The sequence below is a fragment of the Musa acuminata genome, chromosome BXJ3-1, assembly GCF_036884655.1.
Source record: "Musa acuminata AAA Group cultivar baxijiao chromosome BXJ3-1, Cavendish_Baxijiao_AAA, whole genome shotgun sequence".
Lineage (NCBI taxonomy): Eukaryota > Viridiplantae > Streptophyta > Magnoliopsida > Zingiberales > Musaceae > Musa > Musa acuminata.
The window spans coordinates 16,524,042-16,641,334 of NC_088349.1; the positions used below are offsets into that span (position 1 = coordinate 16,524,042).

At 40.8% G+C, this 117,293-nt stretch overlaps 5 protein-coding genes and 1 non-coding gene across 9 annotated transcripts; 1 reads left to right on the top strand and 5 right to left on the bottom strand.

Moving 5' to 3' along the window:
• Window positions 1-40,547: 40,547 nt before the first annotated feature.
• LOC135629371 (formin-like protein 18) lies at window positions 40,548-64,185 on the bottom strand. 3 transcript variants are annotated; one of them, XR_010493214.1, is made up of 17 exons: window positions 63,972-64,153; window positions 51,005-51,226; window positions 49,182-50,932; window positions 48,964-49,093; window positions 48,118-48,189; window positions 47,650-47,748; window positions 47,452-47,493; window positions 47,064-47,144; window positions 46,932-46,982; window positions 46,744-46,825; window positions 43,792-43,886; window positions 43,111-43,182; window positions 42,921-43,037; window positions 41,686-41,754; window positions 41,523-41,589; window positions 40,853-41,209; window positions 40,548-40,761 (listed from the first exon to the last, which is right to left on the bottom strand). XR_010493214.1 is itself a non-coding variant. In XM_065136625.1 (17 exons), exons 1-17 carry the CDS (start codon window positions 64,042-64,044, stop codon window positions 41,049-41,051), a joined length of 3,885 nt encoding a protein of 1,294 aa, XP_064992697.1. In that variant the 5' UTR covers window positions 64,045-64,185; the 3' UTR covers window positions 40,913-41,048. The 3 variants fall into 3 exon arrangements, 2 of the variants coding, with proteins under 2 accessions (XP_064992697.1, XP_064992699.1); XM_065136625.1 differs by lacking the exon at window positions 40,548-40,761 and adding an exon at window positions 62,577-63,277 and having other exon boundaries at window positions 40,913-41,209; window positions 63,972-64,185; XM_065136627.1 differs by lacking the exons at window positions 40,548-40,761; window positions 40,853-41,209; window positions 41,523-41,589; window positions 41,686-41,754; window positions 43,792-43,886 and adding an exon at window positions 62,577-63,277 and having other exon boundaries at window positions 63,972-64,185.
• A 1,831-nt stretch (window positions 64,186-66,016) lies between these two features.
• TRNAS-AGA (transfer RNA serine (anticodon AGA)) lies at window positions 66,017-66,098 on the bottom strand. The gene has a single exon. It is a non-coding gene; the product is annotated as a tRNA-Ser (tRNA).
• A 746-nt stretch (window positions 66,099-66,844) lies between these two features.
• Window positions 66,845-68,152, bottom strand: LOC135629742 (ribosomal RNA small subunit methyltransferase-like). Its single transcript, XM_065137621.1, has 2 exons — window positions 67,815-68,152; window positions 66,845-67,728 (listed from the first exon to the last, which is right to left on the bottom strand). Exons 1-2 carry the CDS (start codon window positions 68,106-68,108, stop codon window positions 66,970-66,972), a joined length of 1,053 nt encoding a protein of 350 aa, XP_064993693.1. The 5' UTR covers window positions 68,109-68,152; the 3' UTR covers window positions 66,845-66,969.
• A 4,030-nt stretch (window positions 68,153-72,182) lies between these two features.
• On the top strand, window positions 72,183-76,952 carry LOC135580835 (homeobox protein knotted-1-like 13). The gene is made up of 6 exons (XM_065136633.1): window positions 72,183-73,057; window positions 74,668-74,788; window positions 75,185-75,387; window positions 75,990-76,121; window positions 76,305-76,447; window positions 76,536-76,952. Exons 1-6 carry the CDS (start codon window positions 72,257-72,259, stop codon window positions 76,537-76,539), a joined length of 1,404 nt encoding a protein of 467 aa, XP_064992705.1. The 5' UTR covers window positions 72,183-72,256; the 3' UTR covers window positions 76,540-76,952.
• A 564-nt stretch (window positions 76,953-77,516) lies between these two features.
• On the bottom strand, window positions 77,517-83,992 carry LOC135629374 (cysteine--tRNA ligase CPS1 homolog, chloroplastic/mitochondrial-like). Of its 2 annotated transcripts, none has more exons than XM_065136631.1 (9): window positions 83,534-83,992; window positions 81,588-81,651; window positions 80,016-80,177; window positions 78,992-79,162; window positions 78,625-78,906; window positions 78,421-78,546; window positions 78,147-78,350; window positions 77,903-78,004; window positions 77,517-77,831 (listed from the first exon to the last, which is right to left on the bottom strand). In XM_065136631.1, the coding sequence occupies exons 1-9, from the start codon at window positions 83,938-83,940 to the stop codon at window positions 77,598-77,600; spliced, it is 1,752 nt and encodes a 583-aa protein (XP_064992703.1). In that variant the 5' UTR covers window positions 83,941-83,992; the 3' UTR covers window positions 77,517-77,597. The 2 variants fall into 2 exon arrangements, with proteins under 2 accessions (XP_064992703.1, XP_064992704.1); XM_065136632.1 differs by having other exon boundaries at window positions 80,016-80,211; window positions 83,534-83,608.
• Window positions 83,993-103,832: 19,840 nt separating this feature from the next.
• LOC135629666 (pyrophosphate-energized vacuolar membrane proton pump-like) lies at window positions 103,833-108,366 on the bottom strand. The gene is made up of 8 exons (XM_065137390.1): window positions 107,962-108,366; window positions 106,340-106,914; window positions 105,710-106,089; window positions 105,538-105,624; window positions 105,129-105,459; window positions 104,471-104,881; window positions 104,328-104,387; window positions 103,833-104,204 (listed from the first exon to the last, which is right to left on the bottom strand). The coding sequence occupies exons 1-8, from the start codon at window positions 108,209-108,211 to the stop codon at window positions 103,998-104,000; spliced, it is 2,301 nt and encodes a 766-aa protein (XP_064993462.1). The 5' UTR covers window positions 108,212-108,366; the 3' UTR covers window positions 103,833-103,997.
• Between the last annotated feature and the right edge of the window lie 8,927 nt (window positions 108,367-117,293).

The following is a 117,293-nucleotide window of genomic DNA, read 5'->3' on the forward strand; positions in this document are numbered from 1 at the left end:
ACCGAAATGCCGAGCTGCGCAGGCAGCTCGAGGAGGTTCGCGCGGGGGCGGCTCCGGAGGCGGTTGCGGCGGCCGAGCAGCGCTCTTCAGAGCTGGAGGCAGAGGTGATGCACCTCCGGACTGAGGCAGGGGCGACCGACCAACGCATGTCGGCGCTGGAGGCTGAGGTCCTTCGCTTGGAGTCCGAGGCGAAGGCGGCTGAGGAGGAGAAAGACGGTCTCCAAGGGCTCCTGAGGGGGGCGTAGACCGAGGCTTGCCTGGTCTGAGGCGAGGTGGCCACCCTGACCCAGAGATTGGAGGGGGCCCTGGCCGAGGCGAAGGGGGCCTCGGAAGCTCTGGTGGTCGAGCGAGAGCGACGGCCAGAAAAAGACAAAGAAATAATTGAGGCCTATAAGCAATCTTCGGGCTTCCAGCTCGGGCTGGTTCGGTCAGGGCAGGTCACCTACGAGTACGGGTACCGGATTGCCCTGGGCCGGTTCCAGACGCGCCATCCCGGGTTGGAAGTCGAAGTGGATCCGTTTGCCTCGCATCCCGAGGATTTAGATGTAGATATGCCGGATGAAGTTCCTTTCGACAATAGCGTCGGGGGTTCCGACGGTTAGGATAGAGTTTTTTGGGGCCGGCTCGGCTGAGCTAGGTTGAGTCCTGTAATCTCTTTTGTAATCCTCGAGTCCTGTCGCAGCTGAGTCTTGTAATTCCATGTTTCTGAAATAAAGAAGGCTTTTTTCTCCAGTATGTCGTTCAGCTTCAAAGAGTGCAAAGCTCCCTACTCGGAAGAGACTCTTTTTTAGCCGAACAATTCCCCTTAGGCAAAGTCTTCTTCAGACAAAAAACCTTTTAAGGTTCTGGACGTTCCATGTTCTCGGCAGGGAGGAATCGTCCATTGTCGCGAGCCTGTAAGTACCCGGTCGGACTACCTCGACAACCCGATAAGGTCCTTCCCATTTGGGAGCCAACTTTCCCTTTGCTCGGGTCGGGTCACTCACCTCGGTCTTGCGTAAGACCAGGTCGCTCAACTTGATCGGCTGGGGTCGTATCTTCCTGTTGTAGACCCTTGCGACGGCCTTCTTGTAAGAGAGGGCTTTCAAGTGGGCCTCGGCGCATCGCTCTTCGAGCATATCGAGGTTGGCTCGAAGTCCCTCGTCCGAGGCTCTCTCGTCGTAGCCTTCTGTCTGAAGGGTGGCGATGGCTACCTCGGGTGGCAGGACAGCTTCGGTTCCGAACGTCAGGCTGTACGGGGACTCACCAGTCGCGGTCTTGGGAGTAGTGCGTAGTGCCCATAGGACGCTAGGGAGCTCATCTGTCCAAGACGATCGGGCCACGGACACTCTTCTTTTGAGTCCGTCCAAGATGGACCGATTGGTCACCTCCGCCAGCCTGTTTTTCTGAGGGTGGGCCACCGAGCTGAACCTTAGCTGGATGCCATGACCGGCACAGAACTCCCGGAACCTTCTGCCAGCGAACTGAGGTCCGTTATCCGTGATAATGGCTTTGGGCAACCCGAACCGAGTTACTAGGTTTCTCCACACGAACTTCTCCATTTGTTGTTCCGTGATTGCCGCCAACGGCTCGGCCTCGACCTACTTTGTGAAATAGTCCACTCCTGCGATGATGTACCTCCGCTGCCCCGAAGCCGGTGGGAAAGGTCCAAGCAGGTCTAAACCCCACTGCGCGAACGGCCATGCGCAATCGATGGGGCTGAGCGGTACCGCCGGCTGCCGGGGTGCGCGGGCGTGTTCCTGGCACGAGCCGCACCACTGCACGTAAGCTTTCGCGTCCCGGTGCATGGTCCGCCAGTAGTAACCTTGGCGGAGTATTTTGTGTGCCAAGGTTCGCCCGCCGATGTGTTCACCGCAGACTCCTTCGCGGATCTCGGCCAAGACCGTCTGGGCTTCGTTAGGCTCCAAGCATCGTAGAAGGGGGTAGGTGAAGGACCGCTTATAAAGCCGCCCACTCTCCTCGGTGTACCATGCGTGTGTACTGTTGGGAAATCATGGGGGGGCGACATCATATGCGCAGCGGAAGAACAAGAAAACAAAAATCCCCGATTCCCAAAAAGATGTTCGTCGTCGTGCGAAGATTGGTGCACAAAATCCGCAAAACACAAAACTGCGTATAGAGATTGTGTTACCTAGGGAGATCGTATATCCCTGTTTCCTTGCAGATCCTCAGGAGAGGGTGAAGGAGGTCAAGCGTCCTCCTCTCTAGCGGTGATCCACACAGCAGGGTTGCGACGACGCTCCTCAAAACTCCAGGCCTACTCTAAGGTGGAGAGGGAGAGGAGAATAGGAAAGGCAAGCAAAGACTCTAGCCTATGAGGCTGTGAATCCCTCCTATTTATAGAGATCCCGTGTCAAAACCCTAATGGGTCCTTTTCCCTAGTGGGTATTGGATCTGCATCCAATAAGACAAGGGCTCCGTCGGATATCTCATATCCGAACCTCTACTCATCGCAATGCCTACCATATGTGTGTGACCCTCTAGGCCCAATATCGAGCTGGCCGTGAGTCATACCTGTCAGAACTCCTTCTAACTAAGTGAATTATTATCTCTGTAATAATTCACTCGACTCATCGACTACGGAAGTACTAGGCCACTACGCCGTAGTCCCCAGACGATACAGGGGAATCCAATCCATTGGACCTGTCTGTCCTCAGTTACCATGTACCTATAGTCCCTCATCCATCTAATATCCCAGAGACCGTATATCGAGCATGGTGCTGTCAGACCCATACGGTTTCTACTTGAGTCTCGCTCTAATCGGATTCTCCCAGAGAACTCTTTCTCTCTCAACCCGAATGACCCTGGCCAGGGATTTGTCTGAGCAAGAACACATGGGATATTCCTCTCATGATACCGAGAGTGGATGATCCTCTATCGACACTCAATAGCCCTCGTAAGGTCGACTACCACTCCCAATGACCAGCTGTACTAGATCTGGGAACAGCCAAACCTATAAGTCTGGTATCAAAGAGTGGAGCACTCATACAGGACATCCTTGGTATCTCAAGTCTAAGAACCAGATACACCACTAGGACTACGGAATCGTTGTCTGACAATAAGGCATCATCAACCATCCAGCATTCCGTAAGCGGATCAATCAGTGAACTCATTCTCCAATGAGCACCTGTACTGTATCCCTAGTGTCCCTACACGAGCAGCTATGAGACCAGCTGCATCCATCATATGGACGGGTATACAGCACACTAGTCTATCCGGTTATCACGATGTCCCTCTCGAGTAACCTATGACCGGGATTATTTAGGATATGTGTTTAAAGGTGAATCGATCTCATTATCGTGATCTCATCACGATCCGATTCCCATTGCACAAATCCAAGGACATCACTATACATATGCATTTATGCAATAGTTATAAAGTGATATACGCCAAAAATATAATAAGCAAAAAGATTCTGTATCAAGTCACACGTGCCATCACTCTCATGATTGGCTTGCTGGGCACTTATGACTAGCAATCTCCCACTTGACCTAAAGCCAATCACCTATGTGTCTGATCCCCATCAGACCCCTGTGACGCTCAAAGACAATCTGAGACAATGGCTTTGTTAGTGGATCTGCAATGTTATCTTCGGATGGAACTCTTTCCACTGCTACATCTCCTCGGGTCACGATCTCTCTGATAAGGTGGAACCTCCTCAGAACATGCTTAGATTTCTGATGAGACCTAGGTTCCTTCGCTTGAGCAATTGCCCCGTTGTTGTCGCAATATAGGGAAATCGGCTCCTCACTATCCGGCACGACTCCCAAATCTGTGATGAACTTCTTCAACCAGACTCCCTCCTTTGCTGCATCTGATGCAGCAATGTACTCCGCCTCTGTGGTCGAGTCAGCAGTGGTATCTTGCTTGGAACTCTTCCAGCACACTGCTCCTCCATTCAAGGTGTACACATACCCTGAATTCGACTTGCTATCATCGACATCAGACTGAAAACTTGAGTCAGTGTAGCCTTCAACCTTAAGGCTATTACCTCCATATACTAGTAAAAGATCCTTAGTCCTTCTCAAGTACTTAAGGATACACTTTACTGCTTTCCAGTGCTCCAAGCCTGGATCCGCCTGATACCTGCTCGTGACACTCAGAGCATGCGCTATATCAGGCCTAGTACATAGCATGGCATACATGATAGACCCTATTGCTGAGGCATAAGGTATCATATCCATGTTCGCCCTTTCTTCTGGAGTCTTTGGGGACATACTCGTAGAAAGCGATATCCCATGTCTCATCGGTATGAGACCTCTTTTGGAATTTTCCATGCCAAACCTTTTGACAATAGTTTCTATGTACCTGGACTGGGACAAGCCAAGCATCCTTTTGGATCTATCTCTATAGATTCTAATCCCCAAGATATAAGATGCTTCTCCTAAGTCCTTCATGGAGAAGTGTCTAGATAACCAAGCCTTTATTGTGGATAGCATTCCTATGTCATTCCCAATGATGAGGATGTCATCCACATATAACACCAAAAAGCTAATAGCGCTCCCACTTACCTTTCTGTATACACAAGGCTCATCTTCGTTCTTAACGAAGTCATAAGATCTGATTGCCTCATCAAATCTTATGTTCCAACTTCGGGAAGCTTGCTTTAGTCCATAAATGGATTTAAGCAACCTACACACCTTATCTGGGCAGTTCTTGGACACGAATCCCTCAGGTTGCATCATATACACCTCCTCCTCCAGGTTCCCATTGAGGAATGCGGTTTTCACATCCATCTGCCAGATCTCATAATCATAGTGTGCTGCAATAGCCAATAGAATTCTGATGGATTTTAGCATTGCTACGGGTGAGAAAGTTTCGTCGTAGTCAACACCTTGCCTTTGACGATACCCCTTAGCCACTAGCCTTGCTTTATAGGTCTCTACCTTTCCATCTACTCCGATCTTTTTCTTAAAGATCCACTTGCAACCGATGGGTACAATACCTTCGGGTGCATCAACTAGGTTCCAAACCTTATTGGAGTACATAGAATCCATCTCAGAATTCATGGCTTCTTTCCACTTCCCGGAGTCTATACTCATAATAGCCTCCTCGTAGGTCTGAGGATCAATATCCTCTACATCCTCTGCTCTAATATGTCCCACATATCTCTCAGGAGGATGGGATACTCTATCAGACCTGCGTAAAGTTGAAACTTGTGTATTAGATACCTGAACAGACTCGGGCTGTAGAGTGGTGCTTGAGCTTGGTTCTCCAACCTCGCTCAATTCTATCATTCTCCCACTGTCTCCGTCAAGAATGTGTTCCTTCTCAAGGAACACTGCTCTCTTAGCTACAAAGACCTTTTGGTCCTCGAGATGATAGAAGTAATACCCACAAGTTTCCTTGGGGTATCCCACAAATTTACATCGCCCTGTCCTTGATTCTAACTTATCGGGGTTGTGTCTTTTAACGTGGGCTGGGCAGCCCCAAATCTTAACAACCTTAAGATCAGGCTTCTTCCCTTTCCATATCTCATATGGTGTAGACACCACCGACTTAGTTGGAACTCTGTTTAGAAGGTAAGCTGCGGTTTCTAGGGCATATCCCCAGAATGAGATGGGTAGGTCAGCGAAACTCATCATGGACCGTACCATATCTAATAATGTACGATTTCTCCTTTCAGAGACACCATTGAGCTGAGGTGTATAAGGAGGTGTCCATTGGGATAATATCTCATGGTCCTTGAGGAAGTGAGTAAACTCTGTACTTAAGTACTCACCTCCTCGATCTGATCGAAGAGTTTTGATACTCTTTCCAGTCTGGTTCTCCACCTCATTCTTATACTCTCTGAATTTCTCAAAGGCCTCGGACTTGTACTTCATTAAGTACACATATCCATACCTTGAGAAATCATCAGTAAATGTAATGAAGTAGGAGTAACCTCCAATGGCATGAGTTGACATGGGTCCACATACATCACTATGTATGAGTTCCAACAACTCAGTGGCTCTCTCTCCAGTTCCACTAAATGGAGAGTTGGTCAGTTTTCCACGAATGCAAGGCTCACAAGTTGCATATGACACATAGTCGAATGGATCTAGATATCCATCATTTAGCAACTTTTGAATCCTTCTTTCATGGATGTGACCTAGCCTACAATGCCACAGGTATGCACTGTTCAACTCATCTCGTTTCCTTTTGGACATATTTATATTCATGATATGTGGAGTGGTGTCTAACATAAATAAACCATTATGCAATGTTCCTTTCGTGATGATCTTATCATCTAATAATATCGAACAACCATTGTTCTCAAAAACAAATTTATATCCACTAACTGTTAAACATGAAATGGAGATAATGTTTTTGATAATAGAAGGAACAAAATAACATGCATCTAATGCAATAAAAGCTCCACTAGGCAGATGTAGGGCGACCTCGCCAACAGCTAAAACAGTAACTTTTGCTCCATTACCCATCTTGAGGTCCATCTCGCCTCTCTCTAGTCTCCTAGGCCTTGCCAGAACCTGCAACGAATTACATATATGATAAGCACTACCGGTATCTAATACCCATGTGTTATCATAAGAGTCTGACAAATGGAGACCGATCATGAATGTACCTGAAGCTTCATCAAGCTTTTGTTTCGCCCTTTCTGCAAGGTACTCTTTGCAGTTTCTCTTCCAGTGCCCATCTTTACCACAGTGGAAGCACTGGCCTTTGTCCTTTGTTGGGTCTTTCTTAGCAACCTTTGCTTTACCTTGTTTGCCCTTGCCCTTTCCCTTCTTAAGGGACCTTTCTGCTTTCCTTTTCTTTCTGGTCTCACCAGTGTAGAGAACTGGCTTCTCTTTCTTAATAGTACTCTCTGCCTCCCTCAACATATTGAGGAGCTCTGGGAGAGTCACCTCAAGCTTGTTCATATTAAAGTTCATTATGAACTGTGAAAAGGAATCTGGTAGGGACTGAAGCACAATGTCCACACACAAGTTATCCTCTAGGACCATTCCTAGACCTGTGAGTTTCTCTATCCACTCAATCATCTTTAGGACATGGTTCTGAACCGGTGTCCCCTCAGTCATCCTAGCGCGGAAAAGGCTCTTGGATATCTCATATCGTTGAGTCCTTCCCTGTTCCTCAAACAATTTACGGACATGTAGGAGAATGGATCTGGCATCCATCTTTTCATGTTGTCTCTGTAACTCTGGAGTCATAGAGCCCAACATATAGCACTGAGCAAGAGTGGAGTCATCAATGTACTTCACGTAGCGAGCGATCTCATCCTCGCTTGCCCCTTCTTCGGGCGTAGGCATCACTGTATCAAGGACGTACACGATTTTCTCCGCTGTGAGAACAATTCTCAAGTTACGGAGCCAGTCCGTATAATTTGGACTAGTGAGGCGGTTGACATCAAGTATGCCACGTAAGGGATTTGAAAGTGACATTTTCTGAAAATAAAGATGTAGCAAAAATAAATAACATGCAGATTTTGCAAGAAATAAACTATCAAGATATGGACTTCTATCTTAATATGCTCCCACTATTTTCCTAACGAGTCACGCGACACCCTCAGCACGTGAAACGGAAGTCTCCGGCAGACTTCTAGTGGGGATCAGGATCCAATCAGCGTCTTAGTGTAACCTCGAGGGACTCGACCAATCACACTAAGCCTAAAAGGTAGGCAACTCTTGCCGATCACAACTCCTTGTGATTCCCGTCCTGTTCGGCCTCTGAATCACCATGGCCTCGAGGGACTCGACCAACCATGATGCTCGGTTAAGTCAACACCTTCGTTACAAGATGAGTCTGATTTGATGATATACCCTCGAGGGACTCGACCAAGCATACCATGTCCTCAGGTCATCGGTGACATCTCTATGTCGTAAGCAAGATAGCGAATCGCGATATAGGTGAGTCTCGAGAGACTCGACCAACTCAACCTACACCGGGAATCGGTTCCTACTCATAACGATGGAAGGCCACGTGGGTCAATCTAATTGCCTCACGTTTACCGACTTAATATTATCGAGAGATGTTTCTATAATTTGGTCTCCTAATATGACATGTCACACATATACATATTTAATATATATCTACATCGCATGCAAATATATATATATATCTAGTATGTGTATAAGCAATCACACCAGATGATCATGGACTACAACCTAATATGATTAGGCCCGAGCCAGTAGGCCTAATCACTCACATCAAGATCTATGTGTGCAACGGTGCATCTCCATGCCCTGTGATCGTCCATCTCGTCCTCGTCGGTTTCGTCGACATCTTGATGCATCACGATCGTCCGTCTTGTGGGTCCCGCTATCGCATCCACGCTCCCGCTGCGCCTCCTCATGTGATTACAACTTAATCATAGGCACGTAGGCCCGACAATAAACGAGAAATATAATGGAGGTTCGTAGACCTCAATAACAATAATCACAAGTACACACATCACACGGTCCATGATCATCCGTCCACACATCATACATCACATGTATAAATAATCATCATCATGTAGGACTACTAGATAATAATAAAAATAATAATCAACTAAACCTTTTAATTAATTAATATTTTCTGAAATCAGGGACATGTAGGGAATTTCTCAATTCCTAAGGGTATTTTCGTAATTTGGATAAAAGATAGAAACTGGAATTTCTTAAATTCCGAGGGGCAAAACTGTCTTTTTCCCATAAAACCCTAATTCCCTCTTACTGCTGCCGCTGCCACCGCCGCCACCCTGCTGGCGGCGGCCTGTGCGGCGGGGCGAGGGCGCTGCCCTCGCCTGCAGGCGGCACGCCCGCTGGCGGCGATGCCGCTGCGGGTGGGCGCCCCCTTCGGGCGCCGCTGCCTCCGCAGGCGGTGCTGTACCGCCGGGCGGCCGCCCCTGTGGGGGGGTTTCGCCCGCGGGAGCAGCGGCGGCAGGCGTCGCGCGTCGCTGCCCTGCGGCGGCAGGCGTCGCGCGTCGCTGCCCTGCGGCGGCAGGCGTCGCGCGTCGCTGCCCTGCGGCGGCAGGCGCCGCTTCCTTTCGGCGGCAGGCGCCGCTGCCCTGCGGCGCCTCTGCCCGTGGGTTGCCAGCCCCGCCGGCAGCAAGCCTGCTGCAAACAGGCCGCCGGCCGGCTGCTGCAGACGCAGCCCCTGCGCTGCCCGCCTTCGGCTGCGCTTCACGCACGCAGATCGAGGGCAGCAACTGTTGCTGCCCTTTCTCGCTTTTACGTCAACGATTTTGACGTCAATATTCTTCCTAAACACAACACACGCAGTTCAAAACCAATCATTCGCACGAACAACCTGGCTCTGATACCACTGTTGGGAAATCATGGGGGGGCGACATCATATGCGCAGCGGAAGAACAAGAAAACAAAAATCCCCGATTCCCAAAAAGATGTTCGTCGTCGTGCGAAGATTGGTGCGCAAAATCCGCAAAACACAAAACTGCGTATAGAGATTGTGTTACCTAGGGAGATCGTATATCCCTGTTTCCTTGCAGATCCTCAGGAGAGGGTGAAGGAGGTCAAGCGTCCTCCTCTCTAGCGGTGATCCACACAGCAGGGTTGCGACGACGCTCCTCAAAACTCCAGGCCTACTCTAAGGTGGAGAGGGAGAGGAGAATAGGAAAGGCAAGCAAAGACTCTAGCCTATGAGGCTGTGAATCCCTCCTATTTATAGAGATCCCGTGTCAAAACCCTAATGGGTCCTTTTCCCTAGTGGGTATTGGATCTGCATCCAATAAGACAAGGGCTCCGTCGGATATCTCATATCCGAACCTCTACTCATCGCAATGCCTACCATATGTGTGTGACCCTCTAGGCCCAATATCGAGCTGGCCGTGAGTCATACCTGTCAGAACTCCTTCTAACTAAGTGAATTATTATCTCTGTAATAATTCACTCGACTCATCGACTACGGAAGTACTAGGCCACTACGCCGTAGTCCCCAGACGATACAGGGGAATCCAATCCATTGGACCTGTCTGTCCTCAGTTACCATGTACCTATAGTCCCTCATCCATCTAATATCCCAGAGACCGTATATCGAGCATGGTGCTGTCAGACCCATACGGTTTCTACTTGAGTCTCGCTCTAATCGGATTCTCCCGGAGAACTCTTTCTCTCTCAACCCGAATGACCCTGGCCAGGGATTTGTCTGAGCAAGAACACATGGGATATTCCTCTCATGATACCGAGAGTGGATGATCCTCTATCGACACTCAATAGCCCTCGTAAGGTCGACTACCACTCCCAATGACCAGTTGTACTAGATCTGGGAACAGCCAAACCTATAAGTCTGGTATCAAAGAGTGGAGCACTCATACAGGACATCCTTGGTGTCTCAAGTCTAAGAACCAGATACACCACTAGGACTACGGAATCGTTGTCTGACAATAAGGCATCATCAACCATCCAGCATTCCGTAAGCGGATCAATCAGTGAACTCATTCTCCAATGAGCACCTGTACTGTATCCCTAGTGTCCCTACACGAGCAGCTATGAGACTAGCTGCATCCATCATATGGACGGGTATACAGCACACCAGTCTATCCGGTTATCACGATGTCCCTCTCGAGTAACCTATGACCGGGATTATTTAGGATATGTGTTTAAAGGTGAATCGATCTCATTATCGTGATCTCATCACGATCCGATTCCCATTGCACAAATCCAAGGACATCACTATACATATGCATTTATGCAATAGTTATAAAGTGATATACGCCAAAAATATAATAAGCAAAAAGATTCTGTATCAAGTCACACGTGCCATCACTCTCGTGATTGGCTTGCTGGGCACTTATGACTAGCATGTACTACGTAGGCGTCGGGCCGCAACTTCGTCGTGGGGAAGGGGTCCCATCTCGCTTGAAGCATAGCAGCTCTTGTACCCATGTGATCGGCGCGCTGCCTGGAGCCGTAGTCGCTATTTCGACGGTGCGGGCGGGGAGCTCCTCGATCTCCGGCCATGCTTCGGGGGTTGGTTTTGACGCCAGCTTAGCTAGCGCGTCGGCTCGCTCGTTTTCCCCCCTCGGAACATTAGATAATGTAAAATAAGGGAACTTGGTACTTAGGTCCTTTACCCGTGCCAGGTATTTCACCATGGTTGGGTCCCTAGCTTCGTATCCCCCGCGGAGCTGCTCGGCCACGAGCTGCGAGTCGATGAGGACGTGTATAGCGGCCACCTGCATCTCGAGGGCCAGCCTTAGTCCTGCTAGGAGTGCCTCGTACTCCGCTTCGTTGTTAGTGGCCTTAAACCCGAAATGGAGAGAGCGCTCGAACGAGCGCCCGTCGGGGGCGAGAAGAACCAAACCCGCGCCGGCGCCTCTTGAGCTGGCCGAGCCGTCCACGTATAGGGTCCAAGCCTTGGGGGTTTGCTCGAGATCTCTGTCCTCTATCTGAGTTAGCTCCGTGATGAAGTCGGCTACTGCTTGGGCCTTGATGGCGGTCCTGGGCACGTATCTTATATCATGTTCGCCGAGCTCCACCACCCATTTGAGGAGCCGCCCTGCAACATCAAATTTTGTTAAGACCTGCCGAAGAGGTTGGTCGGTGATGACCTCCACCGGGTGTGCCTGGAAGTAGGGGCGCAACTTCCGAGCCGAGAGCACCAGGGCGAGTGCGAGTTTTTCTATCGGCGGGTAACGCTCCTCGGGTCCGCTCAGGACGTGGCTGACGTAGTAGATCAGGAGTTGCTGGCCGGAGCTTTCCCTGGTCAGGACGGAACTGACTGCATGCGGGAAGGCCGCTAAATAGAGGCCCAGCTTTTCCCCGGGAGAGATAGAGGCAAGGCGGGGGAGGCCGACCAGGTGCTGCTTCATTTGTTTGAAAGCTTCCTCGGATTCCGACGTCCACTGGAAGTTCTTCGGGTTCTTTAGCGCCTTGAAGAATGGGAGGCAGCGATCGCCCGATCGGGCGAGGAAGCGAGACAGGGCGACAAGCCTTCCGTTAAGTTGTTGTAGGTCTTTAATCGTCCGGGGGGACTGCATATTGATTATCGCCTGAACCTTCTCCGGGTTGGCGTCAATTCCTCTTTCGTGCACGATGAACCCAAGGAATTTCCCGGAGGTGATGCCAAAAGCACATTTTGTGGGGTTGAGTCGCATGCCAAACTTGCGCAGTGTGGCGAATGCCTCGGTTAGGTCGGCAAGGTGCGTTCCGGCCTCTTGGCTTTTCACGATCATATCGTCCACGTAAACTTCCATGTTCCTCCCGATCTGATGGGCGAACATCTTGTTCACCGTCCTCTGGTATGTGGCCCCAGCATTTTTTAGCCCGAATGACATGACCTTATAGAAGTATACCCCTTGATCAGTGAGGAAAGTCGTATGCTCTCTGTCTTCGGGCGCCATCCTGATATGGTTGTACCCCGAATAGGCGTCCATAAAAAGTGAGGTGTGCGTGTCCGGCCGTTGCGTCGACCAGCTGGTCGATCTTCGGGAGGGGGTAGCAGTCTTTAGGGCATGCATTGTTGAGACTAGTGTAGTCAACGCACATCCTCTAGCTTCCATTGTGTTTTTTCACGAGGACTACATTGGATAGCCATTGTGGGTATTTGGCTTCTTCTATGAAGCCTGCTGCTAAGAGTTGGCCCACCTCTTCTTGTATAGCGCGTTGTCGATCAGGGGCCTACCGCCTAGGTTTTTGCTTCACCGGGCGAGCGTCCGGCGGGATGTTGAGATGATGCTGTGCGATCCCTGGGTCGACACCCATCACGTCCGATGGGGACCAGGCGAAGACGTCGGCATTTTCTCGCAGGAGTCCAACGAGCTGCTCTCGTTCCTGCTTGGACAGTTCTGAACCGATCTTCACCGTCTGGTCCGACCGAGCTTCTCGCAGAGGTATGTCAATGGTGGATCCCCTTGGCTCGGGATGAGGGGCCAGCTTCTTTGTTTCCCGCGGATCTTCCAGTGGTGGCTCAGTCCTAGCCCTCTTGCGTAAAGAAACGGCGGTCAGGTAGCACTGCCTGGACTCTCAGGGGCTTCCCGTAACTTCTCCGACTCCAGCGTGAGTCGGGAACTTGATGGTTTGGTAGTAGGTCGAGACGACAGCTCTGACCTTGTTGAGGGTCGGCCGACCGAGTATGGCGTTATAGGCAGTGGGAAGGTCGACCACCAGAAAGGTGGTCATCACCGTCTTCGACCTCGATGGGGCCCCCAGGGTCAGGGGCAGAGTAATAGCTCCCAGGGGCGATATCGAATCTCCTGTGAAACCGGTGAGCGTCGAGCACAAAGGGCTCAGATTCTCCCTAGCCAAGCCAAGCTTCTGGAAGGCATCGAAGTAAAGTATATCGGCCGAGCTCCCCGTGTCGAGCATGATCCTTCTCACCTGCGCGTTGGCTACCCTGGCCGATATCACAAGGGCGTCGTCGTGGTCGGGTCGCTCGGACGCTCCGGTCGGGAAGGTTATCTCGGGCTCGGGCTCGTGTCCTGAGGCTTCGTCTGGAGCGGCTCAGGCATACGCCTTTCTGCCCGACATGGAGCCTCCCCCTGATGCGGGACCACCGGCTATCACATCGATGTGTCATTCGATGGGGCCCTCCGGGCGAGGTGATAGCTCTTTGTTCGGCCGGAGATATTGGCCGAGGTGACCTCTGAGGATGAGCTCCTCAATTTGCCTCTTCAACTCGCGACACTACTTAGTGTCGTGCCCGTGCTGCCGATGGAATCGGCAATACTTTGAACAGTCTGCGAGCTCTCGCGGGTTCCTCATCGGGTGAGGGTCCTTGAGTAGCCCCTTCCCCTTCTCGTGAAGGAATATTTCGGTTCGGGACGAATTCAAGGCGGGGAGAGGAGGCCTTGGGTCGGATCTGTCCAACTTTCGCCGGGAGGAGGCGGGTTGTTGCTGTCGGGGTGGCTCCGGCTTGACCTTTTTGTGCTCCTCCCGCTTCCCAGCCATCCAAGTCTCCGCGGCGATGAACTAACCAGCATGCTGAAGCATCTCGGGGGTGAACGGGGATCCTTGCTGTCCGTCCGCCCCGAGCTCTCCTCTTGACTTACGAACTTCCTGTTGTACTTCGTCGAGTCTTTGACTGACGAGGTGCAACTGAGCTCGTAGGGCATTTGTTGAGTCGGCGGTCGGAGCCTCTAGCTCGGGGTGGCTCGCCGTGTCTTCTGCTTCCCAGCTCTCGGGCCGAGTTATTGGGTTCCGAGGTGAGCCAGGAAGCTCGGGAAGTGGTACGTGAGTCCAGACGGGGGTCTCCCGTCGCTGCGAAGGTCGGGTTGCATGCAGAGGGGTCCGCTGGGAGATGATCGGAATGATAGTCTGCACCATGCTTGTTAGGGCTCGGACCTGATGAGCGAGGTCGTGAAAGGCCTCGGGTGACACTGGCAACGGGCCGGCGGGTACGCTGTCGGGAGGCGACAAGCCTGGGTCGTTGAACAATTGCCAGTAGCATTTTGACACTGCTGCGGGGCGTTCGTCACGGAATTCATCATGCGGGGGGTGTTCCCTCGGGGTGGGGAGCCCAGCGGTTGTGGGTCCGTCGATGTGGGTTCGCTGATCGCTTGACATTCGGATCGGCCCTCCTTCTAGCGCCAATCTGTTATGGTAAGTAACTTTTTTAGCCGTGACCTCGGGGTCGACGCGGCTGGTTCAGGGCTCCGAATGGCTGGGATCAGACGTGGCTCCCCTTGGGATCTCGTGGCGGCCGCTGCAGGCGGTCTGGCTGGAAAGTTCCGCGACGCCTAGTAGGGTCAGCTTTAGTCGAGTACCTGCGCACAGGTCGGGTCGGTAGTTCGGCCCGACCCCTCCGACGATCAAGTCAGTGATTCGGAGTGGAGTTTTTAGGGTGAGATTGTCCCCCCCTGCCCGTTGGGAGCCCGGTGGTATTTATAAGTGAGTTTGATGTTACCTGATGTGCCATCCTACCGGAGCAGGGCTGTACCTCTGGTGGCGTCTGTCGTCGTCGTGGGCGTTGCGTGGAAGGCTGAGCTGCTGCAGGGTATGGGGGGCGTTAGTCGACGTCTTCCCCTGCCTCGGCCGGTCATGAGGGATCAGACGATGATGTCGTTCGGGTATGGTGGGTGTGGGTGCACACACTGTTGGTGTTAATGCTCGCTCCCTGGGGCAGTGTGCCGCCCAAGGGTGTCTGACGTGGGGGTGTATTACGTCAAATCTGGTGTGTTACGTCAAATCCATTTTTACCCCTATCACTGAGCATTGTTGTTAACAAGCTCACTCCGACCACCATCCCCACATCTTCCTCACCAGCGAATCACTAGAGGCAAGCATTGTCGAGAAGAAATAGGAGGTAAGCGCCCCCTTCCTCCTCACTATGATCGCCCATCACAAGGAAGTCTCAAATTGTTGCCTCTTCTTCCTTTTTTTTCTCTCTTGATCTCCCTTGATGTAGCATCCTTCTACTCCCTACGCCAATGATTTTCTCTAAGATTGCCTGCTCCATCAGCTTCCTTCCACTCCCTACACCCACCACCAACCCCCCTTCTTGCTGCTACTCCATCGGTGGCCTCCTCTCGTAAGCTTGTCTTAGTAATAAAAGATATAGATTATCTATTAGAACATCTTTCATATCCCATTTCAATCCATTTGAAATTATCTACGCTGATGTCTAGAGCCCTGTCTAAACCACTTCTTTTGATAATTTTATATTTTATATTATCTTCATATATTCCTTTACTAAATAGAGCCCTACCTCAACCACTTCTTTTAATAATTTTAAATTTTATATCATCTTCATAGATTACTTTACTAAATATACATAGTTATACCCTCTCAAACATAAATATGAAGTCTCCATAATTTTTACTCATTTTAAAAAGTTAAGTCGAGAACGTCTTCTAGTCTATCATTAAAACAGTCTATTTTGATAGAGGAGATGAATACCAAGCCCTAAAAACCTATCTTTCATCTCAAGTCACCATCACATACTCCTCAACTAGTTACAAAACATCGATATATAGTTGAAACTGGTCTCACCCTTTTACATCAAGCCTTTATGCCACCAATTTTTTTATCAATAGCCTTTCAAATTGTAGTCCACCTCATTAATCGCATGCTTACTCTAGTCTTACAACTATAGTCACCATTTGAAAAACTATTTCATAAAATTTTAAACCTTTAAAAACTTAAAGTATTTGGTTGTTTATGTTATCCCTAGCTATGCCCCTATGCTTCATATAAGTTAACACCAAGATCCATGCATTGCATCTTCATAGGGTACTTACTCTCTTGAATATAATGCTTTTCGATGCTATGATCCTCAAACTCAAAAAATCCTTATATCATATCATATTGTTTTTATCAAGTCTATCTTTTCCTTCCAAAATCATGAGTCTTCAGTAATAGGAGCCACTCTAACAATCCTACATCACTGGATTCATATGAATACACCTCATACCCCCTTAAACAAATCTATCACCATGCCAACTAGTACTTCTTATCAAAACATACACTCCCTTACTCTAATTCAACAACTCTTCACTCCTTCTACAACTTCTCCATAATTCAACCTATAATGCCCAATGAAGCATCACCCTTAGCACCATAAATGATGTCTTTATCCTCTCCTTAACTAAGTAAAACCGAAGTGCATCAACCTAATCAGGTACATGTCAATGACCCTCCACCAATTTCTATACCTATGACACAACCCAATAATATAATCACACTAAGACATCATATGACAACACGCTCCAAAAGTGATATTTTCAAACTATATCAAATCTTTGACTCTCATGCTACCATAAACTCTCCACCTGAACCTATTTAACCTACAACAATCACTTAAGCCCAAAAATCTCCACACTAGTGTAAAGTCATGTGTGAAGAATATGATACTCTACTCTATAATGTCACATGAACCCTTGTACTATTTCATTACACAATATATCATCGGGTGTAAGTGGATCTTTCAAATTAAGTAGAATCCAAATAGATCCATTGTCAAATACAAAGCATGTCTAGTGGCCAAAGGATTTCACCAATGACTAGGTGTTGACTTCACAAAAATATTTAGTTTAGTTGTTAAATCATCAATAATCTGACTTATCTTAAGTTTGGCTATCATAAAAGTTTGGCACATACAATAACTAGATGTTAATAATACATTTTTACAAGGGCCTTTAACTAAATATGTCTTTATGCAATAATCTCCTGGCTTCATCCATCCTCAATATCCAAGTTATGTTTGTAAATTATAAAAAGCTATTTATAGATTTCGTCAAGCTCCAAGAGCTTGGGATATCGAACTTGGCTCATTTTTATCGTCAATTGGCTTCATCAACTCCAAATCTAACACATCATTATTTCTATGACAACAAAAAGGAAGTACTATATATTTACTGATATATGTGAATGACACTATCATTATCAGTAATACTCATATAGAGATCAAGGAATTCCTTAAGCAGTTGATAGATCGATTCGCCATCAAGAATCTAGGAACCTTAAGCTACTTTCTAGGAATAGAAGAAGCATTCACATCTTCTAAACTCTTCATATTTTAAAAGAAGTATATTTAAGATCTATTATTAAAGACAAACATACATAATACCAAAGAAGTTACAACTCCACTTATATGATGGCAGTAAGGAGTACTTATCCCTCACATGTTCAGATATCTCATTTACAGTCAATAAATTATCATAATTCATACATCGACTCTCCACTACGCATTGGCCTATAGTATAATGAGTCATACGGTATCTAAAAGTGACTCTCAATCATGGACTTCTTCTTCATAAATATTCATCATTTCATCTTCATGCCTTCGTCTATGTTGATTTGGTATGTAACATTGATAATAAGCCTATATCGTCTTCCTTGGAACAAATTCAATATATTGGAGTTCTAAGAAATAAAAAACAATTGTGAGGTCCACCACTAAAATTAAATACCAAGCCATTGCCACCACTATTGTAGAACTCAACTAGGTCACCAACTTACTACATGAACTTGACATCAACTCCAAATTCACTTATACAATATGTTGTGATAATGTCAGTGTCACCTACCTATGCGCCAATCCAATATTCCATCACACATGAAATATATTATTATCGATTTTTACTTTGTTAAAGATTAAGTTGTCAATCATCTACGTGTTTCTCATGTACATATTGCTGATTCAACTAATAGACTCTCTCGCAAAGTCTCTCCTTTGTAAAATATTTCAATTACAAAGTTACTCCCTCACAAACTCAATCTTGCGGGGCATGATAGAAGATCCTTATTGATTAAACATAATAGAGTTCATCTCATATTTGAATAATTTATTTGATTATAATTTGAGTGATTGATCCAAAAAAAAAAAAAAAAACTTTTTTCCTCGAAACCTTAATATCTCTTCGGTGAATAAAAATTATATCTTTCCTTAATAAGTTAGTCACAGGGAGGTGAAATGTGCGAGGCAGTTGTGGTTCAAGAAGCACGCGATGTCACGTCAGAGAGAAAAGAGGGTAGAATTCGGACACCGGCAGTTCCGATGTTGTCCACGTCAGATGTGGATGCCATCGAACCATTCTGCGTGGGTACGGAAGCTGATGTAAGCCCCTTTGGTTCCTTGTGATTAGCTGAAACAGAGCATATTGGCAGATGCACAAACCACTGTTATGTTGAGAGAAAAAAGCGTCAGAAGTCGAAAGTTCTAATTTTTTACCTATTTGTTTACACAAAATGCAAGCGATATGAATTAGTCCGAGCCGTTTGATCCTAACTGATCAGACTGATCCTAGCTAGAGTATTTGTTAATTAAGTTAGGGTTATACTAATAATGATGGCATAGATGCGACAAAACTCTAACTCTGTTACCGATTTCATTACTCTCAGAATTTGCCTGTAAAATCATTTTAGAGATGTCTTCTTTCACTAATATTCATGAAATCGATTAATTAATGGATAAAAAGCATACGGTATTAGAGCAACATTTTTGGTATTCATGACTGACCAATCTATACTCGAACGTCTCTGCCTCAACACTACTCGAATCAACATCTACGATCACACCATTCTCTAGCTTCAGCACCTGACACCCAACATTGGCACACTTCTTCCCTTTACACTCTCGTGCCCTTGATGACGGAGTAGATGACATCCCACGGAACCTAGCGAAATCTCCGGTAGCAATGGAAACAGAACAATACAAGCCCAAGAACAACACATACTCGATATCCTCCACTTCCACAGTTATCATTGACCTATCTTTGTCATTAGGGTCGAACCTGAATACATGGATGTGAGGAGTGGGATAGATGTTTGTTTTACATCTACCAGTCAATGAAGTAACCATCAGTGGCGTTTGAGTTAATGACGAATTTGAAAAGACGTTATCCATGTCAATATGTCGATGTTATTCTATGGGTGTGATTTGATTGATTGCTTATATGAGATTGGCATTTCCCTTTGCCCCACGGCCTCTTGTGATGGAGAGGGAAGGATAATAATTAAAATGTGATAGTACTTTTGATTAATATTTTATTAAAAAATAAAGTAAATAATTTATTTTTAGTAGAACTAATCATTAGTAAAGATTTGATAACTTTTATCTATCACTATATCTTTTTGGATTGTATTTGAACGACCATAAAACTCCTCTACTAAATAACTAAGAGAATTAGGTAATTTGGCTTTATTCATTCTCTTATGAGTTGAGAATACAAAATTTACTTGACTTCACTCGCCTCCTTAAGAATTATACTTCATGAACCAACTACATCATGCCTCAAGTTGGTTCCTAACTTTCACTTACTTTTTTTAAGCACCCGAAGCAAGTCTCAAGTAATTAAGGCTCACACTTCTAAGGCATAAAGTGTTCGCTTGAAAAGTGTTTGCACACTCTTTTGAATTGTATCATCTTCTCTATCATATTTTTTGCTTGAAAAAAGTAAAATTTTACCCTAACTAGAGCATGTCTATATTAGTTTTGGTCATCTTTGGAATTGTATCATCTTCTCTATAATTTTTATTGTTAACTCCTTTGAGCAACAAAGGTATAGCTCTATGTACTACCTACTCTATTCCTTAGTTAAGCATTCTTGTGTCGACCTGAAGTCCCCCATTTTCAGGTTGAGAAGCCCATCGACATAGATCTTAAGAAGTTTTCTAATCTTTGCCCTTTTATCTTATCTTGGTACTTAGAGTTTACATTTGTATTTTTTATCTCCTCAGCTCCTTCCATGACTATGTACTCTTCCTCCATGAGAGTAAGGAATTAATGCCAATGACCCTAATATTGATTATCTCATATCTACGTCCTTTTCTTCATGATCAATAGATCTGATCCTATTATTATTTACATAAATGGATTTACTTAAGTCATGTGGTACCCTTATATGTTTCTCTACAAAAAGTAAACCTCCTTGTAACCCCTTAGCATCCCCCAAAGACTTGCAAAAAAGAAAATAAGTTAGAAGAAGCACTATACTTGAGATCCCATAAGCATATATTTTAACAAACACTTGATAAATAATATACATTATAAACATAGACTTTATAGGATCTAATCGATCACACGACAAAGGGTCCGATGAGATCTACTGTGATAAAAAATCCCCATATTATACTATTACGAAATAAGGTAGCGAACTAACCCTAAACATATTATCCCAAAGGCCCATCGAGTCATGTGCTACCCAAGTACCTCTAAAGTGTTATATCAGCTAGTATTTTGTACCACTCTATGGAGTCAGAAATCATTCAAAATGGTTGCTTAGATGGTATATTTTTAGGTAGTTTTACCTCTGTATAATGATCGCACACAACCTACATGTCCAAGACTGAAATAATCATAAAAGTTAATTAAAATGGGGTTATCAAGCTTACTACAAACCCTCTAGATACTATACAAATCATCAACAAAATTGAAAGATACAAAAACAGAAACATCGTATCGAACATTAAGTGTACAAACTTATCTGTGACATTTTCTCCTATTTGTTCCTTCGAGGTCCTCGCCAAAGCTTCTATGGATGCTACATCTCCTTATCTTCATAAAATCTTCAATATTCTGCTTAAGCTACAGTACACCTATCTCAGTTTCTAATTGCTCTCCATCGTTGTTGCTGATGTTACAATCAAACCGGCACTAAGAGAGTGGGTGGGGAGTTGAATTAGTGCTTACGATAAAAATCACGTCGAGTCGAAAAACTTAGTACATTCGATGAAAACCGATATCGAAAATGTTTAACTTTGAAAATGTTCATAAGAGTGTGCAACTAAAGTAATATAGAAGCAAAGCAGTTGCAAAGTAAGTAAATGGCATAATAGAAATGCAAACCGAGTTTATAGTGGTTCGGTCATTGTGACCTACGTCCACTCCCGATTCCTCTTCCATCGAGGCCACCAGTATCTACTAACGGTCTTCCTTCAGTGGGCAAAGACGAACTACCCTTACAACTTTATTCTCCTTTTAATAGGCTCAAGAGAGAACCTTTACACCCCCACTCACTCCTCTCTAAATAGAAATCACACTTACACTAGAGGATGAGAACTCTCACAAGATTACAATAGATTTTTTTCTTTTTTTTATTTTTAGTTCTTGTGTCTCTGAGCAGGGATGAGAGAGGTATTTATAGGCCCTAAATGGATTCAAACTTGGAGCCTAAAGGTGTTTCATCCCCGATTTTTGAGTACTAGTGGTACCACCACTTATGCCAGGTGGTACTACTGCCTACAGCACTAATATTGGGTAGTACCACCGCTCAATCTAGCAGTACCACCACCTGACATAATCTGAGAGACTGTGTTTGGGTGGTATCACCACCCAGACTGGCGGTACCACCACCCAATCTGGCGGTACCATTGCCCAATCTAGCAGTACTACCGCTTGACACAGTCTTGGAGATTCTGTCTTGGAGACTGAGCCACTGGCGATGCCATCGCTTGACATAACTTTTGGGTCATTGAATTGGCCTTTCTCTTGACCCAAAATAGTCCGAATTCGGGCCAGTTGGCCCCCAATTGAGTTAGCTTAATTACATTCTAAACTAACCCAATTACAACTAAAACTACTTCGATCTAGATAATTATTACAAGAATACTAAGTTGTCTAGCATATCATTAGTTCATTCGGCGTTTCGTTTGACCCTTCGGCATATCGTCCTCTTCTTCAACGTATTACCCAATTGGCATATTGCCTTCTCGCAACATCTGATCTCCTTAGCGCAATGTCCGATCTTCTTGGCCCAATGCCCGAACTTATGGTATGAAACCTTCTGCTGACACATTGACTATTCCTCCGATCTAATGTCCAATCTTTTGACATGTTCAATTCTGGCCTAACTTCTTATTCTTTCTACTTTAATCAATTTGTCTTTCCTAATCGAAGCTAGTACTGTGTCACTTAAAATGCATATTAGATCATAATATTATCAATTAGTTTCATCATTAAAATCTGAGATTCAACAACTGAGAAGTCAAACTTTGATCCACCAATGCTGCTTTAACTCGTTAGTGACTCTAACTTTGATGTGGAGTCAGTCAAGTTATGTTGATCTTTACTGATTCTTGTAGATTCCTCAAATAAAAGAAAAGACTTTTTCTCTTGTGTGCAAGACTTTTAAACATCTCGTGCCGCTTGAACTGGATGGATGTCTGTTGAAGCTTTAACGAGCACCGTCTCATAGATTTAAAAGGTTTTTTAATATCTTTTCTCTACAAAATTTATCCATTAATTCCTCTTTTGCTCAGTTGTGCCTCTAAGTAGGTTCACATCATCCTCGCTTTTGAATGATATTCTATTAGGTAATGAGTTAGACAATCTACCTTTAGTAGAGTTGATCACCATTGGTGATGATTTGATAACTGTTATCTTCCATTAAGTCTCTTTAAAAGGTTTTTAAACATATGCATAGCTCATCAGCTGGATAAATAAGAGAAAAGGGGTATTCAGTTTTGTCTATTCTCTTAAAAGTTAAGAAAGCAAAGGTTACTTGACTTCGCTTACCTTCTTGAGAGTTGTACTTCACGTATAAAGCTATATACTATCCTTTTATTAATCACATTTTCAATATAGATTTTATCGTTCAAATTTTTAAATTGATTAAAATTGCTATAGCATTAATTCACCCTCCCCTCTAAGTGTCATTACAATCATAATAATTGGTATCAAAGTATGATTCTCTTAGTTAGATTAACACCTAAGAGAGATCTAATGACTTTTTCAAATAATCAAAAAATCACTCCATTACTCATCCTCCTATGTTTAGTGGGACGAGTTATACCTATAGGAAAATCTGAATGATAATTTTTCTACTTTATATGGATTTCGATTTAGGGAATGTCATCGAGATTGGTTTCCAAAAATCTTCTAAACCAATGAATAAATGAAATAATTTTGAAAAGAGAATGTTTTCTTTAAATGCTAAAGCTATGAATGCTTTGTTTTATACTTTAAACAAAAATGAGTTCAATCGAGTTTCTACTTATGATACCCCAAATAATATTTGGTATATACTCAAGATTACTCACGAAGGCACAAATAGAGTAAAAGAATCTAAAATTAATCTTTTGATTCACAGTTATAAATTATTTAAAATGAAGTCAAGCGAATCTATTAATGACATATACTTCCATTTTAAGAATATTATCAATGATTTAAAAGCTCTTAGGAAAAAGTTTACTAATCTTGAATTGGTGAGTAAGATTTTAAGATCTCTTTCTAAAAGTTAGGATCTAAAGGTAATAATAATTCAAGAAGCTAAAAACTTGAACAACTTTCCTCTTGAAAAACTAATAAGATTTTTAATGACCTATAAAATGACGTATAAATTACATGATGAAGAAGAGAAAAACCTTCCAAAGAAAGAGAAGGATATTGTCCTCAAATCCAAAGAAGAATACTTAAGTAAAAACTCAAGTAATAATGATGATGAAATAACACTCTTTACAAGAAGATTCAAAAAATTCATGAGGAGAAACAAAACAAATCCTACAAGATAAGAAGGTAAGAATAAAAATAAGCCTAAGAAAGATGTAGTCATGTACTATGAGTGCTAAAAGCTAGGACACTTCAAAGAGCAATTGAAAAAGAAGCTATCAACCCAAAAGAAGAAAAAGGTACTCAAAACAACATGGGATGAATCAATGAGTCAGAAGTCAAAAAGCAAATTAATAAAGAAGTGGTAAACTGTGCCTTAATGACCTTAGGTATTTGATTCTCCCAAAATATTTTTATCATGTAATAAACTACTTGAAGCATTTCATGATTTATATGATGAATTTAAAAATACTGATAAAAAATATAATTTACTAAAAAATGATCTTGTCTCTCTCACTAATGAATTTGATGTATTAAAAATTAAGTATGACAACTATATGTCAACATCTTATACTAAATGTGAAGAATCACTTAAAAAGGAAAATATATTATTATGATAAACATTAGAAAAACTTAAAATTAGAAATAAGTCACTAATATGATTCTTGCTAACCAAAGTTATATATCAAGAAAAAAAGGAATTAACTTTATGAATAGTAACACTCATCAAAAGCTTACAAAATTTATAAAAAAACCCACACTATATATTCCTCCTAAAGTTAAATATATATTTTTTATGAAAAATTTGACCACTATACTTATTCATGCTCTCTTAAAAGAATATAGTTATCATAATATAGTTTGGGTTCTTAAAGGAACTATAGGTAATTTGATGTCAAAAGTCAAGAAAGGTAGATCTAACCAGGAAGGACCCAAAGTTAAATGCGCACTTAAAGTAAATCCCTCTTTCTTGTAGGTATGTCTCTAAACAAGAGCTAGAAGCAAAAGATGGTATCTTGATAGAGGATACTAAAGACTTTTGATTGGAGATTCAATATACTTCTCAAAACTCACTAGTCGAGATAGAGGATATGTTATATTCGAAGACAACAATAAAAAAAAAAATCATTGACATTAAAAATATTGGTAACAGATCAAATCTCTTGATTAAAGATGTACTTTTGGTAGATAGTTTGAAACATAACTGGAAAAACATTAGTTAACTTTGTGATAAGAGATATAATATTAAATTTGAATCTTATGCTTACAAGATAGAAATACCAAATAAGAATTAATCTATGATTGCTTTAAGAAGTGATAATATTTATACTATTGATCTTGATGATTTTTGTAATGAAACTTGCTTATTGGTTTTGAATGATGATACATGACTTTGACATAAGAGACTAGAGCATGTTGGTATGAAATTAATCTTATAAATTAAAACTAAAAAACTTGTAAGATAAATACTTAAAATTAAATTTTTTTTTTAAAAAAATTTATGATATATGCCAACTAGGAAAACATATAATGAGTAGCTTCAAACCTAAAAACCAATTGAATATCTCTAAACTATTACAACTAATTCACATAGATTTATTTAGACCTATTAATATCACAAGTCTAAGATGTAGCAAATATGATTTTATGATTATTGATGATTATAGTAGATATACTTGGACATACTTCTTGGTACATAAAAATAATTATTTTAATTATTTTACTAAATTTTGTAAACAACTTCAAAATAAAAAAGGTTTTATGATTTCTTCTATTTGTAGCAATCATGGTAGTGAATTTAAAAATTATTATTTTTAAAAAATTTATTATTTGAATGAATATGACTATAATTTCTCCATCTACAACAAAATGGAGTTGTTGAGAAAAAGAATAAGAGCTTACGAGAGAGATGACAAGGACCATACTTAACAAACATAACATACTCAAATACTTTTAGGTTAAAGCTATTAATATTGCATGCTATGTCATAAACAAGGTTTTTATAAGACCGTATCTATCTAAAACTCCTTATAAATTATGGAATAAAAAAAGACCCAACATTTCATATTTTAGAGTTTTTGAATATAAATATTTTATTTTAAATGAAAATGATACCTTAGAAAAATTTAATATAAATCCTATGAAGATATTTTTCTTGGATATTCCTCTATTTCCAAAACTTATCGAGTTTTTAATAAGAGATCCTTAGTTATTGAAGAATTTATTCATATTATTTCTAATAAAACTCTAAAAGTTAAAAAAATAATTTTGATAATGATTTTAAATTTAATAAATTAAATTTGGCTGAGAATTCTACTCCCCGAAGCAACTTAGATATATCTATTTTTAAATAATCCTTACCCAAATACTTTTGGGTTGAAGCTATTAATATTGCATGCTATGTCATAAACATGGTTTTTATAATATCGTATCTATCTAAAACTCCTTATAAATTATGGAATAAAAAAAGACCCAACATGTTATATTTTAGAGTTTTTGAATGTAAATATTTTATTTTAAATGAAAATGATGCCTTAGGAAAATTTAATACAAATCCTATGAAGATATTTTTCTTGGATATTCCTCTATTTCCAAAACTTATCGAGATTTTAATAAGAGATCCTTAGTTATTGAAGAATTTATTCATGTTATTTTTAATAAAACTCTAAAAGTTAAAAAAATAATTTTGATGATGATTTTAAATTTAATAAATTAAATTTGGCTGAGAATTCTACTCCCCAAAGCAACTTAGATATATCTATTTTTAAAGAATCCTTACCCAAGAAATGGAAGTATGTAGATATATATCCCAAGGAGCTAATTATTATAGAGATATTAAAAGGTATTCAAACTCGTTCTTCGTTAAAAAAAATGTAAATACTATTTTTTATTTCAAATTGAACCTAAATGTATTGATAATGCTCTCAAAGATGACTCATTAGTCTCAACATTGAATAAAAAATTAAATCAATTTGAAAGAAATAAAGTTTAGATGCTTGTTCCTAAACCTAGTGATTATCTTATGATTGTCACTAAATAGGTTTTTAGGAATAAGCAATATGAATAGGATGTCATGGTTTGAAACAAAGCTAGATTAATAGCCAAAAATTTCAACTAAGAAGAATATATAGATTATGTAAAAACTTTCGCTCTTATGGCTAAACTTAAAGCCAAAAGATACTTCTTGCTATGTTTTAAAAATTCTAAATTATTTCAAATAAATTTCAAAAGTATTTTTCTTAATAATTTTTTTCAAAGAAGTTTTCATTGAGTAATCACCCGAATTTGAAACTAATTTTTTTTCAAACCATGTTTATAAATTATCTAAAGCTCTCTATGGGTTAAAGTAAGGCCCTAGGACTTGGTATGAGAGACTTAGCTCCTTTGTTATTTAAAATAATTTTTTAGAAGATAAGGTTGACACCACATTGTTTATTAAATATTTTAAAAATAATTTTTTTATTATTTAAATGAGTTTATGTGAATCGTTTGTAAAGAATATAAGCCAAGAATTTGAAATGAGTTTGATGGGTAAATTGATATTTTCTTATGATTATAAATTAAGTATTTGAATGATGATATTTTTATTAGTCAAGTCAAGTATATTTTGGATCTATTAAAATAGTTTCACATAGATAGTGTTAAGGCTATTAACATACCAATGAGTATTTTACTAAATTAGATATAGACAATAATGGAGAATGCTTTGATCAAAAGACTTATGGAGGTATGATAGGTAGTTTATTATATCTTACTATAACTAGACTCAATATAATATTTAGTGTTGGGCTTTATGTAAGATTCTAGTCCAATCTTAAACAATCTCATTATAAAGTAGTTAAAATAATTTTTAGATATCTGAAAGGAACTTATAATCTGGGATTATTGTATCCTAAATTTAAAAATTTTGATTTGATTGCTTATGTCAATACTATCTTCTAATGATGTAAAATAGATAGAAAAAGTACCATTGGAACTTATTAGTTTATAGGTCATGCACTTATTTTTTGATCTTCCCAAAAGCAAAACTCTATCACATTATCTACAGTAGAATCTAAATATATTGTAGTAGAAGCATATTGTGTGTAGATAATTTAGATGAAAAACATTACACTTTACATAAAAAATATTACTATAAAATATGACAACACTAGTGCAATTTGCTTATCAAAGAATCCTATTCAACATTCATGAACCAAGCATATTAATATTAGATATCATTTTATTAGAGATCATATAAGCATTTATGACATATTTTTGTGTTTTGTTGATACAAAACATCAACTAACAAATATCTTTAATAAACCACTTAGTAAGAAACAATTTGATTTTATTATAATGGACTTAGACATGTTAAACCAAAATGACTGAATCTTGATAAGCCTAAAAAAAATTTAAAAAAAATAAGGTGGCCGAAAATATGGGCCCAGCGATGACATTGCTAGATTGGCAGTACTTCCACTAGTACCCACTAGCCAATGACGATAGCATCATCCATGCTATTAGTACTATCGCCAAAAAGCTTACCTTAGCCCTATTTAGTTAGGGCCGATGGTAGAACTATCCTAACTCATTTCTCTCCTTAGTCGACCTCTCTCTCCTTTAATTCCTTTCTTTCTCTCTCTAAACTTTCTCCACAACCCTCTTTCATCCTCTTACTACTCAAAATCACTCCTCCTCTAAGCCACCCTCTAAACCTTCCCCAATCTCTCATTAAGAACTTTTCTTCTTCTAAAGCCCTAGGACACTCATCCCTCCTCCCTCTATAAGGCTAAGGATCAAGTTTAGAACTCAATCAATCCTCTTAGTGATCAAGGAAGAGGTTTGACTTGGTAAAAAGCTAAACTACAAGAGTAACCTCTACATCCTCCTCTTATTCTTAATTTATTATTTGATCTTGTCCTTATTTTTGTAATTCATGTTATAGTCTTCATGGCATATAGAAGATCCTTAAAGGACAAAGGAAAGAGAAGAATATATAAAATCTATGACACCACCCTTTTTTATTCCTATAAACATGCTCTTAGATTTTCAAACATTGAATCTATGATTATCTAGAAAAGAAATTATATAGATATAGAAGATTTAGGTAATTTAGAAATAATTCAATGGTTTGCTAACTTAAATGTCCTACCTATTCTTCAAATTAGTAAACATATCTATCTTAGAATAGCTAAAATATTCTATAATAATTTGCATGTATATGAAAATGATAGGATATTCACTTATCTTCTAGGGCATCATATATCTATCACAGATGGCATAATTTATGATCTTATAAAAATTATTAAAAAAGATGTTATTTTATAGGACAATGGGACACCGAGTCAGTTGGGGTCATATGTTCTGAGGCAATTGGCATTATTTTTTAAAACTCTAACTTATATATTGTTCCAAAGAGTCGTGAGCATCTTTTACCATTTAACACAAAATTACTTCACCATATCATGATTAGTATTTTACTTCCTAAATAATACCATATTGATGAAGTTAATACTTTAGAAATAGGCACCTTGTATTAGATTATGACCAGACGTGATTGTTATTTTGGATATCTGTAACGTTAAAACATAATTGATATATCTAATAAAGACATGATACTTCCATATAATGGCCTGATTACTAAACTACTGCATGCAAATGACATAGTCATCCTACCAAACGAAGAAATCATGAAACTAAATAGATTCAATATCATTAATAGAAACCTATTAAGATTGAGGTGCATTGTAATTAATGGAATATGGACTAGATAACCTTGAAGAACTTATTCTCCTCCACTTGAGCCTGAACCAGAAACACCTATAGATAGAGGTAGTCCTTCTCCTCCTACTAGTCCCTTTGAGGCGAGACCTCTAGCGAATTCGGCACTCTCTTAATCTTTTGCCCATAGCAGTCCAATTGGATCATCTTGGGCTTTATCAAGACCAGATTTTGACTGAGATGCAGCATATTCATCAGCATCTTAAAACTTTTGATGTACATTTTCGTACTCTATTTAAGAATTTTAGATTGTCACCACCTAAGTAGCTTGTATATTTCTTCTTTTTGTTGATGATAAAGGGGGAGAAATAGTCTTTACTTTTTGATGACATGGTAACTATGTAGGTTAAACAAGAAAGATTATGTTGTTTTAACTTATGATGATGATGATATTCTTTGATATTTTGATTGAAATTTTACATATGACTTTTGCATTGATTGTTATTGAAAATCAATAGGATTTATGATCAAATTATTTCTAACTTGAATTCAGTATAAGCATTTAAAATGATATATGATGATTTGAATTCAAGTTATCATAACCTTTCAAAATGACATATAGACAAAGGGAGCCTAGTTAAAACTCTATCATCAATTAGTTGTTATCATAAAAAAGGGAGAGATTGTTGAATCTCATATTTTGATGATAAAATCAATTGATGAGTTTATGGACTAATATGCTAAGTAATGCAAGAAATACTTTGATCATGAACTCGAACTATCAAAAGGCAAATTGTCGAAATAGGAAAATCAAATATTGTGTCAAAAAAGGTATTATATCGAAAATTGGATATTGAGTCGAGAGATTAGTCGATGTACCAAATATTAGACTTTATGCTATAAGTTCAAGCATCGTACCGAAAGGATTGGGTATTGTGCCAAAAAATCAAATATCATGAGAAAGTTGATATGCCGATAGATCGGGCGATATGCCAAAAGAAAGGACAATGTATCGGAGGTTCGAATGAAGTATCAAAAGATCGGATGACATTCCGGAATGGCATATAATATGCTAAAAGCTTCATAATTGTACCAGATATGTGGTTTGATTATTAAAGTCTTGATTGAAGTCTTTCTGGGTCAAATTATGTCAGTATTAGGTTGAAACCATACCAATTTATCGAGAAAGCCAATAGACTTGAATTTGGGCTGAATTTGGCATGTTAAAAGGCCAAACTAGTAGCCTAATATAGGCCTAGGTGGTGGTACCACTTGAGTTAGTCGATAAGCACAAACAGTGCTTGTCAATGCTGTCGACCATGGTATTGCCTACTTAAGTAGTAATATCGCCTAGGGCAATGGTAGTTCTGCACAAAATTCAAAAATTATGATGATAGTACTGACCAAAAGTTTGAAATTGTGATGTTAAAAGTTGCGACGGTAGTACTGTCGTGTATTAGTGATAGTACAGGTCATACCCATAAATTTCAGAGATTTAAAATTTTTAGCTCTATTTTTGAAGTCTCTTGAGGCCTATAAATACCCTATTCAAGCTTAATTGATAAAGTATTAAATTTCAAGTTTATGAAAGTTTGTAGCTCTTACTTTGAGCATTGTTTGAGTCTCTTCCTCCTTCTTAAGTTTAGAGGTGGTTCTAAGTTGTAGGAGATGATATATCTTATAAAAGAGTGAATGTGGCAGTTCTCTTCTAAGCGTGTTAAAAGGAAAAAGTTATAATAAGGGTAGTTGATCTTTGCCTATTGGAAAAAATATCAGTAGTGAAAGCTGATAGCCTGGAGGGAAGAGGAATCGGGAGTGGACGTAGGTCGACAACATCAAACTACTATAAATTGGTTTGCATTCCTCCTCTTGCTTTCGATTTGTTATTATTTACTCATTTACTTTACTCACAACCCTTACTCACACTTTTTGTTAATCACATTTTGGATATGAATTTATCGATTGAACTTTAAAATTAGTTAAAATTTCTATAGCACTAACTCATATATCCATGTGCTACTTGAGGAGCTCTAGGGTGCTATACTAACTAACACTCCTCACTACTCTATAAAGCCAAAAATACTTTAAAATATATTTAAATAATATTTTTTTAGGTAATTTTATCTTTACATGACAACCACACTCAACCTATGTGTACAAGATTAAAACGACTATAAAGTCAACCAAAATATGGTTGCTAAGTCTATTGAAGACCCTCTACTTGCTATGCAAAGTATGAATAAAATTGAAATACTGACATAGAAACATCATATTGAACACCTTGTGTATAGACTTGTCCATAACATTGTGGCATTATCATACTCCTTTTAAGTCCACATATATTTTAATCGATTTTTGGTTCTGAGTAGTCGAATCACTCTAGACTCATTGTTACTTTCTTGTCTCTTTTAAACATTTGCTTTAACACTTATATGTACTTCAATAGTTCCCTTGATCGTTGAAAAATTAGACTATAACTCTCATATATGACCTGTATTATCATGTAGTAAAGTTTATGCCAATTTTATTCTCCTTTGTATCCTTAGTAGTAATGTTCACTCGCTCAGCCTTGTCCTCCAACTTGTTGGACTCCCTCAAGCAAATATGAGCTCTTGAATAGTCCAACTTTCTACCATTATGATCATATTACTATATGATTCCTATGGGACTTGCTAGTACTTACACTCAGAATTCTCTCTTGGTGGTACACAGCTCCTATATATTTATGACCAAAGGTTTCATCCAATGTAAAATTTGATGCACACATAGAAAACTCATCTTTATGGTACAATGGCATTCACTCCATGAATCCTTAGCTCTTCTTGTCATTATGTTACCTACCAAAGTAGATTTCTCTCATAACTTGATATGATTAAGTCTCTTCGCATTATCTCAAACTATTTGACAATAATCTACTAAACCATGTTACCTCCTGGAAGAAGAATAGCTCTATGATAGTATGTTACTCAACAACTCTTGAAATCTATTGATTTCACTAATATTAATGTATCATTGTCTAGATATTAGGCCTCTACTCCCAACACCACCTCCATTACATATAGCTTCTTTTATAACAACCTGAATAGTAGCACTATGGTATATTCTTTAAAAGTGTCTACCTCTATGTCCTCTTGCAATGTGCCAAAGCCTTGTGACTCTAACTTTATCTTTGTAAGTTAGGTCACCTTAGTCCCTCTATCAATTACTACATCGAGATAAAGTGCATGTGCCTTAAAGATCCCTTCGACTTTGGCCGCATGCAAGATAGGCTTACTCCATTAGAACAAGGAACCCATTGAATCGCATGATCTCCTCTTACCTTTGTAAGAATTCATGTTCTTGACCTCTATTTAAGGAAGTCTTTTTGTCTCCACTCTATATTTTATCTTCTATGTCGACTCTCTTTATATAACTTGGGCACTTCACCAAGTTCTATTCAAGTTGCTTAGCTCCTTAATTTATATTTAGTTGATGGTGAGTCTCACATCTACAATTCCATGAGTCAACCCTCTATTGAGTTTGATATTCATATCAACTCTAAGCGTGCATTTATTTAATATTATTTTGGATTGCTCCCCACTTGATCTTGCAATATGTTTTCTAACACATTACCTCATATAAGATCATACAATAACTTCTTGTTGCTCACTTTATCTATCGAGATTTATGGATCTATCGTCTTAAGGTACCCTCCTCAACATGTGTTGTCTGTTACATATGATTATCTCTAGAGAGAACCAAAATTTATCCCTCCTGAAAATTTATCTCATTAAATCTATTTTCCTCTTTGCATTCTTCCTTCTAGAAGTTTCAAAGTTTACTATTCCTTGGACTATTCTACCTCGCTGAACAAACTATACATTGTTCCACTATCATGAATACATTTTCTATATTGCGACTTCATAAATATAACTTCTATTATGCCTCTCAAGATCTAGTAACACACTGAACCTATTACACACTTCATTCTTCTACGGACATGTCTTTCCTAAGCTAAAGAGAAAATTTTCATGCTCTATGGTGTTCAGTTTCGATTATCTTAGGATGGCCATAGATAATCCGTCGTGTGCATACAAACTCTTGCATGAGTATCAAAATTTTCAAGTTAGCAATTTCCCTTGCAATTATGCGATGGGATATAATGCAGAATAACCTTTGTATATGAATAAGTACTAGAAGACCATAATACGTAGTGGAATTAAATGGAATCATAATTAAATAAAACACCAAGATATACGTGGAAAGCCCCTTCAATGTGAAGGGTGAAAACTATAGGGCAAACTAGAGATAATCCACTATAATAATAATGAATATTCAAATCTCAATCTTTTGCCCAAAACCCTAGCAACAATCATAAGAGAATAATTGGGATATAAGGATCATGTCACTGTGCTCAATATTCTAAATCCTCCCTAATTCTCCCCAAGTAATCGCAATAAGAATCTACTATAGATTTGATCTAATTTGAGATGAGAACATTACTGGCTGATTGAGAATAGTCGCTCTGCGTTGTCCTTGTTTTCTTCCCTTTCTTTCTCCTTAGATTTATGTCTTTTTCTCCTCCTTTTTGCTATTGCAAGGATCACCACGTTGTTGCAATTTTTCTCCCAAAAAGGTCGCCACTTTCTCACAAAATGCAGACACCACACCCCCCTTATATTGATCTAGGGTTAGGTCAAAGGGGTGTGGGCTATAGGCTGATAAAGCCTACCATGGGCTGAACCCACTATAGGTTATCAACCCAATAACCTTCCTTTTCAGCCTATAAGGGAGGCTGTCCCATGACTCTTCAATGTAAAGCCATGCTGTCCAGTTGTCGGCATATCTCCTGTCTTTCTTTTGGTAAGGTCTTTGTCAACATGTCTACTCCGTTGTCATCTGTGTGAATTTTCTGAAGCTGCAACTGCTTCTCTTTCTGCTTGGGTAGCTTGGCCTGTGAAATCATACATCTGATATTTTCCATGATGGTGTAGTTCATCCTCTCTACAATTGCATTATGCTAAAGTGTACCAGGAATTGTCATTTTATGTTGGATCACATATGACCTGCAATAATCAGTAAATAATCTTGTATACTCACCATCATTATCTGATCTCATGCATTTCAATTGCTTTTCTGTCTCCCTTTCAACCCTGGCATGAAACTCTTTGAAGACATTAATAACCTGATCTTTGGTCTTCAAAGCATAGGCCCAAACTTTCCTGGAAAAATCATCTATAAAAGTGATAAAATAAAGTGCACCACTTATACCAAGAACATCAATAGATCCACTAGAAGTTTTTATCCTCAAAGGATCATATACATCTATATAAACATGGTCTAAGTCATACATTTTTCTAGACAAAGCATGACTAGCAAATGAAACTCTATGTTATTTACTAGCCAAATAATCAATACAAGGGTTCAGATGTATACCTCTGAGGTTTGGCAATACTTCTCTCTTGGAAAGAGCTTGTAGCCCCTTTTCGCTCATGTGTCTCAGTCGCCTATGCCACAACTCCATGCTGAAGTCTTTTTCTATAGTATTTAACTGCTTACCATAAGCTTGAGCCTACAACCTGTATAAAGTATGACATTTCTTTCTACTAGCTATAACAAGAGAACCCTTACTGAGCTTCCATTGCCCTCTATGAAATATGCTATCATAGTCTTCATCATCTAGCCTTCTAACTGAAATTAAATTCAGTCTCAAGTTAACCACATGCCTCACATCCTTAAGCACCAACTTGCAGCAAAGGTTGATCTTTAAATGGATATCACCCATGCCAATGATATCTGCTGTGCCATAGTTGCTCATCTTGACAACACCAAAATTTCCAGACCTGTATGTAGCAAAACACTCCTTCCGTGGTGTAGCATAATAAGAAACACCTGTATCAATCACCCACTCAAGATCCTAACATATATAAGAAAAAATATTATTAGAAGGAGACAAAATCAAATAATCACCACCCTACACTATAGTTGTGATATTATCTTTTGACTTTGTATACTATACTTCTTTTCCCCTTTTGTTATTCTTCTTAGGTTACTTATATTGATTCTTGTAATGTCCTTTCTCACCATAGTTATAGCAAATAATATCTTTTCTTGATCTTGACATGCTTCCACCAATGCGTGAACTGCCTCTAAACTTTGACCTTCCTCTATTCTCTAAGATAAGTGCTCGTGAATCATTCTGAGATGTTGCTGAACTCTTTCTTCTCAACTCCTCATTCAACAAACTGCTTGTTACTTGACTCATAGTGACAACACCATCTGGCGCAGAATTACTAAGGGAAACCACCAATGTCTCCCAACTTTCTAGTAATAAACTGAGAAGGGCTGATAAAGCCCACCATGGGCTGAACCCACTATGGGCTGTCAGCCCAACACTCTGAGCCTTCATATATCTTTTGGTTACTGAGCAATTCATTTCTCCTTGCATGATCTCATCTGTTGCCAAGTGCCCCGACTTGCATAGAGTACTATCAAGTTTAGTTGCAATGTCAATCTGTAGCTCGAACTCAATCATTACAATCTTTATGCGCTACGCATCCTTCTTAGCTTGTTTATCCTTGCAATGCCTCACACAAGAAAAGTTGGTCATTCCTTTGAATATTAATTTCGAATACCCACTCTTTTAAGTGACTCCTTTCCCCACATCTTTGGCCCATTTCTCTCAAACACTCTTGTGTGATGGCTGCCCGCAATGTAACCCCGCTAAGTCCCCTTATATTTGCATGTCAAATATTTTTAGGTGTGCTTATCTTGTTCTGATACCTTATGTTATAAATTTATATTGATTTGTCTAAGTCATACGATACCTTTACATATTTATCCATAAAGAAACGATCTTTCTATAACTTCATAAGGTCCCCTAAGGACCTATAAAAGAGAAGAGTCAAAAGAAACATTATATTGGAATCTATATTTCAGTAAACACTTAAAATATAATATAAATTATAAACATTGATTTCACAAGTTCTAAATGTTCATACAAGAAAATATCTAAAATAGTCTATCGTAATCAAAAGTCGTTGTAAACGCTCACGAACAAGACGGTGAATCAACCCTAGATAATACCCCAAGGACTTATCCAATCATGGGCCACCCAAGTAACTCCAGAACAATATACTGGTTGACATTTCATACCGCTTTATGGAGTCAAAAATATCAAAAATAATACTATTTGGATGGTTTATTTTTATATAGTTTTATTTGTGATGATCGTATGTAATCTATATATACAAAACTGAAACAATTACAAATTTCAATCAAAAGAGACGATCAAACCTACTATAAATAATATATATTATGTAAAGTAGGAATAAAATGAAAAAAATATGAATACACACATATTACATCTAAACAGTAATACTCAATATTTCGTAGTGTAAACGATCTCTCACCATTGGATGGGATCAAAATTTGATCCCGAAAAATAGTATAAATATTTGGTATTTGAGTTATTTGTTTATTATAATTTCTTGTCTATTTGGACATTCGAAACCAGATCTGGTTATGGGGTTAATCATCACATGACACCTGAGTGGGTCAGATTATGAGAGACAAGTACATCGCAGAAGAAGAAATTTCAATGGCTTCATTGCTTGTATCGTTGCTCAGATTTGACTGTACAAGGGAAACGAGACGAACACTTTACCGGTGAAAAAAGAACAAGAAAGGAGGCATTGGGCTACCATCACTTACTGTAGCTGCGCAGATTAGGCCGCGGCATCCACGTCCCGTGCGGGCCACTTTAGCCCGTTTTTATCGGGCATGTTAGATTTTTTTTTTTTTATCACATCTTCCCACACGTTTAAAGTCAAATAGATAAATATTAATTTATTCATCATTTATAAATATTTATTATAAATTATTTATTCATTAAATCATAAGTAAAAAAAGTAAAAATAGTGATGTTAACTCCAAGAATCATCCAACTAACTCTATCTCTAAAGGAATGTCCGTTCTTCGTTGGAATCCAATTTAGTCCTAGTAAGAGACTGTTTTAAAAATAAAAAACAAGAAAAATTCAGCAACGCTGAGTATGAACTTCAAAAGTTAACTAAAAATAAATATATAATCAAAAATCAATCATCTCATTAGCGTATATCAAATACCCAAATAAGCACTTCCCCATCTCCCAATAATCGATGGAGGAAAACTTATATCGCACTCCTAACAACGGATGGAGTGGTGTCTCTTACCCACTAAAGTGGGGACATGTTTCTCCTAACAGCGGATGGAGGAACCGTCTAGCCGCCACGTCGATGGCCCGCTAATCCCCAAAGGGAATCACCCTACCTGTCCTCGATATGAAAATAATATAATCTCACACTAGTCATATCTATATCGGGATGAAATAACGCATTTAAAATATCTCTTTCAAATATCATCAATATCAAATAATATATATTAACCCTCAATTGATTTGAACCCTAGTTCAATCGATCCAATTGAACTTGATTTACTAGAACCTAACTGAACCGATCACTAATCATCATTTAATTATTCTAGAACCACCATAGACTAATATAATTTGGACTAGATTAGATTCAATTTAGGTTAAATTGACTTGAATAAGTCAAACCAATTCATAATCACCCTGAATTGATCTAGACTAATCAAGTCTAATTTAGTTCAATTAACGTTTGAGCTCAATTCCAATAATTACATAATATTGGATTAGACTAGGACGACTCATATACTGGTCATATGCATTGCACATAACTGTACATACACCACAGTAGGTTGGGCCAACCTTGGCCCATGAATTGGTCATATGCATCGTATATGACTACCCATGTTGGGCTAGGCTGGGTTAGCCTACGGGCTAGGGCCTGACCTGTGGGTTAGGCCTGGTCTATGGGTTGGGCCTAGTCTGCTAAGGCTAGCCAATAAGTTATGGCTTAACCTATGGGTTGGGTCTAATTTGCGGGTTGTTCTAACTCTATGTCTATCCAATTTATCAATATTGAATTATGATAATATATACTCATTAACAATAATATATTAAAACATAATAATAGATTAAATAATAAGATTGAAAAATAAACTTCAAGAAAATGATATTCTAAATTTAATAAGAATTAGAAATCATATTTTCAATACATGACATGAATAATTTCACCATGATTTAATCAAACAATAAAATTTTAAATCTTAACAAGGATAAAAAATTTAAAATAATATATTATAATTTAACAATAAAAGTTTTAACAATTAAAAGATTAAGATTTTATTTTGAACTAATCATAATATATTTTAATCCAGATAAGATTAAAAGTTAAACTATAATACGAAGAAATAACACTCCTAATCCAAATATAAAGAATCAAATATCATGTATTTAATACATAAAATATAAAATATATATAATTTCAGTATATTTAAATCCAAAGAAATCTTTATGGAGAATTGAAGAATCCCTTTAAAACTTCATATAATATATCTTAATCTAATAATAAATATTTTGACATTAAAAAGAATGATAAATATTTTCAATCTATAAAAATTTTAACATTTAAACAATCAAAATAAAAACATTTAATTTTAAAAAAATAAAGAAAAATCTACCTCTCGTCAAATAGGAGGAGGTGAGCCTCTAGAAAATTTATTTTAATTTTTATATTTATTTAATATGAATTATTTGTATTTAATGTACTAACCAGATATCACTTGGAATGCTTAATAGTCATTAATTGATAATAGCAAATAAAAAAAATAAGATTTATATTTTTTAAATTATAATAATAATTAAGAAAATAAAAATTGATTCCTAACTTAATTATTTAGTTACCCGGGAACAAGTAGGAGCCCTCAGCGCTGACGTACACATACGAGCTTGGGCTCAAGAACAAGACACGGTCGTGGATATCCTCACCTCGACGGCCACCGCTGGCCTGCTTATTCCGCCCCGTTTCCAGCCTGAAGACGTGGACTCCGCGGGTCATCTTCCCATCTGCAGTTCTGTTGTAATGGCACGCAACCAGCAGCAGTTCTCCGACCGATACAACCAAGTAGCTGGGATACCGAGTGCGCGGCACGCAGGACGGCATGGCGTACCATGCGGCAATCGTCCCCCTCCCCGTCGGGCCTGGGTCAACCTGGGGAATCTCCCAGTACTCGTTATCGCCGTATATCGCGTATAGCATCCGGTTGCCGTAGGGAACGATGTCGCGCATCCGGTTGCTCCTCCGGGAGACAAACTGAGGTCCAAGAAAGGGGAGTTCACGCTTTCCGTCCATGATTCGTCACCTTGGGCGCCAAGTTAAGTAATGTCCACGCCGCGTTTGAAGAGGATAGCCACGAAGTCGCGGTCGAGCGTGGGATCCGAGGATACTACAGCCTCCTCTATGTCATCGCCGACCTCATCGGCCCCCGGCATCAGAATATGAAACAGGAAACCCAGGAGGTAGGGGAGCCGAATATCCTCTCTGGTAAGGGGGTTTAAGAGCTTGATCAGACCGCAGTCCCCGCAGAGAATAAGCCAACCGAAGGAGGAGCCGACGCAGGACAAATTGGATGCGTTAAGTAGCGGGCGAATATTTCCGGCGGAGGCGGCGGTGAGGCGAAAGACGGATCGGATTTTTGGTTCGGAGGTGTAGAGGAGGAGGAAAGGGAGCTGAGTGGGGAGGTGATCGGGCCAGAGGGGGACGGCAGACCGCCACGACTTGCAGACGGCGCGCCTAAACGGAGATAGTCGTCGACGCTCGTCAAGAGTTGGGAGGTGAGCTTGACGAGCTGCGAGCGAAGCCCGTCCGATGTCGCTCTTCTTGGGACTTCGTCGGCCATCTCCCGATCTCGATCTCGATCTCGATCTACAACGTCACTTCCGCCCTTAATTCCTTTCTGTTGGAATCTTCTTGGTTAGTTACACGGCGGTTGTCGTTCAAACAGCACGCGATGCCACGCAACAGTTAACGAGGCGTCAGAGAGAGTGCGGGGAGGGGGGTAGAATTCGAACACGAGCGGTCAAGATGATATCCACGTCAGTATCTGGACGGCATTGAACGGTTCGATTATACTTTTGCATCTCTGTCAAAGCCAGAGTGAGCGCCGTTAGTTTTTGTGCTTCCCTGAAACAGAGCATGACGGCTGATGCACAAACAGCCGTTAATTGAGAGAGTCGAAGAGTCAAAGTTGGAAGTTCTAATTTACTACCTATCTATTTATATAAAATGCAAGCAACATGAATTAATCAAACTACATCAACCAAAATTTCTCCTTTTATATCATCATCATCTATGAAAAAAAACAAGAAAGAATATACATCTTGATAAGTGAACATCACGTAATCAGACTGTAACAAACAAAAACAAAAACCTCTACAGAGTATTCATACAGGTAGATGGGTTTGGGTTAGTCATCTGTACAAAGCCCCCCCCCAGTTGTGTTTCCAAGCTCCTCTCTCCTTATGGCAAGCTGCACAAGAAGATAAGAGAAGAGCTTAATGTATCGTAGTTCGGACGAGATCAACACAGATAATGATGCTAAAAGGTGGTAAAACGCTTACCGTATCAATAACAAGGACCTTCTTGAAAGCTTCTTGTTCTGGAGTTATCAATATCGACTAAGGTGTTTCCCTTTGCTATACTCTATAATAGGATATGTCCCGTTAGGATCTTCTCTATCTGCTACCATTGGTTCCATGCATATGATAGAGAAGAATTCTTGCATAATCTAATGGTCAGAGGCGTTGGTGACATCAGTTATGGTGGTATACTCTGTGGCTCTTTCTTTGTATGACTGTTCTTCACTTTTTCTTGTTCCGCTTCTTTACGTGCCTTTTTCTTCTCCAACTCTAGCTGTTTGCAGTTCTCTTCATGGGCACGTGCAAACATCTTAACAAAGTTGAGAAGTGTTGAGACGACTGCAAAATGAAGAATAAAAATCACAGGTATTTTATAAGGATATGTACCCCAAAGCTCTCTAGCTGAGTTCGATATATAAAAGTAGTCAACCAATAATAATACAGCTAATATGCTGCACGCGAGCAAGCAAACATTTTGATGTGGCAAGGAATGCAAAATTATGCCATCTCACAAGCATGGGCATCTATAAACGCTTGTATGAAATAACATGAAAGAACTCAGGGATCATCATTGCAGGAAAGAGTCTGAAGCAAGCAGTTGATCATTTGTTGAATTTTCAAGCAGTAATTTCTTGGTTGGAATGACATGTACCTTGTTCAAATGGACACCTGGCAGGATCTTCTCCAAAATAAAGGGTTAATGCATCAGCATTTCTACCCTGTAGGTCGAGTTCAAAATTTTGTCAGAATCAGGATAGGTATAACAAGTGCTTTAAGACTGAAAAGTTATCAGCAGCAGTAACATCAAAGCATACCACATTGGAATAAAGTGAAGTTAGGGCCCTAACTTCAGCTTCAGAAACAACAAGAAACTCCTTCAAGGTCTGACAAAAACAGTGTAAGATATGGATCAAGAAAGAAAATACAAACAATATTTGTGTAAGTTATATATTGCATCAAAATTCCTACTGATAAATTCAGTAGCATCCAGAAAAACTGAGCATAACTACTTCAGGCTACTGGCTGACAAAGATACTCATCAACAAGACAACATTCCATGAATTATGAGTTTGATAAAGATATTTTTGTTTTTTGAGTAATTGACATTGGATCTTGTAAGGAATCCAGTTAGGCCTCAATTTTTTTACATGATGGTACTTCCTTGGTCAGAAACCTGAATTTGCCACTGTGAACAATTAGCATTTGTCAAAGGGAACTCAATTTACAGATATTTCAGCATCATTGTTCTACATCTTATGTGGTGAACTAACTAGATTTTCAATTGCCGATAGAAATAGTGTTGTACTTGAAAATTGCCAGTGTGATTTACTGACAATTATATGCAGTTTTCTGGCCACTGACAAATGAATGTCAGCCATAAACAAAAAAGTCATGCATCATCAAGTAATTTGCTTGAATTCATTTGTCATAAGGTAGATCCAATTCTTTCCATCTTTTGCTTGCAAAAGATGACTAAGAGGTAGTCATGTAAAATACACAATATAAATCTGTTTAGATGTAAGATCCTCAATAAAATTTAGTCTTTGTGCAGACAAAATGAATGCTAAGATAAAAAATACTAACTAAATTTCTAAGTAAAATATCTCAAGACATCCATATGCAAGCAAACAATATAACATAAGTTATCAGAGAAACCACAAAAAAGGGAAACAAGCACATGTATGAAACAATTGCCAACTGACCTTTTTGTTGTTAAAAGGAAAAAGGAAACTCTAATTGTTGACATACTCATTTTAATAGTTGACAACTGACTTTTTTTGTTGTTACATTCATGAGATGATACTAACCCAGGTCTTCAGCTTATATTCAGGTTTAACCTAGTAAAACATTTACATATTTTTGTAGAAAAGTTATTGCTCATAAATCCAATATGTTTGAGCCAATATATCTTGCATGATCAGGTATCAGAAATTGTAACAGATGGTATCTAAACAGAGACAAGAACTTAAGGAGCAATTGAAGCTAACGAAAGGTAATTAGAGGGAGATTAGCAAATGAACTGAAGGAGCTATATAATCATAAGCAATACCTTACAGAAAGTTTGTGAGACAGGGCCATCATTTTCAGATGCTGTTAATTCCTGTTCAACCTTCTCAAGGCCTTTGCTTATTGCTTGCATTTCTTCTGCCAAAGTTTTCAATTGTATCTGTAACAAATAATTGTTTCACTAAGATTTTGAAGTCAAGGAACATAAAATATCAACGACCAACCAAATGTACCTTAGCTGCAACGTCCAAGCTAACAAGATCTTTAGGAAAATCAAGAAGCTCAGGAAGTTTGTCTGCAATAACCTGCAGGTTGACAAGGAAGAAAAATAAAAGATTGGAAGGTAACTATGATAACAGAATCCATTTGGAATAAGTTTAAGTTTTAGCAACACCAACAAGATAAACAAAAAACAAAGCAGGTAGAAACTCGTTCATCTGTATGAAAATGATATGTCAATTCTATTATGCAAGATCCCATAAAGAAGCTAAATATTCTGTTTCATTGTGGTAAGGGGAATTAGAGCAAAAGACAACCAGAAAACAGTACAGGAAGGTAAATTTTCAAGATACTTTTCAGTATATTTTATTAAACTAGAATCTGAATGTTATGCTTTCCAAAAAAAAAAATTAATAATGTCTCACCAATAGTAAGCATCCAACTCAACTCACCCAATATTTTTAAAATACAAGTTTAGATTCTGATTTTACTGCAATATTTTAGGACCAAAGCACATATCTTTAAACTGGTTTGATATACAAAGACAAACTTTTATTAAATAACTGAATTTCTCAAATAAAATATTTGAATTTTTTATAATAATCTTAAATCATCAGACATATAATCAGTGAACCTAGAGTCAAGGCTATATATGCAATTTGCCCAAAAAAACCTCAGTTACGATAATAATCTACCTTGCATAAGTAATGCATGAGAGTCATCTTATTGTTACGTGCACGTGTATCAGAAAGTTTCAGAAGGCTATCCAACCTGAATCCAACAGCAGAACCTGAAAATATAGGGGTAGCATATACAGAAAACATGGCATTTATACCACGAATGCAAGAAATTAAATAATTTAAGAGGAAACATGAAATTTTTTTTTTGGTAGAGATGGATTAGCTCACAATTAAAAAGCATCAGATGGTATCTAATTAAGTATTTTGTCAAGCATTACAAAAAAAATAAGTAACAAGAAATCTAAAGACACCCTCAGAATTGAGATTAATGAAAGGGAATTTTTTTTAATTTCTTGCAGTGAAACCATGATCTAAGTACTGTGTATCATCTAAATTCAAAATTGGAAGAACAGGCATGAGTGCCTCCACCGCAACCACCAGATCATGCATAGCTCTATCTGGTTTAAGGCCTTAGCCTTGACCAATGAGAGTCATATGTCGTCCAAACACTTAAGGGATTTTAACCACCCTAATCAGCCCCCTCTTTTTAACTCTCCTGATACATTGTTCATTCCATATGGTGATGGATCTTTCTCTTATAGCAATGTCAAAGAAGGTGCTGGCTTCCATATTAACAGAGACTAGTTGACAAATCATTTGCAAAGACTGCTCAACTTATAAATCCAAGTGACCCTCTGCAAGCTGAATGTTTGGCTCTAAGACACGCATTGCTGAAGCTTCAACACGGCAATCTGATAAATATTCGGATCAAATCTGACTCACTCACAATGTTTAACATACTTTCAGAAGGCTGCATTTCACCATGGTGCTTGAGGAATGTTTGCCTAGACATTTTGTATTGAGCCAACATTGTTAAGGTCACTAAATGGTTACACATGCCTAGGAACCTCAACAATAAAGCTCATCTCCTGGCTAATTTTGCTAGAGTTTATAACTATGATGTTTTCTGGAGAGCTAATTCACCTCCTAAGAGTCTGTATGCTTAATTCCAGAATCAATATAATATTTCCTTTTTCGAAAAAGAATAATTTAAAAATCATACAAAACTATGGAAGATAATTGGCAAAACCAGTTGCACAGATGACCGATAGAAAAATTTTAGCTAAAGTAAGGTTGTGAATGAACATTGATGATTGATTAACAGATTCCAGAAAAGTGTTGCTTTCCCCAGTCCCATGATCTCGTGGTGTGACTATTTCTGAGATTGTTTTACAAAATTTAATAGTATATGAAGACGACATTAAGTGTCAACACCAACCATGAAAAATGATGTCTACAATCTACATCTTATCTGCAATCTGGGTTTGGCCTTAGAGAAGATTAAATTCTAGTGCTATCAGTAATTTAGATGAACCCAAGTGGTCAGCATTTTGTGCCTCATTAGTCACAATATTGGCATACAATTGTCAGATGAAATTGTAGCTTAACCACAAAGAACAACATACCAAAGCAACTCAAATAGATTCCATGGACATAATTCTAATTTGTCTCATCTTGTTATATAATTATAAATATTTCTCCTTCAAAAATTTACTTATAGTCGAAACTCCAAACAGGTAATGAATGCTTCCTTGCAGTGATTGAAAGAGGCGCTCGGGCGCTCGCCTAGGCGCTCGGGCGAGGCGAGGTGAGGCCCGAGCGCCTCGCTAATGTCCCAGGCAGCGCGCTTCAAACAGGCGCCGCCTGGGCGCTCGCCCGAGCCCAGGCGCTGGGCGCTTCGGGCGAGCGCCTAGGTAAACCAAGTGACTGAACCAGGATTTTAGGTATGGTTCGGTACTGGTTCGGTTGTTAGTTGGTTCAATCGAACCAACTAAACCGATATAACCCTTACCCAACCCTAACCCGCTGCCGCTGCCACTCCCGATCTCGCTGCTCGTCGCTCCTGCTCCCGCTGCCGCTGCTCGCGCCTCCCGCGAGCCCTCCAGCTGCTCGCGCCTCCCGCGAGAACTCCCAACTGCTCGCGCCTCCCGCAACCGCGAGCCCTCCCGCTGCTCGCGCCTCCCGCAAGCCCTCCCGCGAGCCTTCCCTCTGCTCGCGACTAGAATTTTTATTTAAAATAGCATATTTTTATTTAAAATTTTAAATAATTATATTTATTAATTATATTATATATTTTTATATTTTAGCGCCTCACTTCGCTCGGGCGAGCGCCTAGCGCCTCGGGCATTTTTGGACCTTGGCGCCTAGCGCTTTTTAAATCACTGCTTCCTTGTATCATGGCCCTTCATCCAAGTGAGAAAACTGACCAATTGATTTTATATGAAGTTCATGTTCCTTAATGAGGCTCAGACTATGTAGTTTCAATGTGATTGGAAAATCACCACTCAAGAGATGACAAAAATGAATATACAATTTTTTAGCTAACAAAGTTTCCTGGTACCTAATCTTGGGAGAAAAATGAGAAAGAAATATGTGATAATTTATGTACTTACCAAACAAGATAAACACTTATGCATGAGCAGGCTTCATCACCTTTTAATGATTTAAGTCCATCCCACATATTAAGTGGTGTAGGGATCCAGGTGAATCAGAGAGAAATCTGTAGTTCTTGATATTTTGAAAGTTTAAATTAGAATTTTCATAGGTACAGTATCCTACAAGAGACAAAAGGTCAACATCAGCACCATGCAACGTCAAGGTTGCTCCATGTGATGGGCATAAATTGATGCATCATCTGTGTCACACGATCCAACCTGATGGGATAACCTATTGACTTTGTTGAGCCTAAACCTCTGGCCCAAAATGCTGAAGTCCAATTTAACAATAGTACAACTTCAGACCGGCTAATCTAAGTCTTAACACATTTCTGATGTGAGACTAAATCGAGGGTGTTACGATGTGTCTCCAAACATTTGCTATTAATGTGTGTTCCATATTTGAGATGATTACTTGTATAATAAAATTAAAGATGATTCTAAATAACCGTTGTTTGTAATTTTGACTCACCCCTGGCAGTTCCTTGGTTTAATGCATTTCCCAAAGAAAGAATCGTCTGCATGATTCTTTTCAATTTAACCGAACTTCTGATCTGAGAATAGAAGTGATAAATGGTAAGCAATAAAATCTCAGGACCAACTAGTGTAGTTCCTAGACAGTTAATCTGTCAATTGAAAATTAGCGAAAAAGGGACTTGCCTCTTGTGCAGTCGAATTGACAATGTTCAGGTTACCCTTGAGGTCAGCAACCTATAAGAGGAAATACAAAGAAAATAATTCCAATTAACATCCTCAGTTTCAAACAAAGAAAAAAACAAGAGATGATCAAACCTGGGATCGGAACTGGATTTTGAAAGAGAAAACTCTTAGCTTGGATTCCACTCGCGGAACTTTCATTAGCTCCAAGAAATACTGGTTAATTCAGGGGAAAGAGAAACAAGCAAAAAAATTGTACATCAGAAACTGTTTCAGATGTACATGACAATGCAACTCCTACCTTCAACAATTACATGCAAGTCAAGAATCAATAAGGCTTCAAATTCAAACTTCTGAATGTTTACATAACAGAAAACTTGACTTAGGAGAAATTTGTCGAAGACAAACAAAACTTTTGATGTTTGTCGCAATTAAACTACTAATTTATATGGAAAATCTGTGTCAACATGATTTCAATGTCCACTGAAATAAACTGCAGCAGCAACAAATTGAACTTATTAACCTGCTCACATTTCCCTAAGTTTTCTTTATCTCCATTGTATCCCTGAAAATTATAAAAACAAAAACAGGTAACATCTGAAACATAAGAAGCAAAGAAATAGCAAAATGTATCATCACTTAAGAAAAAAATCAAGCAAAACCAGTAAATGCCAAAATGATCCATATTGAAGAACTGAGGTGCTTCACAACAGATAATTACCTTGAGTAGTTCCATTTCCTCCTTTGTTGGGCAAAACTTTATGAGGTTATCAATCTGATCAACATCTAGCATGGAATCATCTAGGGCAAGTACTGAACTCTGTGAAACAAAACCAGAGAACAACCAGAAGGATGATCACTTAGTGTCACAATCCAGGATCAAACTAATGAATAATAGTAATGGAATATTCATGCCTTCAGATATTACTGTCTCAATACTCAAGCCATCGAAATTCAATAATACAAAATACCAAGTCACAATCTGGTCTCATTTTTAAAAAAAGCAGCTTTACGAGCATCAACTTGTCTCACATGGTTAAGTGACTAACTAGTTGACAGAAGTAAATAAGATGGAAATCTGCACTTCACATAGGACAAAGATATCTCAAAAGTAAGACTTGATGAAAAAGGTAAGCTTCAAACTTTAAAGTAACAGCTGCGATGAATTCAATTGCTGACACCTACTTACCATTAGATCATTTAGTGGCATCTTAACCTTTGTAAGCATGATTTCGCAATTATTAGCTCGTCTAAGATCAATCTGCAAGCACAAGTAATCTGAATAAATCATAGACCACGTTTAAGTCTGTAATATATTGCATTAAAAGCGCTCATATGCCCTCATATTTAATCTTTGCAAGAATGCCACAGTTAGTTACTTAAAAAACATAAAATAATGCACTTTAAATGATGTATTTTCAATATCTAGTGTTATTCTCTTGTTATAATCACATTTTCCACACATAATTTACTGAAAAGTAACTAGGATTGAAGATTGCATGTGCTGACAGCACCAACCTCTGCTAAAATCATACAGGTTTAGCAGCATGATATCTGCACAAAGGTATTTTAGCACAGTGCAGGTATGCAAATTGCCAGCGCAATGCTGTCAAGGAATGTCATTAAAACTGTGAGCAATAACCAACGGCTGTTCCAAACAATTTAGCTTTTGTTTTGGACAAAACATTAACTTAAAAAAGATGTATCAAGTTCCTTGCCTAAATTACAAGTAGAATTTCAATAAGAACTTGATGAATTGAATTTATTATCACATAACCATATATACAGGATGCCACTTGTCTTCATGGTAGCATCAAAGAATGCAATACCAAGCAGCAGCCTTCTACTGGAGCCAAGGTAGATTAGAGAACAATTGGAAATATGGCAAAACAATTCTTTATAGGAGCTCTCGTGAACAATGCATTGGATTAGCAAGAAAATTGAAGCTACTAGATAAACTGTGATACAAATGGGGTTCCATATCAGTAAAATCCACACATTTGTATGCCTAAACTTACAAGTAGCAGGTGTTTACCAGGTGAACTTTCTCAGATTTTGGACCCATGGAACGCCCACTTGACTTGGAACCTGAACCTCGATGGTCAGAGTTTGGAACTACTGCTGAAAAGAGACTCTCTAGTTCAGACATGTCAAACTCAGGAGCCCTAGAACAAAAAGAATTGCAACGAGTTAAAGAAAAGCCAAAAAAATTAGTAAAACTTTCACACTCGATGAGAATAGATTGCTAATTACTTCGAGAATTCATCAAGATTTTGCGACTCAGCCCATAGGCTTCCTTGCACTGCTCTTGTTACTTTAATCCAATGCAATGGCTTTAAATTAGCCTTTTTGGATGATAATTGATTAAGCTGCATATTCCTAGAATTTGTCATCCGTGCCAAACCGCGTCCTCTCCCACCTGATAGAGAGCTCATGCCATTCGGGGGCGGTGGAGGTATAACCTCAGAGGCAGTTCCCCTGCCTCCAGAAGAGTTAAGAGCAGTAACGTTCTTCATGGAACTTGGAGGTAGTGGAGGAGGTGGTACAGGCGGCGCAGATGATGATTTGGTAGTAATATCACCAGAATGTTTTGATGAAATCTGAGGTGGTGGAGGTGGAGGTGGCGCTCGAGTTGCAGATACAGGACCAGTACCAGGAGAAGGGAATGGAGGAGGTGGAGGGGGAGGAATAACAGCTGTATCATCTGTTTTTCTCAAGGGCAGAAGGTTAGTATGAGGACTGAGGGAGGGCATCGAGGGTGGTGGAGGGGGACTAGGTACTGACTTGCTTGTTATGCTACTTGAGAGTGCCTGACATGCATCTGTAGCAGAAGCAGGTTTTTCCAAGTTAGCAGAGGTAGGGGCCAGTGATGTTCCTTTAAAGGGAGGAGGAGGTGGAGGAGGAATTGAAATTGATTTATCATTAGACTGTGAAGGAATTCCACAATGAGAAGGTAGGGAAGGGATGAAAGTATGTGATGCTGAAGTTGAAAACTTCCAAGCAGGTGATGAAGGGACTTCTGGAATTGAGCTTCCAATTGTCCTAGATTGAGGTTCCAGTGGTGCTGGTGGTTTGAGAGTTGTTTCTGCATCAGTTGTAGCAGCAGGACGAGGAGGAGGTGGCGGTGGCAGTGATGGTGTTGGCGGCAACCGTGGTGGTGGTGGTGGTGGCGGCGGCAATGATGGTGGTGGTGATGGTGGCAATGGTGGTGGTGGTGGTGGTGGAGGAGGAGGAGGAGGAGGACATATACCAGCAGGAACTGGCGAAGTTTTTTTTCCGTAGCTAGCTGAAGATGTCAATTGCGATCCTGATGATGACAGGCCATGTGCTGTTTCCAAAGAAATATTGGATCCAAAAGCTGAACTGGTTGAAAGGGATGAAGCTAACTTTGTTGAGTGAGTAACTTCAGAGCTATCAGGTTCAGCATGGTCATGCAGCAGAGCCATAATTCCAAGAGCTGAAGGTGCACTATGATATCTTGAAACAGTTACATGGGAACCTGACAGAGAATTAGAAGAAAACACAGGAGTCGATCGAGATGCTGGGATTCGTTGGGATATTATTTTAATCTGGGAAGGTTGATGTGATGAGATCTGCAGACCATGAAGTTCAGTATTTTGGTTCTTTGTAACTGAATCAGAACTTCTATTAAGTGGAAAAGGCAGATTCTTAGGAGAAGAGGGTAATGGTTTCTTGTTTCTATCATTGGTTTCACCAGATTGGACTTTCTCATGAAGGACATCAGTACTTGACTTTGTTAGCATAACATCAGCTTCTAATTTCTGTGGAGAAACTGCATCCAACTTCTCTTGCAAATTCTTTGATGAAGTTATCTGCTGAAGAACCTTCGTCGCAGCATCCGCTTTTGTTTCTAGCCAATCCAAATTGTTGAACATTTCTTGTACTTTGGCAAATGCTTCAACTGGAAGTCCCTCTTTTTCCTCACCACTTGTAAATTCTAACAATGTTAGTGAATTAGCTGCATCCATCTCTGAAAGAATTACCTTCCCACAGAAAAAAGAGTATCAGTACAAATTTGGAGGACTAATTCATTGAAGAATAGAAAGAGAACAGACCTCAACTCTGAAATCCTTTAGAAACCTATCTTTGGAATCCCACAAGATATCAATTGCATCACGATCTAACATCAAAATGTTAGACCTAATGAAGGCTGTATTGAACATCACCCTGAACATCATCACTTCACGTTCTAGATCCTCATCCAAGCTGATGCACTCAAGTACAACATCTCCTTGAATATGGCAATGAATATCGATTTTAACAAGTTCACAATCTTCCTGTATTTGTCAACAGAAATGATCAAAATATTGAAACAGGATCTTGTAGAAGCTGGGAAATGGCATTTGAAGACAAGTTTTACACACATTAAACTCCTTTAAATTATACCGTTCAATAAAAAAGCAAGGTCTGCATTCATTAGAATCTCAACTTCTTGTTTTAATGGTAATAATTGGTTACAAGTCACAGCATGCCCATCATCTTCACTGTCATTGAAATTAATTTAAGCATGTCATATTGTCACGAACGATCGTCGCGCACCCGCAACAACTCCGTTCAACGAACCGTTCGTCGCTCTCATCTACATGTACAGCTACTTGGCAGCCTGTTTTGCCTTGGTTTTGAGTCATTTTGCTTGTAAAAATATAAGTTCGAATAAGTTGCAACACTATAAAGCGACCGCTCACCGAACCGAGCAAAACAGCCCCAAAACAGCTCCGTTTTCGTGTGCCGCGGGCTGTTTTCTGCAGCCCGCCTCCGCTCACCAAAACGTCAGCCATCTCAGCCCCTTTGAACCCCCCGGGTGGCACCCGGCTGGATGGGGCTTCAGTATAGTGTCGGGCGTTGAACAACCTTTCGCAAGTTCGCACGTTACCTTGACGGGAACTTGTTGTCGCGCCCGGCACCCGGTGAGCAGCTGTTTGTGGACTTGCAGCTGTTCGTTCAACCCTCTAAAGTCCTTGTTTTCCCCCCTCTTCCTCTTTTCTCTTGTGCACACAAGGTGCTCGCTGAATTGCTTGTAAAGCTTCCCCTTTTCGCGAGACGTCAGGACTTGTCCGTCGCTCGTTCTTTCGAACTAATCAACTTTCTCTTTTACAGGTCCTTTGGGACCTGCAAGAGGTTGCAAGTGGGCTGATCTTTGCGAAGCAATATCGCAAGGGCGAAGCGCGACTTAGGCGACGCAAGCTAAGTTCGCGACTTTGCCGTAAGGGTGCCTCGCGACTTAGGCAACGCAAGCTAAGTTCGCGTCTTGGCCGCAAGGGTGCCTCACGCCTTAGGCAATTCCAGCTAAGGCCGTGACATTGTGGTATCAAAGCGGGCAAGCACTTCGAGCGAGCAGCGAAGGAATTTCGCAACTTCGCCATGGCAAAGCATCATGGCGAATCAAGCAAGATGGGGCAAGTCGGACCCTTGCCCCAAGCAGCCGTAGGTGGGCTGCATGTGCACACTCGCTCTCAGGCTATTGAAGCCGCTCAAGAGGAGCGCGGCAACGAACATGATGAGCGAGAAGTTGGCTACTCTCCGCAAGCGAAGGAGGCGCAATCTAGAGCGCCAACTTGTCACGACCTTAGCTGGTTTTGCCTAAGGCGTGCGGCACCCTCGCGCGTCCGTCCGCAAAGGTCAGCCTCCCCGAAGCCTCCCATTGTCCCTTAGGACCAACAAAAGAGAGAACGGGTTAAAGAGAACGCCTCAATCGGGATCCACAAGCAAACATGTCCGAAAAACACTTCATAGACAATGCAAATTACAAACAGACTTTACAAGCTCTGAATAGTTGCACAACAAAGGGTAAAATGGTCCATTACAGACCGAAAAGCTCTCGAACGTGTCCACATGACACAACCTTTATTTACAAGCCTAAAGAGGCCACCAACCCAACTAAAATGGGACTATTAAGCCTTCGGCCGCCCCTTTACATTCTGTACAAGGCATGAACATGCCAAAAGACAACGGACAGACATAAGCATTACATCCAACATCTTGTTTAGAAGTTTGTCCGTTACATTCTCCCCCACTTATCCCTTCGACGTCCTCGTCGAAGCCTTTGTGAACACTGCAACTCTTCGCCTTTGTTGAGTCTTCAATCTTCCGCTCCAGCTGCAATGCGCCTCCTGGCTCCCAGCTGCTCTCCGCTGCTGTTTCTGAGTAGTCGAACCTTTGATCCGCCATGCTGCTTCAACTCGCCAATGACTCTGACTCTGGTGTGGGGTTGGCTGAGTTGTGTTGATCCTTGTCGATTCTTGCGGATCCACCAAATGAAGGAAAAGACCATCTTTTCTGCGCCAGTCTCTCAAAATTTCCACATGCTGCTTGAACTAGGTGGATGCTTGTTGGAGCTTTAACGAGCATCGCCTCGCAAACTTCAGAAGTTTTGGGTCCTTCCTCCACAAAATCTGCTCATTGACTCTTCTTTCAGTTAGTTGTCACATCCAAGTAGGTTCGCATCACTTCCGCTTTCGATTGGCATTTCGTTGGGAAATGAAGCGGACAATCTACTCTCAGTAGCACTGATCACCGTTGGTGAGGATTTGACAACTATTGTCTTCCATTATCTTCGAAGGGTCTTTGAACTTGTGCAGAGCTCCTCTGCTGGATAGATAAGAGAACTGGGGTACTCGGTTTCGCCCATTCACTTAAGAGTTGAGAAGGCAAAGGTTACTTGACTTCGCCCGCCTCCTCGAGGTTGTACTTCATGCATCGAGCTGGTTACTGGCCTTCGCCTGCTCTTTGCTCACACTTCTGAAGCACTTGAAGTGTTTGCACTCCTTGCGTTGAGTTAGCTACTGTGATTCACCTTCTCAATGCCATTGAACTTCTGGAATGCAGGAAGTTTTCACCCCAACTTGGAGTAATTCTCTGATAGATGAGGTCGCCTTTGGGATTGTACCGTCTTCTCCATCAACCCTGCCGCCTACTCCACTGAGTAGCAAAGGTACAGCACCGCGTACTGCTTGCTTCGTTTCTTGGTCGTGCACTCTTGCATGACCCGAAGTCCTTCACTTACGGCTATCTTGATGAGAAACTTGTTGACACCGGTCTTACGAAGTTTCTTGGCCTCTGCCCTTCAGCCTTGTCTCGGTACTTGGAGATTGCCTCTGCATGCTCCACCTCCTCGGCCCCTTTCACGACCAAGCGCTCTCCCTCCGTGAGAGCAAGGGATCAATGACTTGCACGGAAGTCCCGCCTCTGCGGTACCATGGCGCTGGCATGCCCATGGCCCTACTATCCGTCGCCTCGCCTCTGTATCCCTTTTCTGCATGATCAGTAGAAATGTCTCTGTGGCACTCCTCTGAGTCCACCTCCATTCTGACTGATGCTTGATTTTGGGTAGCTAAGTCCCTCTGGACTCGTCGTCGCTTCCTCGCCCCTTTCGACCCCCTGCTTCAACACCACTGTGTTCTCCAAGCAGTCCGTTTGGTCGATGGAAAGACAGACTGCAACTCCCAAGCATGGCCTCTGCCATCACATTATAGAGTTAGCACCGATTCTGTTCTCCTTAGCTTCCTTGGTAGCAACGTTCGCTTACTCGACCTTGTCCTCTGACTTGTCGGGCTCCCTTAAGCGAATATGAGCTCTGGAGCAGTCCAACTCTCCAGCTGCTTCGATCATACCTCTGCATGATCAAGTCCCTCTCATGGGACTCACTGGTACTTACATTCGAACTTTTCCCTTGGTGGAACCCAGCCCCCATATGCTGATGACCAAGGTTTTCATCCGATGCAAAATTCGGTGCACGCCCGGAAGACCCGCCTCTGCGGTACCATGGCCTTCACTCCTTGAATCCATAGCCCTTCTTGCCGTCATGTTGTTCACCAAAGCGGAGCTCCCAGTAGCTCCCGATCATACCTCCATATGATCTCATCCCTCACGGGACATGTCGTGTGTGTCGCATTGCCACGAACTGTTCCACCACGATCCGCTGCACCATGTCGCCTCCTGGTGACATCTCCATTGCATTCTGATACTTGTGGAATAAACTCGAATTGTGAACCCTCCATGTGTGGCCTCTGCCAATACATCGCAGGGTCTCCTCCACCTTCGATTTTGTTCGCTCCTTTGGCAATCGACCTTCATCCACCCACTCTTGGGTCACACCTAGATGAAGCACCGCTCTAGGACAGTCCGTCGCTTAGTAGCTCCCGAAGTCCACCGACTTCACTGTAATTTGTGCACCATTGTCTGGATCCTGGGCCTCTGCCCCTACCAGCACAATCTCCACTGCGCACCGCTTCCTTCATAGCAACTCGAATGGCAACACTGTGGCATATTCTTCAAGAGTACCCGCCTCTGCGTCCTCTTGCCCCGTGCTAAGGCCTTCTGTACCCAACTTCGCCTTCGCAAATTGAGTCGCCTTAGTTCCTCCATCGAATGCTCCTCCGAGATAAGGTGCATGTGCCCCGAAGCTCCCTTCGTCTTTGGCACCATGCAAGATGAGTCCGCTCTGTTAGAATGAAGGACCCAGGGAACAGCATGATTCTACTCCTGCCTCTGCAAGAGTTCATGTCCTTGACCTCTGTCTAGGGAAAGCGCTGTGCCTCTGCTCCATGTTCCAACTTCTATACTGGCTCCCTTCATGCGGCTTGGGTACTTCGCCAAGTTACACCCAAGGTGCTCCGCTCCTCGTTTTTGCATTGAGTCGATGGTGGCCCTCGCGCCCACCATTCCACGGGTCAGCCCTCCCTTGAGTCCGATCTCCATATCGACTCCAAGTGTGCCTCCATTTGAGTTGCTTTGGGTCGCTCCCCCACTTGATCTCGCAATGCATCCACCAATGCATTCTCTCAAGCGAGATCATGCGACGACTCCTCGCCGCTTGCTCAGTCCATTGAGCTTCGTGGAGTTGTTGTTTGTGAGGTACTCCTCCTCAACATGTGAAGTCCGTCTCACATGATTCTCCCTCTGGAGAGCTGAGACTTATCCCTCCTGGATAACTGTCCCGTTGGAGCAACATCTCTCTTCGTTTCGGAGACCACCATCCCCTTGGACTACTCCGATCTGCTGAACAAACTGTGCATTGTTCTGCCTCTTGCAAACGCACTTACTAGATTGCGCCTCCACGTCAATACAGCCACCGCTGCACCCCTCAAGGCCTAGCAACATGCTGAACTCGTTGCACACTTCAGCCTCCTCCGGACGTATCCTTCGCATATCGAAGAGAAAGTTTCAATGCTCCATGGCGCCGAGTCTCGACCGCCTTGGGATGGCCACGAACAATCCATCGTCCGCATACAAGCCCATGCATGAGTACCGAATTCTTCGAGTTAGCAATTCCCCTCACCTCTGTGAGCTTTGCACAACTCTTTCGGTCGCTGAGCAACTCATTCCACTTTGCATGGTCTCGTCCTTTGCCAAGCGCCTCGCTTGCCTTGAGCACCATCAAGTAAAGTTGTCAACGTTGAGCCGTAGCTCAAACTCAGCCATCCCAACCTTTGTGCGCTCCAAATTCTTCCAAGCTTGCCTGTTCTCGTGGTGCCTCTTGCGCGAAGGGTTGGCCATTCCTCTGAATGCCAATCTTAGATGCCCGCTCCTCTGAGCGACTCTTTTCCCTACATCTCCATGCCCGTTTTCCCTCAAACGGTCGCGCGTGTGCTGACTGCCCTCAACGCAGCCCCGCTAGGTCCCCCACGTTTGCATGTCAAGTGTTTCTATGAGTGCTTGTCCCGCTCTGATACCACACTGTCACGACCTTAGCTGGTTTTGCCTAAGGCGTGCGGCACCCTCGCGCGTCCGTCCGCAAAGGTCAGCCTCCCCGAAGCCTCCCATTGTCCCTTAGGACCAACAAAAGAGAGAACGGGTTAAAGAGAACGCCTCAATCGGGATCCACAAGCAAACATGTCCGAAAAACACTTCATAGACAATGCAAATTACAAACAGACTTTACAAGCTCTGAATAGTTGCACAACAAAGGGTAAAATGGTCCATTACAGACCGAAAAGCTCTCGAACGTGTCCACATGACACAACCTTTATTTACAAGCCTAAAGAGGCCACCAACCCAACTAAAATGGGACTATTAAGCCTTCGGCCGCCCCTTTACATTCTGTACAAGGCATGAACATGCCAAAAGACAACGGACAGACATAAGCATTACATCCAACATCTTGTTTAGAAGTTTGTCCGTTACAAACTGGGAAAAAGAGTCACAAGGAGAGACTCACAACAGCGGAAACCCACCTAGATGTTCTTAAAGCGAGCGTAGAGGAACTTTACCATGGCCAACAAAGACTTGTTGGGGTAGAGAGCTCGCAAGAGGAAGCGGAGTCCAGGATCGACAAGGTCGAGGCCCTAGTCGACCGACTGTCAGATGACACCAAAGACTCCGTGCAACACCTGTAGGAAGTTGTGGCGGAACTCACTTCAAGGGTGGCCATGCTCACAAGAGCACTAAATGCGGGAGGAAGCAACACCCGCGTTGCACCACCACAAAATTTGAGGGCACTCGAGCCTCATGGATATGGAGGGGCCAGAGATGCCAAAGAACTCGAGAACTTTCTGTTCGACATGGAACAATACTTTTGAGCTACGAGGGATTCTGAAGATACCAAAGTTTCTATAGCAACAATGTATCTGAACGAAGATGTGAAACTTTGGTGGCGAACCCGTTGGGAGGAGATCCAACAAGGTCGATGTCGGGTTGACACATGGGAGAACTTGAAGCGAGAGTTGAGAACTCAGTTCCTACCCGAGAACACAGAGTTCGTCGCAAGAAGGAAGTTGAGACAACTCCGCCAGAGTACCACCATTCGAGACTATGTAAAACAATTTTCTGCACTAATGCTGAACATACAGGACATGTCCGAGAAGGACAAGTTGTTCAGCTTCCTCGATGGTTTGAAGTCATGGGCTCAACAGGAACTAAATCGAAGGAATGTCACCGATGTGGTCGGGGCAATTGCTGCTGCAGAAAGGCTCACCGACTTTGTTTCCTCCGAAGACCCAGGGAGAAGGAAACAATCTTCAGGCAATCGCCCTCCAAAACATTCTCGAGGGAAGGAGCTCGGGGACGAACAAAAGAAGAAGAGTTCCCACACAGGGCCAAACCCGAAAGGTTAGGCCTCAAAACCTGAAGGATGCTTCTTGTGCGGAGGATCGCACATGGTGAGGGAATGCCCACAAAAACAGGCACTCAATGCTTTGACGACTTTCATCCACCCCCCCCCCCCGATCAGACAAGGGCAAAGCTGTTGTTCTTAGTTCGAGCAGTTCTGAATCCAGCAGCGACGACGAGGAGTCGTAAGGACCCCGGATGGGAGCAATGTGTTTGTTGAACACCATGCGGGGTCAAGTGGGGGAGAACATGAAGACAAAGCTACAAAAAGCAGGAAGTAGTGAGCTGATATATGTGGACATCAAACTAAATGGCCAAACGACCCGTGCAATGGTGGACACGGGTGCTACCCACAACTTCATAGCCGATCGAGAAGCAAAGCGACTTGGGTTGATCTTGGAGAAGAGCCCAAGCCGAATGAAGGCGGTGAACTCGGAGGCCAGGCAAATCTTCGGGTTGGCGAAGGGAGTTCCTATCAAAATCGGGACATGGAGCGAGAACACCAACATGATAGCAGTGCCAGTGGACGACTTCCAAGTGATTCTTGGAATGGAGTTCATGCACGCGGCGAAGTTGGTGCGAATGTCGTTCTTGAACTCCCTGTGTATAATAGGAGGTGACGACCCCTGCGTGGTTCCTGTCTCTCGGAGAGGAACCAAGGAGCCCCAACACATATCGGCATTACAACTCAAGAAAGGGGTGCGAAAAGGTGAATTAACATTCATGGCTGCTATGAAGCTAGAGCCACTCGACGAGAAGGCCATTCAAGAACTTGCTGTGGTGGCGAACATCCTGAAAGAGTTCAATGACGTTATGCCACCCGAGTTGCCGAAGACTCTTCCACCACGCAGAGGCGTGGATCACAGCATCGAGCTGGATTCAGGAGTGAAACCTCTAGCGAGACCACCCTACCGCATGTCCCCGCCAGAGTTGGCAGAACTCAGAAAGCAATTAGGTGAACTGCTAAGCGGTGGTCTCATCCGCAGCTCTAAAGCACCTTTCGGAGCTCCAGTTCTCTTCCAGAAGAAACAAGATGGGAGCCTCCGACTATGCGTCGATTACTGAGCCCTTAACAAAGTGACAGTGAAGAACAAGTATCCCATCCCGCTCATCGCGGACTTGTTCGACTAGTTGGGCAAAGCCAAGTATTTCTCGAAACTCGACCTTCGGTCGGGGTATTGGCAGGTGCGCATTGCTGAAGGCGATGAAGCGAAGACTACCTGTGTGACCAGGTATGGAGCGTTTGAGTTCTTGGTGATGCCTTTCGGCTTAACCAACGCTCCGGCCACGTTCTGCACTCTCATGAACCAACTATTCAAGGAGTATTTGGACAAGTTCGTGGTTGTCTACTTAGACGATATCGTCGTATACAGCCAAACGCTCGAGGAGCATGTTCGGCACCTTCGGACAATTTTCAAGGTTCTCAGGGAGAACACTTTGTTCGTAAAAAGGGAGAAATGCTACTTCGCCCAAACGGAGATCTTATTCTTGGGGCATCGAATCGGTAATGGTTCCATTCGCATGGACAAATCAAAAGTGCAAGCGGTTGCGGAATGGCGAACTCCAAAGAATGTGCCAGAGTTGAGATCCTTCCTTGGTTTCATCAACTACTATCGACGCTTCATAGCGGAGTACTCGAAGCGTACAACTCCACTGACGGAGTTACTGAAGGAGCAGCCTTGGAAGTGGTCGGACAAATATGAAATAGCATTCCAAGATCTGAAGGCTGCTGTTATGAAAGAACCAGTGCTCAAATTGCCAGACTATGGGGAGCCTTTTGAAGTCCAAACAGATGCTTCGGACTTCGCTATTGGGGGAGTACTCATGCAGGAAGGTCATCCGGTGGCCTACGAGAGCAGCAAGCTCAACGAGACCGAGCGGCGGTATCCAGTGCACGAGACGAAGATGACAGCGGTGATCCACTGTCTACGAGTTTGGCGACACTACCTTCTCGGATCGTGATTTGTGCTGAGGACAGACAACATCGCTCTGAGCTATTTCCAAACACAGAAGAAACTTTCCCCAAATCAAGCACGGTGGCAGAACTTCTTGGCTGAATTTGATATGGCAATGGAGTATAAGCCTGGGAAGGCAAATGTCGTGGCCGATGCATTGAGTCGGAAAGTGGAGCACGTGAATGCCGTACAATTGGAGGGCGGAGGCCAAGCAAGTCAATTACACTCCAACTTCCTTTCCAGGATCAGGGATGGACTGTATGGTGACCCCCAAGCAGTTCTCCTGATGCAGCTCATCAAAAAAGGCAAGGCACGACGATTTTGGGTCCAGGAGGGACTCATATACACAAAAGGGAATCGGGTTTATGTTCCTCGAGTGGACAATTTGAGGTGTGAACTCTTAAGAGAGTGTCACGATTCCCTTTGGGCTGGACACCTAGGTATTCATCGAACGTTGGCTCTCGTGGAGAGGGCCTTCTACTAGCCGAAGATGGGGACTGATGTGGAGGAATATGTTCGAACATGCCTCACTTGCCAACAAGACAAGGCGGAGCAACGAAAGCCGGTGGGACTTTTGGAGTCGTTGCCCGTACCAGAAAGGTCGTGGGAGAGCATTTCCTTAGACTTCATATCGAGCTTGCCACTAGTAGGGAGACTCGGATCGATACTCGTGGTAGTCGATCGATTTTCAAAGTATGTAACTTTCATTGCTGCTCCCCTACACTGTTCAGCAGAGGAGGCGGCTAAGCTGATGATGAAGGATGTGGTAAAGTATTGGGGAGTCCCGCACAATATCATCAGTGATCGGGATGCTCGGTTCCTGGGACGATTCTGGACCGAGTTATTCAAACTGTTGGGATCCAAGTTATACTTCTCCACAAGTCTCCACCCCCAAACGGATGGCCAAACTGAGAGGATAAACTCGCTCCTGGAGCAATATCGTCGGCACTACGTGAGTACCAACCAACGAGATTGGGTGAAGCTGTTGGACATTGCCCAATTCTCCTACAACTTGCAGCGGAGCTCTGCATCCAACAAGAGCCCCTTCAAGATCATTACCGGACAACAACTGTCAACTCCTCACACCATGGCAATTGGGTATACTAGGAGTAGTCCGTCAGCCTACCACTTCGCAAAGGAGTGGCACCGAAATGCAGATATTGCACGGGCTTACTTGGAGAAGACGACAAAATGGATAAAGAAGTGGGCAAACTTGGGAAGGCGACCGCAAGAGTTCAAGGTTGGCGATTTGGTGTTGGTAAAGCTCCAACCAGCATCACTCCGATTCTTTAGGAACAAAGTCCATAAAGGATTGGTGCGCAAGTATGAAGGGCCCTTCCCAATTATCAGCAGGGTAGGTAACGTCCCTTACAAGTTGCAGCTGTCGGCGTGGTTCAAAATTCACAACGTTCTTCACGCCAGCAACCTAAAAGCCTACCACTCGGATCCGCAAGATGCTTCCCGAAGTGTTCCAACTCAGCTACCTCCCATCACAGCCTCCTACGAGAAGCGAGTTGAAACTATTCTGACGGACCGCAAGATAAAACTACCCAATGGAGCTGAGCAAACATAGTACTTCGTGAAGTGGCGAAAACTTCCCCGAACTGAAGCCAGTTGGGAGCCTGAAGACGCCCAACGACATGAAGAAGCAATCATCAACAACTACAAACAAGCGTCGACGAGGGCGTCGACAGTTTAAGTGGGGGAGAATGTCACGAACGATCGTCGCGCACCCGCAACAACTCCGTTCAACGAACCGTTCGTCACTCTCATCTACATGTACAGCTACTTGGCAGTCTGTTTTGCCTTGGTTTTGAGTCATTTTGCTTGTAAAAATATAAGTTCGAACAAGTTGCAGCACTACAAAGTGACCGCTCACCGAATCGAGCAAAATAGCCCCAAAACAGCCCAAAACAACTCCGTTTTCGTGTGCCGCGGGCTGTTTTCTGCAGCCCGCCTCCGCTCACCAAAACATCAGCCATCTCAGCCCCTTTGAACCCCCCAGGTGACACAGGGGTGGATGGGGCTTCGGTATAGTGTCGGGCGTTGAACAACCTTTCGCAAGTTCGCACGTTACCTTGACGAGAACTTGTTGTCGCGCCCGGCACCAGATGAGCAACTGTTTGCGGACTTGCAATTGTTCGTTCAACCCTCTAAAGTCCTTGTTTTCCTCCCTCTCCCTCTTTTCTCTTGTGCACACAAGGTGCTCGCTGAATTGCTTGTGAAGCTTCCCATTTTCGCGAGACGTCGGGACTTGTTCGTCGCTCGTTCTTTCGAACTAATCAACTTTCTCTTTTACAGGTCCTTCGGAACCTGCGAGAGGTTGCAAGTGGGCTGATCTTTGCGGAGCAATATCGCAAGGGTGAAACGCGACTTAGGCGACGCAAGCTAAGTTCGTGTCTTTGCTATAAGGGTGCCTCGCGACTTAGGCAACGCAAGCTAAGTTCGCATCTTGGCCGCAAGGGTGCCTCACGCCTTAGGCAATTCCAGCTAAGGCCATGACAATATAGTAACAGTTAGTGTAAACCATAAAAGAAAAGATACAAACAGAAAAGGACAAAAGTTTATAAAACATCTTTGGACATTTTAAGAAACACCTAATTTCAGAGAGGACATAGAATATTACCTGCTTGTAAAACCGAACAAGTTTGCCCTTCTTTGGTGTTGAGAATAGAACTTTTGGAGTCCGATCAGAAGCAATAAAAGGATCCTGTCCATAAATTCGAAATATTGGCCTGCACCCACCTGTTCCATCAAAGTCAGGGATAAACCTAAGGATTATACAGTCCAGAGTAAGGGCCCGATCAAGTGGAGGCCATTGAGCACCAACATTTCTCCTTGATATATAATGCAAGTATCTCAGTTGGGAAGGCAGTGGATTCAGTGGTGACAAAAAGTGCAGGAGCTCATGAGGGGCTTGCTTGTAGATCATGTCCAATGTCCGCTGTTCGCCTGCATACTGCTTGCGGTAAACTAGAAGCGCTGCCAGCATAAAAGCTAGAACCGGCCAGCCACCTCGCTCACAGTGCATCAACAAGAGATTCTGCTGACCCAGTGAGAGCCAACTCTCGCTTGACCTCAAGAAATGGTGAATCATTTCCATCGTGAGAAGCGGACATCCTTCATACTGCCTTGGATAATCCATCACAGTCATGTCATGCTCTGACAATATACTGGAAATCTGGCTTTGAGTCTCTCCCTCCCGGAAGTTAAACACCATGAAGGAGGCATCAGGGAAATTGTCCCGAAGCTGTGCCACAATGCCTCCAATGTAGACCTTATATTCATCTTGTTCCGATACATCAGTCGTGAAGCAGCAGTCAAACACTGCAAAACCATTTAATAGAAGCTGATTTCTCCCAAGCAAAATTTATCAGACATAACTACTCCATTTAAGCCCGTATCATATGCACCAAGGTTTTGTTTAGAAAGGGGATGGTTCTTATATAGAATTAGATGCTGAAACTGGCAACTGAAACTGACTTAAACAAGGGAAACTTGGGTACATCATCAAAATAGATGCTGCATGGCGATTTCACCAAGACATTGATGTTTATAGGCTCTACAATACAACTAAAAATTATTTCATCAAACACAGTTATTTGATCTCCTTTCACAGGTTAGGGATACTTTCTGATCAAAATTTAGAGAAAACGTAGCACCAAATGAAGAATTTGCTATAAGTGGACAGATTCAAGTCCTTCGAGGTAATGCGTTAAGTGCAAATGGATGCACTTCTCGATTAGTGAACTGAAAACTGCAGAGTTCGTATCACATGATACAACGACGAGCGTCAAGTTGGCAACCGCGAGCTCCATTGCAACACCACGACATCAAACACGAAATGACAAATTACAAAGTATGATAAAGATTCAACCTTTAGTCATGAATCGCAAGTCACAAGTCACGGACAAATCACACAAACTATTGTCAGAAGGTCCAGAAAGATCTACTCGATTGTGCAGCATTGTCAAAAAAGAAGCGTTTGAAGAGATCAAGAGGTCAGGACTCAGGAGCATACCATAGACTCTCTCGGAAATCTCCAGCAGCCCATCGGGTGGCTTGCGGTAAAAGAACTTCCGAAACAGCGCCATCGTCAAGATCCAGCCGAATCAAACGGAAACACCGATGGCACCAAACAATCGGGCAAGATCAAGAAACCCTAGGCGAAAGGGTAGAGCTCATGGCAGCTCTCTCTCTCTCTCTCTCTCTCTCTCTCTCTCTCTCGCCCCTACCTGACGATCTCGGAAACATTTGGAGAGATGGGAGGGGCAAAGGGGGAAAGCACCATCAAAATCTTATCTTTGGAGCAGAGGGAGTGTGGATTCGGAAATAGAGCATGGATTTTGCTGCAACTTTAAGGAATCGCTTGCGCCTTTTTTTTGTGTTTGTTTTTTTCTCCCGCTCCTATTACTTTAATCCCTCTCCTTTTGTGGATATGGAGAAAACAAAAAAATAATAATAATAATAATAATCTTTTGCGAGTAATCAACACCTAATAATCACATTTTTAGGAGGAAGGAATCGTTGGTGGATTAAAATCGTCGGGAGGAAGAAGGAGATCTGGGATTCAGCGACCCGCCCGTATCCCTTCCTTTTGCCTATGCTGCAGAGATGACGTGTGGAATTCTTCTTCTTCTTCTTCTTCTTCTTTGTTCTCATGTGATGCTGTTGATATTTGTACGCACCATTTTTCCTACTCTCCTCCACTTCTTTTTCTTTTTTTTTTTTTTTTTGAGAGAGAGAGAGAGGTGCTGTTAAATATGACTACAACCAAAAATTAAATTGTTTCCTAAAGAAATTAAACCTATTCTAGCACTGATACGAGTAAGTTAATGGTTAAAACTTAAGATAAAAGAAAATTGTGAAAGTGATCATTATTCATCCGTCTAATTCTAAGTTTAGCATATATCCCTGCAAAATATATTAGAAAAACATATATTTCAATGTGGCTTATTTTCCATGATTCAACTAACATTAGATGATTAATTAAACCCTAAATTAAAATCAATTAATTATCATTGGAATGTTATTTATATATTTCTTTATTTAAATTAAAACAAATAAATATGAAATTTTCATAGGGATATTAATCTTAAAGTTTTCATTGGTTTAGCTAATAAATGTGATTGAGAGTTTAGGATTTATGATTAGCTATTGATAGCAAATCAATCAATTAGCTATTCACTTCTTACCGAAAAAAAATATATAATTATGTTATTTCCCAAATGTCTGAGTTTTCAAAAACCCTTTAAAAAATTTCTTAGTTGTTTGCAACTAAGAAAAAGGTTCTTATTATTACCGAAAAATTCTTTAAAAGAATTTAATTTTATATTTTTACCGACGGTATAAAGTTTAAAAAAATTTCACATGTTATTTTTTTAAGATGATCATTTTATTAATTGTGACCATCGTCAATTACTACCCTTCTTTCCCCCTTTACTAGGCACTTGTATAGACTGACAAATAATATCAATCATTCTTTTTTTCTTCTTTTTTTTTGTCTTAATCGTCTACACCTTCGTTTTAAATTTGTGATGACCAAAGCTAAAAACTATGAGAGAAATTTTGATAATAATAATAATATCAAATAATACTATGAGAGAATGTTTTAAATTTGTGATTGACCAAAGCTAAAAACTGTTTTTCATACTTCATAATAATAATAATAATAATATTATTATTATTATTATTATTATTATTATTATTATTACTTGATGGTAGCTTTTCATGATGAAGTGACTGACATGGGTAGTTGCGGCACGTGTGCCCCTCGATGGGGGACACAAGTGGGTCCCTTATTTGTTAAAAGAAGTCGATATAGGTAGAAAACCTGGTACGATACTTTTGTAGATTGTCTCCATCTCTTTTATTAAATGTCCTTTTTACCCTTTCTTTGATACTTGGCTTTGATAAAATATATATATATATATATATTATTATTATTTCATATAATATATACAAATAGAAAAATCATGTGATTCCATCAATGTTCTCTCTCCATCACCAAAAAAAAAGGAAGGATTTCGGGGGAATATGTCAAATATTACAATTTTTAACAAACTACGTGGTCGGCAGGATTCGAACCTGCGCGGGCAAAGCCCACATGATTTCTAGTCATGCCCGATAACCACTCCGGCACGACAACTCAATGATTAGATCAGTAGAAAGTATTATATATTAATAAATTAACAATGGCAACACCAACATTACACCCTTGCGTGTATTTCATATAATTTTATTTTGCTGACTACTGTAATGATTTCTTCAGTTTATTTACTTGAAATTTTTTTATTTTAAATCATTTGTCTCAATTGTTTGTCGTTACTATTACTTCGACTCTATCTAGCGACCTGCAATTTGCATTATGTTTAGCAATGTTAACACTGGAAATTAAGCTAATGTTTTGTTGTGCATTACTACTACTATCTGGTTCATAAGATTGCTCCTCTGTTAGGCCGTAGGTTATTTATTTATTTAATTTTTTTTCATAAAGAAAGACAATATGATATGTGAGCCATTTGAATCATTCACCCTAACATAAAAACACATACCTTCTTGATGCAACACTTCATCATTCTTTGCATCCGACTCTTGTCTGAGCATTTTTCCAGGTATAGTTATGATCTTGCAAGCTAAGACAACAGCACAATGTTTGGTTTGTCATATGCTGCATGGTCTAATTATGATGAAAATTTTAATCTTTGAACCTTAAGTAGAACTCTTTCTTCTTTATTATACAAACAGCTTCTTTTTCTTTTTCTTTTTTTTTTTTTTTGAAGAGAGAAAAGATAATTTGAATATACTCTAAATACAATTATGAAAATTCCAGACTTGTTTACCAGCAAGGGTGGATATATAAGTCGTATCACTGATATATACATAAACCACTGGTGGCAGGTTAATAATCTTAGTTTTTCTCTTAGTATATTCATAAAGCAAAAGACAGATTAAGAACCTGAAATAGAATGAAATATATATCCAAAACAATTGAAGGAAAGAATGCAAACCATAATGGTTCAGGACAAGTGTATTCCTGCTTTGTTGAAGAGCGAAAGCAGGTACAAGAAATCAACCTGTGTAAGCTTGGCTGCCCTCTTCTCTGCAAAATCACCCTGCTGCAGAACTGTCAACACTTTGTCCTTGAAACTGCAACTCTCACCTCCTTCCCCCACCAGATCAATGTCTTCTTCCATCTCCTCCTCCTCCTCCTCCACCTCTTTCTCGTCGTCGTCGCCCATGCTAAGCTCCTCAATCATCTCTGCCAAAACTGTGACATCTTCCGAAGACACCTTATCCTCCTCCATCTGTACTTTCTGGGTGGCTTGCAATGTCTTGTAATTCCTTTCTAGCAACGAGAGAACGCTCTTTTGTCGGAAGATGGATCCCAGAGTCTTGTTCTTCCGGTTGAAACAAAGGCGCACCAGCCCATCCCACTCCTTGAAGCTAACCGGAGGGAGCGGTCTCCTAGGCTCTATTCGCACAACAGAGGAGTCGACTTTTGGCGGCGGCCTAAAGTTGTTCCGGCCAACTTTAAGGAGATGAGAGACGCGGGCAAGGAGTTGAGTGTTGACCGAGAGACGGCAGTAGAGAGCATCGCCGGGATTTGCAACCAATCTCATAGCGAACTCGCGCTGGAACATGATGACAGCACACCTGAAGGCCGGACGGTGGGCCAACAGCTTAAAAGTTAGAGGGGAGGAGATCTGGTAGGGGATGTTGGCTACGCACATGTCGAAGTAGGGAAGTTCGCACTTGAGAACATCTCCTTCGATTAGCTACACAATTCAAGATATCAGAAAAACAAATTATGCCTCGAGAAGCAACTCCGCAAAAGAAGGCGGAATTAATGGAAAGGAGATACCTTGAGACGGCTGGAGTGAGGAGTACCCTGGAACCGGCGATTGAGCTCGAGAACCATGCGCGGGTCGAGCTCGACGGCGACGACGGACTTGGCGACCTCGAGGAGCTTCTTGGTGAGGTTCCCAGTGCCGGGTCCGATCTCGAGGACGACGTCGGTCGGCTTGATCCCGGACTTGTGGACGATGGTCTCCACCAGCATGGGGTTCTTCAGGATGTGCTGCCCCTTCGACTTCTCGAAGGGAACGCCGCCGCCCCACCGATGCTGGTCGCGCTTCTTCTGGATCTTGCCGCCCATCGCCTCTCCTCTCTGTCTATCTTACCTCTCGCCCATCGCCTAGGATTAGGGTTTAAGGCCGGGCCTTATAGGTGCAGTTCGTTTGACCCACCTAACAAATACCACAGCCCACTTTAAGAAAGCCCATTTACGTGGAGACTTCCATCATCAACTGTGTTGACGGCCTCTGATCCATCAACTCAATTTAAGAGGTAAAAGAAGCTATTTTTATGATATATATATATATATATATATAATATGAAAAGAAATTATATTTTCTAATGGTATCACTGTCGTGACTCACAAAGTAGCAATCCTGTGAATGAAGGAAACTTGGCAAACCACAGGTCATCATATTGGCTCAACTGGTTGGAAGCTTCGACTGTGTTTGGGTATTTATGTATGTATGGTGGGGGAGGAGGAAAGGTTAGTTGGGTTGGAAGATAGGGAGAGTTGGACTGAGATGCCACTGTAGTACTGTAGCTATTATCCCAACTATGGAAACAATTCTCTCCGGCCACACCCTTTGCTTTCCTTTGCTTTGTTTTCACATGTCAAAGAAAGCATTCAGACTGAACCAATGATAAAGAGGAAGGAAGGTTCTTATCATCGAAAGTCATGGTTGGTGACCAAACTTGACCAACAAGGATGATCACAAGTCAATACACAGGTAACAGATAAATAGATGAAGATTGAGACTGCATTAAGTCAATTGAGACATCACATCTTAAGTTCTGCAGACTTCAGCAAAAGCTTGATTGATTGCATAAGTAGAAGAGACCAAGCGATCATCTTTGCGGATTTCATGTAGTGGAATGGTGTTTCTTTATAGAAATGGCAACGTCATACGTACTCTTGTGGACTGTTGAAATAATTGAATGAACTCTGAGGATAATAGTTAGTGAATGGTGGTGGCACACACAACCTTGTTGGTAGAAGTAGGCATGAGCTTTGGTGCTTAAAAAGGGGATGAAAAGGACAACACGAATTGTTGATGTCACCATTAGGCTTCTTCCCACTGTGTATCTGCATGCATGACTCGAGCTCCAAAGCTGCAGCAACTGATCCTCCTCCGTCTTCTTGCCCATGGTAAGCAGATCATTCATTCAGCAGATCATTAATTCAAGAACATATTTGATCATAAAGTAAAATAGATTGAGGTTTGAATATTTTTAAAAATTTATAATTAAAAATAGATTATTGGGAGGATAAATTACTAGAATGAAAAGTCGAAAAATAATTTTACTTGATAAATAAAATATTCTTATAAAATAAAATCTTATCTCACTCTACTCTCAGGTGTTTTATATAAGGAAGGGTCTCAAGTACATTTATAAATATTTTTTTTTTCGTATAACTTTCTTTAGTAAATCTAAGAGAAATTTAAAAAAATTACATTTTTTTTAGATTTATTTGAAGAAAAATACAAGGATATCGGATTTGGGTTCAGATTGAACTCAAGATAATATGTTTTATCTTATATTTATATTACTCTCATATAATAAAAATAATTAATATTTTTTTCAATAAATATAAGACTTGGGTTGAGAGGATGCCTTACCTGATAAGAATAATTATTGATAACATAATTCCCTAATCGAATCTCGTTCTCGCCGCTGACCATTATAGAAAAGATGATTTCATGAATTCAGACACTCATGAAATGCAGCAGCAGTAGCAGAAGGTTCTCCTGGAGTTCTTCACAGACAACATGCCCTGCAGAGCCTCGTCCACTAGAGACAATTTATGGAATTTGCTGAGAAGGTCAGATTCTTCTCATCCCCACACTCATGAAGGTTTTTAGCCTGCCTTCCTCATAGCTGCTGATGCCTTAAGAATGGAAGAAGAGGCTTTGGCCATGGAACCTGATTTTATTATTGCTTGGCATGGCATGGCATGGCAGGACGCAGAGAGGCAGAGCCTCTGGGTTGGAGCTTTACGGTTCCTTCTCCGCTGTTCTAAATGATAAGAAGACAGGACCGTAGTAGTAGTAATACACACACCAACCAACACACATTGTCTCCTTTTCTCCTTTAAATTTCTTCCCTTCCCTTCCCTTCCCTTCCCTTCCATGGGGCCTGTGAAGAGTACACAGCCTTTTGAACTGTGTCGAGGAATAGGAGTCCCTCCTCCCCCCTTTCTCTCTGTACTTGAATAGTTTGACACTGGTTATTATCAGGTGTAGGAGCCCACTCACTGGAAAAGAAGATAAAAGAAATGAGACGAATGATAGAGTGTTGATCCAATTCCCTTCGACTTGTCATATATGATGATACAAGGAGAGAGACAGTGAGAGAGAGAGAGAGAGAGAGAGAGAGAGAGAGAGGTGAAGGGAAAAGGACAAGTCCTTGGAAGCAGATGCAACAAGACATGTTCGGTTGATTCAGCATCACTTCTGGTCTCCCATAAGATAAAATTACGTCCCATTTCCATATCAATTCAACATACAAGTCGTATAACCTACTGTGATTGTGTCAACGTGTGGACATTTATGTGGTTATGGGTCTAAAGTTATGCAGTGAATGAACAATGTAGCTTAGTCAAGAAAATGACACAATTAGGCAACGGAATGAACAATCTATCCCAAACCAGATGCTTAAATCCATACATTTGAAAATTGGAGAATTGATCGATTACTGAATTATGCTCAATGATTTTGTGTAATTATTCTACTGATTAGCTCTCAATTTAATTCAAATGATTATCTGAGTTCACTATAATATATATATATATATATATATATATGCTCTCTCTCCTTATATCTATCTCTCACGAGTAATTTAAGTTAGTAGTGTATTTTTGGTTTTCAAATATTTTAATTTTACTAACATCTTTACAAATATATCTTAATATAAAATTATAGGATCCTCTACTAAACCCTTGGATCTTTTGACAAACTTCAATGTTGAATTTAGATTTGTTCTACGAGGGACAACTAGAAATCTCAATCTCCCTCAATCCAACTAAGGCTTGAGTTGGCAGAAACCTCAAAAACAAAATAATAAATAAACATTTATATACCAAGAGTTTCTTTTGTTTTCCTGTAAATATTTTCACAAATCCGACCGGTAAATTCTATGTACAACAAAATTATAGAATTTATCTTCATAATATTTTAATTTCATTAAAATTAAGATATGGCATTGGCTTTTAATGCAGCGTATTTTGGGACACTACATCAGAGAGACACCTGCGTCGAGGGACGACGCAATCATGATGAGTGCACGGGACCGGGCGGAGGGTCACGGGATGCCACACGCCATCCCCTCAACGTGTAATTCAATCGCCATTAAAATTCCCACGACGATGACGATGACGATGATGATGATGATGGGGTTTCCCTCTCTCTCTCTCTCTCTCTCTCTCTTCTCGCTTCCTGCTCCTCTTGGAGCGGAGCAGAGCAGAGCAGCCCATCGGAAGTAGTAAATGCTTGCAGGGGGACCGCTCTACCACTTAACTTCCGGCCACGTGGCGTTATCTGCACCACGTCCTGTGCGGGGGACCACGTTGGGACCGACGCCTTCCGACCGGTAGTGGCGGCAGCGGGGACCGCCCCCGCCTTCACGGAGACGGAGTTGGAGGAGCCTCTCCTCGACCGTGGTCCCCACTAACGCCACGCCGTCACCTAAGACTCTTCCAAAACTCACCCCCTTTTATTTCCTAATATATATTTATTTACATGTAATAATAAAATTCTTTCTCTGACATATTTGTATTATTTTATAAAGATTTAGATAGAAATTTTCACCATCAACAGTCGTTAACGGTATGAGGCAAAGCGTCAGCAGAGTGGAGTTAAAGGGGGACCAACTAACCCAAACGAAATAAATAGAACAACAAAAGAAGAGGACACCAAAAGCCGACACCACAGCTCCGGAGGTCAAATTCCCGCAGGCCCCACCTCCCTCTCCTGACGTGCTTCACAACCATTGGTCGCCCGTCCCCACGACTTTTAGGGTCCACTTCCCGCCGTAATAAATGCCAACCCGCTCCCGGATGGAACTGCGATGGATTCTTAGCCGTTGGATTCCCATCTCAGCTAATTGGACGAGTGGCTTATAGTTTCGACGACTCGCTCTCGCTTTCACTTCGCTTCTCTTCTCCGCCCATCCGCTTTGCTTTGCATTGGGTTTGGGCGAATTGGCGGTGGGGTGGAAGGGGGGGGGGGTATGGCGTTCCACAACCACCTGTCCCGCGAGCTGACGCCGCTGCGGTACGCGGAGCAGCAGCAGCAGCAGCAGCAGTTGAGGGGCGACAGCCCGGCCTTGCTAAGGACCACCATGGATCAGCTCTCCGTACCTCCGCCCTCCGGTGCCTCTACCGATGCTGGCAGGGTGAAGGACGGGAAGGACCTCCGCCGCCTCGTGGCCGACGCGGCCCCGGCTGTGAAGCCGACGATGGCAGGCGGGGGCGGGCCTACGTGGCTTAACAGCGCAATTCTCCGGCAGCAGGGTCACCACTACGCCGACGGAAGCTTCCTCCATCTTCAAACCACGTCCGGTTCCTCCGCGTCGCCGGTCGCTGCCGGAGGGGGAGGAGGAGGCGCGGGAGCGGGTAACTGGTTTCCCCGACCGTCGATCTTGCAGCGCAGCGGGAGGGAGGACGAGGTTCCGGTGTCGAACGACCCCATCATGGCCGGTGCGACATCGGGGGAGCACGGCGGACGGCGGGGTCACGCGGGCGGGGAGCTCGGGGAGTCGGAGGCAGTGGCGCAAGGGAGCGGCGGGGAGACCGCCGCAGGGGAGGTCACGTGGATGAACGCGAGGTACAAGGCGGAGATATTGGCACACCCCTTGTACGAGCAGCTGCTGGCGGCGCATGTGGCGTGCCTGAGGATCGCGACGCCGGTGGACCAGCTGCCGAGGATCGACGCACAGCTCGGTCAGTCTCAGCAAATCGTGTCCAAGTACTCGGTGCTCGGCAACAACGGACAGATGCCCGGCGATGACAAGGAGCTCGATCAGTTCATGGTACAGCAAAGCTCCTTATTTTCGTCGCTCCAATGCTTCTTTGCTTTCTAATTATGCCCTCTTTTCGATGCGTTCACTCGATTTCTGGCTTCTGTTCCTTAGATATGCGCATGATTCATTTGTTTCCCTCTCGGGTTCGATAGTAGTGGTAGAGATCGGAAGACAGATAAGCTGAAGGCTTGAAGAACCACAATCTAACTGTAGATTTGAGTTTGATGTTTTGGTTACTGTAGCACTGGAACTCTTGCTTAATAGTCGGATGCTAAATTCCCTGGTAAGTAAGAAAACATCAACCCAACTCGTGCTTCTAGTGAAACATCCAAAGCGATCATTTCAGAATCGAAGCATCTTTTGGATCATGTTTCACGGGAAACATCCAAAGCGTTGACTTGAGAATCTAAGTATCTTTTGACGACTTCTGGAACACTTCCACCAAGTTTGACTCCAGCTCATGTATGATAGATATCCTTGCTTTCTACAGACTCCTTTTATGTGTATGACCTTGATTTGATCTTCCGGCGAGAGCAGTGGCTGATATCTTTCTCGGTAGGCCTTCTCTTTAACACATCCATCACAAAGCAATTAGATGATCAACTAAAGTAGTATCCTTTTATTGTAGGAATGGTAAATCTTCCTTGATATATTCGACATGAAGGTCATTAAATATGCATACTTAGGTAAGACCGTCTGCAAAATGCAAAATCCACATGTACTTTACAGAATATTCCAAAGAGAGATTAAACAGTACTTACACCATATACAGTACGCCCGGTTGATCAAGACCAAATTAAACAATGAGATAAAATCATCTTGTGTGATTGATCAATATTGCTTTAGTTAGTTAATCTTTTCGATTTGTGATCTCCCCTTTTCAGTGGATCTCGATTGCGCTTCTGATTATGTATTTCCGACACTTATTGATAATTGACAATTTTTTTTTTTTTTGTTGCATGCTTCAGAACTTGCATACATATTCTCAACAATGGCGATCACCTCAAAAAACCTTCTAATATTAATCCCAAATTACCAGGAAATTGTCGTTGCTTTTTTCTAGTTCATCAGAAACCTCATCTTGCTACTGCCATATGGGTTCTCCAGTAGTACTCTAATTGTACAAAAATCATTAATAATCTTATTCTTTCACAGTTCTGGGGAACTGAAGGAGACTTCATTTTACACACTGTTTCATGCTTCCTTCTTAGGTAGGTGGCTATCAAGTCATCATCCCCGCAATGATTTGCTTGTTAACTTACAAGAGTAACTTCAACCTATATGTTGATCGACTTGCACTTTGAAGTTTTTGTTTAATGTATGTACTTTTCATGTATCATAAATTTAACTTGTACAGTAGAAACTGTATTCTTCTACCTGGATGACCTAAATGCAGCTCGAAAACTTCCAGAGCGCGAGCATAATCCATAAATTTAAATTGAGCTTTCTATATATCTCCAGATATTTCATCATATGGTCAACACTTGGATTTATCCCATGCATCCTCAAACTTGATGAACTATGAACTCTTTCTCTGATCCTTCATATGCTAGATTAGCAGTTATTTTTCGTTTCATTTTAAAATTCCTAATACCTAAAAAATCTCATTTGTTGGCCAGACACATTATGTCTTGCTACTTTGTTCCTTTAAAGAACAACTGCAGCAACACGTACGTGTACATGCAATGGAGGCAGTGATGGCTTGCTGGGAGCTGGAACAATCACTGCAAAGCCTAACAGGTTAATTTCGGATTCTTTGTTCTGCAATATACATGTATGTAACATATAGTTTATAGGAACAATTTGATATATATACCTTTCGGGAAATTGTTCTTTTTCAGACAAATTAAACTTGGTAACACATCATGCTGCAGCTGCTACGATTGGCAATGAACGTCCTGCAGTCTGCACCACATTACCTGCCAAAATTACCTTGCATTTTGATAAGGCTAACTTGTTCCTCATGAGCAGAGCATGCTACTATTTCTGTTTTACAAGTCGATATCATCATATATGCATGCATTTTGTTTTTCTGCTACGAGTGTTTAATCGTATGCATTTGAACCTGCCTAAATGCTCTTGGTGGAAGAAGACTGCTGAAAGATGATGATGGTTCGATTATGGCAAATGAAATAGGTGTCTCTCCCGGTGAAGGCACTGGTGCAACCATGTCTGACGATGATGATGATGACGGCGATGATGATGATGATCAGGTAGACAGTGAAACAAATTTGTTTGATGGACCAGACAGCATGGGGTTTGGCCCTCTCATTCCAACTGAGACCGAGCGATCCTTGATAGAGCGCGTCAGACAGGAGCTGAAGCATGAGCTAAAACAGGTAGACAGTTTATGCATATTGCTGTTAAATCTTCAACTTGTAGGCTTGCTAGACATCACATCACAGAAGAGATTCTTTATAAGCCTGCGCATAAGATGTTAACCAAATCATTTTACTCGTAGAGATACAATGAGAAAGATTGTAGATATCATAGAATTTCTGAGCTTATGGATATGATGTTAACCAAATCATTTCACTTGTAGCGGTCGGTACAAAGAGAAGACTGTGGATATTCTTTGTGAGGTTATTTGTAGGATGTTAACTAAGTCACTTTACTTGTAGGGGTACAAGTACCCAAGATTGTAGATATCACAGAAGAGATTCATCGTAAAGCTTACGTATAGGATGTTAACCAAATCATATTACTTGTGAAGGTTCAAAGAGAAGAGATTCTTTGCAGGCTTATGTATAGGAGGATGTTAACTAAGTCACTTTACTTGTAGGGGTACAAAGAGAAGATTGTCGATTTCACAGAAGAGATTCATCGTAAAGCTTACATATAGGATGTTAACCAAATCATATTACTTGTGAAGGTTCAAAGAGAAGAGATTCTTTGCAGGCTTATGTATAGGAGGATGTTAACCAAATCATACTACTTGTAGGGGTACAAAAACAAGATTGTCGATATCAGAGAAGAGATTCTTCGCAAGCGAAGAGCAGGGAAACTTCCTGGGAATAGCACTTGTACGTTAAAAGCTTGGTGGCAGTCCCACTCCAAGTGGCCATATCCAACGGTACTTATAACTGATCCATTCATTCTCCTGCATCATGTGAGGATAGCCTCCTCCTCCTTCACCATGCAATTGTAGCGATATGTCTTGCAGACCTCTGTGCTGTGTGGCTTAGTTTAAGGCCATCATCATAAATGAGACAGGCTTAATCTGCAATCCGTAACCTTGTTTCGTGGGTTAATGCAGGAGGATGACAAAGCAAGATTGGTGGAGGAAACTGGTCTACAGTTGAAGCAGATCAATAACTGGTTCATCAACCAAAGGAAAAGGAATTGGCACAGTAATCCATCATCATCATCATCGAGTTCCCTGAAAAGCAAGCGTAAAAGGTTTGTGATGTGTACTACTTAACAGTGAAACCATGTTCTTTTCCCCTGCAAATACAATCTATCTAAAATCTAAAAACTAGTAATGCAGGTGACAGCGATGTTAGATGATGGGGCATTGCTGAAAGATACATCAGCAGAAGCATTGTTTAATACGGTGCGCAATCAAATGGTGTTTTTGCCTCGGTCATCAAGCTTTTGGTTTGGATGATGCAGCAGCTTTTGAGAGGATGCTGATATGTGCAGTTGCAGTATCAGTGGTGTTGATAGATCTCGTACTACAGGTTATAGTGATGATCAAATAGAATGTTTGGTGTCTTCTCCTTCTTTCTTCATTCACTCGTGGATTAGCACACTGAGTTTTCAGTTGACTTGTACACGTGTTTCATGAAGAAGAAGAAGAAGAAGAAGAAGAAGAACAAGGAGAAACAGATGTGGATGTACAATGTGATAAATGATCGAAATGTACTGCTAACACAAATGAATTGGCAGCTGATTCTTCTTCTTCCTCTTCTTCTCGAAAGCTAAAGCATTAGCTCGTATATGGATTGTTCACTTTAAGATCCAAGAAGATTGGATTGTTGTAGAATGCTATAGTCTAAATTCTCAACAGTGTATTTATTATATATGACGTTAAACTCTCGAACGAGTACTCAGTCACGAACAGAGGTGCAAAGAAGCTAATCATACATAATGCATGTTATATGAACTTACGACAGACTGAGGCAACAACAGTGGATTATGCTTTAATGCAGTACGGAGAAGAATCACTCCAGTAGAATTCACACTTTGAGAAAACCAGCTCAGATATCAATCCTTTTGCCTGAAGAGCTGATAAAAAATAATTTATAAAGCAAAAAGAGTTACATAGTAAACAAAAAATTAAAACAAAAAGAATTTAGGCGGACCAAGTCAACTTCACGACTCTTTACGATCCTGTCAGCCCAGATTATGCAGTTCTTTTTCCAGTTATACGATACATATGATTAATACTTTGAAGCAAATGACTTGTGTATGTAACGATTGGAAATTGACCAGCTGTGGCTGTGGAAAATTGCTCAGACCTGTCGAATAGCTGAAGACTGAAAAAGCTTCTACTACCAAAATTACTACTGCATACAAGCCTGCACCATCAGGTCAAATTACAAGGTGATCACATTGCACTCGCATGTTCATGGACATCGTGCGGGATGGTAGGCTTCCAAGTTGTTCCGGTATGGCTGTCCATGAGAGTGATGCCAATGGCAGCCAACCCTTTCCTGATTTCATCGGACTTGTCATACTGTTTATTTTTCCTGGCTGTGGTTCTTTCATCAATTTTTAGCAAGAGCTCATCTTCTGTAAGTCCGACTCTTCTTAGAGCCCTCTCCCTCAACTGCTGCAGTACCTGCTTACATAATCGTCTTGGTAACTGACAAACTTATTTGACAACTTTCCCAAGACGCAATATCTACTCACCTCAGAGTAATTTGAAGGTGCCAATCCGAGAATACCCAGAAGATTCTTGATTTCCTTTACCATAGCTGAAAGGGACTCTATTCTCAACTCTTGCTTCCTCCCCTGCCCAAAATGTCAAGCACCAAAGAATTTAAACATGAGACATCAGGGAATTTACAGGTTTATTTTGACTTTCATGTGACCAGTGGTCAGAGGAATGGGCTTGTCTTTTCCATTTCTGGATCAAGAGGAATAAAATCCTTACCTTCCGTGTGTGCAGAAGATCATTGATGATTCTTAAAGGTTCAGATATAGAAGCTAACGCAACAGGAGTGTGCAGATCATCTGACATTGAACTCTCAAAATCCAAATGAAGTTTCTGGATGCACTGAAGAGCGTCTTGTGGTAAAGAATCTTTAAGATCATTTCCATGATGCTGATGAAAAGTCTCTTCACAATCACAAATTGTCTGTGATCATCCATAAACTTTAATCAGCCACACATGCATATCAGAAAAGGAATGGATAGGAATAAGGTACCTGATATATATAATACAATCGATCAGAAGCTATATCAAGCTGTGTCATCGAGTAGTTAATTGGAGACCGGTAATGTGTGCCGATTAAGAAGAACCTCAAGGCTAGTGGGTGATAAAGCTCTATGACCTGCAAATTCTGGAGACTTAAATACTTGAACTATTAGAATCGAGGTAAAACAATTAAGTAATGTAATTAAATCTGCACCTCTCTAATGGTGAAAAAGTTTTTGAGTGATTTTGACATTTTTTCTTCATTCACAGTGACAAATCCATTGTGTATCCAGTAACCTATGTTACTCTTGCTGCAGGCAGCACAGCTCTGTGCAATTTCATTTTCATGGTGAGGAAACACAAGGTCCATCCCTCCACCGTGTATGTCAAATGAGTGCCCTAGATATGCTGCACTCATGGCACTGCATTCTATATGCCACCCTGGCCTTCCTGGTCCCCAAGGGCTCTCCCAGTATGGTTCTCCATCCTTGGCAGACTGCAGCATAAAATCAAGTAACGAGATATGATTTGTTCATGTACCATAAGCTCTTCAAACATGACCAAAAAAGAAAGTATCTTACTTTCCATAGAGCAAAATCAGCAGGATTTTGCTTCCTTGAATCCACAGCAACCCTTTCTCCTGCTCGATTATCTTCTAATTTCCTTCCAGATAGTCGACCATAAGCCGGGAATTTGTCAACCGAAAAGTAGACATCTCCATCAATTATGTAGGCACAACCATTATCAAGAATCTGTCGTAAAAGATAGAACGAGTCCATGAAGGAGACAAACAAAAGGTATAATACACTTGGCATAAGTAAAGCCACATTTTCTAATCTAGTAGTTTTAACTCCATCCTAGGATTATGGTGCCAAACAGCATAATAGAATCATTTAGCCAATACATGTGAGTGTTAAATTCATATATATCACTTTTTTGTGACAGTCAAGCAATTTTCTGTATGCAGGAAGTTCTACCAAAGGTTGATAGATATTCCCCAAACATCCATCGCACTGAAACAAACACCATGTAGGCATGTACAACATAAGAAGGTTTTCAATAAAAAATGCTTGATCCAGGACCACTCTAAAAGTAAGTAGAGATCAATTACGAAGCATATTTGAAGAATCACTTGAAGAATGGAACTACCAAACAAGTAAACAAATATTAAAGAAATAATTTACAAGCTATTTTCTGCGGAACAACAAAAGAAAAGGACCAAGCAGTAGTTGGAAACGTAAAGCAGCATAATGAAGATGGCAACCATATGCCTGAAACCACAACCAACTATTCCTTCACCAGTAATCATTCTAAGCATAATCATTCATTTAAAAGAATCAAAGCAGTAAATATCAAACCCCCACAATTTGATCTAAGACACAATGTCAATCTGGAAACACACGAGGATAATTGTTTGTAGAATAATAAACTGACGAAATTTAACAAAATAAGAACAACTTGTAAAATATACCTCTGCTTAATCAAAGAATAGTGCATGAACAATTTACGAGAAATTTAAACAAGGCACAAATAAATAACACAGTTCGTACGATAACAAATAACTAAAATTTACAAAATAAAAGAAAAACAACCTTTAAAATATACCTGCTTAATCATATCTATAATTTGATTCATATGATTAGAAACACGTGGTTCAACAGATGGAGGCAAGCATTGAAGGTAAGCCATATCACTGTGAAATTCATCACAATAGCGACTGCTCAAACTTAAAGGGTCTTCCCCCAGTTCATTTGCCCTGGCAATAATCTACAGAATTCCACAAGTCCAGAAATCAGGTTTCCTGTCATACATATATAAGAAAGCAGTTGGTCTACAGACTGACAGATGAAGATACAGTCATAAAATATAACTGTATTTCAAAAACCATGAAAACCAAATTATCATTGAGTATCACAAAAAGAAACATGAATCAAATTTAAAATCATGATATAGGGAGAAAAATTAAAAATCCAACTTGATTGTCATAGGACAAAACTACAAGAGATGTATGGAAATGTGCACTAAACATGTTATAGCTTTTCTAGCATATCAGCATGTTTACATTGACACCAAATCAGAAGCATTCTTTTCCTTGTTTTTTGATTCCTAGTATTTGTTAAGAGTGCAGCTTTATTGGAGAACCAGCAAAGTAGGTAGTGTGGAGTTTCATTGCCAGGTCTAGATGCTGTTGTGATAAAGGAGAACAAGGCAACAATGGATGTCAGGGATGAGAGAAGAGACAAAGAAGATCAGTGAAATTTGTCTTGCATAATTACTTCAACAATCCTTAATTATTATAGGATTGTTTGTTACATATATTTGTGTTACAACAATTCTCTCTACTTAATCTTCATACCCATTGTCCGTGTTACATATATTTGCCTTGCAGAATTACTTCAACAAGCCTTGACTTTGGGCTGCTTCACTAACGACACATTGTGCATACAAATTTCAAGTTTGTGCTATAAACATTCAAGTTTGTCCTCAACTATGGGTTGCATTTCATCTTGTTCTTTTATCTGATAGTATGATTCAAATTCTTTCTAGACAAGCTCTTTTAGATAGGATCAAAATAAGATGGGTATGAAGACTTTAAATGCCAAAGACAAAGGAAAACATGATACCTTAGTCACCATACTTGTTTCCAAATGGGATTAGACCCATGAAACACAAACAATGGTCTGAAAAGTGAGTCATATCTACATATATCTGATACACCACTATTTGTTTTATGGACTACCATTAGAGAAAGAAAAAGCATTGCTAGTCAACACCATGTCAAAGACATCATGAGGCCACAACAGGAATCTCAAAATAGTACATAGCTTCAGAAAAAAAAAGGAAAAATCTAGTTAGAATTTATATTTCTAATATCTAGCGGTCAACTAGGAACAGAACTTAAATGAATAGATAAAATTGATGTACAGATGGAAAAGATTTAGTTTTTGTTCTGTGGACTACAATTAGAAAAACGAATTAGCTGTTAGTCAACATCAGGTCAAACACATCCAGATGCCACTACAGGAATCTTAAAATAGCAGATAGCTTCGGAGAAAAAAAAAAGAAAAATCTTGTGAGAATTTGTAGTTCCAATATATAGCAGTCAAATAGGAACAGTGTTTAAGTTAAATGAATAGCTAATATTTATGTACACTTGGAAAAGATTCAGTTTTTCACCTTGTCATCAACATCGGTGAAGTTCCGCACATAACAAACATCGTACTTCTGATGCTTCAGAAACCTGCCATATTGACCAAAATAGAATAGGGATAATTAATCAATTCTGCTAAGATTATCCGACTAATTATCGATAGTAGCACATACACTAATTGAAACAAACAGCTTATCTCATGGCACATTACAGTTATAAATTCTAGAAGTGTATGTACAAAATCCAAAACAAATGAGGTATGCAGGTACAAACTTCTGATATCATGAACAACAGTATCCTCTGATTCAGTTTCAAATATTCAGGTAAAGTCACCACTTGCATCTATGAGTTTTCAGGGAGTCTGTCAGACAGTAGGTTGTCTCATTTTTCTGAGCTCTTACATTTTTAGCAATTTTTGCTGCAAAAATTGCAAGCAGACATCTCAAAACCCCTTGCCTTGTCATAAAATTTGTAATGTCAGGTCGCAATTTATAACTTGCTAAAAGTTTGTACAGGTCACTGCCAGCAACATAGAGATAAAACTTCTTGCAGAGTCATCACATCTATCGGCAACTATGACTATCATATATGAATCCATGTATAAGCATTCAAACACACAAGCATTACCCCAATTACTCGGTTGACTGACAATTGCAAGCCATTTAATATGGAGCACGTTTATCAGTGTCACTGCAGGCTCTCTGTTCATCTCCCTTAGCTTTTATCTCATCTCACATCTAATACATCTAAATTAAACAGTGATGCTACTGTTACAAAAAAGAGTTTCTTTCTTAACCTATAAGACCACTTCTATAATTATGAATGTTCATAGATATTCATATTCGACTAAAATGAAATGAAACAATTATTGCCTAGCAAGACCAAAACTCAACACAAATTGAAGCATATCTTACTTAATGTTAGACCAAAGTAAAAGGCTGCTGATTCATGCAAGATTTCACTTAGTGAGAGATTCAATAATCAAGAGTAAAAATGTATGACATAGCAAAGAGAACAAAACAATGTTAGATATACCCATCAAGTATAAATAAATAATATATATATATATATATATATATATATATATATATATATATATATATATATATATATATATATATAAGGTGCAGTTGCTTTTTCGGAGAAATAATAGCATAATGATTGGAAGAAGTTTATTACAAGTATCCCAGACAATTTAACAAAGCAAGCCCAGCCATTTGGATTCCCCTGGTCAAAAATGGAGTATGTTGGAAGTTGACACAGATCTGCCATCATAGAGGACCTTAATTCTGACAATTTTTGTTTTAATTAAATTAACAAGAACCCCAGAATAACCTCCCAGTAATGATTCACTTATAAAACCATGTTTTCATTAGTATGAATTTTTTTCTGCATCAGAACACCATCTAGCTCGGCATATGACCATCAAAATGTATAGCTGCACAAAAAGTAGTCCTGTCCTTGTGAATCGAACAAATATATCGTAAAGCATGCACAAGCGTTAAAGAAACAAGGTTTTGAAGGACAAAAAAAGTCAGTGTTACAGGGAGAGTAAGGAAATTGTGTTGAACAGCAATAACAAACATCTAACTAGTTGATGCTAGCATGATGCTGTAAACTTGCAGCAACTGATCCTACACATCAATTTCAAATTCATCAATTTTCAACAATGGATGTAAATTTGACGTTTGAAGAGACTCAGAAGCAGAATCTTTAAACAAAGATAATAAACTAAAGCACACTTCTCACCATCAACAACAACAAAAATACCAAGAAATGTTCATTCAAACTCGTAAACTATCAAATTTGTATTCTCAAGATTCACAATTTATCCAAAGAAACAGGACAATCACAGTTACCCAAAACACCAAATTTTTATATCAGGATCCAACCGCATCTTCAAAACACCAAACAATATCTTCAAAATTTCAGAGCAAAAACAGCTCGATAAACGTCAAAATCAAAACTCTACCGGTAAAGAACATCGAAGGTGACATAGACCCTCGCGTGCCCGATATGGCTGAGGTCGTAGGTGGTGACGCCGCAGACGTACATGCCCACCCTACCAGGGACCCTCGGCCGGAAGAGCACCTTCTCCTTGGTCATGGTATTAAAGAGGTAAAGCTCGGGAGACGGCTTCGTCTCAGCCGGAATAGGCGTTGTCCCATTGGCGACGCCACAGAAGACGGATTGCGAACTCGATGCACGGGGAGAAGAGGAGACGGTTCGAGAAAAGGAGGGATTTTTTAGCCTCTTCGATGCGAGGATGAGGGAAGAAAAGTCGGGGGCGGGGAGTTGGCGTCTAAATGTCGCGGCGAAGAAGGGAGAGATGGGGGATGAGAAGAGGAGGCAGCAGCGCTTCAGTGACGCCGTTCCCATCCTCCCGCCTCTGCCGTTCTTCTCGCTTTCCGGTCTCGGTGATGAATGGTTCTCCACGCTTTCTCAGATTTAAGTCGATGGATAATATCCAACTTCGCTGAGGAGTTAAATGTAAAAAAGCTCAAATATCAAATTTGCTGACGAGTTAAATGTAAATCCCGTTTTTTATAAAGGAAGTCCAATAAATTGTGAAAAATTGGACGAAGATTGAAAAAAAATTAGTGTTTATATGTGGTATCTCTTTTTTATTTTTTTTTTGTGTTATTATCATCCGTGCGTGCTTGACATACCACTATCACTTCTATCTTGCTTTCCTTGGCTGCTATCTTGCTCACCATCGATCACTCTTGATCGTTATTTTTCTTTGTTATGTCTTTCGTCACCTACACCTTATTATTATAGATAAGGTTGATCATCGATTACCTTCTTTTCTTTTTTTTTTTTTATCATTTTCTCTCTTTTTTACTCTCCTCCTCCTCGCTTCCGAGGAAACGAAGAAAAAAAAGATAAGATAAAAGGGGAGGAGGGAACACTAAAAAAAGGTGACAAAAAAAATTTATTTTTATCAAAATGATTAAAAATATATATCCAAGTAAAAAAAATCTTTTAGGGGAGCGATATCCAATAAAAATTATAATAATATTAAGAATTTTTTTGAAGATATAATGCCTAAAATAATTCTTAACTTATTACAGAATCTTTGATCAGTCTCATCTCATTGCACTATTTGATAGAAATAAAATACAAATGAAAAGAATGCATTGAGTTGAAACAGATCTCGACTGTTGTTGAGGTTGTTATCACGGGAGATCTTAACTGTTATCATGCCTCCGTAAGACGGTGCTTCTGTCAAGAATGCCGATCTTGAACCGATGTGATGAAAGTGAGTTACGGGTGAGAGGCTTTATGAGAGAGTTCGCTAGTCGATCAACCGTATGTACGTGAGAAACATGTAGTTGATGTCTGACAACTTGTTCTCGCACGAAGTGAAAGTCGATAGCTATGTGTTTCATCCGTGAGTGGAATACTGGATTAGCACATAGATAAGTGGCTCCGACATTGTCACGATATATTATAGGAGTAGAGGTGATGTTGATGCCAAGTTCCTTGAGGAGATTCATGGCCCAATTGAGTTCTGCAGCAGCGGTGGCTATGGCACGGTATTCAGCTTCAATTATAGAATGTGCAACTGTCTTTTACTTCTTAGAACTCCAACTGATTGGATTAGATCCAAGGAAGAGAATATACCCTGACGTGGATGTTCTGTCATCAAAATTCCATACCCAATCAGCATCGGCAAAGGCGTGGAGATTAAGGGGGGAGTGTTTGTGAAAAAAGAGGCCGTGATTGATAGTCCCGTGAAGATACCATAAGATTCGTTTGATTGCAGACCAATGCATAGTAGATGATTGATGCATGAACTGGGATAGTTTATTGATCGCAAATGAGATATCTGGACGGGTGAAAGATAAGTACTGTAAGGAGCCAAGGACTTAACGGTATTGAGTTGGGTCTATAGCAGGGCTTCCATCACAAAGTTTGAGCGACTCGCCAATAGACAGAGGTGTTGTAACTGCCTTTACATCTTGCATATTCGTTTTAGATAATAGATCTTGAATATACTTTAGTTGTGATAGGAAGAGCTCGGAAGATGTGTATGTTGCTTCCACTCCTAAAAAATAGCTCAAGGGTCCTAGATCTTTAAGGGAGAATCGATCTGCTAAATGATTAAGGAATGCCTTGATTTCCATAGGATTATTGTCTGTGACAATAATATCATCCACATATACCACAAGATATATTATATTGCCACTTTGGTGACGAAGAAATAAAGAGGTATCAGACTTGGAGTTGATGAAGCCAACTGATGTAAAAAACAAGCTAAGTTCGGTGTACCAAGCTCTTGGAGCCTGACGAAGTCCATAAATGGCTTTTTGTAGTTTACAAACATGCTTTAGATAGTGAGGGTGGATGAAGCCAAGAGGTTGCTGTTGGGCTGATGGCCCATATTCAGCCCATGTGGGCTTTATGTTGGGAAATCATTGGGGGGCGACATCATATCCGCAGCGGAAGAACAAGAAAACAAAAATCCCCGATTCCCAAAAAGATGTTCGTCGTCGTGCGAAGATTGGTGCGCAAAAAATCCGCAAAACACAAAACTGCGTATAGAGATTGTGTTACCTAGGGAGATCGTATATCCCTGTTTTCTTGCAGATCCTTAGGAGAGGGTGAAGGAGGTCAAGCGTCCTTCTCTCTAGCGGTGATCCACACAGCAGGGTTGCGACGATGCTCCTCAAAACTCCAGGCCTACTCTAAGGTGGAGAGGGAGAGGAGAATAGGAAAGGCAAGCAAAGACTCTAGCCTATGAGGCTGTGAATCCCTCCTATTTATAGAGATCCCGTGTCAAACCCTAATGGGTCCTTCCCTAGTGGGTATTGGATCTGCATCCAATAAGACAAGGGCTCCGTCGGATATCTCATATTCGAACCTCTACTCATCGCAATGCCTACCATATGTGTGTGACCCTCTAGGCCCAATATCGAGCTGGCCGTGAGTCATACCTGTCAGAACTCCTTCTAACTCAGTGAATTATTATCTCTGTAATAATTCACTTGACTCATCGACTATGGACGTACTAGGCCACTACGCCGTAGTCCCCAGACGATATAGGGGAATCCAATCCATTGGACCTGTCTGTCCTCAGTTACCATGTACCTATAGTCCCTCATCCATCTAATATCCCAGAGACCGTATATCGAGCATGGTGTTGTCAGACCCATACGGTTTCTACTCGAGTCTCGCTCTAATCGGATTCTCCCGGAGAACTCTTTCTCTCTCAACCCGAATGACCCTGGCCAGGGATTTGTCTGAGCAAGAACACATGGGATATTCCTCTCATGACGCCAAGAGTGGATGATCCTCTATCGACACTCAATAGCCCTCGTAAGGTCGACTACCACTCCCAATGACCAGCTGTACTAGATCTGGGGACAGCCAAACCTATAAGTCTGGTATCAGAGAGTGGAACACTCATACAGGACATCCTTGGTGTCTCAAGTCTAAGGACCAGATACACCACTAGGACTACGGAATCGCTGTCTGACAATAGGCATCATCAACCATCCAGCATTCCGTAAGCGGATCAATCAGTGAACTCATTCTCCAATGAGCACCTGTACTGTATCCCTAGTGTCCCTACATGAGCAGCTATGAGACCAGCTGCATCCATCATATGGACGGGTATACAGCACACCAGTCTATCCGGTTATCACGATGTCCCTCTCGAGTAACCTATGACCGGGATTATTTAGGATATGTGTTTAAAGGTGAATTGATCTCATTATCGTGATCTCATCACGATCCGATTCCCATTGCACAAATCCAAGGACATCACAATATATATATGCATTTATGCAATAGTTATAAAGTGATATACGCCAAAATATAATAAGCAAAAAGATTCTGTATCAAGTCACACGTGCCATCACTCACGTGATTGGCTTGCTGGGCACCTATGACTAGCAATCTCCCACTTGACCTAAAGCCAATCACCTATGTGTCTGATCCCCATCAGACTCCTGTGACGCTCAAAGATAATTTGAGACAATGGCTTTGTCAGTGGATCTGCAATGTTATCTTCGGATGGAACTCTTTCCACTGCTACATCTCCTCGGGTTACGATCTCTCTTATAAGCTGGAACCTCCTCAGAACACTTCTGATGAGACCCGGGTTCCCTTATTTGAGTAATCACCCCATAGTTGTCGCAATATAAGAAAGTCGACTTGTCGCTATCTTTATCGACTCCCAAATCTGTGATGAACTTCTTCACCCAGACTCCCTCCTTTGCTGCATCCGATACAACAATGTACTCCGCCTTGTGGTCGAGTCAGCAGTGGTATCTTGCTTGGAACTCTTCCAGCACACTGCTCCTCCATTCAAGGTGTACACATACCCTGAATTCGACTTGCTATCATCGACATCAGACTGAAAACTTGAGTCAGTGAAGCCTTCAACCTTAAGGCTATTACCTCCATATACTAGCAAAAGATCCTTAGTCCTTCTCAAGTACATAAGGATACACTTTACTACTTTCCAGTGCTCCTAGCCTGGATCCGCCTGATACATGCTCGTGACACTTAGAGCATACGCTATATCAGGCCTAGTACATAGCATGACATACACGATAGACCCTATTGCTAAGGCATAAGGTATCATATTCATGTTTGCCCTTTCTTCTGGTAGTTTTCCATTGACAATGGTTTCTATGTACCTGGACTGGGATAAGCCAAGCATCCTCTTGGATCTATCTCTATATATTCTAATCCCCAAGATATAGGATGCTTCCCCTAAGTCCTTTATGGAGAAGTGTCTAAATAACCAAGTCTTTACTGTGGATAGCATTCCTACGTCATTCCCAATGATGAGGATGTCATCCATATATAACACCAAAAAGGTGATAGCGCTCTCACTTACCTTCCTGTATACACAAGGCTCATCTTCGTTCTTAACGAAGTCATAAGATCTGATTGACTCATCAAATCTTATGTTCCAACTTCGGGAAGCTTGCTTTAGTCCATAAATGGATTTAAGCAACCTACACACCTTATTTGGGCAGTTCTTGGACACGAATCCCTCATGTTGCATCACATACACCTCCTCCTCGAGGTTCCCATTGAGGAATGCGGTTTTCACATCCATCTGCCAGATCTCATAATCATAGTGTGCTGTAATAGCCAATAGAATTCTGATAGATTTTAGCATTGCTACGGGTGAGAAGGTTTCGTCGTAGTCAACACCTTGCCTTGACGATACCCTTTAGCCACTAGCCTTGCTTTATAGGTCTCTACCTTTCCATCTACTCCGATCTTTTTTCTTAAAGATCTATTTGCAACCGATGGGTACAATACCTTCGGGCACATCAACTAGGTTCCAAACCTTATTGGAGTACATAGAATCCATCTCAGAATTTATGGCTTCTTGCCACTTCCCGGAGTCTATACTCATAATAGCCTCCTCGTAGGTCTGAGGATCAATATCCTCAGCATCCTCTCCTCTAATATGTCCCACATATCTCTCAGGAGGATGAGATACTCTATCAGACCTGCGTAAAGTTGAAACTTGTGTATTAGGTACCTGAACAGACTCGGGCTGTAGAGTGGTGCTTGAGCTTGGTTCTCTAACTTCGCTCAACTCTATCATTCTCCCACTATCTCCGCCAAGAATGTGTTCCTTCTCAAGGAACACTGCTCTCTTAGCTACAAAGACCTTTTTGTCCTCGGGATGATAGAAGTAATACCCACAAGTTTCCTTGGGGTACCCCACAAATATGCATCGCTCTGTCCTTGATTCTAACTTATCGGGGTTGTGTCTTTTAACGTGGGCTGGGCAGCCCCAAATCTTAACAACCTTAAGATTAGGCTTCTTCCCTTTCCATATCTCATATGGTGTAGACACTGCTAGTCATAAGTGCCCAGCAAGCCAATCACGTGAGTGATGGCACATGTGACTTGATACAGAATCTTTTTTGCTTATTATATTTTTGGCGTATATCACTTTATAACTATTGCATAAATGCATATGTATTGTGATGTCCTTGGATTTGTGCAATGGGAATCGGATCGTGATGAGATCACGATAATGAGATCGATTCACCTTTAAACACATATCCTAAATAATCCCGGTCATAGGTTACTCGAGAGGGACATCATGATAACCGGATAGACTGGTGTGCTGTATACCCGTCCATATGATGGATGCAGCTGGTCTCATAGCTGCTCGTGTAGGGACACTAGGGATACAGTACAGGTGCTCATTGGAGAATGAGTTCACTGATTGATCCGCTTACGGAATGCTGGATGGTTGATGATGCCTTATTGTCAGACAACGATTCCGTAGTCCTAGTGGTGTATCTGGTTCTTAGACTTGAGACACCAAGGATGTCCTGTATGAGTGCTCCACTCTTTGATACCAGACTTATAGGTTTGGCTGTTCCCAGATCTAGTACAGCTGGTCATTGGGAGTGGTAGTCGACCTTACGAGGGCTATTGAGTGTCGATAGAGGATCATCCACTCTCGGTATCATGAGAGGAATATCCCATGTGTTCTTGCTCAGACAAATCCCTGGCCAAGGTCATTCGGGTTGAGAGAGAAAGAGTTCTCCGGGAGAATCCGATTAGAGCGAGACTCGAGTAGAAACCGTATGGGTCTGACAACACCATGCTCGATATACGGTCTCTGGGATATTAGATGGATGAGGGACTATAGGTACATGGTAACTGAGGACAGACAGGTCCAATGGATTGGATTCCCCTATATCGTCTGGGGACTACGGCGTAGTGGCCTAGTACGTCCATAGTCGATGAGTCAAGTGAATTATTACAGAGATAATAATTCACTGAGTTAGAAGGAGTTCTGACAGGTATGACTCACGGCCAGCTCGATATTGGGCCTAGAGGGTCACACACATATGGTAGGCATTGCGATGAGTAGAGGTTCGGATATGAGATATCCGACGGAGCCCTTGTCTTATTGGATGCAGATCCAATACCCACTAGGGAAAGGACCCATTAGGGTTTTGACACGGGATCTCTATAAATAGGAGGGATTCACAGCCTCATAGGCTAGAGTCTTTGCTTGCCCTTCCTATTCTCCTCTCCCTCTCCACCTCAGAGTAGGCCTGGAGTTTTGAGGAGCGTCGTCGCAACCCTGCTGTGTGGATCACCGCTAGAGAGGAGGACGCTTGACCTCCTTCACCCTCTCCTGAGGATCTGCAAGGAAACAGGGATATACGATCTCCCTAGGTAACACAATCTCTATACGCAGTTTTTGTGTTTTGCGGATTTTGCGCACCAATCTTCGCACGACGACGAACATCGTTTTGGGAATCGGGGATTTTTGTTTTCTTGTTCTTCCGCTGCGCATATGATGTCGCCCCCCATGATTTCCCAACAGACACTACCGACTTAGTTGGAACTCTGTTCAGAAGGTAAGCTGCGGTTTCTAAGGCATATCCCCAGAATGAGATGGGTAGGTCAGCGAAACTCATCATGGACCGTACCATATCTAATAAAGTACGATTTCTCCTTTCAGAGACACCATTGAGCTGAGGTGTGTAAGGAGGTGTCCATTAGGATAATATCCTATGGTCCTTGAGGAACTGAGTAAACTCTGTACTTAAGTACTCACCTCCTCGATCTGATCGAAGAGTTTTGATACTCTTTCCAGTCTAGTTCTCCACCTCATTCTTATACTCTCTGAATTTCTCAAAGGCCTCGGACTTGTACTTCATTAAGTACACATATCCATACCTTGAGAAATCATCAGTAAATGTAATGAAGTAGGAGTAACCTCCAATGGCATGAGTTGACATGGGTCCACATACATCACTATGTATGAGTTCCAACAACTCATTGGCTCTCTCTCCAGTTCTACTAAATGGAGATTTGGTCAGTTTTCCACAAATGCAAGGCTCACAAGTTGCATATGACACGTAGTCGAATGGATCTAGATATCCATCATTTAGCAACTTTTGAATCCTTCTTTCATGGATGTGACCTAGCCTACAATGCCATAGGTATGCACTATTCACCTCATCTCGTTTCCTCTTAGACACTTACATTCATGATATGTGGAGTAGTGTCTTGCATAAACAAACCTTTATGCAATATTCCTCTCGTCAATCTCCCCTTAGCTTTGCTAGAATTTACAATAAATTGTAGATGTGATAAGCAATATTGGTATCCAATACCAATGCACTATCACAAAAATCTAACAATTGGAGATTGATCATGAATGTACTTGAAGCTTCACCAAGCTTCTTGTTTCGCCCTTTCTGCAAGGTACTCTTTGCAGTTCCTCTTCCAGTGCCCATCTTTACCATAGTGGAAGCACTGGCCTTTGTCCTTTGTTGGGTCTTTCTTAGCAACCTTTGCTTTACCTTGTTTGCCCTTGCCCTTTCCCTTCTTAAGGGACCTTTCTGCTTTCCTTTTCTTTCTGGTCTCACCAGTGTAGAGAACTGGCTTCTCTTTCTTAATAGTACTCTCTGCCTCCCTCAACATATTGAGGAGTTTTGGGAGAGTCACCTCAAGCTTGTTCATATTAAAATTCATTATGAACTGTGAAAAGGAATCTGGTAGGGACTGAAGCACAATGTCCACACACAAGTTATCCTCTAGGACCATTCCTAGACCTGTGAGTTTCTCTATCCACTCAATCATCTTTAAGACATGGTTCTAAACCGGTGTTCCCTCAGTCATCCTAGCGCGGAAAAGGCTCTTGGATATCTCATATCGTTGAGTCCTTCCCTGTTCCTCAAACAATTTGCGGACATGTAGGAGAATGGATCTAGCATCAATCTTTTCATGTTGTCTCTGTAACTCTGGAGTCATAGAGCCCAACATATAGCATTGAGCAAGAGTGGAGTCATCAATGTACTTCACGTAGCGAGCGATCTCATCCTCGCTTGCCCCTTCTTCGGGCGTAGGCATCACTGTATCAAGGACGTACACGATTTTCTCCGCTGTGAGAACAATTCTCAAGTTACGGAGCCAATCTGTATAATTTGGACCAGTGAGGCGGTTGACATCAAGTATGCCACGTAAGGGATTTGAAAGCGACATTTTCTGAAAATAAAGATGCAGCAGAAATGAATAACATGCAGATTTTGCAAGAAATAAACTATCAAGATATGGACTTCTATCTTAATATGCTCCCACTATTTTACTAACGAGTCACGCGACACCCTCAGCACATGAAACGGAAGTCTCCGGCAGACTTCTAGTGGGGATCAGGATCCAATTAGCGTCTTAGTGTAACCTCGAGGGACTCGACCAATCACACTAAGCCTAAAAGGTAGGCAACTCTTGCCGATCACAACTCCTTGTGATTCCTGTCCTGTTCGGCCTCCGAATCACCATGGCCTCGAGGGACTCGACCAACCATGATGCTCGGTTAAGTCAACACCTTCGTTACAAGATGAGTCTGATTTGATGATATACCCTCGAGGGACTCGACCAAGCATACCATGCCCTCAGGTCACCGGTGACATCTCTATGTCGTAAGCAAAATAGCGAATCGCGATATTAGTGAGTCTCGAGGGACTCGACCAACTCAACCTACACCGGGAATCGGTTCCTACTCATAACGATGGAAGGCCACGTGGGTCAATCTAATTGCCTCACGTCTACCGACTTAATATTATCGAGAGATGTTTCTATAATTTGGTCTCCTAATATGACATGTCACACATATACATATTTAATATATATCTACATCGCATGCAAATATATATACATATCTAGTATGTGTATAATCAATCACATCAGATGATCATGGACCACAACCTAATATGATTAGGCCCGAGCCAGTAGGCCTAATCACTCACATCAAGATCTATGTATGCAACGGTGCATCTCCATGCCCTGTGATCGTCCATCTTGTCCTCGTCGGTTCCGTCGACATCTTGATGCATCTCCATGCATCACGATCGTCCGTCTCGTGGGTCCCGCTATCGCATCCACGCTCCCGCTACGCCTCCTCATGTGATTACAACTTAATCATAGGCACGCAGGCCCGACAATAAACGAGAAATATAATGGAGATTCGCAGACCTCAATAATAATAATCACAAGTACACACATCACACGGTCCATGATCATCCGTCCACACATCATACATCACATGTATAAATAATCATCATCATGTAGGACTACTAGATAATAATAAAAATAATAATCAACTAAACTTTTTAATTAATTAATATTTTCTGAAATCAGGGATATATAGGGAATTTCTCAATTCTTAAGGGTATTTTCGTAATTTTGACAAAAGACAGAAATTGGAATTTCTCAAATTCACAGGGGCAAAACTATCTTTTTGCCCAAAACCCTAATTCCCTCTTTCTGCTGCCGCTGCCGCCGCCGCCGCCACCCTGCTGGCGGCGGCCTGTGCGGCGGGGCGAGGGCGCTGCCCTCGCCTGCAGGCGGCACGCCCGTTGGCGGCGATGCCGCTGCGGGTGGGCGCCCCCTTCGGGCGCCGCTGCCTCCGCAGGCGATGCTGTACCGCCGGGTGGCCGCCCCTATGGGGGGGGTTTCGCCCGCGGGAGCAGCGGCGCCAGGCGTCGCTGCCCTGCGATGGCAGACGCCGCTGCCCTGCGGCGGTAGACGCCGCTTCCTTGCGGCGATAGGCGCCGCTGCCCTGCGGCGCCTCTGCCCGTGGGCTGCCAGCCCCGCCGGCAGCAAGGCTACTGCAAGCAGGCCGCCGGCCGGCTGCTGCAGACGCAGCCCCTGCGCTGCCCGCACGCAGATCGAGGGCAGCAACTGTTGCTGCCCTTTCTCGCTTTTGCGTCAACGATTTTGACGTCAATATTCTTCCTAAACACAACACACGCAGTTCAAAACCAATCATTCGCACGAACAACCTGGCTTTGATACCACTGTTGGGAAATCATTGGGGGGCGACATCGGAAGAACAAGAAAACAAAAATCCCCGATTCCCAAAAAGATGTTCGTCGTCATGCGAAGATTGGTGCGCAAAAAATCCGCAAAACACAAAACTGCGTATAGAGATTGTGTTACCTAGGGAGATCATATATCCCTGTTTCCTTGCAGATCCTTAGGAGAGGGTGAAGGAGGTCAAGCGTCCTCCTCTCTAGCGGTGATCCACACAGCAGGGTTGCGACGATGCTCCTCAAAACTCGAGGCCTACTCTAAGGTGGAGAGGGAGAGGAGAATAGGAAAGGTAAGCAAAGACTCTAGCCTATGAGGCTGTGAATCCCTCCTATTTATAGAGATCCCGTGTCAAACCCTAATTGGTCCTTCCCTAGTGGATATTAGATCTGCATCCAATAAGATAAGGGCTCTGTCGGATATCTCATATTCGAACCTCTACTCATCGCAATGCCTACCATATGTGTGTGACCCTCTAGGCCCAATATCGAGCTGGCCGTGAGTCATACCTGTCAGAACTCCTTCTAACTCAGTGAATTATTATCTCTGTAATAATTCACTTGACTCATCGACTACGGACGTACTAGGCCACTACGCCGTAGTCCCCAGACGATACAGGGGAATCCAATCCATTGGACCTGTCTGTCCTCAGTTACCATGTACCTATAGTCCCTCATCCATCTAATATCCCAGAGACCGTATATCGAGCATGGTGTTGTCAGACCCATACGGTTTCTACTCGAGTCTCGCTCTAATCGGATTCTCCCGGAGAACTCTTTCTCTCTCAACCCGAATGACCCTGGCCAGGGATTTGTCTGAGCAAGAACACATGGGATATTCCTCTCATGACGCCGAGAGTGGATGATCCTCTATCGACACTCAATAGCCCTCGTAAGGTCGACTACCACTCTCAATGACCAGTTGTACTAGATCTGGGGACAGCCAAACCTATAAGTCTGGTATCAAAGAGTGGAGCACTCATACAGGACATCCTTGGTGTCTCAAGTCTAAGGACCAGATACACCACTAGGACTACGGAATCGCTGTCTGACAATAAGGCATCATCAACCATCCAGCATTCCGTAAGCGGATCAATCAGTGAACTCATTCTCCAATGAGCACCTGTACTGTATCCCTAGTGTCCCTACACGAGCAGCTATGAGACTAGCTGCATCCATCATATGGACGGGTATACAGCACACCAGTCTATCCGGTTATCACGATGTCCCTCTCGAGTAACCTATGACCGGGATTATTTAGGATATGTGTTTAAAGGTGAATCGATCTCATTATCGTGATCTCATCACAATCCGATTCCCATTGCACAAATCCAAGGACATCACAATATATATATGCATTTATGCAATAGTTATAAAGTGATATACGCCAAAATATAATAAGCAAAAAGATTCTGTATCAAGTCACACATGCCATCACTCACGTGATTGGCTTGCTGGGCACCTATGACTAGCACTTTATCAGCCCACAGCCCACACCCCCTCTTAACCTAACCCTAATTAAGATTAGGGGGGTGTAGTGGCTGCGTTTGAGAGGCAGATTAAAGCTATAAAAAGGCAGCAACGAGGCAGATCTTCATAGCCACGAGATTCCAAAGAGAAGAAGGAGAACAAGGCAGAAAAGGAAGAGAAAGAAAGGGAAGAAGACAAGGACAACGCAGAGAGACTGTTCTCAATCATCTAGCAGTGTTCTCATCTCAGGTTAGATCAAATCTACAGTAGGCTCTTGCTGTGATTACTTGGGAGGTTTTAGATATTGTGGGCAGTGACGTGATCCTTGTATCCCATTTATTCTCTTGTGGTTGTTGCTAGGGTTTTGGGCAAGAGATTGAGATTTGTATATTCATTATTCTCATAGTGGATTATCTCTAGTTTGCCCCGTGGTTTTTACCCTTCACATAGAAGTGGTTTTCCACGTATATCTTGGTGTTCTGTTTGATTGTGTTTCCATTTTATTCCGCTGCGTATTTTGGTCTTCTAGTATTTGTTCCTATACAAAGGTTATTCCTGTTTATATCCCCATCAACTGGTATCAGAGCGGGGTTTTGGTGATTTAATTTTTGTATTTGAACATGGAGGCCAGTAATATTTCTCGCATGATTAGTTTGAATGGAAACAATTGGATGATATGGAAACCAAGAATGGAAGATCTCTTGTATTGCAAAGATTTGTATGGACCTTTGCAGGGAGATAGTGCAAAACCTACAACTATGACAGATGATGAGTGGAAGAGGTTAGATCGAAAAACAATTGGGTTTATTAGATAGTGGCTTGATGATAGTATCTTTCACCATGTTTCTACTGAAATTTCTGCATATTCTCTTTGGAAAAAATTGGAAAGTCTCTATGAAAGAAAAACAGCTGGCAACAAAGCTTTTTTGATCAGAAAACTTGTGAACCTAAAATATAGAGAGGGTGCTTCTATTGCTGAGCATTTGAATGAAATGCAGAGTATTACTAACCAGTTATCCTCTATGACAATGTCTTTTGATGATGAGTTGCAGGCATTGTTACTTCTCAGTTCATTATCAGAAAGTTGGGAGACACTAGTGGTTTCCCTTAGTAATTCTACACCAGATGGTATTGTCACTATGAGTCAAGTAACAAGCAGTTTGTTGAATGAGGAGTTGAGAAGAAAGAGTTCAGCAACATCTTAGAATGATTCACAGGCACTTATCTCAGAGAATAGAGGAAGGTCAAAGTCTAGAAGCAGTTCACGTATGGGTAGGAGCAAGTCAAGATCAAGAAAAGATATTGTTTGCTATAACTGTGGTGAGAAAGGACATTACAAGAACCAATGTAAGCAACCTAAGAAGAACAAGAAAAAGGGAAAAGAAGTGGAGTCTACAGAGTCAAAGGATAATACTACAACTACAGTGCAGGGTGGTGATTATTTGATTTTGTCTCCTTCTGATGATATTTTTTCTTGTGTGTGTCAGGATCTTGAGTGGGGAATTGACACAGGTGCTTCTTATCATGCTACACCTCGGAGAGAGTTTTTTGCTACATACAGGTCTGGAAACTTTGGTGTTGTCAAGATAGGCAACTATGGCACAGCAGACATCATTGGCATGGGTGATATCCATTTAAAGACCAACCTTGGCTGCAAGTTGGTACTTAAGGATGTGAGGCATGTGGTTGACTTGAGGCTGAATTTAATTTCAGTTGGAAGACTAGATGATGAAGAGTATGAAAGCAGATTTCACAGAGGGCAATGGAAGCTCAGTAAGGGTTCTCTTATTATAGCTAGTGGAAAGAAATGTCATACTTTGTACAGGTTGTAGGCTGAAGCTTATGGTGAGCAGTTAAATACTACAGAGAAAGACTTCAGTATGAAGTTGTGGCATAGGCGATTGGGACACATGAGCGAGAAGGGGCTACAAGCTCTTTCCAAGAGAGAGGTATTACCAGATCTCAGAGGTATACATCTGAACCCTTGTATTGATTGTTTGGCTGGTAAACAACATAGAGTTTCATTTGCTAGTGCTGCTTTGTCTAGAAAAATGCATGCCTTAGACCGTGTTTATACAGATGTATGTGGTCCTTTGAGGACAAAAACTCTTGGTGGATCTATTGATGTTCTTGGTATAAGTGGTGCACTTTATTTTGTCACTTTTATAGATGATTTTTCCAGGAAAGTTTGGGCTTATGCTTTGAAGACCAAAGATCAGGTTATTAATGTCTTCAAAGAGTTTCATACCAGGGTTGAAAGGGAGACAGAAAGGAAATTGAAATGCATAAGATCAGATAATGGTGGTGAGTATACGGGATTGTTTAATGACTATTGCAAGTCACATGGGATCCAACATGAGATGACAGTTCCTGGTACACCTCAGCATAATGCAATTGCAGAGAGGATGAACCGCACCATCATGGAAAAGATCAGATGTATGCTTTCACAGGCCAAGCTACCCAAAAGGTTTTGGGATGATGCTTTGAGGACTGCAGTTGATGTGATCAACTTATCACCATGTACAGCCCTAGATGGTGATGTTGCAGAGCATGTATGGTCAGAGAAAGATGTTTCCTACAGGCATTTAAGAGTGTTTGGTTGTCGCGCATTTGCACATATTCCAGACAATGAGAGGTCCAAGCTGGATGGTAAGTCTAAAGAATGTATTTTTCTTGGTTACTCACATGATCAGTTTGGTTACAGGCTTTGGGATCCAGAAAAGCAGAAGGTGTTTAGGAGTAGAGATGTGGTCTTTTTTGAGGATCAAACATTTGAGGATTTGAAGAAGAAGGCACCAGCCAAGACTTCTGCAGAAGGATTAGCATATTGTGACCCAATTATTCCTCCAGTATATTAGGGTGATGGGGGAGATGTGCAGGAAAATAGTGTAGAGCCTGATGTTGATTTACCTGCAGGACATGTTGAGCAAGAAGAAAGACAGGAGATATGCCGACAGTTGGTCGGCATGGCTTCACATTGAGGAGTCATGGGACAGCCTCCCTTATGGGCTGAAGGGGGAGGTTGTTGGGCTGATGGCCCATATTCAGCCCATGTGGGCTTTATCAGCCCACAGCCCACACCCCCTCTTAACCTAACCCTAATTAAGATTAGGGGGGTGTAGTGGCTGCGTTTGAGAGGCAGATTAAAGCTATAAAAAGGCAGCAATGAGGCAGATCTTCATAGCCACGAGATTCCAAAGAGAAGAAGGAGAACAAGGCAGAAAAGGAAGAGAAAGAAAGGGAAGAAGACAAGGACAACGCAGAGAGACTGTTCTCAATCATCTAGCAGTGTTCTCATCTCAGGTTAGATCAAATCTACAGTAGGCTCTTGCTGTGATTACTTGGGAGGTTTTAGATATTGTGGGCAGTGACGTGATCCTTGTATCCCAGTTATTCTCTTGTGGTTGTTGCTAGGGTTTTGGGCAAGATTGAGATTTGTACATTCATTATTCTCATAGTGGATTATCTCTAGTTTGCCCCGTGGTTTTTACCCTTCACATAGAAGGGGTTTTCCACGTATATCTTGGTGTTCTGTTTGATTGTGTTTCCATTTTATTCCGCTGCGTATTTTGGTCTTCTAGTATTTGTTCCTATACAAAGGTTATTCCTGTTTATATCCCCATCAGTTGCTGCATGAAAACATCATTAGTTAGGGTCCCCTATAGAAAGGCATTGTTAACGTCGAGTTGACATAAATGCCAGCCTTGTGAGATGGCCAAACTTAGAATAAGTCGGATTGTTGTGGGTTTAACAATAGGACTGAATATCTCTGTGAAGTCAACACCAAGTCGTTGATGAAACCCTTTGGCCACTAGACGTGCTTTATATTTAGCTATGGATCCATCTGGGTTTCACTTAATTTGAAAGACTCACTTATACCCGATGATATTTTATGTGGGATGAGAGGGTACAAGGGTCCATGTAGAATTTTGGAGGAGTGCATCATATTCTTCACACATGGCTTTACGTCAGCATAGAGATTTTTGAGCTTGAGTAATTGTGGTAGGTTCAGTGGTCTCTGACGAGGATGTTGTGATGATATGTAGGTCAAGGATTTGTCGTGGTTTAAAGACACCACTTTTGGATCATGTTGTCATTGGATGTCCAGGGGCTATAGGGTGTGTTGTAGGTATGGGCGGTGGAGACTGAGGGACTTTAGTGTCATTGGTCCCAAGAGAGGATAAAGGTAGCGATTGTGATTCCGAGGGAATGCCTTCAATCGTAGGGGAACCTAGTGAAGAAGGGAGAGGTACAATGGAGGAGGTGAGGAGTTGTTGCACCGGGAGAATGAGAGTGTGAATCATGAGGAGAAGGACTAGATGATATTATGGGAGGCTCAGTTGACGGGATTGATGGTGTACTCCAGTGATGTATATGTGATGGAGTAGGTGGCACAATAGGAGACTCAGGATTGTGAAATGGAAATGTAGTCTCTATAAAAATAACATGACGAGACGTAAAGACTTTTCGAGATTGAGGTTCATAGCATCGAAAGACATTATGGTTAAGGGAGTATCCAATGAAAATGCAAGGTTTAGATTTTGATGTTATCTTATGTAAGGCATATGGACGCAACCATGGATAACATAGACAACCAAACACTTTAAGTTTTTGAAGGTTCGGGGATTTATGAAATAATTTTTCAAATGACGACTCGTACTCAAGGACTAGAGTGAGCATACGATTAATGAGGTAGACGATAGCTTGAAATACTGCAGTTCAAAAAGTTGGTGGCATAGAGGCTTGGGTAGGAGTGTGAGACTAGTTTCAACTATATGTCGATGTTTGCGTTCAGTAGAGCTGACAAGTTGAGGAGTGTGTGGAGGTGACTTGAGGTGTTGTATACCACAAGCATATAGGTAGGATGTGAGGGCTTGATATTCGTCGCCAACATCAGAGTAAACAATCTTAATTTTAGACTAAAAGAAGTTTTCGACTAATCTTCGAAAGTTGGTAAAGACCGTTGAAACTTCATATTTATGGTGAAGAGGGCATAACCATGTGTATTTGGTGAAATAGTATATAAAAATAACATAAAATCTGAATTTGTCAAAGGAAGTGATTGGAGCTGGGCCCCAAACATCAGTGTAAATAACTTCAAGGGGTTTAGAGCAGGATATGGAGGATTTTCCAAAGGGAAGTCTATGACTTTTATTACTTAAACAAGCATCATAATAAGTTATGATGTTATTGGATTTAAGTGTAGGAAGAGAATAATGGGAAAACAGTTTTTGCTGAATAAGAGTTGAGGGATGACCAAGACGACGAGGCCACACGTCAGTTGGAGCTGCGACCGAAGAGTAGGCAGTGGGTTGGGTGATTTGTGGAATCGACGGCCACTCGTAAATGTTGTCTTTACTCTAGCCTCGGATGAAGGATGCCCCCATCCTTAAATCCTTAACAAGAAAGGAATTAGGAAATAATTCAATTGAGGTATAATTCTGTTTGTAAAATTGAGAAACAGAAATGAGGTTTCGTTTGATTTGGGGTGCACACAAAACATCATCTAGCGTAAACGAAGTACTATGTGAATTAAGCATTGTGGAACCAGTATGAGTAATGGGGAGTCCATTACCATCATCGATGATGATGTCTTCAGTTTGGCCATAATCGTTGTGAATGGACAAGTTTTGTAAATCAGAGGTGATGTGATGAGATGCGCCAGAGTCCACAATCCAATTTTGATCACCAGTAGTCGAAGTAGCTGTAAGATTTGCATGAGGCCAATGGGACGGAGGAGGAAGTCTGGATCGAGTTCTATAAACTTTTGCAGAGTGGCCAACTTTGTCACATAGCTGGCAGACAACTCTTTGTTGATTCGTATGATTAGGATGCCATGGATGAGGATAATTGAAGTAGTCGCCTTGATGGTTGCAATTGAAATGTTGAGAAGGTTGAGGAGGGGAGGTTTGTTTGGAGCTCTTGCTGTACCGGTTGCTCTTCTTCTTAGGTTTTTGACTAACTTGAGTTGTAATGGATGGTCTTGGCAACATGTCCTCACGCTTGAGATATATCTCATAGTCAGTCAACTTGTCATAGAGTTCTTCAAATGACACTGGTGAATCACGTGCCCGTATTGTTGCTGCCAATTCCTTGTACTCTTCTCCTAGGCCGTTTAGGATATGGACAGTAACTTCTTCATCACTGAGGGAATGACCTATCAAGGCTAAATTATCGATGATAATCTTTATGTTGTGTAGATAATCAATAATAGTACTTCCCTCTTGTTTTATCTTCATGAGACTAGATAGAAGACTAAGCATGCGAGTACGGGAACGATTGGCCAGGGTGGTTTGCAACTTGCACCAAGTTTCGACAGTAGTGTCACATGAAGAAATGAGTGGGGCAAGGGAACTAGTGACCAAGGCTTGAATTGCTTGAAGGATGAGACGATCCTAGCGTAACCATAGTTTGTGGTCCAGATTTGGTACTAGACTGGATGTGCCTGGGATGTTGAGTATCGTCGGTGGACAATGAAGAGAGCCATCGACAAATCCTAGAAGATCATAGCCAAATAGTATATTAGAGAATTGAGCACACCATGATGCGTAGTTGTCACCGTTGGATAATTTAAAGGGAATGAGAGTGACAGCATTGATAGAAATAAGGTCTGTAGAGGAAAAGGTACTATGATTTCCTACGAGAATAGTAATTGGAACGTTAGATGAGGCCATGTTGGACATATATAGGAGCAAAGTGGAAAAAGTGGAAGTCCGCAACGATTAGATGGGTAAAAAATAACTACTGAGACCATCTGTACTGATCACTTGCCAACTTTCTAAGCAAAATGTCTGCTGCACACAAGTCTTGAGGCATTAATGACAAACAAGCAATGAGATCCATGCTGCCACTATTCATGATGCAGTTGTAGTTGTTGATGCTACCGCAAGCAACAACGACTGCAGCAGCAGCGGCACCACCGTCACGTGCTGTAGCTTGTAGGTGCTGCAACTTGCAGTTTTGGAAGAAGCCGACGATGCTACGGGCGTAGTCCCACTTTGGGAGAAGCCGACGATGCTGCGAGCGTAGAGTGACCGATTGATAATGGTTTTCTGCCGAAAGATTTCTACGCTACCGCGAGTGAGATCGAGGGAGAAGGTTCTTTGAGAACTTCTCTACCTCTGCAGGAAGAAGGTGGGGGCGCTGATGTGCTCTTGCGGTGGTGAAGGATATAATCTGAAGTAGCGAGAGTGGTAGTGGAAGAAAATGATGGCAGCAAGATTAATATCGCTGCAGTCGCCGGAGGTAGAGGTCACGCCTAGGGGGCTGTTGCAGTGCAGCGTAGGTGTTTGGCGACAAGATGCAGCGACAGAAAGATACGACAACTAGATTCATGGTGATGGGAATCGTCGGAGGTCAGGTGTAGAAGACATGCCTAACTCCAACGAGAACAGGCTGCGGAAGGGAGAGTAGAGCCTTCCTAAGACAGGAATGACTCTGATACCATGATAGAAATAAAATACAAAGGAGAAGAATGCATTAAGTATAAATAATACAATACTCTCTATTTATACATGTTAGAAGAGAGGAGAGCAGAGCTTTCTTAAGACAGGAATGGCTCTGATACCATGATAGAAATAAAATACAAAGGAGAAGAATGCATTGAGTAGAAACAATACAATACTCCCTATTTATACATGTTAGAAGAGAGGAGAGGAGAGCCTTCCTAAGGGGAGATTCTGTTATTGAGGTTGGAGATCTTAACTGTTATCACTGTTAACAGGAGGGAGGCAAATCTGTCTTCGCCACTGGTCAGCAGATCGTAGGCCTTTAAATCTTGTTTATCTATACCCGTATATTTTCCTGAAGAAGCTGTGTCTAGAACATAGTGATCTTACCATTCTTAATCACACGAGTGATTGATTTAAAGTCGCCCACGATTAATTTTCTGGCAGCACCTTATTGCAGACAACATCCAACCAGATTTTTCTTTTCCTTTTTTTTATATCCAATAATAGTCATTGCCAACAGACGATCTGAATGCTCTATTTCGAAAGGTATTGAGAATTCAACATGATACAGCTAAAATTCAGAACCAGAAATGAAGCATAAATAAAGCATGGGAAAAAAAGATCGGAACGAAGAAGAGAGGTGCAGTTTCTCAAGGACTTTGGACGATACATGTTTTCCTTCTTGGCAATCTTAAAGGTACTTGAAGAGGATCCCTCCATGAGTGGCAAAGAATGGAGCAAACACAAGTGATTCAACTGCCATGAGCTTGATGAGGATGTTGAGAGACGGTCCAGATGTGTCTTTGAGTGGGTCTCCGATGGTGTCGCCAATCACCGCAGCCTTGTGGGCATCTGATCCCTTTGGGCCAAGAGACCTGGCATGCTCTGAAGCTCCAGCCTGATCAAGCCAGAATAGTTTTAAGGATAGTGAGATCTCATTTTTCAGGTCGAAGAAATCAAAGCTTGAATTGTTCTCAATCAATGCAAAAGTTTAACGTATATATATATAAATAAGATTTACCTCAATATACTTCTTTGCATTGTCCCATGCACCACCAGTATTCGACGCAGAGATGGCAATCTGTCCAATATATGCTATGAGTTCACACTAAATGCACGTATGAAGCAAGGATGGTAATGATACTAAGAGAGATCTCTACTGACCTGGACTCCAGAAACTAGAGAGCCCGCAAGGACTCCCGAGAGCGTTTCAACGCCAAAAAGAGTCCCAACAACGAGTGGAGTAAGCATGACCAAAGCACCAGGAGGAATCATCTCCTTGATGGAAGCATCGGTTGAGATCTTGACGCAGGTTGCATAGTCTGGTTTAGCACTTCCCTCCATGATACCAGGAATGTTGTTGAACTGCCTGCGGACTTCTTCAACCATCTTAAGAGCTGCACTACCAACGCTCTTCATGGTCATAGCCGAGAACCAGTAAGGAAGCATAGCACCAATAAGCAGCCCAATGAAAACCTTGGGTGTCAGAACGTCTACGGTCGAGATCGTAGCTCGACTAACAAAGGCACCAAAAAGTGCAAGGGACACCAAGGCAGCTGAACCGATAGCAAAACCCTGAGAGATAGAAGAACGGGAATGAAGTGTATTAACATGACGGCAGGGTAGAAGAGAAGAAAAGAAAATTTGGAAGCCAAGACTACTTCTGCAGACTAAAACTACTTTATGTATCAAACACACACATCAGAAACCTAAATTTAACATATGAAGAATCCAGTCAACATCAACATAGCTATCAAGTTATTAGACAATGCAGAACCATGATAGAATAACGGGATGTGAAATGAACTAATCGATTATTTACCTTCCCAATTGCAGCAGTGGTGTTGCCTGCAGCATCCAGAGCATCAGTTCTTTCCCGGATCCTATGGCTCATGCCAGCCATCTCTGCGATACCTCCAGCATTATCACTGATAGGCCCGTAGGCATCGATGGCAAGTCCAGTAGCAATGGTACTCAACATTCCAAGAGCAGCAACTGCAATACCATACATCGCGGCAAAACTAAAGCTAACAAAAATGCTGACGGCGATAGCAAATATAGGAATGATGACGGATTTGTATCCCAAAGCGAGCCCAAAGATAACATTGGTAGCAGCACCAGTTCTACAGGAATCGGCGACATCTTGCACAGGGCTGTAGAGCAAGGTAGATTGTCAGAAGGAAAAAAGTAACCAACCGGGAAGAGTCAATACAACAAGATTCATTCAATACCTGTACGCATTGCTCGTATAATATTCTGTGACAAATCCTATCACCAGACCAGCCCACAAACCGATCGCCACACAGAAGAACAACTCCCTACCGGTTCAGCTCATAAAATTAAGACACACCTAATCTTCATAAACTTGTGAATAACCGAAGTGGGAAGTGAAAGGTAGCTTACCAGTTTTTGACAGTCTTCTGGACACCAAAATTGAAGATTGTAAAGCTGGACGGGAGTGCTACCCAAGTGACGATTGCAATACCCACGGTCATGAGAACAGTGGAGATTATAAGCTGCCACTTTAGTGCAGGTTCAATCTCCTTCACCGTTTTTATCTCAAAAAAGTCGGTAGCAAAAAGAGTGGTGACCAGACAAACAATAATGCCCATGGAACTGATCAGTAGCGGATACAACATTGCAGTCAGCTCGTGGTTAATTCCAAAAGAAGATATTGAAGCAACAACAAGGGCAGCACATGAAGATTCAGCATATGAACCAAAGAGATCAGATCCCATTCCAGCAATATCCCCAACATTGTCACCAACATTGTCAGCGATGACCTGTAAACATAAATTAGGAAACAAATATGATGGTTGCAATTCGCAAAGCTATAATGTCTTGAACAAGGAGCACGACATCTGTCCGGTACTTGCATGGATACAAGAAAGGAAGCACATAAATGAAATAATAAAACGAGACCTTTTAACTTGTCCAAGAACAAATATAACAGTTGTAGGGCATGCACTATGATCAACTAAGATACCATAAAAATGAGAACACAAAACGAAAGTTTTTAGACTAGATTCTTACGGCTGGATTCCTAGGGTCATCCTCAGGGATGTTCCTCTCAACCTTTCCAACAAGATCAGCCCCAACATCAGCAGCTTTGGTGTAGATACCTCCGCCAACCCTCCCAAAGAGAGCCATGGAAGAACCACCAAGGCCATAACCAGTAATAGCCTCAAAAAGACCTTCCCAGTCTTCGCCATAATACAACTTGAATAGGTTTATGGAAATGTAAAGCACCAGAAGCCCATTAGCAGCAAGTAAAAAGCCCATCACTGCACCCGATCGGAATGCAGTGATGAAAGCCTTTCCAACACCCTTTCTTGCCTCCAAAGTTGTCCTGGCGTTGGCATATGTTGCAATCTTCATCCCAAGAAAACCAGAAACAACAGAGGTGAAAGCACCAAGCAAAAAAGACAAGGTGCTGAAAATGGCATTGGCAAGGGCAGGTTTGCAAGTCTTGTCCTTGTTGTAAGTGCAGGGTTGGTTCTTGGTGCTAAAGCCCTCAACGGAGCCAAGGAAGAGGAAGATCAGGACTGCAAAAACAGCCATAAAGATTCCAACATACTGGTATTCTGTGAAGAGGAAAGAAGTAGCTCCTGTTCAAATGCACAGCAACCTCATGTTAGATGCCATGCCACATAAACCAATTCACAAAAAATCACGTCATTATATTAATTTAGTAAATCATCCTGGTTAGGAACCAACAATGAGATGAACAAAAAAATTTATCAAGCTCGAAAATGTTTTTAGAACAAAGCTAAAAATAAATGAATCTTTTGGATCTAAGCTAAAAATAAATATTGGCAGATCTAGACACACACACAATTTCAGCACCTAATTAAAGATGAACTTTTTGTAGCTTTACAGATTGCTGCTCTTAGAATTGCCTTTTTAGAAAAGAAAACAATCGAATCGAATGCCATGTCATAAAAAGTTGACTAGTACTCAAATTGAGAGATAAATGGACACATGAAAGATAACATTTTAAGTTGGGATATAAATTCTCAATCAGTTTCAACCATTTTCCGTTTTCGTTGACCAAGCTACATGACATGATCTCAAAACTTATACCGTACACCGATTTGTCTGTAATCGTAGAAACCCGCCACTTATAGGCAGAGTACCAGCGAATCGTGCAAGATCCTTGTAATCGTAGAAACCCCCATTAGTGCACGAGATAAATTTCGCAATGTACGACTCGGTTAAAATACATAAATAAATAAATAAAGGAAAATATGGTCTTGAAGTCAGTGCTAATACATTCATAACTCACATGTAAAGAAGAGAAAAATTGACAGCACATGACATGCAAGTTTGAGGCTAATAAAGAAGAGAAAAATAAATGTTGTAAACCCCGAGCAAATCAAATGTTTTGATTCAGGTTTTTCTTGGGTTTTTTGAAAGGGGACTCATAAACCAAAATCCGAAAGGAACAGTGGACAACCTAAGAACCCAAACTCGTTCATCGAGTTTACTTCGAAAAGCAGATCATTCGTAGCTCGAAGAAACGAACGATAATGTTGCAACCAAGATTCCTTCCGCACAGTAAACTCCATAACAATCGCGAAGATTCAAACAGTAAACCCGGCAGATACCCTCCAAACATACGACAACAAGGCATGATGTCTAATAATTGCTCTCACCTTCCGAAATGGCGCTCTGGATCTCGGCACACTTGACGACCACGTTGTGATCGTTAAGCCCCTCCTCTTCCTCTATCAAGTAATCGGAATATCCGTTCTTGCCGTTGCCCGTTCCGGAGGACTCCCCCTCCGGCGAGAGCTTCACCTTCGAGACCAGGAACCACTGCACCAGGGCGAACACGATCCCGACGACGGCCGCCACCGGGATCAGGACCTCGGTGAGGAGATCGGAGAGGAATGCCACCGCCATTGCCGGATCTTGTGCCTAGCAGATCGCGCGTGAAGGTTTCGGGGGGTTCCGACCTCCCTCTCTTCGCATGCTACTCGGAGACGGCCGGGGTTTGAGTGCATTATATACGGAAGCCCAAGGAGAGAGCGGAGGGATTGGGATCACTTTAGTATGGGTGTTCTGGCGGATCATTTTACTGAAAGGAACAACTCTCAGTCTGTTACGCAAACCCACCTGCCTTCTTATTGGAGGCAGAGCGGTCTCGACGGTGGGGACCGCATCAAACCATCCGTGTCGCGTAAAACCAGGAGGAGGAGGAGGCAGGGAAACGTGGTGAAGACGTGTTCGCCCTTTGCGGAACTTTGCCCAAAAAATAATAAGAATCTTTTTACGCGCTAAATCAAGAACGGGTAAGACTTAAACCCAACCGAGATGGCCGTGATCGAGGTTTGGGGCCCGCACCGATGAAAGGAAGGGTGCGTCCTGGGGTGCGGAGAGGTAGGTGAGAAAGGTTGTTTGCGAGAGCACAGCTGGCGTCTCGGGTAATGGGAAAGCGTGGCATCCGTTGGGCTTTCCTCGTCGGCGGGTAAGCCGGTGGACGAAGGAGGAGGTTTCTCTCGTCGTTCTTGCATTGAGTCTCCATCACCTCTTGTCGGTTCTCCACCAAATTGTTGTGTCATCATCATCATCATCATCTCATCTCTGTTCTGGAATTAAATTTCTTTCAAATCAAGCGCTTAATTATTATTATTCCAGCAATTATAATTAAGTTGAGTGTGGCTGCATATACATTCAATGGGTAATCAAAATTTGGGTACCTTATTATTATATCCGTGACAGTGTCGGTGACGGCGAGGCAGACGGTCGGTGGTAGTAACATGTAAACTAAGTTGATGACACCCGAGGCGCAGTGTCACCGTATTCTAATCAGATCACATTGGCTGCTTAAGACTAATGACGCATAAATTAATCATTGTGTGTCACACGAACACCATTTGTTATTGCTTCCCATCGGTGCCTTTGTCGGTGAAGAAGACGGATAGTAGCAGCTCCATGGTATTGGGAGACGCGGATGGTTGTGTCATGTGCCGCTTTCTCGTACGGACGGACCACCCAATGTTGGTAGCAGTCTCTGCTTCCCTCCCAATGTTGGTAATAACGACGACATTTGAATCGACTTTGATAAGATATCTAAATTGATTAATATATTATTATGTAAAGAATATGGTCTCAAATTTGAATCCACTCAATTTTTTATTTAAAAATATTAACAATGACTGCTACTCGATAATTATTTTTTATTTATTTTATTCAATAATTTATAATTTGCATGTAATTATATAAAAATAAAATTATAAAATAAAATCTTGTTTTGTAAGTTGGTTGGTTGGTTGGTTCAAACATAGATTAGAATCATCCATTTATAATAAATATTATAAATGAACATATAGTGAATTGATTTATTCGAATAAATAAATCAATTGTAAGGTGCTACGAATAAGAGAGGCAAATGAAAATTTAAGGGTGTCAACCAACCATTTGCTAAGATTGTGAAATGCAAATAACATGAAAATTATTATTCGAGTCACCTATACTATTTGCTCTCGATCGGGACATGAAACGTGGATTAAACACAACGGAACAAATCCATCATATCACAAATAATCAGGACTAAAAATTAATATTCCTTAAATATTAATATTTTCTTATTTCAGATTATTTATTTACCCATATATATATATATATATATATATACATAATTTTCTTAAAAATATTTATATTTAGGTATTTTTCAATTGGTACATTTTATTTTATTTTTTTTTCCAAATAGTACCCATGATTTAAAAAATACTTAAGCTACCTGTCAAATATTTTTATTTTTATTTCCTGTTGTATTGTTTTAGCTTATTATAGTATTTTTGGTTTGTCATAATGATTTGGTTGCTACAGTAAAATAAAAAATAAAAGTATACTCCAAAGCACCATAAATGAGTTAAATAAAATTCAAAATACTTTAAAATTTATTTAATAAATAATTTTATGATTTAAATAGATATTTGTAATAGTTTAGGAATGATATCACTAAATAAAAATAAAAAAAATTAACTTTATTATAAAATTTTGATCATCATAAAAAATATTATAAAATATATTTAAGTATATTATAAATCATTTAAATAGACTCGCAATCCCAATCAAACCAACCATAAGTTTAAAAATATGATATTATACCGATCTATGAGTAATGGTAATTAAAGAGACATAATATAAAATTATTTTATAGTATTTTTTAATAATATTTGAATTTAATAAAAAAAATAAATATTTTTAAATTAAAGAGTATTATTTAAAAAAATTAAAATGAGATACGAATGAGAAAATACTCGATGAATATTTTATAGGAATTTTTGATACGAGTATAGAGGACAAACGAGCTGTTCTCGTCGAGTGAAACAAATTCGAATATATTTTTGGTTTAAGAAACAAAAAATAATTACAAAAAAATCTATTAATATCCCTACGATAGCAAGTAATATATATATACCATCGAGACAATGATGATGATACGAAGACGTCAATGTTTGCATTTGATTAATAAAAATGTTCTATAACCTTTTTTTGAGTGTTTGACATGATGTTTGATATAATTGATGAAGGTGGAAATCGATCGATTGGATCAATCAAATGGTATTAATTAGAGGTAAGTAGCTATCAATATAAAGGATGACGTTATGTTAATAGAGCATTTAATCTAGTAGTCATTGGTACCATTGTGTGTGCAAATCATATCATATATTGTTCACCAACCAAGTTTTTCGCATAATTAAAATATAAGATTTCCGTAGTGCGATGATTTGGTTGGATCTAAAACAAAGATGAATTATAGGTCGGTTTAGATGTCTTTATAAATCCGGATTGTGATAGCTGATCTTATTGTTTCTTCTTCTTTTTATTTGCAATCATGATGATGTACGACACATTGGAAGAAAAGGATCGATCACTCATCATCATGGGAGGTAGGAAGTTTTTGTTAAGAGTGTCTTAAAAGGGAAAACACTGAGATCACCGTCTTACCTTAATCTTTTTCTCTCTCGTGAGTCTTGAACATGACAGTGAGTGCATTGTCCCGTGATGATAACCTTGGATTCAACAAGGATGGATGACTATAATAGTCCATCCCACGATTTCTTCTTTTTTTTTTATTATCCCATGCATTGTTAACTTCCGCTTTTGATTGTTTAGAGGATCTCCATCAAATCAATATCAAAATTCAACTTATAAGTTGATATATCATTCAATATAAAAAAAATATAAATATCAATTTTTTTTCTAAAAAAATTATATTATTATAAAAATTATACTAATGTTGAATTGTTGAACAAAATTTTAACATCTCTTACGAAGAAACGACGATCCAAAAGTCAAAAACTTGAATAATCTTTCTCTCAAAGAATTTGTAGGATTTTTAATGATATATGAAATGATATAAAATACATTATCAAGAAGATAAAAGCCTTCCAAAAAAAATGAATGATATTGCTCTTAAATCCAAAAAAGATGACTCGATCGAAAGCTCAAGTTATGATAATAAATACATGACATTTCTTACAAAAAAAAATTTAAAAATTTATTAAAAAAATAAAATAAATCTAGTAAGAAGAAGAGGAAAGAATAAATGTGAGCCTGAAAAAAAAATACAATCATATACTATGAATGTAAAAATTCGGGATACTTACAAAATAAATGTCTATAATTGAATAAGTCATCAACCCAACTTGAATGAAAAAAAAAAGTATTGAAAGCAATATTTAATGAATCAAGTGAGTCAAAAGTGGAAAAACAAATTAATAAAGAAGAATTGACAAATTATGCTTTGATGACTTTCAACCATAAGGTATTTTACTCTCTCAAAAATTTCTTATCAGAGAGAATAGAAACTATGCCTTTCTTTATCTCTTGATGTTGAATATAAAAAATTATGTTATAGTGTTTTTAACATATGATGATGTCTTATAATACATTTTAATTGAAATTATTCATCTAGTTTTTGTAATGATTATTATTGAAAATCACTAGAATTTATGATCAAACTATTTCAACTAGAATTCTTGATAGAGCCATCATCATTCTCTTTTTCATTTTTTTAAGGAGGCAATAACATTTGATATGATCCTATTCTTTATATTTATAATACTAAATACCATTTAGAGACCTGATTTTTATTTTAACCTAACACAATGAGTTTCACTCTTGTAAAAAATATTATCATTTTCAACCTCCACCCACAGTAATTAAAGTCTCATCACCTATAATTTTATATTTTAATATTTATTTAGATATTATAAGATATCAAAATTATTAAATAATAAATTTTAATAATAAAATCAATTAATGAGTATATTAGATTAATATGTTTTTGAGATAAGTGATAAAAAAAATTATTTTGATCATAAAATCAGACCACCAAAGAGTCAATAATCAAGTAGATGCATCACATATTGTGTTGAAAAATTATTATATCAAAAATTAAATATCATGTTAGAGAATTGATTGACATACTAGAAAAATAAAATGAGAATCTTTCTTATTTTATATGGATTATGATTTATAAAATATAGTTAAGTCTAATTTTTAAAAATCTTGTAAACCAATAGATGAGTAGAATGATTTAAAAAAAACCAATTTCCTAAATGTAAGGTTATGAATACTTTATTTTATAATTTAGATAAAAATAAATTTAATTATATTTACACTACATATGATATATAACACATATTGAAGTTATGAATATACAAGTAGAGTAAAAGAATTAAACATTAATCTTTTAGTTCATAGTTATAAATTATTTAAAATAAAGATAAGTGAATCTACTAGTGACATGTATACTTGTTTGATGAGTATTATCAATGGATTAATTTTTTTTAATAAAAATTATACTGATGTTGAATTATTAAGTAATATTTTAATATCTTTTATGAAGAATTAAGATCATAACGATGATTCAAAAGCTAAAGAATTGAACAATCTTCCTCTCAAAAAACTTATAAAATCTTCGATGACCTATGAAATGACATGGAAAGAATATGATGATAAAGATAATTTATAAAAGCTTTTCAAAGAAAAAAAATGATATTGCTCTCAAATCGAAAGAAGATTACTCAAGTGAAAACTCACGATGATGATAAAGACCAGTGATTGCAAAAGGTGCTCGGGCGCTCGCCTAAGCGCTCGGGCGAGGCAAGGCGAGGCCCGAGCGCCTCGCTAATGTCCCAGGCGGCGCGCTTCAAATAGGCACCGCCTGGGCGCTCGCCCGAGCCTAGTCGCTGGACGCTTCGGGCGAGCGCCTGGGTAAACCAAGGTGACCGAACCAAAATTTTAGGTCTGGTTCGGTCCTGGTTCGATTGTTAGTTGTTTCAATCGAACCAATTAAACCGATATAACCCCAACCCTAACCCTAACCCAACACTAACCTGCTGCCGCTACCGCTCTCGATCGCGATCGCGATCTCGTCGCTCGTTGCCGTTGCTCCCGCTGTCGCTGCTCGCGCCTCCCGCAAGCCCTCTCGCTGCTCGCGCCTCCTACGAGCCCTCCCACGAGCCCTCTCGCTGCTCGCGTCTCCTGCGAGCCCTCCTGCGAGCCTTCCCGCTGCTCGCGCCTCCCTCGAGCCCTCCCATGAGCCTTCCCTCTACTCGTGACTCCCGCTGCTCGCGCCTCCCGCGAGCCCTCCCAACTGCCGCGAGCCCTCCCTCTGCTCGCGACTCCCACGAGCCCTCCCGCTACTCGCGCCTCCCTCTCCCTTTCCTTTTCCCCCCGCCGCTCGCCGCTGCCGACGCTGCTTCCTTTCTCCGTCAAGCTCAGACTGCTCAGTATACTCTTAAATCTTAATATTAAGTTTAATTGAATTTTGAAATGATTAATTTTCATTAATAGATTAATAATATATTATTTTGATTTTAATGTTATTAATTTTGTGATTTTGTATCTTAGATTTTTTTAATTTAATAGTATATTTTTATTTAAAATTTTAAATAATTATATTTATTAATTATATTATATATTTTTATATTTTAGCGCCTCACTTCGCTCGGGCGAGCGCCTAGCGCCTCGGGCGTTTTTGGACCTTGGCGCCTTTTGGCGCCTGGCGCTTTTTAAATCACTGATAAAGACATGACACTTCTTATAAAATAATTTAAAAAAGTTAATAAGAAAAATATAGTAAGAAGAGAAGGAAAGAATAAAAATGAGTAAAAAAAAATGTAGTCATATGTTATAAATGTAAAAAATCAGGATACTTAAACAATAAATATCTCTAATTAAAGAAGAAGTCATTAATTAAAAAAAGAAAAAAACATGGAAAGCAATATTGGATGAATCAAGTGAGTTGAATTATACCTTGATGACTTTTAATGATGAGGTATTTAACTCTCCCAAAATTTTCTTATGACATAAATGGAATAATAATTATACCTACCTTTTAATGTTAAATAGCAAAAAATAGATTATGATGTTTTTAGTGTGTGATCTTTTTAGCTTATGATGATGTGTTATAATGCTTTTTAACTAAAATTATGCATATGATTTTTTATAATAATAATTATTGAAGATCACTAAAATTTATGATGAAACTATTTTAACTTGAATTTAAGACTAACACTAAAATATTATTATTTTAAATTCAATTCACTATATTTTTTAGATGGGATATAGATACGAGAGTTTTGTTAAGACTCCGTCATCAATTAGTTGTCATTATAAAAAATAGAAAAATGGTTAAATCTCAAATTTTAATGATGAAATCTATTAACGAGTTTATTGGATTAATATATTTTTTAGATAAGTGACATATGAAAATACTTAGAAAATAAAATTGGACCACTAAAGGGTCAATTGTCAAGGAGAGTTCGACGTTGTGTTGAAATTTGTACGTCAAGCTAAAGGTTTGATTGATATACTAGTGATCCGACTTCGTGTTATAAGTTTGAGCATCATGTCGGAAGAATTAGATATTATGCCAAAAAATTAAATATTATAAAAAAGTCAATAAATTGATAGAATGAGTGATATATTGAAGGAAAGAATGATGTGTTAAAATAAAGCCAATATATCAAGAAAGCCTAAAAACGAGAGTGTGAAGGTTATATCCCAAATCTAAAAAAGAAGTCAATTATAACAAAGGTAGTTAATCTTCGTTTGTTAAAAAGAATATCGGTAATGAAAGCTGGTGACATCGAGAAAAGAAAGATCTAGAGTAGACATAAGTTAGAAAGACCGAACTACTATAAATTTATTTATCTCTTGTGACTTAATTTTATTCTTCTTATTTGTAACTTTAACTTGATTAATCAAGTTCTAAACATATAAATTCTTCGATCGAATTTTAAAATCGATTATAAAATATTATTGTACTAATTCATCCTCTTTTAGCGCCATTAACATTATAACAAAAAATTTTCAACATTCTTCATAAATATTATATTTTGTTCTTTTCACTAAGATTTCTATTTAGCTCTTATAGGAGCATGATAGATAATAATATTTTATTATCTTTATCAATTTTTATATTAATTTTATTTATTTGATTCAATATTTTTTGGAATATTCTTTGTCAAGTATCTACACTCTTAATATTTTTTTGAATATTCTTTATCAAGATTTTTTTTTGAATATTTTTTGTCAAGAATATCAAAATAAAAATTTACCCTCTTAAGATCCTCTTAATGTTTTTTTGAATATTCTTTGTCAAGAATATCAAAATAAAAATGTACCCTCTTAATATCCTCTTAATATTTTTTTTGAAAATTTACCCTTTTAATATCAAAATAAAAATTTACCCTCTTAATAGTCTTTGTCAAGAAATTTTTTTTTGAATATTCTTTGTCAAGTATCTAGATAGGGTTTGCCTTATTTGATATAATTTATTGTCCAATTTGTGATCCATATTAATGAAATAGTTGGAATTTGCTTCCCTTGCAGGAAGACATGTCGTTAAGATATTACATTAATAAATTTATTTTTTAATATTTATTTTCTTTGGAAGAGTCCTTTCTCTTCTCCTATTTAAAGACAACATCTCTCTCCTATTTTTCATTGATTGTTTATCAACGGGAGAGCATCATCTTGTTGAAGGGAGAAGTAAGACCTTAATCTTTATTTATTTAAATTCTCGCAATTATTATTATTTTTAAAAATTTTGGATGCATGATTTCGAGTGTTATTTTAATTAATTTAAATATTGAACCATGATTCTTTAAGTTACTTCAATTATAATGAAATGTTGATTTATTTGATTAATGAGTTTCACGAAATTCATGCCCTTTAATTTTAAATCAAATTACTTTTTAGCTGAACTAATAATATTGTAGCATGATGAATATTTAATTTGACTTATTCAATTAATTAAAGAATTTCATATGTTCATTGACTATAGTTGCTTATCGATCTTGACTTCATTAGAATGTCATGTTTACATTGATTAACTTGTCTTACTATATCTTTAAAATAGTTTATTTTTTAATTTATGTTTTAAAAGAAGAAATCGGGATTGAAATGTGATGGGTCTGACCGCCGGTCGGGCCATGCTAGTTAGACCCGGTTCAACCCAACCTGAGTCAGACTCAGGGTCGGTCCAGCCTGGATTCCCAGTTTGGATCGGCTCAGCTAGAGGCTGGTGCGGCCTGGAAGGAGGCCCGAGGGTCGGCATGTAGCGGCCCAGCTCGAAAGGCTAGGCGCAGCTCGGCTGGATCAGCTCACCGCAAGCCGGCGGCGCCCAGCGCCTGCGGCTCAGCCCACAATTCTCCGCACTGCATGGACACGTGTCGATCACGTGACTCAGGGCCCCTCTGGATTGTAGTCCCTTTGTACCAGCAGTTCTGGCCGAGCACGTAAAGAAAGGAACACCATGAAGCCCAGCCTTGGACGTAAAGTTAATCTTTATATATATATATATATATATATATATATATATATATATATATATATATATATATATTTATATATAACGATAATGGCTTTTTATTTTATCTTAATTTGTTTTTAAATTATTTGTGGGGAAGCAATCGGATGACCGCCGCTAGGATAACCTGCGGTTAGAATAGGAGTGATA

What these genes read in the sequence shown, in the direction of transcription:
- LOC135580835 (XM_065136633.1), top strand. Translation starts at nt 72,257, where the DNA reads ATGGCGTTCCACAACCACCTGTCCCGCGAGCTGACGCCGCTGCGGTAC. An exon ending in AGGAGCTCGATCAGTTCATG is followed by an intron (nt 73,058 to 74,667) that starts GTACAGCAAAGC and finishes TTTGTTGGCCAG; the next exon opens with ACACATTATGTCTTGCTACT. An exon ending in TGAAGCATGAGCTAAAACAG is followed by an intron (nt 75,388 to 75,989) that starts GTAGACAGTTTA and finishes TACTACTTGTAG; the next exon opens with GGGTACAAAAACAAGATTGT.
- LOC135629666 (XM_065137390.1), bottom strand. Translation starts at nt 108,211, where the DNA reads ATGGCGGTGGCATTCCTCTCCGATCTCCTCACCGAGGTCCTGATCCCG. An exon ending in ATGACCCTAGGAATCCAGCC is followed by an intron (nt 106,090 to 106,339) that starts GTAAGAATCTAG and finishes TTATGTTTACAG; the next exon opens with GTCATCGCTGACAATGTTGG. An exon ending in ATGCAAAGAAGTATATTGAG is followed by an intron (nt 104,205 to 104,327) that starts GTAAATCTTATT and finishes TGGCTTGATCAG; the next exon opens with GCTGGAGCTTCAGAGCATGC.
- LOC135629371 (XM_065136625.1), bottom strand. Translation starts at nt 64,044, where the DNA reads ATGGCGCTGTTTCGGAAGTTCTTTTACCGCAAGCCACCCGATGGGCTG. An exon ending in GATTTCCGAGAGAGTCTATG is followed by an intron (nt 63,278 to 63,971) that starts GTATGCTCCTGA and finishes ATGGTTTTGCAG; the next exon opens with TGTTTGACTGCTGCTTCACG. An exon ending in TTGTTCGGTTTTACAAGCAG is followed by an intron (nt 51,227 to 62,576) that starts GTAATATTCTAT and finishes TGACAAATACAG; the next exon opens with GAAGATTGTGAACTTGTTAA.
- LOC135629742 (XM_065137621.1), bottom strand. Translation starts at nt 68,108, where the DNA reads ATGGGCGGCAAGATCCAGAAGAAGCGCGACCAGCATCGGTGGGGCGGC. An exon ending in CTCACTCCAGCCGTCTCAAG is followed by an intron (nt 67,729 to 67,814) that starts GTATCTCCTTTC and finishes TGAATTGTGTAG; the next exon opens with CTAATCGAAGGAGATGTTCT.
- LOC135629374 (XM_065136631.1), bottom strand. Translation starts at nt 83,940, where the DNA reads ATGGGAACGGCGTCACTGAAGCGCTGCTGCCTCCTCTTCTCATCCCCC. An exon ending in TTATAGATATGATTAAGCAG is followed by an intron (nt 79,163 to 80,015) that starts GTATATTTTAAA and finishes CTTTTACGACAG; the next exon opens with ATTCTTGATAATGGTTGTGC. An exon ending in CACCTTCAAATTACTCTGAG is followed by an intron (nt 77,832 to 77,902) that starts GTGAGTAGATAT and finishes TTATGTAAGCAG; the next exon opens with GTACTGCAGCAGTTGAGGGA.